The sequence below is a fragment of the Lepidochelys kempii genome, chromosome 9, assembly GCF_965140265.1.
Source record: "Lepidochelys kempii isolate rLepKem1 chromosome 9, rLepKem1.hap2, whole genome shotgun sequence".
NCBI lineage: Eukaryota > Metazoa > Chordata > Testudines > Cheloniidae > Lepidochelys > Lepidochelys kempii.
The window spans coordinates 15,183,474-15,310,829 of record NC_133264.1 but is presented as its reverse complement, the minus strand read 5'-3'; the positions used below and the strand labels follow the sequence as shown (position 1 = coordinate 15,310,829).

At 41.5% G+C, this 127,356-nt stretch overlaps 2 protein-coding genes across 6 annotated transcripts; one reads left to right on the top strand and one right to left on the bottom strand.

Annotated features, from left to right (window-relative positions):
* Positions 1-16,468: 16,468 nt before the first annotated feature.
* NCEH1 (neutral cholesterol ester hydrolase 1) lies at positions 16,469-45,130 on the bottom strand. Its single transcript, XM_073359369.1, has 5 exons — positions 44,788-45,130; positions 32,861-33,089; positions 29,357-29,426; positions 23,715-23,886; positions 16,469-22,451 (listed from the first exon to the last, which is right to left on the bottom strand). The coding sequence occupies exons 1-5, from the start codon at positions 45,016-45,018 to the stop codon at positions 21,834-21,836; spliced, it is 1,320 nt and encodes a 439-aa protein (XP_073215470.1). The 5' UTR covers positions 45,019-45,130; the 3' UTR covers positions 16,469-21,833.
* Positions 45,131-49,955: 4,825 nt separating this feature from the next.
* Positions 49,956-105,504, top strand: ECT2 (epithelial cell transforming 2). 5 transcript variants are annotated; one of them, XR_012160729.1, is made up of 27 exons: positions 49,956-50,094; positions 54,924-55,044; positions 55,638-55,796; positions 61,477-61,556; positions 61,656-61,748; positions 62,831-63,013; positions 64,750-64,839; positions 66,014-66,121; positions 69,188-69,261; positions 69,399-69,529; positions 70,794-70,909; positions 71,127-71,189; positions 71,747-71,969; positions 73,961-74,097; positions 74,772-74,891; positions 81,749-81,817; positions 82,732-82,842; positions 84,196-84,292; positions 85,501-85,582; positions 86,497-86,575; positions 86,820-86,939; positions 93,086-93,224; positions 94,972-95,126; positions 97,528-97,635; positions 98,259-98,405; positions 103,187-103,327; positions 103,891-103,940. XR_012160729.1 is itself a non-coding variant. In XM_073359365.1 (27 exons), exons 2-26 carry the CDS (start codon positions 54,960-54,962, stop codon positions 102,516-102,518), a joined length of 3,066 nt encoding a protein of 1,021 aa, XP_073215466.1. In that variant the 5' UTR covers positions 49,956-50,094; positions 54,924-54,959; the 3' UTR covers positions 102,519-102,542; positions 103,891-103,939. The 5 variants fall into 5 exon arrangements, 4 of the variants coding, with proteins under 4 accessions (XP_073215466.1, XP_073215468.1, XP_073215469.1 ...); XM_073359365.1 differs by lacking the exon at positions 103,187-103,327 and adding an exon at positions 102,222-102,542 and having other exon boundaries at positions 103,891-103,939; XM_073359367.1 differs by lacking the exon at positions 103,187-103,327 and having other exon boundaries at positions 103,891-105,504.
* Positions 105,505-127,356: the final 21,852 nt, after the last annotated feature.

The window sequence follows — 127,356 nt, the reverse complement described above, 5'->3', positions numbered from 1 at the left end:
CTGAGATCGCCTTGCTCACAAATAAGGCACAATGAAGTTGTCAATCCCTTTGAAGCTTGTCTCTGGATGAGGTTGAGTTCAAATGCCGCCCGCCACCCAGCTGGTGCAGGAGAGGAGGAAATTCAGGCAGGAAAAGGAAAACAAAGAACTAAAGTAAATAAAATCCTATTTTCGGAGGAGGAGACACAGAGACAAGGGGAAGCAGACTGAATTCCAGTTCCAGAAGAAGGGGGTGTTTGGACAAGCTAAGACAGATGTATGTGGGCTGTTGTGTTTAAAAACTTTTTTCTTGTTAGGCTTTGATATCTATCGTTGAGATTAAATCATACTTTGCTTTGAAAAAAGCTGTTTTGTCACCACGTTGACACTGGTCACAGTTCCGAGAGAGAAGAATTGGAGGACTTGAACCCAGTTGGGCCTGTTGAGGCCTCACATAGGGGACTGTAGCCTAGTATCCTGGTCTGATGGTGAGAATCATGACATTTCGCCCCAGGGAGGTGAAGGCAAAAGACCTAGAGGGGGGTGCACCTGGACTTCTAATGTGGATTAGAGGATAGACTGTGAATTGTGACACCAGATTGCCCTTCCTCTCCAAAGGCATTCCTGATACCACCACTCTATGACCCAGACTCTTGCCTGACACCACCACTGTATGACCCATGATGTTATTAATAATGGCCTGTATTTTTATAGGGTTTTTTTTTTGACAGATGATATCAACTGTGATTCCAGCCATGGTATGTATTAAGAAGGGTTCATCTCCAATTAGTAATGTTCAGCATGCCCTTTGCTTTTCTTGGTGCATATCCATAACTCTCATTGGCATCAACTGCTGCTTCTGCTCTTCATGCAAAACTCCTATCTGAGCATATGGGATTAGGGTTGATCCTGTTGTCTTTGGGCTTTTACAACCCTGCATTCTCAGCTGGATCTTTATTTCTGGTGTACTGCCAAACCTACCTTTCCAGCACAGCAACAGCGTGAACCATGATCAATAGCTGCACCTTATTGCAACCAAGAAAATTTGCAATGAGATTCTCATGTGCTTTGGGCAAACCAGGCTTTCTCCAGCCTGAACCTTTTAAAGGCTTGATATTTAAAACAAACAAATCCCCATTTCAGGCTGCTCACTAACCAACTCATGCTCTGGGTAGCCCATGTAAGGATCTTTTTCCCTTGTGCTGGGGACAGTTCAAGTCACCATCAAACTCTTATAAATTATTGGTAGGTGGTCTCTCCACTCTCTTCTTTTGGGTCTGAGGATCAGATTTGCATCAAAATCCCGCCTTTCACGTCCGAGAGTTAATAACTGGTTTACTGATGGGCGTGGTCCAAGAACTGGGCTAAGAGCCAGGAGCTTCCAAATTCTAACATTAGCTCCCTCTGTGACTTTGGGATAGTAACTTAACTTTTCTTTACCAGGTTTCCCCCCCTCTCTGTGGGGGGAGGGGAGGGAAAGGACTCTTACTCACTCACAGGCGGCTTGGGAAGAATTAATGTCTGCAAAGCACTACAGGTAACTTAGCACTTTCTACCTACTTAATGATACCTCGATGTGTGTCTGCTTTTTAAAGAGGTCAACTGCATCTTTTTTTTTCTTCACATGCTTCTTTATATACAGAGATTTAGGCGTAAATTATAATATCTATGTACCAATATTGCTCACATCAACATAAACTAAAATAGCAATCTTGAGCCGTGCTTGGCAGGATGCCACATCTGGAATGTCATCATGGTGATGGCTGTGTCAGCCAACCCTTTCTATGACTTAGTTTAAACGTACATGATTAAATTAATCCCTGATGCAATTCCAGTGTAGTTTCACCTGGCATGAACTTGGCCTGCAAATCTCCTTGGCAAACGTCTTCCTTACATTTATAAGATTGTCTGTCTTAAGTAATTTTTAATAACCAATATAAAAGTTTTTCAGTTCAGTGCACGCTGAAAACTTGTATAAGGTGCTTATTCAGACTTCCATGAAATCCAAACAACATATAGTACAATTTCAAAAGCCAATGAGAGAGGAGTTCTTATGTTGTCTTTGCTTTGCCTCTTTGGGTTTAAATTTAACAGAGACTCTTAATAAAACTGTAATATTCTCCCACTCTCACATCTATGTATGCAGACAGCATCATCTCCAAACAGCCCTCATGGATTCTTACATTGTTTCTGCTCTTTGCTAGGGCCATGGATTTGGAGTTAGGGGACCTGAGACTTTGTTCCCAGCCTAGATCTTTCCTATCTCCTCCATGAGAGGATCTGTTCTGTCCTCCCCATCTTAAAACTCTTCTTTAGGTGTCTCCGTTCCTGTCCAGCTTGAGGTGCCTTCTGAATATAGTGCCAAATTTGTATAGCCGCAGAAGAGGGAGCTGCATTGTACTCTGACTCTGGCAATATCAACAGAATTGTTAGCTGTGTTCTAATTCTAGAATCTCTGTTCACCAGCAAGGCTCAGATAGAGTAGTTTATAGAAGGTTGGGTGGGGGAGGTACTGGTCTTAAGGGGACACTTGTGGTATGCTGTTGGTGAAATCTGGTTCTTTTCAAATGCAAAAAAAAAGGTCAAAAGTATTAAAAGGCTGGAATAAATCAACTCCATGCTTGGTCATGCTGCTTTAGCCCTACCGGTTCCTCCACTTCAGTTCAATATTGGTGATGCACAGTGCAGAAGGAACTCAGCCTGATTTTCAGATACCAGACTCCGCTTGTAGTGCTGGCAGGTAGAAAAAAATCTTGTCTTGACTTGCCAACTGAGGAAGTCTTATAAAATCACTGAATAAATATGGAAGATCTGAATTTAATCTTTTACACAACCACTTCTGACCTATAGGAAAGACATGAATGTGTGGAGTGGAGGGGAGGCATTGCCCTCTACTGAAAACTAAATTTACTGTACAATGGTGTGGTGATTACACATGTGCACCTGAGAATTAAAGAGGCTAATGTAGAGAGTAGGAAGGAGCATGTGACCCAGCTGATGCTAGAAAAAGTAGCCCTATAGAAGGCAGTGGATTGGCTGAGGGAAGGATGTTCTCTGTAAGGGTGAAGCTTACCCTGAGTACTGAGGCAAGTTTCATCCTTAGAGGATCTTCCTTTAGTAGTAAGATAGCCTTTAGCATGGTTAGAACTCTTTCTGCCTGTGAGGGAGAGCAGTTCTTGGCTGCCATAGACCTTGAGAAGGTTTGCTTCAGATAACAGTGTTTGCTTCATTGCTATTTAAGACTGGGCTGCTGTAAAGCATTAATTGTATGCAGTGTTGTAGCCATGTTGGCCCCAGGATACTAGAGAGACCAGGTGGATGAGGTAATATTTTTTAATGTCTGTCCAGACGTGAGGAAGAACGCTGTATAAGCCCAAAAGCTTGTCTCTTGCAAGCAGAAGTTGGCCAAATAAAAGAGATTACCACACCCACCTTGTCTCTGTAAAGCATTAATGGCTTTTCTTTTTGCTTTGACTTCGTTTTCCTGTGTAAGCAAGCCCTGACTTTACAGTGCTGGCAGTAGAACTCCTCCATGTGGACACTTTATTCAGAAATAAAAGTGACTTTACTCCAGAGTAGGTATTCTGGAATGAAGTAATTTTTATTCCAGAATAGTATCCCCATGAGGGAGTTATACCAGTATAGCTATCATGGAATTACTATTTGACAATAGCTATGCTGTTTAATGTCTCCATGTAGACAAGCTCTTAAGCCTAGTCTACACTTAAATCTTAGATTGACATAGCTACAGTGCTCAAGGGTCTGAAAAATCCCACTCCTGAGCCCTGTAGCTATGCCAGCCTAACCTCTGGTGTAGATATATCTGTGACAGAAGGATGCTTCTGTTGATCGAGCTACTGTTGCTCTGGAAGGTGGCCTACAGAGATAGGGGGGGAAAAAGATCTTCTCGTCACTATAGGCTGTGTCTATGATTTGAGGTTATGCTGGTCTAGCTATGGTGCTGTAACTGTTTCTATAGTCCCCATAGTGTAGACATGGCCTTAGCCTGAAAAGGCCTCCCTTATCTGAAATATCCACAAATGATTATAGTTTACAGCTGATGCTTTTTGCTTTAAGTATGTGTAGGATGGTGTTTTGGGTCTGATATCGGTGCTGCCTTCCATCATTCTGCTGCTAATGTGTAAGCCTGGAAAGAATCAAGGTCCTTCTCCCGTAGCTGTATAGACTCTGTAATACTAACAAAAGTAAAAAGTAGTAAATACTCACTCTATCTTCTAACACAAATAGAACCTTGAATATATACAAGGAGGAGACCTAGTACATACAGCAGTGTGCTCTTTGATCATCACACAATTTTAGAAGCTTTGATGCTAGTTGGTGACTCCACTCTACTGTGTACGTGCATTATTATGGTAGCATCCACATGCTCCATTCAGAACTGGAGCCCCACTATGTGCCTGGAGGGCTTGCAGTCTAAGGCCAGGAGCCTGTAACCCCTTATGAACCCCATTGAAGTCAATACAGATCTGCAATGGTGCAGCAGATCACACCTGCAAGAAGCTCCAGGACTGATGACAAACACATGACTAATAAACATGTAACTTTACTCTGACCTGTGCAGTAACTAGCTTTTAAAAAGCTTTTACACCTGCTCCTCTTCTGACAGAAGAAACTCTTATTATGCAAATTCAAAAGCAGGGATAAGAGCAGGAAATAAAAGGGGAACTTGACATCTTGCATCAGCCTGATCTTATTCCTCCTAGACCTGCCTGCTGACAAGTCTTCCTGTACTTTTGTCAGATGTTAGTATGAAAGAGGCTGTTATGGGTACAGCCTCATTCTGACACCATTTGACTTCATTTCCTAGACCTGACTTTCTACCCTCTGTGTGAAATTAATTTTGGCAAAACCTTTAGTGAATTAAATGGCTCCACAAGTGTTCTGTTGGCTCAAATCATGTTTAAAATCCACGGTCAACTTGATTTATATTGAAAAGAGGAACTAGGACAGGCCAATTATCCCCTCTTTTTTTTTTTTTTTTTATGTGCCTTCTTGTGCATTGAGCCTTTGGCTACTAGAATTAAATTGGAAAACACAATTAAGAGAATAACTGTAGCAAACTTACAAAGAGAAATATCATTCTGTGCTGACAGTATTATTCTTCATATTGCTAATCCTCTGCAGATCTATCTGTGATATTAGATTTGATAGATGCAGGTTTCTTTTTCAAGATACCGAATTAATTGGAAAGAGTAAATCATATGCCTAGTTTCAGAAGGAGGAAAAGGGGAGATGTGGCCAGATAGGAAAATAATGTGAGATTCTTTTTTTCCAAATGAATGTAGTTTGAACCTAAAATACAGCAGCAAAAAGAAGCTTCATAATGTGTGGCTATCCTGAGTTGGAAACTATAGTGTAGAGGGCTATAGAAATGCCTATAAATAAGTTTGCAATCATCTGTGATGAAAAGTTCATGAAATTAGAATTACTGCTGATTTTTTTGGGTCAATCTCAAAGCAAGGCTGACTGAGAGCATTCGAGGTCAGAACTGAATTATTTACACATCCCTAACCAGACTGGCTGTCCCTTGATACCTTTTATTTAAGGTTCCCTAAGTGCCTGATGCATTTAGCCAGTTGGAGCCTCTTTCTATGCATCTTTAAAATTCAGAAGGAGAGTGGCATTAGTGAAGGTCCCCTCCTGCAAACCTCAGGAAATCAGATAGGGGTTTGCTGTGCAAAGCTCCTTTGCTCTCCATTCCCAAGTTAGTTATTTAAAAACTAAGGAAATTCTCTCAGAAAACTTTGTTAAATTAAGTTGGAAAGCTAGGAAATGCAGAGTTTTCAAACAAGGCATCCAAACTACTGACTTTGCCCCTGTAGTGATGGTCTGAGAATCAAACTCATACTACCTTATCTATAACCATTGGCTTTTTACTTTTATCAGTGACCCTAAAAAACTAGAATGCTTTAATCTTAATAGCACAGTGCCTTTTGTCCTTTATCATCCGAGTAAACAGTAAAGAATCTTACAAAGAAATAGATAAAGATTAAACAAATCTAGTGAAATCTGTCAGTCCCCACCCTTTCATTAAAGACCTACAGAAGTACTCAACACCTTGCAGGTTTGAGCCCTGTGATTCTGTGTTGCAGCACAAAACATCTCCATATAGAAAATCCTACTCCTAGAGCATGGAAACATAGCATTTACATGGAAAGAACAAAGTCACATTTGGGACAGGAGGCATGTATGAATATGATAAACTATAGAACCAAGGTTCTGTGGTGCTCATTTTCAATACCTTATGCACAAAGAGTGGCCCAGGATAGATGGGGATGGCTGAGTTTTGTTCAGGCCCTAAGTGACATCCAATAATACAGGAAGGATTTGGATTCTGATGTGTGAAGAAAGGAATATGACAGGCTGGCATCTCCATGGGGCAAAATGTAAACTAGAACCAGACATCCTAACTACAAGTGCAACTGTAACACAACATTTCCTGCATTTCTAACCTTTTAATTGTAGTGGTATTGATGGGCAATAAGTATATTTTCAGACCACTGATGTGCATGCTACCTCAATTTCAGTGTTAAAGTTTTTCTTATGTGCATACTTTTACAGGCTTGCATTCAACATGGAAAGAAGAGCTCCAAGTTGTTCTTTATCTGTAGTATTTTCTTATTTTTGATTTACTTGAAAACAACTTGTTTTCTGCAATACTGGCAACAATTGAGATGTTTTACCAATAATCTTTACCAGAATGCAGAGACTCGACACAGAGCTGGGTGTAACTCCCCACAGTGGTTTGTTTATTAATCCTGATTACTCATGCTGTCACTGAGAAAACATGAGTAAAACTAACTTAAACTTGGGAAACTGAAACTTATCACTATATTAACAAATATTCTTTTGCTTAATAGAAAAGAGGCCAGGTCCTCAGCTGGTGTAAATAAGCATAGCTCCCCTGACTGCAGTAAATCTATACTGACTTACACCAGCTGGGAATCTGATCCAAGACTTGTAAACTTTTTTGATTAATGAGAAGCTGCCATGTCATTCCCTGATCAACTTTCAGAGTGATGATATTTTGGTTCTGGCAACACCAAAGATCACGGGTTATCACAAGTTAAAAAGAAATCAGTGTATTTCTCTTACCTACTGTCCTAATCATAGATCTGTGAACATTGTCAAGCACATTAATACCCAAAGTTCACTGAACTAACATGGCTCATTTCTTCTATTTAAATTCTCACAGCATATGTAATAACGTGGTTGGCAGTGTTAAAGCAAGACTAGTAGTTTGGGCATGCAACTCGGAGTCAGGGCTTCTGTTTCTTCCCCCACCTCCACCCCCCCCACCCCATTTCTATAATGGATGGCTTACCAAAGATCCCTATATGAGTCAAGGTCTGAAAGTTTTGGCCTTAACCTCCCTGTGCTTCAGTTTACCTACCTCAAAGGTTGTAAGAGACTCTCTGGGAACTGATCCTGTCTCTCTCTCTCTCTCTCACTGGCATAGTGTGCTAACTACAAAGCCACCTCCATGGTGGCAAACTTAACACATAACTACCAAAATACTTGCTTAAATAAGAAATATTGACCCTAATGTGAACTGTAACTTTTTGCGCATAAACCATATATTTTCAATTGAATGAGTGTGGTTTTATGTCTGTGAGGCTAGTAAGCCCAGTTCTGCACTCTTTCACAGCCCTAATGAAGTCTACACTCCCATTGTTTTCTGAGGGAGTTTTTTTTCCTGGTGAGTACTACAAAACTTGGCACCAGTTCAGGGAACAGTTATCAGGAAATTAGATGCTACCTGAGACTGTGGAATTCCCCATCCCAGTAGCTGAAGGAGCAACAGTTGAGTTAATCAAATACAAAGGTGAACACCGCCTCTGCTGGTGTAGATAGGGTAGCTCTAGGTCCTAGAGGCAGCATAGCGTAGTTGGAAGGAGCATTGGACTGGAACTGTGGAAATGTGGGTTCTGTTTGTGGCTCTGGCCTGCTAGGTGATCCTGGGCAAGTCACTTCACTTCTCTGTGGCTCAGTTTCCCCATCTGTAAAATGGAGAAAATGTTACTGCCCTTCTCTGTAAGGTTTCAGAGTAGCAGCCGTGTTAGTCTGTATTCGCAAAAAGAAAAGGAGTACGAGTGGCACCTTAGAGACTAACCAATTTATTTGAGCATAAGCTTTCGTGAGTTACAGCTCACTTCATCGGATGCATAAAAGTGGAAAATGCAGTGAGGATATTTTTGTACACACAGACCATGAAAAAATGGGTGTTTACCACTACAAAAGGTTTTCTCTCCCCCCACCCCACTCTCCTGCTGGTAATAGCTTATCTAAAGTGATCACTCTCCTTACAATGTGTATGATAATCAAGGTGGGCCATTTCCAGCACAAATCCAGGTATTCCCTCCCCCCACCCCTCTCCTGCTGTAAGGCTCTTTAATATTTACTGATGAAAAGTGCTATAAAAGAGTTAGGTATTTATTATGAAAGTTAGTGGATCTATGCTGGTTTATATCAGCTAAGGATCTGGCCCAAAGATTTTGCATTATAGTAACTGTTGCATTTACAAGCTCTTTTCCCTCTATCAGATGCTTATCTTCCTGCAGAGCAAAGGTCTCAAGGTTATTGAAACTTGATACGGACACTTTGGAGGGGGGTGATTAGCTTAAAATGTTACTAGTCTGAAAAGTGATTATAAAAATATATTTGCAGATCCTTTTAGCTAATAGGTCTCAATGATTTCTGTATCAAATGTACTTCATTTACACATAAAAAGTTCTTTCTAGTTCTGCAAACTCATGCTTGGGTGTTTGAATCAAGATGGATTCCATTCATCATCACCAATGATAAACTGACACCTGTGTAATCCCATTGTCTTCAGCTGATTGGCATTTAGTAAACAATATTTGGTGATGCATACCGAGGAAGAGAATCCAACAACGTTGGCTCTGCATGGCTAACAGATTTAAAAAAATCATTAAACATTTAGTTTTCTCACTAAAGTCAGCAGATACACAGGGGTACAAGTCTGACTAGCAAGAAGGTGCCATTTCCCCATTGTCTTTGTCTTGAGAACAGCCATACTAGGTCAGACCAAAGGTCCATCTAGTCCAGTATCCTGTCTTCCAACAGTGGCCAATGCCAGGTGGTTCCAGGGGAATGAACAGAACAGATAATCAAGTGATCCATCCCCTGTCACCCATTCCCAGAGTCTTAGGGTAGAATCACAGTAAAGTGACATTAAAAAGAAGTTTTGAATCAAAATGTTGGTGTTAAAGAAAAGACCAAAAGGAGAAGGGATGGGGGTAGGGCTGTGTATGTTACAAAGCCTAATGCAAACAAATGTTTTCTTTCATGTAGATTTAAATAGTCCCTAGGAGACCCAAACATACAAGAATTGTGCTAGCCCATGAGAACCAGAGAGTGACACTAGCCGAGTCTGATAGTTTCTTCTGACCTTAAAGTCTGTGAGTCTGAGTTATCTGAGGTGTGATATAGTGCATTAATCCACATCAGAGGGGTGTGAATTCTAGTGTGTACTAGCCCTTGAAACAGGACTACATTAACACACACACAAGGGAACTTTTTGTGCACACCAGCAGGGTCCATGCAGGACAGCTTGTGTGAAGCATGCTAGTGCACACTAGAATTCACATCCTGCTAGTGCAGACCAATGCATCATGTAGACAAGCCCTCTGTTAATCTTAATGAAGTTATTCCAGATCTGTACTACTATATCAGTAAGACTTGGCTCTGTATGCATTTTATTCCTTTTGTGGTTATTGTTGTTAACGTTAGATAACTAACTTAATTTTTTTAAAATATATTCTTCCCCACATCGGCTATTGGTTTCCTGCTTCGTGCATTTCATCCCTTCCCTTCGACAGTGCAACTAAACTGGTCACTTCACATTGTGGGTCCTGTCTCTGATCTTGCCTACTCTAGGTACATAGGGGATAAATCCACAGAAATATGTGGAACAATCCTGCTCTGCTTCTGTGACTATAGAAGCTGAGCTAGGCGACCCAGCGTGGGTATAGTGTGGTGTTGTGGATGTTGTGCCATTATGTAGATCTACTTCTCATTCTTCCTGAAAGGAGATCAGGAAAGTAAGCAAGCACATGTGGAAGCCTTCAAGACTTCAGCACGATCTAGGAGCATGACTTGCTCTTGTTCACACAAGATGACCAAACCATATTTTAAACCTGTTGGTACCATGATGTAATCAGATCCTGCAACACGGTATCTCTATAACATAGATGAGACATAAGAGTGCAGTGGGAGGTAGGAAGAAGCATATAATGAAGTCAGGTTTCAGAGTAACAGCCGTGTTAGTCTGTATTTGCAAAAAGAAAAGGAGTACTTGGGGCACCTTAGAGACTCATCAACTCCATGCAGATTTCTTCAGAAGACTTCAATGGCTTTCTGCAGAGATGAACTGACTGATTTTGACTGGCTGTAGCAGAAGTCTGGTTATTATTTCTGCTTAATAAACTCCATAATTAGTCTCTTCTCTGTGTAAAGCACATAATCATTCCAGACAGCAGATGCATAAGGAGGCAATGTCACTTTGGCTTGCAGTCAACAAACATTTGAAATACCCCAGCATTCATTCTTAGCTACTGTCTGATTTAACTCTAAAAATACAGCATCACATGTTGTACGTAGGACTGTCTTGCAGGCCAAACATCTATTACAGAGGACTGAACTGTCAAATTAGACTCTTGTGCTTGCAACCAACTCTAGGTTCCTCCTGCCTACAATACAAACCAAATTATTATCTTATAATATTTGTTATCCTCATAAGCAAGGGGAAAAACTCCATGGTAGTACAAATGTGTTTTCCTGTGTGTGTATAAAACCCTAGGAAAACACATTTGTACCCCTGCTATGGAGTTTTTTTCCCTGCTTATGTGGACAAAACAGGTTATAAAATGGATTATATAATATGAACATAGTTTACTGTAGACCAGGGCCAAAGGCTGTGATTCTGTAGCTTTGGGCTTGTTCCTACTGTGGCTTGATACACGTTTCAACCAGGCTCAAAAACGATTGTCAGCCATGGTTCTGTCCTTGATGACCTTTCTCCAGCATAGTGGTACTATTATGGACAGGGATATTTTTAAACAATCATGGTACCCTAGGCTGTCTTTACTTTGAGCTTTTTCTTAAGATGTCCCCCTATCTCACTATACCCATTGCAGCTCTCTCAGCAATAGCAATGATGACAGGGCTAGTATAGACAGCAGAGTGTCTTCGAAATGCAGCTCAGAGCAAGTCTCCATGACATGGGTGGTAAAAACACAATGGCCTCTAGCCCCTTCTCTGTAGTGAGAAACCTTTACTATTGGGCCAGTAAAAAGTAAAGAATAACAACACTTGGTTCTTCTTCATCCATCAGCCTCCAAGTGTTTCACAAAGGAGGGTAGATATCATCATTCTCATTCATTGTAATTTACAGACTGGCCCTTTTAGGGAGCTGCATTCCCCCAGAGGGGCTCTAGGGGGAATTCTGTCTCAGAAGCCACAATGGATATGCCTGCATAGCCAGAACAAACCTGTGGCAGCAAGTCTCAGAACCTGGGCCAGCAAACTCAGGCTTATGCTACAGTGCTATAAATAGATGTGTAAACATTCCAGTTTGGCCTGTGAAACCCATCCCCTCCCTGGCTTTGGAGCCCAAGCTGGACCCTCTACAGGGCTATATTTTAGTGCCATAACGTGAGCCTAGGGCTCCGGCTGGAGGTGCGGGCTCTGGGGTGAGGCTGGGGATGAGGGATTTGGGGTGTAGGACGGTGCTCCAGGCTGGGACCAAGGGGTTCAGAGTTTGGGAGGGGGCTCCAGACTGGGGCAGAGGGATGGGGTGCGGGAGAGGGATCAGGGCAGGGGTTTGGGGCATAGGAGGGGGTCAGGGGTGCAGGCTCCACGTGGCCTTTACCTGAAGCACCTCCTGGAAGCGGCGGCAAGTCCCCTCTCTGGCTTCTATGCGGAGGAGCAGCCAGGCGGCTCTGCGCACTGCCCTGTCCACAGGCTCCTCCCCTGCATTAGCTGCAGTTCCCAGCCAATGGGAGCTTTGGGGTGGCGCTTGGGGCGGGGGCAGCGCCCCTAAGCATAGGAGCCGGAGGAGGGATATGCTGCTGCTTCTGGGAGCCTCGGTATACACGTGCAGAGAGGCCTCCGACCCTGCTCCCTGGCAGGAGCTCGAGGGCCGGTTTAAACTGGCTGGAGGGCTGGATATGGACCCCAGGCTGTAGTTTGCCCACCCCTGGTGTAGCAATGAACCCAGTATCTCCTCCCAGTACACTAGGGGAGTACAGTTAGGGTACCACATCCCTCTCCTACTCATCTGGGATGATTTGCAAACATGAGGAAGAAGCATTTCTTAGAGCACAGAGATTGCTGTTGTGCCCTCCACCCACTTAGGCATCATTGTTAGAGACAGACACAGCAGACCATTAAAGCTAGATTCTGCAAATGAAACCATCAAGATATATCTTTGCCCCTACATAGCCCCATTGTTTATTAGCTAGAGCACTGGACTGCGATTGAGGAAACTTGGGTTCTAGTCCTTGCTCTGCTTCTGGGTGACCTTGGGCAAGTCACTTCCTCTTTCTGTGCCTTAGTTTCCCCATCTGTACAATAGAGGTAATAATCCTGACCTCTGATCCACTGATGAAAAGTGCTATCTAAGAGCTAGGTATTATTATTCATTTGGAGGATCTAGCCCTAAATTTGCTCATTCCTGTTTTGGTCCTGGGAAATAGCCTTCCCTCGGCAATAAAGAAATGCAGGGATGCCTGCAGCAAACAAAAGGTGAGACTCGAACACATGCACCTCCCCCATCAATTGGTCTTCAAGGTCAGAATCCAAACCCACCGCAACTAGCTCTCCTGAAAAAGAATCTTGTGGTATGCAAAACACAGCAGGTGTGTCCAGTTGTGAGTGGGAGAGGAGAGGGCTGTGGGTCTCTCACAGCACAAAGACAGTGGATTAGCATGGATTCCAGTGAAGCATTTGCGAGTCAGGAAGTAGACTGAGCTGACCTGCATATAAATAATTCAGTTCCTGTAAGCACACTTTCATTTTTGTACTATTGTCTTTTTAAAAACATCTTTTCTTCATTCACCGCAAAAACACCCAATTGGGAGCTTTAATTCATCACTTGCTTTCCAGTGTGCCCTCTGCTGGCAATTCATTGAACTTTTTTTTTTAATTAAAAGCCTGGGATCACCTATTGCAACAGAACTACAGATTTAAGAGTAAAATACCTTTTTTCCTGTCCAATAAACTCTGAATTCCACACCTAAACTGCACTAAGTATCATGCAGAAGTCATGATACCTTCAAATGTCTCAACACAATGGAAGCATTGTAGTTGGGTCATTCTAGACTTAAAATGTCCCAGGTTTGATACAATTTCAAAATGAGCTACACAAGGATGTCAACTTCTGCAGAATAAAGTAGCTCATCAGGAGTTAGGGTGGAGATTTTTTTAGACTAGTTTACCTAAAGCAGAATGTTGGAATTACTTTTGCATTTGGCATGACACTTGTGACTAAAAGATGTTAATGATCCTACTGCCATCACTATTTAAACAATATTAATGAAAAGAAACAAATGCAATGGGACTTGTGCCAGAGCAACGATGAGATTTTAAACCATCATATATTTGTGCCAGAGAGTTGTGTGAAAGTTTGCGGGGGTATCATGCTGTTTTATAGGCAAAGCTCAGTTTTCAGAGTTATTTCCTCTGGACACATGTGCTGTTATAGCTGGGATTGTAGATGTATTGTGGCTTTCCCTGCAGAGCACAGAGCTGGCTTTGCACTCTCTCCACAAGAATCTCTGCCATGAGGGTGTTTCCTGGCAGGGGAAATGGGGCTGGTCTATATTGGGCTACAACAGTCTGCTGCCATGGGCATTTCTCAGGTGCTCAATGGCAGCTGTGACCACTCTTATCATGCTGTGTATAAGTCCTGCTGTCAGCCTGTCTTCCTCCTGTCTGGATCCACCTGGTGTATCTTGTCTTACACTTCAACTGCAAGCTCTTTGGGGGAAGGACCATCTTTTCGTTTCATATAGCACCTAATCCAATAGGGCCCTGAGTGGGCCTCTAAGGGCTACCACAATATAAATAAGGCCCATAGGGGCCTGAATGATCTGTGGCAGTTCCAACATACAGGAGCTGGTTCAGTCAGCCCTCTACTTCCTCCCTTAGTCCCTGATTTGGGTTCTGCACTAATGGAGGGATGAATAGCAACCATAGTTGTCACTGTTCCCTCCACAAAAGTTCCACATGGCAGCCCAGAAATAATGGGAGTGGCCAACGTGGAGGATTTGGAGCTGCTGTGACATGTTCCCCCTCTGACATGGCTCAAATATTGAGAGTGCTTTTAAGGGCTGACAGTGGCTGCTCACAGTCATTACACAGTGCACTCTCCTTGCTCAATGAGAGCCCCAGGACCCAGACATGGGCTTGGAGCAAGCGGAAGCACTGAAATGCATCAGCTATGGCAGTATTGATGGGCCTGCTGAGAGCATAAAAGCAAGTCCTCTTACCCACATGGCCAAGATCCACAGAATTTGGATCAGTGTTCTATAGATCCCCGGGGCAATGTAGACATAGCCTAAGTCAGACTTTTCAAGCCATATTTGGTTCCTGCTGCTTTAAAATGTTGTGGATTTATTTTTATTTCTAGTCTTCTCCCTGTACCCTTTCTTCTTTATAAATCCCACAAGAATGGAGTTCTGTGGCAGGACGGCCTAGGTGGAAGCAGTGACAAAATAGCACAGCAGGACACTTTCAAAGTAATGCCATCAACACCATTAAAAAAAAATCAGAGTAAAAGGAAAAGAGAGGACAGGAGTTCAGAAATTAAACAAGAAGTGGAAGGTAAAAAGAATGTGGATGGAGAAGGATCTAAAAGTTCAACCATCTAGAAGCCAGCTCAGTAAATAATAATAATTATACATATAAAATACTTGCCATAAAGAAAATCCCTGTACGTTAGTGAAAAAAATCTCTTTGAGTGAAGAACACAGCAGATGTCTATCTTGAGGCAGCATGACAACAATGGTGCAGGGGTCAACTATTGCTCATCCAGAACAGATGAAATTGATATTTATCATTTGATAGAACAGAAATCAAGGAAGACAAGGTCATTGTAGCAGAACATTTTCACAGGATCAAGGTTTCCTGCTTTGAAAACAAATATTCTGGCTGTGACTCAGCATTTCTGAAGCAACCTTGTGGCCTCCGAAATAGTCTCATTCCATTGACTTCTTCTAAGTGAAAACATGACACAAATTCAAGGCAGCATGTCACACCTCTGAAAAACAACATTTTTTCACCCTCAGGGCACGGGTGAGGGAAAACTCCCTAAACACACAGGACCAATCGTCAAAGGTCTTTTAGGCGTTGTACTGCTGAGCATTTCAACACCTAACCCTTAGGTGTCCTACTGCCTAGTTAGGGTGGCCACTCATACATCCTCAGAATACCAGACATTCCAGTACTTCTGGGAATGGTGTGGGCCCACCTTTGCTGGCATGACCTCCCATACCTATGAGGGCATGCCAACTGGGGTGAGCAGTGTGCTTTTCAAAATGGCATCCCCCTATCTGTGATACCAGTCAGAAACCACATCCAGTTTTGTCTCCATACTGGATAGGGGACAAACCATTTAAAAACTGGAATGTGGTTTAAAACCAGACAAATGGCCTGCCTGCACTTAGTGAATCCTCAGTCTTGAGCATGGCACCCAGGTTCCCCATACAATACACAGGGAGAATTAGATGCCGAAGAAAAAGCTGAGCTGTGAAAGCTGCCTAGCAGTGAAATTCTGGGAAGGGAGCAGGGAGAAGAGAGAGGCCTAAGCAGTTCTCTTGATGCACCTGGCTGATGTCACCCATCTCTTGTCCTCCCTCCACTCAGGATCCTCAGGTGTGAAACCCTATTCTGGAATTAAGCTGTTGACCTGGTTTAGGTACTTAGGTAGCCCATGGCTGATACCTCTTTCATGCTTACTCTTCATTTCCCCATGCACTTAGCTGTCTCCTGTGCAGGCACTGCACTGTCCTCCCCGCACATTCAATCCTTCAGCTGCAGGGAGTGATGGGTAACAGGCGTTAAGAATGCTCAGAGCATGCCTACAAGATCTGGCCTTGCTGGGGAGATAGATGTTCCCCTGCCTAGTTTGAGAATCCTGCATTGGTGCCCCCAGGGCTTCAGCTTGAGGTAGGGCTCCGAGTAGCTTGGTAGTTGTAGGGCGGTATCAACGCTTAAAAAGTTTTGTGAATACTGACCAGCAAAAACTTATGTGCCTAGGGGACTTAGGTGTTTACAGGGTTAGGTGGCAGCTCTGCAGTGTTTTTTGAAAATGAGTGGTGTCTAGAAGACTTAGACACCTTCTAAATACAGTACCTTAGGGCTCTGGATCACACTATATTGTCCTCTGTCACTAGGAGTTGTTTTTGCATACACAATATGGTCATGAAAAAAGATGCACAACAAATACATTTTGATCTATTTATTGATTGTTTGTGTATCACACTTGCATCACACCTGCAAATTAAATTTTATGACCTCTTTTCCCCGGCAGTGGGAAAGAAGCAGAAACTGGTCATGCATAAGATATTACATGCACCCACACCAAGTATGTTGTTCTTTTGGTTTTGAACATCTTCACAAATACAAGAATGCAAACCCAACTGGGCTTTAACTATATTTTGTTACTTGCGCAGTTTAGCAGCTTAAAAGGATTTTAACCAAGTTAACCCACTATTTTCTCATTAGCTTTTTTTTTTTTAAGCGATGCAAGTCAGACAATCTTGGTGACCTTTTTAGTAAAAGATGGGTGGGGATACAAAAAAGGTCCAAACACTAATTTGGAAAACAAAGTCTAGGACAATATTTGGGAATTCAGGAATAGTCAGTACTCCCCCTCTGGAAATCGGGGCCCTTTCACATGTTTGTACTTGGACACCCAAAATCACTCGTCAATAGCCCGCTCCCTGCCCAGGCTCAGCTTCTGGGGACAGGAGCTGACTCTGAGCATGGCGGGGGGCTCCGGCGCACTTGGCTGCTGCCCCCAGAAGCTTAGCTTGGGCAGGGGGCAGCCTGCTGCTGCCGCAGCCAGGCGCTGTCCCAGTCAGCCGCTGTGCTGCACCGGGCACAGTCCCTGGCAGCGTGGCTGGAAGAGGAGAAGCTCTGGTCCCGCCCCTTCCTCTCTCCATCCCAGGCTGGCTGCTGGGGGCACTTGACCCTACTGGAGGGTCACTTGACCCTTTGTGCCCCTCCCACGCATCACCCTTGCCTGGTTAGTGAAAGCAGGACCTAACTACTAATGGTTCTATTAGGTTAATTTCTCTTTGGTTTCCCAGTGAACAGTTAAGTCCTAGACTGGTGCTTTCATGGTCACCAGAAACACTCTCCTCTCACTATGGATGAGGAGATCTAATTTGTATAGGGGAAAAAACTACCTACAAAAAGTAGTTAATAGTATTGGTCTATTTTACCAAAAATTCAGCAGGTTACTTAGCATGACTTCTAAAAGAAGTTTAAAATGTTTTTAGATAAATATAAACATTTGAAATATATAGGATTAAGTCCAATATCTGTACAAGGTAACAATGTGCTAAAAGCCCCAACTCTCACTGAAATGAATAAGGGTTGAAGAAGCTCAATACCTCCCAGGATTTAGGCCTGTCCAAATGCAGCTCTTCAAAAAATGTGGAGTCACTAGAGTAAATCAATGTACTGTAACACGGATTTTCCTTAATCTCTTCCAGACAAGAATCAGATTTGCCTCACAGTACATATTGGGCCAAGTTGGATTCTCAGCTGAGTTAGACTGGTGTCAGTGCAGTTACTCCAGTTTAACTCAGAAGAGAATATAACCTGTAAACTTCGATCATGGGAAAAACTAGAGCAAGGAGGCAAGAAGTAGAAATACAGAGGAGAACAAGCCTATGGCTTACATCAGGCTGATGTGGAATTTCTGGTAAGTGTCTTGTGCTGCTATACTCAACTAAACTGTTTCAGAGCCGGAATCCTGATTTCTTGTAACCCGTTAGAGGACACATTACGCAGCTTTACAACTCAGTACCATATACTTGTTACTTAGCTGCAAGGTAAAACTTGTTCAGATACTTTGATATAACAAGTTGCTGCTGTTGCTTCACCTTCATATAGTGCAGCCATTGTGGATTTCACATCAAGATGGCGATGACAATGAATAAATTCAATCCAGTTATCTACTTGCTACCATCTTCTGTGCCAAAAATTTAATATGCTTCAGTGCATGAAGGAACTTTACAACCAGCTCCATGACTATATATTCTAGCTGTGCTATCCATGTCACTACAGTTAAAATAGATCAGTAGTTCCATTATAACTTCATATTAGGGATTTATAACTGCCATAAATATATGCAGGGCTAAAACTTTTGCATACAAGTCTTGGGGCCAATTTTCTTATTATAGAACACAACCCCAAATTTACAGGGCTATTAACCACTTGGATGCTATTTTGTAGTACTATAGCAACTTTAGTTTTCTAAAATGCATTTTATAAGCCTGTAGCTGAGTGTACCTTAAGCTATTTTGGTACTGAGATTTATTTTTTGAAGTACAAGGTCTGATCCAGAGCCCAATGAAGTCAATGGCAAGACTGCCATTGATTTCAGTAGAGTTTGAATCAGGCCCATCGCCATAAAGGCCCTGAAATAGAGCTAAATGAAATCAATGGAAATGTTTTCATTGACTTCAGTGGAGTTTGGTGTAGTCCCTATGTTAAGATTTGCAAGCTAGCTTTCAAGTGTACACAGTAGCATTGAAACTAAAACCCTGGATCCATTACACTCCTGAGGGGGGGAGCTTTGAAATCAAGATCTGAGTCTGAACCTTCCTACATTTTGGGATATTTGGATACACTAGCCAAATTTTGCTCCAATTTACATATATGCAAATCTGAAGTATCACCACTGAAGGCAATTAATCAAAACCAATGTAACTGAGAGAAGAATCTGTGTCAGTGGTTTTACTTGGCCAGTTACTGAAATTGGCTTGGGCTGTGCACTCTGTGTGAACCTACAGCCAGAGATCAGTTTCAAGCTCTCATGGTTCAGCATGGACTGGGGCCCTCTCTTGTTAACCTTTCGTAATACACACAATTATAGCAACATCCTGTTGTTTCTTGCTGTGAACCCATATGAGACAACCAGGTCATTCTGCCATTAGCTCCCAGTCTATATGTGCATATACTAATGAAAATGGACCTCTAAATATCCATTTTAAAAATGTGGAAGTCAATCTGGTCCATCAAGTACATGTGTTTAGAACCTTCCCACAGAAATCAAGTACAAAAAAGGCTCTATTTTAAAATGTTCCATAATAAATTGACAAAAGCCAGGAAGGTGTTTACTTTAGTGCTGTAAATTTGCAGAGCACTGTAAAGCTGAGCCAGAGAAATAAGTTGTCTTTATCAGAGGGCATGTACTCCAATGGCCCAAGCTGGCATAGTACAGAACAATACAATACAGAGACTGAAGAATGGGAAAGTTTAACAGAGTCCCTTGTGGTATCACAGTGCCTCATTAACATTTACAAATGTATCTTCAACACCCTTGTGAAGTACAGAAATATGACTCCCTCTCTTACAGAAGAAAGAACTGAGGCACAAAAATGAAGCAAGTTGCTCAGTCACACACACAGTGGCAGAGCTCAGAACTACTGAAATCAGCTATCCCAAGTTAAAGCATTAGACTTAGATCGCAAGACAATTGCTCTTTCTGTTTTAGCTTAGAAGCTCCTGGCTTTTGTCAGTTTGTCACAGCTTACATTCAATAACAACAACAAAAACAACAAACATTATGCAAAATACACACTGTTGTAAGTAGTTTCCATGTCCTTGTCTTAACTTCAGTTGTGGTTGTCTGGCTATTTTAGAGAGGAGCTCAAGTTGCAGAACCTGATTCCCCAGTAGCATAGGCTATTCATATCTGGGATTTTGGTTCCATCCATGAGAGCGAGAAGATCCAGCTGCATAGTTCAGTCTGAATCTGGACTTTTAGGGTAAAGCTCATCTCTAGTGATTTTGCTTGCTACACAGGGGAAACTTCCTCCAAAAAGCATGGAGGACAATGAACGGAAGTTACAAGCACAGAAGAGACTCAGTGAAGAACAACTGTAAATGTTCAATACAAACATCAGTGCAAACCACATAGAGGGCTTTTTTATTTGTTAGTATTTTCATATTTTCTCTGAAGTGGCCATAAAGCTGAAATTTTAAAGGCAGGCATAGTCACAACCTTTGGCCAAAAATTCCATCAACTTTAAAGATGTAAATTCACAAATGGAATCTGCATTTGGTGGAGTTTCCATTGGTCCATAAAAGCTTGCACACCGCTTTGTCTGTGTGTAGGATCAATGTCTGTTAAAGTCAACAGAAAGGACCTACACGGGCTTCATTCTTTTTTACAATTTTTTTTAGCACTGTGCTTGTTTCAAAAAAGGACCAGATTCCAAAGTTGTTACATTTTGGGGGTAAAAAGCTTGCTTAGCATGCTTTAAAATGCCTTAAAGTTGGAACTGTTTTTAAAAAAAAGCTATAAATCTGTGTGCCTAAAGGCCAGCACCTAAATCCATATTTAAGCACCTAAATAAGTGGCCTGATTTTCAAAATTGATGAGCACCACAGCTTCCCTTGACTTCAGTGGGCTTTGTAAATGCTCAGCGCCTCTAAAAATCAGGCTACCCTTATTTAAGTGCCTAAAACCGAACACCTGTTAACTGAAAATTGTGGCCTTGGTGCCTAATGTTATGCACCCAAACTTGAAATTTTGACTAATAAGAATAAGTTTGAGGAACACTGATTTTCTTGTTGAGAACTGCTCAGTGTTCATTCACCATGGTTGCAATTGATGTCGCATCTGAATCTACAATGGATTAGTTTTTAATGGCGCGACAAGGTTGGATGAGACCGACTTCTCTTAAACCGAACACCTGTTAACTGAAAATTGTGGCCTTGGTGCCTAATGTTATGCACCCAAACTTGAAATTTTGACTAATAAGAATAAGTTTGAGGAACACTGATTTTCTTGTTGAGAACTGCTCAGTGTTCATTCACCATGGTTGCAATTGATGTCGCATCTGAATCTACAATGGATTAGTTTTTAATGGCGCGACAAGGTTGGATGAGACCAACTTCTCTTGGTGAGAGAGACAAGTTTTTGAATCACACAGAGCTGCTCTTCAGGTCTGGGAAAGGTACTCCGAGCGTCAAAAATTTAAATTCATTACTCAGCTAGACACTAAAAACCATGGACTGAACAGAGACACTGGATTTGTGGCTTATTACAACAATCTGTAACCCACTAACCTCCTCTTTTTGTCCTGTGACTGCAGAGATGTTAACGGGCCACTCTACCTTGAATGGTCCCTTAGCAAATATGCTAACTATTTATGAAAAACCATTTGTTCCACCTTGCATTTTGCTATGACCCTGGGAGTACCTTTCCCACCAGAGCTGAAGAAGAGCTCTGTGTGGCTCAATAACTTATCTCCCTCACCAACAGAAGTTGGTCCAATGAAAGACATTATCTCACCCACCTTGTCTCTCTAATATCCGGGGACTGCCCTGGCTACAACTACACTGCATACCACAGTGTTTAATAAATATTTAGCAAATTGCTATGCTGGACAAGGCTAATCAACTACTAACCAAGTAGTTAGTGACACACTACTTCTTGCAACAGAAGCTCTGTAACATAATCTTGAACAAATGAACTTAGATAGCCTAAAAGTGCACAACTTTTTTCTTTTTGAAATAGTGAGCTTTAAATTGACTGTTCTGTGCCTTCTAGAGAGGACTCACTTTCTTCACAGGTTTTCAGCAAGCCACTTTATGTAGCTGTCTCTGGTCCGATGTCCTGAAGAGAAATTGGTAGGCCAAATAGTAAAGATCATGCAGCCATGAAAGCAGTCATCAAAGTGATCAAGTGTGACCTCCACACCTGCACTCTCCAACCGTTTGGCATACATTATTCCATCATCTCTCAGGACATCATTCTCGCAAGTCAGGATGTAGGTCTTTGGCTGAAGCTGGAAAATTTCTTTTTCTGCTAGCAATGGAGCTGCACGTATGTCAAGTAGTGCAGGTATTTCCTGGATGATTTCGGCCTTCCCTGTGGGTTGTATCACAGGTTTGTAATTCTTTTTGAATGTTGAAGGCAGGAGAGAAGTCCAGTTCAGACGTCCCCTGAAAGAAACAGCCTGGCTTATGTCGAGGGAAGTATGGTTGTTGATCAGCATCGAGGGGGCAAAGTCGTAGTTACCATTGAAATAGTCTATCCAAAACTTCACCATGATGAAGCGAGGAAGAACAGGCATGTCAGTGTTCTGCTGGTATGAAGGGGTGTTAAAGTCCAATGCCTGAAGGACTGGATAGATTAAAGCCTGCAGCTTCAGTTTGTTGGTAACACTGTCATCTAGACTAAGCTGTAGGAAAAACACAGGACAGAATCCAGATTGTAAAAAAGCGGTCACTGCTTATGCTGTATCTGATCCTACATCACTGGTTCCACTGAAAGGAGTTACAATTCATTCCCCCAAGAGGAGAGAAACCACCATTTGGTGTTTTATGGACAAATGCTCTGCTGGTGTAACTCCGCTGCAGAGAATTTTGCTCTTAGTCTGGAATCTTAACAGTTTAGATCTGATTCTGTTCTCACCTGCACTGCTTTCACACCAGTGATTTCAATGGAGTCATAGCTGATTCACACCAGTGTAAGTGAGAAAAAGGCCATGTCTACCCTAGCAAGTTTATAGTGGCACAGCTGTACTGATGCAGCTCTATGCAGATTGGAGCGAGCTCTTCTGTTGACATAATAAAATCACTTTAACGAGCGGCGGTAGCTATGTTGGCAGGAGAAGCTCTCACGCCGACATAGGGCTGTGCACACTACCACTTATGCCAGCAAAACTTTTTTTTTCATGCCCTGGAGCAACGTACATTTTGCCGGCATAAGTGTCAGTGTAGACATGGTGTAAGACATGCCATTTCCCAATAAAAGGGCTGCTCTCCTGGGTGTTCGTCCTAAAGAACTGACCTGCTTTGGTAATTGCCCCTTATTGATTGATTAATGGCAATTGCCCCTAATTAAGGCCCCAGGCTGCCTTAAAAATTCCAACCAGATCAAATTCAGACTAATTTAAATTAGAAATACATATGGTATGAATAGCAGGGAAAATAGATTTTTCCTACAATTGAATTCAAACTCTTCTGTTAAATTGTCTTCCTGTGAGGAAAAAATGCCATTTCATTAAAAAAAATTATTTCCCCTTCAATTGTATTAAAAGAAATAAGTTCATTTTCAAAGACGGGCAGCTGCAAAAATTGCTTATTCACAAAATAGGGAACTGAATTTAGGAATTATGCATTTATGTGCCCAATTAGCCACTTATGCAGGCAAATAAAGGATTCACTAGCACAATGGGTAAGGTTGGTACCTAAATTGCACTTTTAAAATCTGGCCCATAACAACTTATAAAAGCAGTAAGACATTCTAGCATTGCTTGATTCAGAAATAATTGACAGGCCTTACTTGTGTCTAGCAGCTGGCTTTTACGGGGGACCACTACCATTCTATCTCTAAAGCTAGTCTGTCTCTTTGTGATGATGCAGCACAAATAATCTGTCTACCCATGTGCACTGCTGGAATATGGATTGTTATTGTGATAGATACAGACAATGGATTTTACCTGCTGGCACACAGCAGCAGCCAGATTTCCTCCTGCGCTATCACCAGAAATTGCAATTCGACCTGGATCAACTGAGTATTTAGCTAGGATATCAGACTGCAGAAAATACTTTGTTGCACGTAAAGTATCGTGGAATTGCTCAGGGAAATGAACCTCTGGTACCAGCCTGTACCTACAAAAGAAGAAAGAGGCTTACGTAGGATAATCATTATATGCAGAAAATGTACCTTTCTAGGAGGACTATTATGTACTATCAGGTGGACAGTAAAATGCAAAAATAACTTAGTTTAAATATTATGGTTGAAATATGAAACATTTAACACTTAAACAGTATTTAACTGCCTACATGTTATTATTACAACTCTAATTCTGAAAGTGTGATGCTAACTCACTGAATATGAATAAATTAGGAAATTGTTAAGTGGAACTTTTAAGTTATCTCCCAATAGAGGATCTCAAAATGTGCGGATTCATTCATTAATGTTTTTATCACAAAACCTGTAAAAAGCAGGTGGTGGTATCTGCTCGGTGTGGTGGCTGAATACCCTGCTTAGCCCACATGGGTACGGGTAAGCCATGTGTCCCCAACAGAATAAGGATACGAAATCAAAGTTATGGAGTTCCCTGTCCCCTGCATTTGTAATTATAGTTGGTGGACACAACAGTGGAAACATTTAACACAGCTACAGCATATGCAACATGAAATGAATGTGGGCCAGGAATAATAATAATACCTAGCTCTTATCTAGTGTTTTTCATCAAAAGATCTTGAAGTGTTTTACAAAGGAAGTCTGTATCTTTATCCCCATTTTACAGTGGGGGGAAACTGAGGCATGAGTGAAATGACTTGCCCAAAAGCATCCAGCAGACCAATGGCTGAGCCAAGAATAGAATGCAGCTCTCCTGAATCCCAGTGCAATGTTGTATCTGCTAGGCCTCCTTGGTCTTCAAAAAACAGTGGGAGATGAATGATTTTTCAGTCATTACTTAAACCCTTGGGGGTCTCAGGGTTTCTCTAGAGCTGTGTAAATACCACTGACCTAAACTGAAATTTGCGGGGAGGAGGGGGAAGAGGGGATTTTTGATAATCAGGATGAAAAGTCAAAAGTTTTTCAGTATCTTTAAAGCTTTCTCAGGATAGGAAAAAACTGTTTCCCGTATTCCTGAAATGTTCAGCTTAATTTAATAGAATCATAGAAATGTAGGGCTGGCAGAGACCTCGAGATTTCATCAAGTCCATCCCTCTGTGCTGAGACAGATTAAGTATACCATCCCTGACAGGTGTTTGTCCAACTTGTTCTTAAAAACCTCCAATGATGGGAATTCCACAACTTCCCTTGCCATCAGCCCATGAGCGGCAATAGAAAAGCTACCCTTTTCTCTAGTGTTCACAGCAGGCGAAGAGTCTGGTTTCTTTTGTTTTCCCTGTTAGGATTGTTGTGAGCAACTGGCCATTCTGAGCAGTCGTTTCTGCCGAGGCAGAAGTTAGCATTTGTTCTCTCCCAACTTGTGAGCCGAATCGGAATGGTGGTATTATGTGAAACAAGTTTGCAAGTCAAACTTGTGCCAGTAGGCAGGGTTGTAATATAAATGTGTCTAACTGCACCGGTTGGAAATGTAATGTTTTCTGACATTTTAGATCCGCAGAAAAAGACTGTCAACTCCTCCACTCAGGAAGCTAACAGGATAGCCTTGGACATTGCTTCCTAAAGTTGTGGCTGTTACAGAAAACACCCTCAGAAAGATATTCTTAATCAGTCAGCCTTTTGTTCTCTCTCCCCAAAGTGATCTATTGTATTTAAAAAATCTCACAGGCCCTGCAAACTTGGTTTTGTTCCTAGAGTAGTCTTCGGCTGATACTGCAAGCAGATACTGCTGCTTGGAAGCTACATCATCCTCAACACTAGGGCACCAGGAGTCTGTCTGGTGGGTAGACATGGGGTTGTGATGACCCTTTCTCTGTTGTGGGATTAATTTGAGGCTTGCAAGTCAGGCTGAGTCTTTTGACCATGTTTTTGCCATGGAAAGACAGGCAGCTGATTAAAAAGCACCTTCAAAACTTGCTCCCTTGTTTATCATGCCAGCCTGGCAACAACAACGCAGGCCCTTGTGTCTAATAATAATAATAATTATACTTAGCTCTTATATAGTGCTGTTCATCAGCAGATCTCAAAGTGCTTTACAAAGGTCAGTAGCATTATCCCCATCTTACAGATAGGGAAACTGAGGCACAAAGAGGTGAGATAATTTACCTCTGGTCACTCAGCAGGCTAGCTGTACAGTCAGACATAGAATCCTGGTCTCCTGAGTGCCAGTCTGCTGCTCTATCCACTAGGCAACACTACCTCAGAAGGTGTTTTTTGCGATTCTTATTCTCTTAAGCCTTGTATAGCTTAGTATGTAAAGGTGTGTTGCTAGAATGTTAGCTAACATGTGCTAACCAAAATGACAGGCCTCAACTCTACCAGCTTAGCATACGTTAGAGGCAGTGTGTCTTGTCTACGCTAGCTAACACCCTTTTAAATTCTAGTCTAGATACGGCCTTAAATTTCAGCCTGCTTAGGATGCTCACTGATTTGATCTCATTAATCTTGCCCTGTGGGGTTTATTGAATATAATGTGGTGGACTGACTAACACTCTTAAATGCTATCTCCTGTATCCAGGATAAGAACTGATTCACCGTGAAGCACGTGCCTTTGCATAAAACCAACGTGTGCTATATTAGATCATACTCCTATATTCTACTGACTGACTGTTTTGCATCCAACAGAAATTATATGTGCAAAATAAATTTCAGGCATAATATTGAGATAAATAAGTTTTTCAGATTCTTAAAACTATTTAGGCTTTAGAAAGTAATCTGTTTATTACATTAGATAAAGTAAGATATGATAGGCCTTTGGGAATCCCCTCTACAACTGGATAACAGATTGGGTATGCAACATTCAAGTGAGAAGATGTGCAATTAAACTAATGAGAAATCAAATTAGACTGCACTGAGTACAAAAGGCTTGATTGACAGAGATAATGGTTGGGTAGAGAAGACAAACGGCTCACCAAAACAGGCAGGATTACAGCATCATAAACAAGAAAAGGAATAATAAGGGACATTTCAATATTGTGATAGCCACTTGTCTGCAATGGCTAACATCTTGCTCATTTATTTTTGTGTTTATTAGAGGAGACAATTAAAAGGAGCTGGAAACAACTACCCTTAAATTATATTGGAATGAATACTGTACCAGTAAAATCAATTCTGCATAGGCTGTAATTTGTAATGAGGCTGTAATTTGATCATGAGAATTGGCAAATAATCTCATTAATTCAGTCACTGGCCCCACTCTTCTGTCAACTTTAATATTTTCATTTACAAAAGAAAAGTGCTTAATGCAACCACTCAAATTTCCCTCTTCTGGTTTATTAGAGTAGCCCATTAATGTACTTAGCAACTTAAGAGGGTTGTTAAACTAAGACTCCATAAGGTAAAGAGAAGGGCTAAATTCACCACTGCCTTCCAGCTTGTGTAGTGATTTGCACTCGTGCAAAGTGTGTGGCAGTTATCAGGTGAGGCACACATCCTGGCAAAGTAATCTCTACACTTGTGTTTGATACCATCACCCTCAATGAGGGCTCTGCCATCATGATATTTTATTATGCTTGATCACAGAAAAACCTGTTGGTAAGAAACCTGACCACTGTGAACATACCTTTTGTGCTATTACTCTTCCTAATTCTCAAGTTACATACATTTTGCCTTTAGATATTTGCCCTTGACTGATCTAGTCTGCCGTTCCATCTGTCTGCTCAGTTCCTTATATTCTCTCCTACATTCTTCCATCTCCAAGCTATTCTCTTTCACCCTGCACCATTTTTCCACTAGTTTATACACCTTCTCAGTTACCTACGGAGCACTCCAACAGTGACATTTCAGAATGTGTGCTTCGGTGGTTTTGAGCATAACAGTTTTCATTTTACCTCCGTATGTTGGGATTGTTCTCCTTCACCTGTCCCAGTGACTCAAACCCATTGTGGACTGAAGTTATATAATGGTTGTTGATTTTGGATAAGTCCAAATGTTGAATGTCCTATGTTTAAGTTTTAATTTTGTTTCACGCTAACAGCTGATGGTCTGCACCAGTCTGCACTCAGGAAAGTCTATGGTCATTGTGTACTTGATCTCTAGTATAGCTGTATCATTACATAGTTGATTTGGTTCTTTGTGATACCGTCAGGTAAGCTCCATGTGTGGACAGAAAAAGACTAATGCCTATGTTAGAAATATTATTTGAGAGCAGCAGATCCTGATGTCAGAAATCAACACATGCAAACTTATGTACTTTGCTCACATTAGGTGTAGAGATGGCAATAACCCTGAGAAAGTTATTATGGAAGGAATGGTAGCAGGGATGACAAATGAGGAAATGGATGGTATGCTGCAGATCACTGTAAGGTCAGCATGAAGTTAGAGATGGATTGTGAAGACTTCCAAAAATTCTGTTCTGATGTCACCAGTATTCAGACATGAATAAATGGATGTACTTACTTTAAGTGTTCGGGTGAGGTTAGATCAATGTATCAAGTGTCTGTGTTTGTGGAGGAGAGGGCACAGCAGGAAATAGTCTCCACTGCATGTTTTAGTTAAGCAACAGTGGTAAAAATCAGCTACCAATTGAAGTTCTATACCAGGGATCAGCAACCTTTAGCACGCAGCCCACCAGGGTAAGTCCCCTGGTGGGCCAGGATGGTTTGTTTACCTGCCACATCCGCAGGTTCGGATGATCGCGGCTCCCACTGGCCACGGTTCACCATTCCAGGCCAATGGGGCTGCGGGAAGCGAGGGCCAGCACATCCCTCAGCCTGCACTGCTTTCCGCATTTCCCCCATTGGCCTGGGATGGCAAACTGCAGCCAGTGGGAGCCACGATCAACTGAACCTGTGGACACGGCAGGTAAACAAACCGGCCCGGCCTGCCAGGGGGCTTACCCTGGCGGGCCATGAGCCAAAGGTTGCCGATCCCTGTTCTATACCATACCTTAATACAACTTAATTGCTTCTAAAAGAACGAGAAATATCCTTAGTTCAAATCTAACTCACAAATCTCAACCTCCTGCTGGGAAGCACAATGACAGTGACCACTGAGAGAGACAACAGTCCCATCTGCTGACTGGAGAGATTGAGGGATAGGTATTTCTCTCTTCCTTCAAAGGGTGAGGGGGTTTGTGTGTGTATATAGAAAGTGTGTCTGTGTTTGTATTGTGATCTCGATCCTGCAAGCACTGATGCACACGAGTTACTGATTCATCTGAGTAAACCCACAGTTTTTAATAGGATTACTCGTATGCATGTGTTAGCAAGATTGTGGCTTTTTAGTTCCAGTTAAAGTGGTTCCCCCTCACTCCCTTTTTACTATGTACTTTTAAATGTCCTGTACTATTGAGGGTGCCATTATCTCTTATAATGAGAACAGAATTCAGATACCATTCTAATCCACTGTCATTGAGAAGGGCACAAAATACCAAGTCCTGCTAAAGAGACTTTTGTCAAATGAAAACCTTTTAAACAAGTCACGACAAAGAAAAAAGCAATTAACCCATTCATAATCTATATTTCTAAATACTTTAAGATTTTGTTGATTACTCACTCAACTGAGACAATTACAGCATTCAGAGATTCTGCCATGATCCTGCAGAGATTGTTATAGAAGCTTGTTCCTGGGAATAAGACGACCAAACGTTAGTGGGAGACAGTAAATTTTGTGAATATGCATATTGTACACAGCTTTACATATCTTTAGATTCATAAGAAAAACAGCAAGCACTTATATTCAATCCTGCAAAAACCCCTGACATTATAATAGACACTCATTATTATCAGTAAATCTTTATGCAAATGTAAAGAAATGGAATGCAGTCAGTGTATAACAGCAGGTACCATGATCTAATGGAATGAACACAGTTTGTGCACTCTCTTCCTGGCTTTGCCATCAACTTATTGTGTGACTTCAGGCAAGTAACTTCACCTCTCTGCCACAGTTTCACTTACCGCTACCTAACTGCACTGGGCTGTTCTGAGGATTAGTGTCTGAGAAATGCTATTTTTGTGCATTTTTGTCATTGTATATGTGGTCGTGATATTATGCATGCTGGACTTGAAACTTTCAGTTCCTACTCAAGGTAGTAGTCCTATTAAAGTCAATGGGACTGCTCACCTGAATCAGGGCAGCAGGTTCAAAGCCATCTTATTTCTCAGGGTGCTAATTTTCTTTAATTCTATGCCTCTTCAGTTACTGAATAGGTATTTAATGGTGGTGGAGGATATAACAATGTATTAAGCATCTCTTTAAAGTACACAGTCTTGAGATTTAATATTTAGCAGTAATATTTCTACCACTAATTTTTACATCTCAAACTGCAATAATGTGGTTAGAGTTACAGTGATCTGAGTGAAGCACTGTAATTCTGAAGCACACACTCTGCCCCTTGGGAGTGCTATGCAAGTGTTACTACAGAACCAGTGCAGCTGACCAAGTTCTATAAAGCATCACTAACAGCTACCTATGACAGGTCTTCCTAAAGACTGCACTGGGCCACCGGGGGCGGACCAGTCATTGTGACCCTGGAGGCCACGCCCCCTCTTGCCTGCTGTACGTGCTCCAAGTGGAGAACTCAGATAAAAGGAGGCAGGCCAGTTGCGGGAGTGGGGGTACGCTGCTGGCTCTTGCAGAGGTACCTGCAGTGCCCCTGGTGGTAAAGCCCGGGGACCAGGTCTACCTGCCAGCTGCCGTGACTACCGTGGAAGCCGAGCTGCCACCTGTTGAGGAAGCTGCTTAAACTACGGCCCAACCCAGAGAGGCATGAGGCCTCTAGACTGATTGTTTACCGTCCCGGGGCTGCATCCTGTTTGCTGCTTCGCCCTGCCCAGGGGGCTAATTCCCTAGTCTGTTTGGTTGTTTGCTGCCCCAGCCAGAGGCTGCCAAGCTATAGACTAATTGCTTACTTTGCCCCACGCAGGGGCTGCAGCCTGCTTGCTGCTTTGCCCTGACCAGGGGGCTAAATCCAGAGACTGTTTGATTGTTTTGCCACTCAGAATCCACGGATTTCCCGTTTAGGTGACCCCATCGGGGAGCCAGGCCACAGGTGGCTGAAATCAGCCATGTAACGGGGAAGCCAACTACCGAGTGGCAGAGTGGACTACCCCCATACTGGACTGATGGGGGCACCCCAGCTTGATCAGCAAGGCCCCGCCGTTACAGGGCTAATTGGGAGAATTCTGTGAGACTAGAAAGGTAGAGAAATTTTTAATGGGTACAGTTACTAATTATGGACCAAATAGGCTGGCATTTCCAAAAGTGCCTACGTGATTTAGGTACACACATCCAACTGAAAGTCAAAGGCACATCTGATAATCCCACCCATAATCGTTCTTCACACTAAAACTGTCATAGGGTTAAGCAGTAATTAAATCTGCACCTTTCAACATACAATATGCTTTATTATCCTCTTGGAAGCACAGAAGATGAAGAGGGCATGGCCTTCAATCTTCACCCCAACCAGGCAGATCTTAAGGACACCCACAGGGAGTGTTTGCGCTCACAGCCCCGCACTGAAGATTCTACTCCCTGACAATAGTGTGGCTGGATTAGTGGCCAGGCTATCACTGTCTACAGCTGCGCACTACCTTCCACATTCATAGCGTGTTAACTTAACACCACTCTAGGCAACTTTGATGGCCAAGGCAGTTTTCTGCTAAAAACACTGGTTTTCTAAAGGAGCAGGCCATGCAAAGTGCCTGGTCTCCACCTCCCTCTAGCTGCCTCTATCCCCTGCAGTCGCACATCACTCCAAATACGTGTAATTTAGAGCCAGTCAAAAAATGGGAACATTTCCACAAAAAGCTTCAACATTTTCAACTACCTATGAGGTGATTCTTGCAGAAGGATAAACTGCTGCCTGGGGCTTAGGCAAAATATATCATGTAGCCATCAGTCCCTAATCGTTTGGTCAGTGTTTACTGTCCTCCGTGGCATGCAACACAGAGACCATGGTGACCTACACCAGTGGTTTTCAAACTGTGGGTTGTGACTCAGTAAGACACTGGGTCGTGGAGGCTCTGGTCAGCACTGCCGACCGGGCCGTTAAAAGTCCCGTCGGCGGTGCTACCCGGCTAATGCAGGCTATTTCCTACCTGTTCTGACACCCGCTGCACCCCAGGAAATGGCCAGCAGCAGGTCTAGCTCCTAGTTAGGGACGCCACAGGACTCCGTGTGCTGCCCCTGCCCTGAGCACTGGTTCCTGGCCAATGGGAGCTGGGGGAGAGGGGAGAGGTGCCTGCAGGTGAGAGCCATGCAGAGCCGCTTGTGCGTCTCTGCCTAGGAGTCAGACCTGGTGCTGGCTGCTTCCGGGACTCAGCGCGGTCCACAGTGCCGGGACAGGCAGGAAGCCTACCTTAGCACCCCTGCTGCACTGCTGACCAGGAGCCACCCAAGGTAAGTCTGCGCCCAAACCCCACACCCCAATCCCCTGCCCTGAGCCCGCCCATACCCAGAGCCTCTTCCTGCACCCCAAATCCTTCATCCACAGACCCTGCACTCCCAACCCAGAGTCCTGATGCCCTCCCGCACCCCAAGCCCCTACCCCAGCCCAGAGCCCCCTCCCACACTCTGAACCTCTCATTCCTGGCCCCACCCCGCAGCCCTCACTCTTGTACCCCAGCCCTGAACCCCTCCCACACCCCAAACCCCTCATCCCCAGGGCCATTGGGTCGTCAGCGTCAACAATTTTCTTCAACTGGGTCACCAAAGAAGAAGTTTAAAAACCACTGACCTATACCAGCTTGGTCATGAAGGAGTCCCCATAAATAACTCTCTACTCTTTTCGGTATGTGTTTAAAATAAGCTTCTGATTCTTTTGCAGCCATGTGCTGATAAAGAATGCACTTGTTTTCTGTTTCAGGATTACTTTTCTGCCTCTTATGGCGAGAGTTGGGACAGTTACTATAGACCCAGGGTTCCAGCTCTCATTAGGTTCAGACATGTCTCAGAGAGCAAAACTCTCAGCTTCTGGGTGGGAGAACAGCTTTTAGTAACACTGAATCTGCTGTGATGAGAACATATCATAATCCACTCTAATTAATGACAGACACATACTTGCACTTGCCAAAGCCCATCCTCCTCCATGGATGTAAACGACACTACGCTTTAGTGTTTCATCTCGCTTTGGAGAAGGTTCAAACACTCTGACTTCCACTCCATCAAAAAGGGCGTCTGTTATCTTAATGTGTTCAGAGGACGAGGGCTCCAGCTTGTCAAAAGTACCAATCACATAATTCAGAACTCTCAAGTGATGGCTGAGTCTTAGACAGTGAACCAGGTTGCACTAGGGAGAAATTGAGGAGTGGGGGAAAAAAATAATTTGTTACTCACAGGCTTATCCTACTATGTTGCATTAAATATCCTTGCAATTTTCTTCAAATGACAGTACCTGTAACTAGACAGGCAACAGAACTTAACACCAATGAGGTAATGATGTCAAAGCCTTCCAAAGTTATATTATGACAAAACTGTGCCACCCAAAGAATTCTCAGGGCATGTCTACACTACAAAAAAGAGACCCAAGGCAGTGAGTCTCAAAGGCTGGGTCAACTGACTTGGACTCCTGGGGCTTGCACTACATGGCTACAGTGTAGTTGTTTGAGTTTAAGGCTTAGCCCTGAAACCCAGTGAAGGAGGTGGGTTTCAGATGCTGAGCTCCAGCCCGAGCATCTATGCTGCTATTTTTAGCCCCATAGCGTGACTCCAAATCAGTTGACCTGGGATCTGAGATTTCCTGTCCCAGGTCTTTTTTTTTTTTTTTTGGCAGTGTACACATACCCTCAGTTGTCTTAATATATATTTTGGGGAAAAAAAGCACAATGAGCACTTGGAAGATCAAGATGGCAGTGGGTTAGAACTGAGACACTCCACCTTGAAAAGCACAGTAAGATAGAAAAAGAATCGTCAGGAGTGGGTAGCACGACAGCAGTGGTTCTCAACCATTCCAGACTACTGTACCCCTTTTAGGAGTCTGATTTGTCTTGCATACCCCCAAGTTTCACCTCACTGAAAAACTACTTGCTTACAAAATCAGACATAAAAATACAAAAGTGTCACAGCACACTATTACTGAAAAATTGCTGGCTTTCTCATTTTTATCATATAATTATAAAATAAATTAACTGGAATATAAATATTGTACTTACATTTCAGTGTATAGTATATAGAGCAGTATAAACAAGTCATTGTCTGAATGAAATTTTAGTTTGTACTGACTTTGCTAGGTCTTTTTATTTAGCCTGTTGTAAAACTAGGAAAATAGCTAGATGAATTGATGGACGCTCTGGAAGACCTCTGCATACCCCCAGGGGTACACGTACTCGTGGTTGAGAACCACAGCACCATAGGACCCTTAGAACTGCTGAACTGTGTGTCAATTTCTTCCAGTAGAGGGCAGTAATACACATATACAGTAGTCATTTTGTTATATTATTACAATTAATTTCTGCATTTCTCATAGTGTATTGGGAAAGTTTAGGTGTTAATAAAATCCCATAATCACAAACTTTTCTACACTTCCAGTGAAAATATGAACCATAAAGATCCAAATTTTCTTCTTCTGACTTTACTAGTCTGAATTGCATCACCTAGTTGTTAGGCAAGAGTTAAAAATTCAGTTAGCAGCTGAGACAGAAACCTACGTAACTAACAAACAGAAATACCAGCGGTCCAAGGATAGTGGTAGCTGTAAACACTTGATAGACTTACATGGTCAGATGTCCGCACAGTAACTCAGCCTCTTGGTAAGAAAGAACAGTACAAACCCCTGCACAGCTCTCCGGATATCTGTGAACACTCATCCCCCCCACCCCTTCGTCTTAAGAATAGTCACAGATAAATAATGTAATTAAAATAGCTTCTATGTGTATGTCCTGCTCCTGTCATTATCATGTTAAATGTTCTCTCCCTCTCTCTGAAATAATGTTTGTCTCTGTAAGTACAAAATAAATGCAAATAAATTAATAAGAAAAGGTATATAATTGGTTACTGTAACACTATACTTTTGAAGCTGTTTATCAGTCTTTCAGGTACCTTGAATAAACCTCTTCAGTATTGTCTGTGCTTGCCTGATTCTAGGGGAAAAGAATCTCCTTGCTTCACACAGTAAAGCCTGCCTTGCTTTCTACAAGCTGAAAGAGTGTGAGTAGCTCACTCAGTTGGGGCCTCTGCCTCAGTTTATTCTTCCCTAAACTGATTGCAATAATACCTGCCTTGTAGGGACAGTGACTGTGAGGCTTAATTCATGTTTAAAAAGCCGTGAAATCCCTGGAGAAAAGGTGCCATAAGTGTATTCTTCTTCTTGTGTATAAATGATTCATCCTGAAGTACAAATCTTTTTACTTTCAGTAAGTTTCTTCAAGGAGAAATCTCAATTACTGAAAACAAGACTGAGAGCAGGGAGTTTGTGACTGAGAGGCAGGAATTGGTCTCAAGGGAACATGGTGGTGCTTGCTAATCAGCCCATCTGTGTTTGCTGACTGAATGTTTAGCCTCCTAGGATAAGATCAGAGCACTAGAAGCAGAGCGGGATGGGAATTTATTTCTACCCACTGAGCCCTTTGTTGAGATGCAACAAGAAAACCAGCACTGGCCTAACTTTTTACCTATGTATGGGCTTCAGGGATGTCTATGCTGCAGTTGGGAGGGTGCTCCCAAGTGCAAGTAGACTGACATGCACTAGCTCTGCTTGAGCTAGCGAGCTAAAAACAGCAGTGTGGCTGTGGCAGCACAGGAAGAAGCTTGGGCAAACCCACCCTATCGACTGGGGACATTCAGGTGTCTAGCCCGAGCTCCTGTCCATGGCCACGCTGCTCCTTTTAGTGCACTAGCTTGACTAGACCTAGAGCATGTCTGTTTACCTGGGCTGGGAAGTATGCTCCCAGCTACAGCACAGACATACCCTCAGGATGCAATTCTGGTATCTGACTTCTTGTACTTTGTTTACGCATCTTGCCCAGAGAGGATAAAGGACCTACTACTACCAGCTAAGGGAGATCCCCTTCAGCCGAAAAGGTAGAGAACTGTTTCCCAATGTACATACGATTTATATAGTAATTGTGCTTGCAACACATCATATTTTTCCCAGGCATGCTGTGGAAGATCCAAGAGGGGATGTGGAAGGGAGATATCAGGCCAAACCACCCAGTGCACTATGATAATGAGGCTACTAGTGGGTATTTTAAAAAAATAGATGGGTTGGAGGGGAGGTCTTTCACTATTTTGGAAGGCTGACCACTTGTCCTGGCTGAGGCATGCTAGAAACCAGGAAGGAGTCTGAGCCCCTTTTATAATTATTCCCAGCAAGTCAGAGTGTTGATCTGGGAGGTAAGGGGAATGGTTACCAAAAGCCATGGGAGCTTGATACCCAGTAACATTAGAGGAAGTGTCAGAAGTGATATTTTACTTTGTGAATAGACCATGGATAAAATTTTCAAAAACACCTAAGTGACTTATGAGCCTAAGGGCTTGTCTGCTCACAAAAGTTTTACCTCTAACTATACTGGTGCAGTTGCAGCAGTAAACACATACCCTTAGTGTGGATGCCATTATACTGGTATAAAGGTCTTTTATCTGGAATAACTAATCCTGCATGGGAAGGGGGGCTAAATGATACTGGTATAAGGTATCTTTATACCAGTAAGACTGCATCCACACTAGGGGTTGTACTGGTATAACTTTAAAAAAAAAAACACTAAAATAATCACTCTCCCTCCCCCCCAATCAAAATAGTTATACCAGAATAAAAATTGGGTCGAGACCATGTCTCGGGAGAAAAAATCAAAGGTCATTTAGGCTCCAAAGTGCCATTTGGAAATGGGTTTTAATACTACTAAGTGTTAATCTTTTGCTGATTTTTCCAATTCATTTTAAGGATGTGTATTTCACTGATTATCAGAGGGGTAGCCATGTTAGTCTGTATCCACAAAAACAACGAGGAGTCCGGTGGCACCTTAGAGACTAACAGATTTATTTGGGCATCTTTCGTGGGTAAAAAAGCTTACTTCTTCAGGCATGCATCTGAAGAAGTGGGTTTTTTACCCATGAAAGCTGATGCCCAAATAAATCTGTTAGTCTTTAAGGTGCCACCGGACCCCTTGTTGTTATTTCACTGATTGTTAATAAAAAACAGTCCTTTGTGTTTACTACATCTCTGCACTGTTATTTTCCCTGGTCACTTTCCAGTGGTAAGCCTGGGAGCCTGTTACTGCAGGCCACAGTGTCAAAGCTTTCAGAGGATGGATAGTTTAACAGAAGCACACTATTCCTACAAATACAGAGGGATAAAGCCCATCTTTTTGTTCTGTGTATGTCCAGCACCTAGCACAATGGGGGCCTCGTCCATGACCAGGACTCCTTGGCGCTACGGTAATATAAATAATATTTCAGAGGAACTCCATTGAAAGAAGGATTTGTTGCATGACTGCAGATTCCTTGTCATGGAGGCTTTATTTCTTTGGGGCCATAAATCTAATCTCCCACCTATGGTACTTTACAAAATTTAGATAATCAATATTCAGTACAAATATGCGGCATTAACATTAATCCAACTGGTGTATAAAAAAGCCCCTAAACCACCTTCACTACATGTGCCTTTAGAAAGAGGCAGGCTTTGAAGTATGCCTAATTTTATAAATCTCAGCTTCAATGGACCAAGGGGGGCAATCCACTTCCAAAGCTGAGAGGCACTGACAAAGGATGCCCTCCCAGCAGCCTGTTTAAACTGCGGCAGTATTACGCTGTGAAAGAGATGGCTTCTCAGGAAGCCAGGTTCCAAAATGTTTATGGTTTTATTGACTGAACACCAGCTCTCTGTGTTTAAGAAAGCCCTCCCATTAAAAAGAATACAAAAAGTATCAACTCAAACCCTGGAAATGCTGAATGCACAAGACAATTTGTACCTTTGAATTTCAGATCATACTATTCTCCCTCTGTTCCTCCCATAGGAAAATCCAATTCAAGGTTGAATGCAGGAGGGTTTCACTCACACATGTTACATTAGGGTAAATGTAAGTCAATGTGGATCAGAGAACTACCCCCACGCTTCCTTTGAGGTTCAAAGAAGTTCAGTAAAGTTATGTAATGCTTTGACATCTAGCTGCATTGACTTCAGTGGAGTTGTGCTGATTTACACCAGCTGTGATCTGGCCCTTTGTGGGTCTTGTGGTTGTTCTGAGAGGTTATTCTTTAGCCAAGGAAATTTTGTGAAACCGTTTTTCTGCCTGATCTGCTGTAGTGCAACAACCAGCATGTTCATAGAATCATAGAATATCAGGTTTGGAAGGGACCTCAGGAGGTCATCTAGTCCAACCCCCTGCTCAAAGCAGGACCAGTCCCCAACTAAATCATCCCAGCCAGGGCTTTGTCAAGCCGGACCTTAAAAATATCTAAGGAAGGAGATTCCACCACCTCCCTAGGTAACGCATTCCAGTGTTTCACCACCCTCCTAGTGAAAAAGTTTTTCCTAATATCCAACCTAAACCTCCCCCACTGCAACTTGAGACCATTACTCCTTGTTCTGTCATCAGCTACCACTGAGAACAGTCTAGAGCCATCCTCTTTGGAACCCCCTTTCAGGTAGTTGAAAGCAGCTATCAAAGCCCCCCTCATTCTTCTCTTCCGCAGACAAAACAATCCCAGCTCCCTCAGCCTCTCCTCATAAGTCATGTGTTCCAGTCCCCTAATCATCTTTGTTGCCCTCCTCTCCAATTTATCCACATCCTTCTTGTAGTGTGGGGCCCAAAACTGGACACAGTACTCCAGATGAGGCCTCACCAATGTCGAATAGAGGGGAACGATCACGTCTCTCGATCTGCTGGCAATGCCCCTACGTATACATCCCAAAATGCCATTGGCCTTCTTGGCAACAAGGGCACACTGTTGACTCATATCCAGCTTCTCGTCCACTGTAACCCCTAGGTCCTTTTCTGCAGAACTGCTGCCGCGCCATTCGGTCCCTAGTCTGTAGCGGTGCATGGGATTCTTCCGTCCTAAGTGCAGGATTCTGCACTTGTCCTTGTTGAACCTCATCACATTTCTTTTGGCCCAATCCTCTAATTTGTTTAGGTCTCTCTGTATCCTATCCCTACCCTCCAGCTTATCTACCTCTCCTCCCAATTTAGTGTCATCTGCTAACTTGTTGAGGGTGCAATCCACACCATCCTCCAGATCATTTATGAAGATATTGAACAAAACCGGCCCGAGGACCGACCCTTGGGGCACTCCACTTGATACCGGCTGCCAACTAGACATGGAGCCATTGATCACTACCCATTGAGCCTGACAATCTAGCCAACTTTCTATCCACCTTTTAGTCCATTCATCCAGCCCACGTTCAGGGAAAGGAGCAAACAGGTCTTGCCCAGATTGTTCATGTTAGCTCACATTCTCTCAGGATAGGGAGCCCTCATGTCCAATAGTTAGGGCATGTCCCTGTTTCGTTTCACAGAAAATTGTTTTGCAAATTTGCAGCTGCCTGGCTACCTGCAGGTCTATCGCATGCTGTCACCATACCCTGCTCCCATGAGGCCTCCCTGCAAGCCCCACCCATTACATGAGTGATGGAGCCAGCCCACTCCCACTTATGGGACTTACTGTTGTCAAAAAACAATCAAAGGGAAGAAACCTACCAAGTTCACACATTCCTGTACATCAGGGTTTAGAGAGACTGAACAATTTCTGTTAGACCCAGACACTCTTTATCTTAATTGTGCTTAGTGCTTAGCTACCAAAGTGACAGGCGCATTAGAAATATCTTTGATATATGCAAAGATTCGTTATCATTTCTAGGGACTGAGAATGTGCTGGTTACTAAATGAGAAAGTCTTGTCCCCTGGACTTTGCAATCAAAATCTACAGTATATGGAATCAGAGACTGGTTCTGACTCTGGGCACGTCTGGTTGTGGCAAAGCTACTGCCAACTCAGTGTCTGCAACAGAACTCCCAATGTTGCTAGCACCTTTGGAGTTTAACTATTGTGAGCAATGGCTGGGCACTTAGGGTATGTGTACACTGCAATTAAAAACCCACAGCTGGCCCATGCCAACCAACTTGAGGTTGCGGGGATTGGGGTGACAGGCTGCTTAATTGCAGTGTAGACGTTCAGGCTTGGGGTGGAGCCCAAGCTCTAGGGTCCTGTGAGGTTCCCAAAGCTCGGGCTGCACAAGCCCCAACATCTACAGCGCAATTAAACAGCCCTTTAGCCCGAGCCCTGCGAGCCCATGTCAACTTACATGGGCCAGCTCCGGGTGTCTAATTGCAGTGTAGACATATCCTTAGAAAACTTCCTGAATGGAAGCAGGGCCACAGAGGCTTGGTTTGTGTTTGACAGGGTGAGGCACAGCTTCCTGGCAAGCACCCAGCAGAAATAGGAGTGGTGAGCATTTGTGTCTCTGTGAGTATAATCACTGCCGAGAGATCACAAGGCCCTGAGGCTATGTATGAGTTTAATCATCTGAGGACTGTCATCCTTGATTGATTGTGGAGAAATGTGCCAGCCCCTTCCTCAAAGCATGTCACTTTTGCTTCCTTCCTCCCTTTCTTTGTAATCACACTCCCTATGTCTTTCTTGTATTTCTGCATTACATCTACATGCCCTCTTCTTTATTAATCTTTCCTGTACCAAGGTCAACTTTATTGACCTTATTCCTTAGCCCTGCCCAAGCTACAGTTTAACTGAGTTTGTAACCAGTTAGGGGCCTGGCTGGCTCTCAACATGAGTTGTGCTCGCACCCCGTGTGTTTAAAACTTGATTGGTATCTGGATTTCCCCACCAGGAAGTTTGCCAATACAGCGGGAAGCATTAGACTGGCATAATGGTTCTACACTGCCCCCTGCCTCAAAGCCCCTATATTAGGCTCTTGATGGGATGAGTTGGAGGAGGAAGGGGTTGTGGCAAGAGCAATCATACTTCAGTTGTTCTGAGCTATGGATGGGTGGGGAGCGTTGCAGCTCAGTCATAAATTACAGCACCCCTGAACCAAACATCAGCCCAGGGTCACAGCCTGCTGGCATGTTTATCTTTCTATCATGGGTTCACCACAGTTACTTTGCTGTGTTGGCACAAGAACTTGCCAATGTTTGTGTAACCAGTTTGACTGGTCCTCCTTACCCAGAGCTCTTTGTGGTAGCACCCTAAAGCAGATTGCCATATGTGCAGCTGATGCCATATCTTTCAGGCACTCTCATCTGGCAAGAAAGATTAGGATAGCTGCCCATACTTTCCTAGAATGCACTTCTTACAAAAAAAACCTCATGGTTAATCAGACTGATAGGCAGAAAAGTTGCTGTGTGGACATAAACTGACCCATGTTTCTTGTAACTGGTTACACCCACCATGCCTGTAACACGCAGCAGAATCTTGGTTGTAGTGTGGACAAGGCTTTAGTCTTTATACTTTCTCTTCTTTCTCCCAGGCTTTTGGTTCTCATATTAACTTTCTGTCTCTTCTCTCTTGGTTTCTTTCTCACTTTCTCCTCTGATCTCCCTCACCTTCAACCTGTTCCCCCTTTCCTCTCTCATTCTCTGCCACACTCCTATTTCTTCTTACTATCCCACCCTGGTGTTGTCTCCCCCCATGCCAGGAATATGTTGCCAATTGAAAGTGAGAGAGATACAGAAACACACACACATGCTGACCTCCCACAATCCCGTGCTCTGACACAGCAAGGACAGTGAATTAATATAGTTAGTTAGAAAGTAAACATATCATTTCCACCAAGAAACTGTAATGTTTAACTGTCACACTGTCTTTATAAAATTGTTTTAATAACATGGCTTCAGAATAGTCGAGAGGACAGTTAGGTATTATATGATTAGAAGCAAGTAAAGTCAAGTTTCAGAGTAACAGCCGTGTTAGTCTGTATTCGCAAAAAAAAGAAAAGGAGTACTTGTGGCACCTTAGAGACTAACCAATTTATTTGAGCATAAGCTTTCATGGTATTCATGGTAAATAGGCCCAATGGCCTGTGATGGGTTTTTAGATGGGGTAAGATCCAAGTTACCCGGGAAAGAATTTTCTGTAGTATCTGGCTGATGAATCTTGCCCATATGCTCAGGGTTTAGCTGATCGCCATATTTGGGGTCGGGAAGGAATTTTCCTCCAGGGCAGATTGGAAGGCCCTGGAGGTTTTTCGCCTTCCTCTGTAGCATGGGGCATGGGTCACTTGCTGGAGGATTCTCTGCTCCTTGAGGTCTTCAAACTACAATTTGAGGACTTCAGTAGCACAGATATAGGTGTGAGGTCTTTTTTAGGAGTGGTGGGTGAAGTTCTGTGGCCTGCATTGTGCAGGAGGTCAGACTAGATGATCATAATGGTCCCTTCTGACCTAAATATCTATGAATCTATGAATCTATGAATCTTTCGTGAGCTACAGCTCACTTAAAGTCAAGTTCATGCTCTTGGGAGAAAAGGTTAGACACAAGAACTCCAGAGATTTTAAAATCAGAACATTTAGCCAGAAAGGTATTACTTCAGTCTGCAATCAAACCCCTCGGGGATATTATTGTGATAAACAGTAACAAGCTGAAAACACATTCAGGAGTAGGTGAAAGTTCAATGGACACATTTAAAGAAACCTAAAACCAGTCAGTGTTGTAACAACCACTGAGGGAGCCAGGGGGAAATTTAGCCCTACTGAAAGTATCCTTTGTTGTAAAAACTGACTCTGAAAATAACTGCCATGGCTTGACTTTTATAGTTACCTCTTCAACTACTCACATTGAGTTTTTGGTCTTTCAGGCTCCCATTTTAAAGACAGTCCCTCATTCCTGAGTTCATGCTGTCACTCAGCTTTGGAAAGCCTCCTAATTAATATCTGCCAAGCACCTTCTCCCTCTTTGCTCCTTAAAACAAACTCTTGAAGGCTCAGCTGTACTGTGATGTGTTCCATCTATGAAGACTACACTACACTCCATATTTGTTCTGTATTGTACTCACTTTTTACTTTCTTTAGAAAGTAAACTCCTGTGGGCGGGGACTGTTTGTTGTTTACCCAGTGTGCAGTACCATGTATTTCTCATGTTACATAAATAAATAATATGGTGGAGACATATGGAGTTTATACCCTAATAGTAACAAGTACACAAAGACTGATTAAATCAAGAGCAGATGTCTTTCTGGAAGATATGCTGTCATTCAACTAGAGGTTATGGGCGTGATGCAAGAATTACAGAGTGAAATTCTATAGCCTATGTTATGTAGGAGGTTTAAGTAGATTATCATCACATGCCTTCTGGCCTTAAAAATCTATGAACTGATTATGATGGATACTTACAATCCAACTGCTTTAGACACTCATACGGAACACATGAAGGGGCCCAAACATGTAAGGTGCTGAGCACCCTTAACTTCTATTGAAGAATGGAGCTATTTTGGAGCACTTTCATGTCATTTGGCCAATGCAATATGTCATCTATTACAAGGATGTGTGAGAAAAACAAGATTTTTCAGTTCACCCCCATGTAGACTTTTTAAAATGGCAGTCTTGGTCTCCACACAAAAGCTAAGACACATCCTTTAAATGTTTTTAAATTGCTATAAATTGGTGTTTTAAAAGGTGTTTTTCACGTATGCAGTTTTATAAAATGAAGCACTACTGGCAAAAATAGTTTTTTTAAAAGTGCCTCAGCATATATGGCAGGGTAAAACCCTGATTGTCGCTATAAAAAGATTAGACTATATTAGCAGAAGAGGAATTAAATTCATGTAAAACCATGATGTGAAACGTTTTGTAACCCCTGGTCTGCATGATGTCACCATGCAAACACCAGAACAAAATTTAAAGTGGGGAAAAGGTTAGGGAGCCTCTGAAATGTTATTTGGAAAACACAGTATAACAAATACAGTGTCCAAAGGTAGACTCCTCTTGTTTATTAGTGCAAGCCCAAATACTAATTTTACTCGACTTGAAAGACTTTCCCTCTGCTTTCAAACTCTTCCACACTACATTCTTCATGGAATATGATGGGTGAAGTGCTAGGATAAAAGCACTCAATTTGTTTCTTCTCTTAGGAAATGCAGAGAAGGCAACATGTAATAAACTCCATACAAAAGATCTCCATCATCTAGAGAGAGGGAAATACATTGCATCTGAAATCCCCAAAACCTTATGCTTCTGGATATGTGAGTGGGATTAAGCAAAGCAGAGATCAACAACAGCCCCTTCTCGGTTATGGCATGCAGGAAATGTCTACGACTGCGCGGGGGGCTGTAATGAGGTTAGCTGTCCTCCTTACCTGCCTGGAGTAGGGACTGACTACCAAATGCTTTGATTCTACAATGGAGTCAGCCCATCACTTCCCACTGTCAAATGATTCAGGGGGTGGGGGTCCTAAGGAACTGAAAAGGGTTGGTTTTGTGCTGAGCAGTGGGAAGAGCCTTCGCTCCGAGCTGGCTCCCCAATGTCACAAGGGCAGCCGCAGCCTGGTAAACAAGGTAAGGACCGACCTCATGCTTTTGAAGTGGATGGGCCGGTGGGGCATTTTCCTCCCAGCTGATATGTGTGAGAGGGAGAGACAGAGAGATCCGATTTTGTTTCTAGATGCCGGGAGTCCATCAGCCACCGCAACTACATTCAAGGGAGCAAAAAGAGCTGGCACAAAGAGGTTGCTTTGGCATTTCTCATTCATTGAATGCAAAGGCAGCGAGGGAGGAAGAGGGAGCGCTTGCTGCTGTAAATCAACCGACCAATTAATCCAAGAGGCGCAGAGCCGTCAAACAGCAGAATTGATAGCGTATTAGCATTGTACTTTAAAGAAATCAAGGTCAGATACATTTGCAGAGCTAATTTCTGCCAACTCGCTCGGAGGCGCCTTGGCGGCGGCAGCTGCTGCAAAAGGCTGAGACGCCTCTCCTCTCTTTAAAATCAGTCCCTGGACACACATGGCATTTCCTCAGCTGACTGCAACGGAGCGAAATACAAGGGGCGTGTGGGGGTGGCGAGGGAAGGCGAAGAGAGAATAAAATTGCATGGATCAAGCTTACCATTTGCTGGGTTGCCCTGAAAGTGGCATCCAGCAGCATGAGCTTCCAGGGATCCGACACTGTGCTGGGTAAGGGCAGGTACACATAATAGGCTGTCAGGGCTACCAACGCAGTCAGCAATACAAAGGCTGATTTCATGCTGGACCGGTGCCTTCTTTGCTGTGTACAAGCACAGACACTGAAGCAAGTTTTTTCTGCCTCCTGACAAGTTTGCTGCAAGGTAGCTCCCATTCACGGCTTTCATAACCTTCACAAGCCAATCAGAGGACGCGTAAAGAGGAAGTCTAGGCTTTTCCGTCCCCCTACATCGGTGTCCTTGCAATTGTTTTCGTTTCATCATGTTTCGGGCCTTATCTGAGCACAGGGACATCTAGGGGACACCGTGATGCAGTGCACCACTCGAATCGCATGCCTGTAGCCACACAGCAGATAACGCCCAGCACCAGGATCAGGCTGCCTTTATGTAATCCAACCCCCAAATCATCAGGGTTAACGGCAAAGTGCTGCAAATGTTGCATCTGATAATACCCAAGTCTCCAGTCCCTCCAGGACCTAACTTTACACGCAGCAGGAGCAGTACCATTGAAGCCCAACCCAGACACTTTGTGTGCCTATGAACAGTCCCAATGGCTTCAATGAAACTGCTCAGACAGGCAAAGCTCCCTGAGGGGCTTGCAGGATTGGGTACAGTATTTTTACAAAATACACTGCAGTACATATATTAAAAGTATGACTGCAGCGAATGAAAACTACACTACACTTAAGGTCCATGAACAATGTATGTATTTTTCACCTCTGCCCCCCCTCCCCCCCACATGTAGAAGCTTAAAGTTGGGCAGTGACATATTGTCAAAAGAAAAGGAGTACTTGTGGCACCTTAGAGACTAACCAATTTATTTGAGCATAAGCTTTCATGAGCTGTAGCTCAGGAAAGCTTATGCTCAAATAAATTGGTTAGTCTCTAAGGTGCCACAGGTACTCCTTTCCTTTTTGCGAATACAGACTAACATGGCTGTTACTCTGAGATATATTGTCAGTTACAATAACCTCTGCTACAGGCCAGTGACTCCTCACTGACTGACAGTAGGGCAGGGAAGGTATCCTTGACTATACTTGTATTTAATTTTACAGAGCCTATAATACCAATGCACCTATGCGGTGTCAGAAATGGAGAGATCAGAATCCACTGAGAGAAGCATGAGGAGCATTAGATCTGTCTCTGTCAACTACCGAGTCGATAAATGAGAAATGAAGGATGTATGTTGGAATCCATTGCTTTGGGTCACAGAAAGGGGGTACTTTTAGGAAGGGGGTAGACCCAAGGAAGGTAGTAAATGGCCATTCAATCAGAAGAAGAGAAAAAAGCCTCAAGTGGAGACAGTTTCTTAAAAAAATGTGTGATAGGGTTAAATTTGTACATACTATAGTTTGGAATGGGCATGCTGAAAACCCAGGGAAGGAACTGTAGATTTGGGATGAAAATCTGTCCCCTTTGAAGTCAATGGCAAAACTTCCCTTGACTTCAATGGGGCCAGGAGTTTACCAAATGGCTACAGCACAAATTTTGCTTTTTACTTCAGCAGAATTTATCTCACATACAATAAAAAAAAATCCTAAACAAGTTTCTTCTTCCTTATCCTTTTCTTCCCTCAAAAATTCAAAGTGGAGGCCACCTCACTGTGTCATGCCAAGTAACAGACATGACAATGTTCAGCATGGATCTGACTAACCTCCATATCACCAATGGTTACCCTATATTTGTGCTTGTTTATGGGACCATTAAACAAATTCAAATATTTTGTTAAATGGCTTGTCTCACCATGAATAAAATACACATAAAAGAATGAACACATCCCTAATTTTAATATTTATTTTAAGATTAATTCATCAGATAAGAAAAGACATAGGAAACTGACACAATTTATGTGACGCTCCTGAAAAGAGAAGCTTTCTAAAAGAAATGGACATGAAAAATTAGATGACTAGTTTATAAGAAATGAAAAGCTCACACCTGATCCTGTTGTCATTGGAGTCAAAGATAAAAAAACATCCATTAACTCCAGTGATAGCAGGAGCAAATCCCTGAACTTTTGAGGAAACGGGGTTTCAAGGACCACAACATATTTATAATTTTATATTACATCACAAAAACAGAATGTGTTTTTGAGAACTGTTTCCACATACAGTTTATTGAGCAAGTTGTATGTTAAAGGGCTATTAGGAAATGAGTCAGGAATACAGCAGCACATTAACACTGCTTTATTTAAAGAGAATCAGCAGTTCCATGGAGAATCTGTTTTTTTCCAGAAGTTCATAACTTGGTTGTAAAAAATTGCTGTGGGTTGGAAAACAACAAGCAAGGTCTCAGCTTGGGAGGGATTCTTTTTTACAAATTAGCAATTTTTTCAGTCATTTCTATATGCAAAATATATGGGACACAGTCTCTGCTGGTGCAGACTGGCCCAGCTCTACCGATTTCAATGGAACAGAGAATTTTTCCTGAAATTAGAATGAAAGCCAGCCTTTGAGCAACCACTCCAAGGTATTGCCAAGGATTTTACAATGTTATATTATTTGTAATAAGAATCATGTATTTCAGTGTCCATAAAGTACACGCATATATGCACATAGGGCTGGACTCTGCAAACACACACATTAAGTTATGCATATGTGTAACTGCAGAATCTGGGGCAAAGTTCATGCACAAGAGATTCTGCACTTTGCATTGTTCCATTTGTTGGTTCTAGTTTTTATGCTGAAATGCCAAACAGTAGTCAGATACAATGGCCGTATTGTTTCCCTGAGATCCAAGCCCAGCACTGATCCTCTGTGAAGGTATTTCCCAGTTAATTGATAGAAGTGGAGTCAGCTGTCTTTGTTGCAGAATTCCCCCATCCTCCAGACCCCATGGAGACCTTTCTGAGGATACAGGGTCTTTGCTGAGGGATGAAGTGGAGGCTGGATGGCTAGGAAAGGAGGAGTGGGGGGGTGGCAGGACTCTGTCCCTCCAGAACATACCCAGAAAAGATAATGTACTATCTATCTGGTTTGCAGGGTTCAAACCTTTTACTCATGCATGTAATCCTTATTTACATGGGACATATGCCTGCAAGCCCTTACTTGCATGAGCAATCCCTACTATCACAAGCAGTGTCCCCTTTCCTTTGGCCCTTAGGGTCTGACCCAAAGCCCACTGAAGTCAACGGAAAGACTCCCACTGACTTCATTGAGCTTTGGATCAGGTCCTTAGTCCTCAAGATACCTAGAGTAGTAAGAATCCCTAATATAGAAAGGATGAATACTATCAAAACTTTTAATTTTGGCATATAATAATTAGATTAGAAGGACATCAGTCAAATTCCTTTTAAATTGACACAGTCAGAACTTACTAAATTGGGCCTTTCATAAGATGCTGAGTACATACAAAAATACTCATTTCCAAATCACAAAGGTTTAATATTAGAGACAAATAAAAAGAAGAAAAAATCAAAAGCATTAGATATGGTTAATTTTATATCAGTTTTGATACAGTTGAGTCAGCTGACATTCACATTAATCAACTCATTTTTCCTTCTTTTGATTTCATTTGATTATTCAGAAGCTCCTCTTCATCAAAATCATAAAATACTTTTTAACATCCTTAAGGCAAAGCTTATTAAATTTATTAATGCGGCAGTATTTTTGATGGCCAAAGTAAGTATTTATAATTATTTTTATCATGCCTAAAGGTGGCACAGGTGATTTACTGAGCAATTAGATCTTTGGCTTAAAGAGGCAGATTTAAATATGATGTGACTAAGGTGCCAGCAAAAAAGTAGGGAATAATGGCATGAGAAGGGTGAGCTAGCAGTAAGATTGTGTGACTCCGTTTAAGAATGTGCACACCTGCAGGGTCAATGACACATTGCTTTTCTTTTTATTATTATAGTCATATTTCTAGGAAGCATTTTAGAAGAAGTACCGCCTCAGGAGACATGAGGAAAGGCAGCTCCAGTTTGCCAGATCGGGAAGCTTGACTGAGAACTCAACTGAGCCTACAAATCCTAACAAATAGAAATGGTTTTCCTTCTAGCTGGAGCTGAGTTAGATACGTCTGGGAAAATATGTATTTTACCATCAATCTTAATGGCTACAAAACACATCCAGGTAGGAAGTATCTAGAGTGATTAGACAGCAAGTGTGAAAAACTGGGATGGGGGTGGGGAGTAATAGGAGCCCATATAAGAAAAAGAACCCAAAATCAGGACTGTCCCTATAAAATCAGGACATCTGGTCACCCTGGAAGTATCAGAGGGGTAGTCATGTTAGTCTGTATCCCAAAAACTTTAAGCTTTTGTGGCTTAAAAAAAACCCTTTTCCGTGCATCTGAAGAAATGTTTTTTTTTAACCCAGGAAAGCTTATGCCCAGATAAATCTGTTAGTCTTTAAGGTGCCAGGGACTCCTTGCTATTTTTGTCAGGTAAGAGTCCCTCAGGATCTACAGTTTCCAAGTTGGGGCCCCCATCCCGCACGCCCTCCTGGGGCACAGCAAGGGCAACGCTCCCATCACAGGCAGACATGGAAAGGACAGCGCCTGATTCCCTTCTCGCTCAGGCTGGCTTTAAAGGGACTTCGTTTAGGGCCGTGTGACTCCTCCCCTCGTGGACACTGATGTCATGTCTTAGGGGCGCCGTGACCTGCCAGGCTCGGGTAGGGGGCAGCGGGGCGGGGCCCATGGTCAAGAGGGGCCCAGTGGCCGGCAGCTGCAGTGTCGGGGCGCTGGCGATGGGCGGAGCTCTGGGGACCAGGGCGGGGTTCCTAAGGCGCCGGCCTTGAGAGGAGCCTCTGGGACAGTGGCCGGGCAACGGCAGCTACATCCGGGTCTCTCTCACTCTCCGGCTTGCCGTTGGACTCATTTGAAAACCGCCATCAGCCAATCAGAGCCCAGGTGAGCTCAGTCCCTGTGATCTATGTTTGGGCGAGAGGAGCGGCGGAATAGCTCCCTTTCATTCACACACCTAGGGATGAGGGAATCCCGGCCGGCCAATGGGAGATCGCTTTGCAACGAGCAGCACGGACAACGCCCAATGCCCGAAGGCAGGACAACAAGCCCTTTTCAAAGAGCGAAGTGAGGGGGGGCGGAACCTCGTGATGCCAATCCCGAGAAGGTCTAATGGGAAACCGGCTTTCATAGGGACGCCTGCGCCGACGCCGCCTGGCAACCAATGGGCGGCTCGCTTAGAGCAGCGGCTCGCTTTTTGAATTGGGGTCGGCGGCGGCCGCTTGTGGTGCCTGGGAGACTGTGCCGGTTGCGGGTTTGGCGGTGAGGTGCGGTCAGGGCCGGGGATGCCGGGCCGGGCGGTGCGAGAGGAGAAGGAAGGGGGCCGGGCGGGGGCTGAGCCTGAAACCTGCCGACGCCCGGGCCGCGCAGCGCACAGCCTGCTGCCGCCGGCTCCTCTCTCCCAGCGGTGTCGGCGCTAGCCCCGCGGCGAGCGGGTTTGTGTCGCTCGCGGCAGCCCTTCAAAGCCAGCAACGCACCTGGGCCTGGAAGGGACGCGGTCAGCTTCCGCCACTCGCCCTGAGCGCAGCCCCTGCCTGGGAGCGCACCTGCCGGGAGGCCTCCCTGCCAGGCGGGTGGCTTCACAAAGCCTCCCTGACGAATACCGTCTCTGCCCCTCGGGGCTCTTTGCAAGCGCCCCGCGAGCGGGGAAGCTGGCCAGTGCCCTGGGAGGTACCGAAAGTGCTGTCAAATACCCGACATTAGCCAAGCGGGTCCCCCAAGCGGGCTTATAGCAATATTAGCTGTTCGTTTTTAACCATAGTAATTGTGGCTGGCGGGGGCGGAGTGTGTGTGTGTTTGTGTATATATACTCCGCATGTTGGCAGCTTTATTTTTCTTGTAACCTTAGATATGTACTCCTGCTATCTTGTGACCAGAATTTCAGGGCTGTTTCAAGCCATGATCGTTAGACTCTCAAAACCTAGAATGAGACTTTTTTTTTTATAAATTATTGCAAAAATTATTCAGAAAAGAGAGAGCTTTAAAATGGAGATGCACAGGGTGTAGCTTTTATTAAGTGGGCAAAGACCCCTGCTACTGTACTTGCTTGTATTGGTATACCTTTTAAATGTTTACACTTGTAAGCATGTTACTAGGGCCAGGACTCCATGTGACCATTAATGGCAGATTGACCTCCCTCCACTATTGTTTTAAATACTGCTTTAATAGACTTTTTGTTCTGCATTTCTAATTCAAGGACATCACATCTTCCTCTTTACTTGATACTTTGTTTAACTTGTAAAAAGAAAAGGAGTACTTGTGGCACCTTAGAGACTAACCAATTTATTAGCGCATAAGCTTTCGTGAGCTACAGCTCACTTCATCAGCATCTGATGAAGTGAGCTGTAGCTCACAAAAGCTTATGCTCTAATAAATTGGTTAGTCTCTAAGGTGCCACAAGTACTCCTTTTCTTTTTGCGAATACAGACTAACACGGCTGTTACTCTGAAACCTGTTTAACTTGTGTAATTCTTGCCTACCATACTGTGGTATGTCAGGGCACTTAAAGTTTGTAAAATGTTTAGGACCTTTGTGCAAGAATAGTGTCCTCTGAACTGTAGAGGGAATTCCTTCTTCTGGCTATTTACAAGTGTCAAGGTTCCTCCCCCACTCTGAACTCTAGGGTACAGATGTGGGGACCTGCATGAAAAACCTCCTAAGCTTATCTTTACCAGCTTAGGTCAAAACTTCCCCAAGGTACAAAATATTACCCCCGTTATCCTTGGAATGGCCGCTACCACCACCAAACTAATACTGGTTACTGGGGAAGAGCTGTTTGGACGCGTCCTTCCCCCCAAAATACTTCCCAAAACCTTGCACCCTACTTCCTGGACAAGGTTTGGTAAAAAGCCTCACCAATTCGCCTAGGTGACTACAGACCCAGACCCTTGGATCTTAAGAACAATGAACAATCCTCCCAACACTTGCACTCCCCCTTTCCTGGGAAATGTTGGATAAAAAGCCTCACCAATTTGCATAGGTGACCACAGACCCAAACCCTTGGATCTGAGAACAATGAAAAAGCATTCAGTGTTTTACAAGAAGACTTTTAATAAAAAATAGAAGTAAATAGAAATAAAGAAATCCCCCCTGTAAAATCAGGATGGTAGATATCTTACAGGGTAATTAGATTCAAAAACATAGAGAACCCCTCTAGGCAAAACCTTAAGTTACAAAAAAGATACACAGACAGAAATAGTTATTCTATTCAGCACAATTCTTTTCTCAGCCATTTAAAGAAATCATAATCTAACACATACCTAGCTAGATTACTTACTAAAAGTTCTAAGGCTCCATTCCTGTTCTGTCCCTGGCCAAGACGACTACAGACAGACACACAAACCCTTTGTTTCTCTCCCTCCTCCCAGCTTTTGAAAGTATCTTGTCTCCTCATTGGTCATTTTGGTCAGGTGCCAGCGAGGTTACCTTTAGCTTCTTAACCCTTTACAGGTGAGAGGAGCTTTCCCCTGGCCAGGAGGGATTTCAAAGGGGTTTACCCTTCCCTTTATATTTATGACAACAAGAACTATAGTAAAAAGCAGAATTATCAGACACACAGAAAAACATGATTTGTTGGGGGAAAAGTAAACTGCTTTTGTAATGGGAAGTCAGGCCTCAGTCTATTAGAATTCTTTGTGGATATTAACAAGCATGTGAATAAGGGTGGTCTTCATAAAGTGTACTTGGATTTTCAGAAAGCTTTTGACAAAGTCCCTCATCAAAGGCTTTTAAGGAAACTAAGTAGTTATGGGATAACAGGGAAGGTCCTCTCATGGATCAGTAACTGCCTAAAAGATAGGAAACAAAGGGTAGGAATAAATGGTCAGATTTCACAATGAAGAGTGGTTTTCCAGTGAGGTTTTCCAGGGATCTGTACTGGGATCTGTGCTATTCAACATATTCACTAATGATCTGGAAAAGGGAGTGAACAGTAAACTGGTAAAGTTGCAGATAAGTAAGTCCAAGGCTGACTGTCAAGAGTTGCAGTGGGATCTCTCAAAACTGGGTGACTGGACAATGATACATTCAGAGTAATGCTTGTTGGGGGCGGGGGGACATAATCCCAACTACCCATATATAATGGTGGGTCTAAATTACCTGTTACCATTCAAGAAAGAGTTCTTGGAGTCATTGTGGATAGTTCTCTGAAAACTTTTCTCCGTGCACAGTAGCTGTCAAAAAGGCTAAGAGAATGTTAGGAACTATTAAGAAAGGGATAGAAAAATGAGACAAATATAATGCCACTGTATAAATTTATGTTGCTCCCACACTTTGAATACTGTGTTCCATTCTGGTTACCCCATCTCAAAATTGATATAATGGAAGTGGAAAAGGTTCAGAGAAGCGCAACAAAGATGATCATAGATATGGAATGGCTTCTATATGAGGAAAGACTAAAAGGGTTAGGAGTGTCCGTCTTGGAAAAGATGACTGGTGGTAGGGATATGATAGACTATAAAATTGTCACTCGTGGTGGGGAAAAAGTGAATCGAGAAGTGTTTATTCTTTCCCACAATACAAAAACCGGGGGTCACCCAATGACATTAATGGGCAGCTGGTTTAATACAAAGAAAGAGAAATAATTTTTCAGACAATGCACATTTAACTTTTGGAACTCATTGCCATGGGATGTTGTGATGACCAGAAGTATGACTAAGTTTAAAAAAAGAACTAGGTGAACTAATGGAAGATAGGTCCATCAATTGCTATTAGCCAAGGTGGTCAGATGCACAACCCCATGCCCTAAACCTCTGACTGCTAGAAGCTGGGAGGGGAAGACCGCTTGATCGCTCCAACTGTCCTGTTCTGTACTTGGCTCTTTGAAGCTCTGGTACTGGCTGCTGTGAGAGACTGGATACTGAGCTAGATCCATTGGTCTGACCGAGTATGGCAATTCTTATGTTCTTTTATCTAAGGATTGTCTGCACATACAGTGCCAGAGCAGTGGATCTGCACCAGTGTTTAGTGAAGACACTCCTAGACTGAAGGGAGAACGTCTCCCATCAATGTAGTTAATACACCTCCCTGAGAGGTCACAGGTATGTTGGTGAGAGAAGCTCTCCACCTTGCATGTGAAGTTAGGTCAGTATAAATACATTGCTCAAGGGTGTGGTGTTACACAGACTACAGGTTTGTAGGGTAGACCTGGCCTATGTCAGTATATAAGGGGAGATCAACTTTGATGTCTGTAAAATAATGTTGATCTTTGTTACTTGATTGATTAGGCATTGCACTCCTTGCCCATACACCATGTTCCTGGAATTTTACTATGTCCTCTCCCATACAGTGTTTTAACTTGTGACTTCAAAGACTACTATTTTAAAAGGACATTGTATTTTACAAGTTTTGTTTGTGTTTTAAGAAAAATAATCTGTTCATATTGTTGTAAGTAAAAATATTTATCCCTTTTTGAGCACAGTGAGTTGTAAGGATATCCATGAGTAACATTTTGAAGCTGTCCTTCCTTAAAATAATAAAAGCGTAGTACATTTGGGAGCATGAGGAGAGAATATCTGCAAAAAGGATACTTGGCACTTTCTCCTTGATTTTTATATAGTACCTATACCAAGGTATCTTAAACCTTTTTCATACAGTTTCATGTTCCCTCATACCACTGTGCAAATACTTTAAGCTGCATGATGCATCACAGGAATTGCATATTTCCAAACCCACTTACAAAAACATGGTTTTTCCTAGTCAGGAGAATCCTAGCCAACTGAATTGATGATTGAGATAAGTGGACCTGGCAACGTGAGACAGGGATAGCTTTTTTCCCCTGAAGTTCACAATTGTTCAAGCAGCTTCTCACAAGATGGAGAAACATATTGTGCGGACAAGGAGTCAAAGGATCCTTTAGTGTGGGACAGTGAACTCTGAGAATGAGTGTTAATGTTCAACAGTCTTCATCCTGTGGAAACAATAGAGTAAATTTCCCAGTGCTGGATAGTAAACTTATGTTGCTGCTTTGCCTGTTGGCGTCCTGCAAATTCACTGATTCCACACCCCCATGTCAGTTAGCTGAGGAATTTTGTATTTAAATGCTGCACTGAGTACTTTATTAGTACTTTTTTATAATACTTTATAATTCTGTATGTAGATAATGCACTTGGTGCCTCTATGAGGCTTTCCGGTGATGGCAAGGAACCCCTTCTCTCTGTCTGTGATAAGGACTGCATCACTGAAATTGCCTAGCAAGACAGGCCTGAGGAACTTCAACAGTAAGCTGCACAAATCTGGTCAACTCATCTGGGGAATCTGAGGTCAAGTGTGTTGGCCTGTATACTACAATCTTCTTTCTTCAAACTTTCACCTTTGGAAAATGTATGCAAACCCCGTTTCTTTTTTAGTGTGAACTTCTCTGAAATTAAATGCAAATAACATGGTTAATCCAGCTTCCTGAATCTCTTTCAGACCATGTTTAACAAAATTCCTATCTGGAGTAAGCAAGCAATTTCTCGAGATCCTGGATCAAAATAAATCCTTAAATCTGACTTTTTTTAAAGGGAATACAGGGCTTTTTATTCCCATATCCCTAGCTATCAAAATGCCCTGTCTTCAAACAGTTTTCCTCAAAAATAGACTACTATGAATTACCTGTAGAAACTATTTCTGTGATAGTTGTTTGTATAATTCTGCGACTCTTAAAATAGCTGTAGGCTAAGAGGATACTAGCATGTAAGTGGGATTTGTTAGTTCTAATATTTAGAAGTCTAAAACTAACTTCTCTACCTTTCCACAGGACTTTTTACGGACTATTTTTTTTTAGTATGTACTGTTCAGATGAAACTTACTTTGGGTACTTATTTTGCAGCCACTGAGGAGAGAAACACAGACTTGATCATGACTGACAGCAGTATGCTAGTGTCTGACACCGGAAGGAGTCTCTTGGGAGATTCTTCTGTTCTTGATTCAAAAATTATAGAAACGTCCAAGGAAAATATATTTATTGGATTGGCTTCAGATGCTGAAGGTAACAGGAAAAGCCTTTTTCAATACTGTCACACTTGTTTCGTTTGAATATTGTTTCTTGGACGATATATACATATACGTTGTTTTTGTTTTGTTTTTAAATGGGAAGGTGTCAATAGCCTGAAGCCCTTTGTACAGCCACAAAGTGGGTACTGAACCAAAAGTAGTGTTTCTGCCTTCTCCACAGATATGTTAAAAAGGGACAGAACTGTACAGGTGAAAGTAGTTCATTCTTGCTCATCACACAAAGTACCAACCAAGAATCCAGTCATAGTGGTGGTTTTATGATGTGGACGCTTTTACTAAGAATAGTCATTGATCACCAACTTGCTTCATAGGCCTGTGAAGAACCATGAGATGGGTGGCTTTTTGGTCTCTACTGATGTCTATAGATTTGAACTAGTAATCTACATCTAGAAAGATCTACATTGATTACTAATCTCCTGAATCATACAAACCAGTCTTACCCCCCACCCAAGAGAGACTTTAGAAATTAAAGTATGTTCTATTTCCCACAAAATAGTGTAGTTTTCCTTGGTATTTGATTTATCCTCTTTCTCCTGGTATTTCCAGAATGGATGTCTCTACCTGATTACTTCATTCACCCTAAACCTCTAATTAGAGGAGATCTGTAAAATTAAAAGCAGAGTAATTCTTCAGTTTGGAAGCTAATGAGGCTCCTGCAATTCAACCAAAGATTGTTAGTAACTTGTGGTGATTTGTCACTTGCAGTGGCTCTAAATATACAGTATCAGTATTAATACCTCTTTTGATCTAGGTTCAAAGTAAATATTTCATCCCATTCTCCCTTCCTTGTTTCACATGACAAAATCACACAGTTGGTAGTTTCCATTCAATAGGCCATGACCTAAACATCCATATTTGTGAAGAACACGAGCAGAGCTTTTTTGGAAAAGCTTGGAGAACATATATCCACAAAATGTCTGGTTAAATTCATGCCACTACTTTAACTTTTTGTGAATTCACCAAACTATAGTAAAATTTCTTACTACCAAGGCTTTTGACCTAAATTAGACAGTATAGGTTAAAAAAACAAAACCCTTCGTTAATCAAAGGAATGATGTATTTTGTCCTTTGATTACAGGCCTGTCTCTGTTCAGTACCCATCTGTTGCTAAAAAGTGTAAGTCATAGAAATGTAGGACTAGAAGGGCCGTCAGTAGGTTTCCTTAGCCCTGTCTCAATGCAGGGGACTAAGTATTATCTAGACTAGACCATCCCTGACAGGTGTTTGTCAATGGTCACCTTCGATGGGAAAGGCTAAGTAAACTAGCGTTACACGTACTATTAATTGTTCACAGGTGTGCATTTGTATGTCCCAAATTCGTTGGGTTATTTCTGGTGTGGCTGCAACTTTGTCTAGAGGCAACTAGGAGTTTGTTAGGAAAATCAGCACTTGCAGTTAAAACATTCTCTGCAGTAACTTCCTTGAAATGAAATCCGGTGTTCAGGGTTTCAAAACTATCCTTGCTCATGGTCAGTAGAAAGCTTTCACAGACAAGTGCCATCAAATTATGCAGAATTTAATCTTATTTACAAAATTTAAGATTCTGGCTCTTTATCTGCAACCTGTCAACATGAGACAAATGGAAACTGAGGTAGTACTGTCTTTCTGAACTCTGTCTGCAGACTTGAATGCCTCTACTGCTGCTCCTTGCTTTCCCGGATTGCACCAGTGGAAAATTGTCTAGTTTCCTATCAGTTAAACTGAGGATATTTGGAGTCCTGTGGATAATGGTGAGACTTATGAGGTAACAGATTAATCTAATCCTGCACCTTGGGGAAGCTCTGAGCAGCAGCAGAGGAAGGCATTGGAGCTGTCCATATAGAATAGGGCTCTTCCCTTTGGAATTGGGGTGCATTTTGATCTGGTTGATAGTCCTTTAGAGAGCCTGACTATTATGTAGACTGGCCTCTCAAACCCCTCTTGATGGGGACTCTGACTGTTTTATTGCTTTACATTCTGCCATGGTATAAACTTGAACTGCTGTCATCACTTGCTCCCTTTTGTACTCTAGGAAAGTGAGGTCTCATAGAGATCAAAATACAGAGGCTGAAAAGCTAGATTCGATCAAGGTAACAATAACTTCTATAGTGCCTACATTGGCTCAGATAGGCAACCTCTGGAGCCCTGCCTCATTCCATAATTTTGTGTGCCCACATCCAATTTAATTTAATTGGTATAGGTAGTGCCAGTATTATACAATGTACTAATCCGTGAGTAGGCATGAAGTACTTTTTTTTTTAACTATAAGCTGTACTAAATAAAAATGGACTTTTGGTGGAACGCTGACAGGAGCATTTGATCTAAAGACTATCATTCCTAAGATTTTCTTCCCTCTACTGAGGTGGTGTAGAGCTATTTATAAGCTAAGTTTAAAAATCCTTTATGATAGGAAGTATATTGTACTTTAGTGCTAAATGGATAATATTCTTTGCTGAAATTGGAGGGGGGGAAGACTCTGGACTGGAGTCAAGTATACAAAACTTGAATCCAGAATTTGACCAGTTATAAGTTCCAAAAATGACCCCTCAGAATGTAAATGCTCATGTATCCTTAACTATAGGAGTCTCTCTGCCTAGAATAGATAATGCTATACAGCACATGTTCTAGGCAAAATAAAAAGCCCTCTGCTTTCAAGAGCCTGGTCTAAAACAGAGATCTCAAACTCAAATCACCACAAGGGCCACATGAGGACTAGTACATTGGCCCGAGGGCTGGATCACTGACACTCTTTCATATAAAGATACAAAAGCCCCCAGTCCTGCCCCACTTCACCCCTTCCATGAGGCCCTGCCCCTATTTCAACCCCTACCCCAAATCCCCAGCCCGGCCCCTCATCTTGCGTCTCCTCCCCTGAGTGCATGGCCCCCTGCTCCTCCCCCCTCCCTTCTGGAAAGTACTAAGGGCCACCAAACAGCTGTGCGGGAAGCTCCTGGAGGTAGGCAGAGGAGTGGGGGGAATGGGGCAGATGGGGCGGGGAGCTTGGCATGGGGCCCATGGGCCATGCATTTGAGACCCCTGATCTAAAGACAGGAATGGTGGTAAATAGTTACTGCAGCAGGAATGAGCCTCTGAACTTGGTATGCACTAAATATGAGCATGCAAGGTAGTATGAAAGATGTGAAGTTGGGAGTGAGTAAATGAGATTGAGGGAGCAATTTAGGAAGATTCTTGGACACAAGTGATGTGATGGAGTTATGTAATGTTGTGGAAAAGGAGTGGCTTGAATAAGACTTTTCATTGAACTGTAAACACACAGCATTTCATCTTGACTCTGTAGCTAAGTGCACTTCCAAAGGTATATGCTAAATAGCCATTTGTGATTCTCAATTTTTTTTAAATGACTTATTAATTCAAATCTGCCACCTGTACCTCTGACAAATCCTGCCCATTGTGGGAGACCCTTTTTGTTGCTGGCATTCCCGTTCAGTAATTCTCAATTTAGGCTTTCTATATAACCCATTAATCAGTCATACTGGTGCCCATTAATAAAAAGCAATGTTTGAGAAGTCTAAAATTGTCTTACTGCAACTCTAGAATAAACAGACCTTTTAAGATCTGCAGACTTACTGTTTGGGGTCTGTTTGCATATAATTGATCCCTTTTTTCCCAAAGGGCACAGCTAACTTAAACTTGTTCAATAGTTTGACACCCCTGCCCTGAGTTGCAATCCCCTATCCAATCCTTTAGGCTTTAAAATCCTACTCTCTTAAATTTACTCTCCTTTCCTGTGTGTGAAAGGTACATACCGAGGATGAAAATGACTAGATAAGGCTCATAAACTGGGGAAAATATCAGATGCTGTAGTGACCTTGGGTGTTACGTGGGAGAGTTAGTCTTTCACAGAGAAATGTGATTATTTTTTTTTGATCTCTTTAGTAAATAGTGTTAAAGTAAAATCCTGTTCCCTCAGTTATGCCAGGCAACTTTCTATCTGCCTCAGGCATTTCAAAAGACGCAATTCTGTGAATGCCTCCAGGATGTATGCTGGAGAAATGGAGCAAGTTCATAGGGGCTTAGACATCACCCTTTTCTTTTGTTCGTTTTTTTTGGAAAGCTTTAGTATTTTGTAGTATTTTAATGTTTAATATCCTAACGTTAAACAGCCATGCCTCTGCACCATAGACTAACTCCACTTTGCAGCAGTTTCTTCTAATTGTGACAGAATAACTTTCTGTTTGGGATTGATTTGCACAGTGAAGGAGGAAGGCTGGTGAGTGGCTTAAACATTTCTTTGGTAAATTTGTTAGATAGCTAATTCTGTTAGTAGCGTGGAACTAACGCTGCTGTGCCTCTCAATACTTGTTGATCACTCTTCCCCGCCCCCACCTTTCCACACAGTTCCTGTGTGAATATGAAAGAGCTCTTCATTGGTCATAAACTGTGGTCTTGCTTCATCGTAGACTCTAGCAAGTATATGGCTCCTGAGTTCTACTTTTAAGCTGTATCTGGCTTGCTGTCAGACTGGGATAAAATATCTAGTGGGGCCCCGTGGGGGGGTGTCTGTTTCAGGTCCAGTACTAGTGAACGTTTTCATTAATTACTTGGATAATCGAGTGGAGAGTATACTCCTAAAATCCCCAGATTATGCCAGACTGGGAAAGGTTGCAGGTACTTTGGAGGATAGGATTAAAATTCAAAACAACCTTGACAAATTGGAGAATTGGTCTGATGAAATTTAATGTAAACAAATGCAAAATACTTCATTTAGGAAGGAAAAAATCAAATGCACAAATACAAAATGGGGAATAACTGGCTAGGTAGTAGTATTGCTGAAAAAAATCTGGGATTATAGTGGATCACGAATTGAATGAGATGACCATGAGATACAGTAGCCAAAAGGCAAACATTCTAGGTGTATTAACAGGAGTATCGTATGTAAAACACAGGAAGTAATTGTCCTGTTCTGCTTGGCACTTGTGAGGCCTCAGCTGAAGTACTGTGCCCAGTTCCAGGCACCACACTTCAGAAAATTATGTGCGCAAATGGGAGCAAGTCCAGAGAAGAGCAACAAAATGGGAGAAGATACCCAGATTTTTTTTAAGCCTTTCCTCATAGATTAGGTAATGTTTCTTTTTCAGAAGAAAAGACTGAGGGAGGATTTGATCTATTTGACGACTGTTAAGGGCTGTTATATATATCAGTTGTTCTCCTTGTCCATGAAGGTAGGACAAAAAGTAATAGGTTTAATCTGTAGCAAGGGGAGATTTAGACTGGATAGTACAAACAAATTCCTAACTGTAAGGATAAGTACTAGAATAAACTTCCAGGGGAGGTTGTGGAATCCCTGTCATCGGAGGGTTTTAAGAACAGGTTAGACAAACACCTGTCAATGATGGTCTAGGTTTACTTAATCCTTGCTCAGCGTTTGGGGCTGAACTAGATGACCTCTTGAGGTCCCTTCCAAACCTACATGTCTACGACTGATGCACTGTGCAATCCATCGGCTGCAAGCTTGACTTGAAGAAGAAGCTTGTTAAGGCAGCACCCAGTCTTCAGAGTTGAAGTACTCTTGGTAAATAATACTTTTTTGAGAAAGGACTGTGGATCTTGGCAAGATACCAGTGTACAGTTGCCATACATTTATGGCTTTGTTTAACGTTAGGATTAGATTTTTCTATTGGCTATGAATATTGCAATTTTTCCCCCCCAAACAGAGGAAATGCCTCAGATTGAAACCAGAGTGGTTTTAATTCAGGAAGCTGGGAAACGTGAGGAACTCTTGAAAGCCTTGGAGGTATGTGGCTTTAACATAAAGAAGTCGTCATAATGACATTGTTTTGACAAACTTCATGTAAGTAATTTAATCTCATACCGAAGTTCTCCTCTTCCACAGACCATTAAGATAATGGAAGTCCCAGTTATAAAGATAAAGGAAACTAGTCCTGGTAAATCGGAAGAAAAGCTAATAAAAAGTATAATTCATATGGTATGTCAGGCATCTATATGTATATGATTGCATGAAGCATGTTGCACTTCACTGGGACTGGAGTGCACAAACACTTAAATTTCATGATATTTGGGTGTGATGAAGGCACAATAGACAATGTTTCCTGTGGTGTAGTTTGAAGCTAGTTGAGTAGAAACTTGTATCAAATTTGAAACTGCAATTTACTTAAGTGTCTGTCCTGAATCCCTGAACTAACCTATTTGGTGTACTTAATGTGTTCCATGCTTGGATATGGAACTCTCAAATGATATATGTAATGCTTCTGTTTAGACTTTTGTAAGTTTCTTCTATGAACTAGCTTCATAATCAGTTAACTGGCTTTTCTGATTCAACAGTGAAAGAGCTGCAATATATGATTGGTGCATGAACAGTTTTGTAAGCATTAAGTTGCTTCTTAATGTGAAGGATTCTAGAAAATGGAGTTTGGACCTGAAGTCTCCAGATTCAGAGCAGCCTGTAGTTAAACCTTCTGAAATATGAAGTCTAACTTCATGCTGCATGAAACATTCCTTTATGGAATCTTTTGGTCTGCAAGTTGCAACTTTAAATTGCTCAACTGAGTCTATTTTTAGTGAAAGAGTTCCAAAATATACAAACTAAATTCTTTAAGATGCCATGAAGGAAAAGATTCACTTTTCTGTTGTACAAGAACAATTGTATCCAACTGAGTTAATGTAACAAGATATTAGTTGATCTTACTCTTATATTGTCAATGTGGCACCCTCCTCCCTCCAAAAAGACCGAGGAAATCCCTAAAGAGAGGTAAAACAATTAATATTAGAACAGATACTTTAGACTCTTAAACAATTCCTTAAATTCAGAATCAGAAATCACTTTAGAAACCTAGATCATCACTAGTTCAGTGCTAAGAATATACAAAGACATGGGGTTTTTTTGTATCTTTAAACAGAATATGTAACTTTTTGGAAAACTGTAAAGCTGTCTTTGATACTAAATTTCTTTAACACTTCAAGGTAAAAATAATCTAAGAATGACATACCTAGTAAATGAATGTTGCATGAATGACACTTTTATTTTAATATTGTGTGGAAAAAATTAAGGAAATTAAAGTGCCCTATATCAAGATGGAGTCTGTGGAAGAGTTTGGGGATTCTGAGTCTCCAGAATTTGAGACAGTCTTCATTGTAGCAGACTTTCAAGATACCATCTTGGAGAACTTGTACAAGTTTGACTGTCGTGTTCTTGGACCTCCAATAGTACTTCATTGTGCTCAAAAAGGAGAGGTAAGGTGAAAGCAAATGACCTATACTTTTACTTTATTTGTTGATGGACACTGACAACACATGTAAATAATACTAACATGAAGATTCTGACTACTTTCTTCCTATGGTAGACATTTCATTTAAATTGCGATTATAGCTCTCCTTATTGTTTACGTAGATGAAGATCTGGTATTGTGATGGGGCAGCTATTCTGAATCTCTAAATTCTTCTGAACTGGAGGCATTGCTGAAAGCTGTATCAGTCTTTCTCAGTGCAGAATTCAGGTCATTCACATGTCCGTGTTTCACAACATACATAAATGGCCTTTAAAAAAACAATATATATAGGAAGCACCCATGGCTCTAATTAACGTGACTTGGGATTTGTTGTTGTTCAGCACTTCGGAAGAGTAGGCCATAAATGCAGAGTGAGTGGCTTACAACTGCCAAGCCAATGTGCACAAGTAGCTCAAGCCAGTCAGTTATGTTCACAAATTACTTCTCTTCCCCCACTTCCCTGGGATACCTTTCCAGAGAAATGCTGGGAAAAAGTACTAGACCTGGTCTATATACTTGGTTTGGTTAATGGTGTGAGGTTTCTTAACCAAAATAGTCACCCAAGTAAAAGTCCTGGTGTAGATGCAGTTGAGCTGGTATAAAAGTGCCTTATACCATGTAGTTTATTCCTTTTCATGTACAGGAATAGATATACTAGTATAAGCACCTTCTATGCCAGTGTAAGTGCATCCACACTAGAGGGATTGTACTGCTTCAACTATACCAGTATATTACTTGTAGCACCTAGGACGGTTAAAGCAGTATAACTTTCTAGTGTAGACAAGACATTAATGTAATGTATAGTGTTTTTTCTTTTTGTGTATTGCTTCCTTTTCTTTCTTAACACTTTCGAGAGCCTTGGTGACAACATGAACCCCTTCATTGCTCCCCCTCTTATACTGCTATTTGCAGGTTATTCTCAGAAAGGGAAAGCTACTAGGAATTCAAGTCCTGAGAAATCCAGTTAAATTAACTCAAAAACATGGTGTTGAAACTGCTGATAATGATGCCTATGTTAAGTACCATTTGAACCACCCAAGAATGGGTATCCAGCATAGGCTGAAAGTATTTTATAATCCATATTCTAATCCCCTCTGAAGTCTGATGACAAAAAAATATTCAAAGTAGGATCTCTGACAGACAGGAGAAGTGCACAAATACTACTTTGCACCAGGAAGAGGTTTAAGGAAATACAGATGCTAATTACTAACACTTACTTGAAATTAATAAATTATCTAAAATGCTCCTCTTCTTTGGAATACTGCACTGAGTGAGTAAAGAGTGCTTTAGTGACAGGCACTTTTGTCCTACATGGTTGCTGTACGGTGCAGAAGAAGTTATACTTCTAATACTAACAGTTGGGGGGTGGTAATGCTCTGTTGCAGGACAGTAGTGTATAATATGATCCTACAGGAAACATAGGGACACCTATGATAAAGTTACAACTGTAACAAGTTTACAGCACTGTTTCAGCACAGGCTACAGAGATACTTCAATCATTTCACCAAAATGCTGGCAGTTCCTCTTTCAAGACATACCAGAAAACAATGAGCCTTGTTAATTGGTATCCAGTTGGTATCAGTGCATTTTAATAAAGTTAAAAGCCTGTAGAGCCTCTGTCCAAGTTTTTTGTTTAACCTTTTTTTTTTTTTAAATAGCTTGTGGTTCTGACTACTGTAACAAATCATTATTTGATTTCAGCCTCTACCTTTCTCATGTCGCCCATTGTACTGTGCAAGTATGTTGAATCTGGTGCTGTGCTTTACAGGATTCAGGAAGAAAGAAGAACTAGTAAGATTCTTTCTTTTGTCTTACACCCTTGTCCCCTCCCCTTTCTTGGACTGATTAATCTACATGTAACTATGTTCAAGGTAGTTTTCTGTTACATTACCCCTAGTGTACAATGTCTAACAGTTACTAAAGCTTGTATTCTTGAGTACAGTTTTAGGATTCTAGGGTCTACTTAAGACACTCTCCTGCTCCTGTTGAAGACAGTGGGACTCACTGACTTGCATGGGAGCAGGATTGGACACTTAGGCAGCATCGAGTTGATCACCTAAGAATTTGACCTGTCACTTGTGTTGGATAATGTGCGTGCTCTTGAGTGCACTCAAGTGAAACTTGGATATCCTGTTCAGAGCATTTGGAGTGTCACTGCCATGTACTGTAATCGTGTCAGAACTACAGCAGCATCGTTCCCGATCAGTAGTCAAATGGGAAACTTTGATATTACAAGAAGCAACTGATAATTCACTTGGTGTCTTGCTATCATATAAGCCACTACTGAATCAGTGTTCTGGCATGGTATCAAGGCAAACTGTACTGCTGGAGATGCTGGCAACTGCATGAAGCACAGAGCCAAGACCATCTTCCAAGAGCTAGGAGTTAACTCTGATGTCCTGCCAGACTCAAACTGAGCAGTCCACATTCATTTGTTCTAAACTCCTGGTTTTTTTGTTTTGGTTTTTCCCCCCCAGCCAAGTATGTTAGCCTTCATTTCTATGTTTTAATAGCCCAGAATCCAAAGAAAACTGCCAGTTCCACTTACAGAAGTGGCAGCATGACAATGGGCTATGATATGTTGGGAGTCATCTTGTTTAGTGGCTTTATGGGCTGCTAGGTAAATTTTTGACTTTGATGGGGTGAGATGATTGTGAAGCAGCATGAGCAGCTAACTGTATAGCTGAGAAAACAGCAATGGTGGCTTGTATGTTTCCTTAAAATACATTTGATTATATGTTAAATACTTCTAAGGCAGGTAACATTTATGGCTTGCCAACCATGTCTCCTTTTAAAAATGACTCCTTTAACTACAACAGTACAGGTTAAATGAACATGCAAAAGCTTTAAGTTCCAGTGTAATTTGTATGGTGTGTGTATAGACCTCTTGTCTTTGTCCCTTCATTAACAGCTGTAAGTTTCAAAAAGTGTATGATTCTCTTACTTCCTGACTCTTGCTCTTCAGGTTAAGCTTGTGACCTTGGTTCATCATATGGGTGGAATTATTCGAAGGGACTTCAGTTCAAAAGTTACACATCTGGTGGCTAATTCTACGCAAGGAGACAAATTCAGAGTACGTGAACTTGAGTTTGCACTTCAAAAAGTTTCTCAGTGTAGATTGACCCTTTCAAATCAGACCTTTTATTTTAACTTGGAGCAGATGCACTTTTGTAATGAAGAAAATATGCTAAGTAGAAAGGATTAAAGATTTCAGCATATCCGTGATGTCAAGCTTTAAAAATAACAGGTGGTAATTGTTTAGCTGTTGGAATCAAGAAATGGCCTGTTTTTTAAAAATACCTTTTGTCTAAAGGCTTTTGTTACAGATGAAAACAACCTCTGAAAATAAGCATTTTGTCTCTTGTGAAGTACTTAGCATTAAGTTAACTGAGACCACTGCAATTGAGGTTTCAGAGCACTTATCAGCTTGTTCTGCTTCTATGGGTGTGCCTACACTACAATAAAAGACCAGCAGCACAGCTGCAGCTGACCTTGGTCAGCTGACTTGGGATGCTGGGCTAACAATTACAGGGTAGGTTTCAGAGGAACAGCCGTGTTAGTCTGTATTCGCAAAAAGAAAAGGAGGACTTAGGCTCAGGTTGAGATCCACCCCCTTTGTGGGATTACATCACAGAGGCTGGTCTCTAGTCCAAGCCTGAATGTCTACACTGTTGTTTTGAGCCCCATGGGCCTGAGTCAATTGACCTGGACTCTGTGACTTGGTGCCACAGATGTTTTTGTTTTTTATTGATGTGTAGATGTACCCTATACTTTTCACAAGTATCAGGAACATTTGTTGGTATAATACAGAACATTAAGGGTGCCTTATATACATAGCAAATGTCTTTAAGTGCTGATCGTATTCCGTCTTGTTTGCTGTGTAACTTGACCAGTATTGGCTGCAACTGCTGTTGGAAACTTAATGCATTACATAAAGATACAAAGTGGAAATCAAAATTGTATAGCTAATACGGAACACTTCCATCTTTTTAGGTCAATAGAAGGACCCTGCTAGTTACAGCAATAAGCCTTCATAGTCTCATTCTACTATACTAAAACAAAGAAAAGGAGTACTTGTGGCACCTTAGAGACTAACCAATTTATTTGAGCATAAGCTTTCGTGAGCTAAGCTTATGCTCAAATTGGTTAGTCTCTAAGGTGCCACAAGTACTCCTTTCTTTTTGCAAATACAGACTAACACGGCTGTTACTCTGAAACCTATACTAAAACAACCATTCTTACGTTTTTGGTCAGTATGTTGATCATTACAGGGGAATGCTTTGCTGTCTGGATGCAAGTTTACTGTGTGTATAGCTAATACACTCTGAATCTTTATTGGGATTTCTATATTTGATTTGGCACAGGCTACCAAAACATAACTATCTCCTTGCAATAGAAGCAGTGACAATTCTATTGTGGGGACAACCCTAAATTATGTCCTGCTGGATGTTCTGAGGGTGGGAAGAAGTGTCAGAATAAAATAAGTAAAAAAGGATACGATTTGGTCTTTAATGAACCTCTGTGACGTCTTTGGCTTCAACCCCTACCATAGAAGCAGTGCTCAGCCTTCAGTCTCTCTTGGCAGTTGCCAACCCCCCTGTGGTTTTTTTTAGTAAAAGTTATGAATAGGTCAAGGCCTTCTGTAAACTTTTTTTGTTTTGTGACTTTTACTAAAAATAACCATGACCCAATTTTAACCTTAAAAATAGGCTAATGCAAACCTTCAAAAACTGTAAGCTGCAGATGCAAGTTTGTGGTAATTTCTCTCATCTGAGCAAAGGTAGAAACATTTTTCACTGGATAATGTACTTCTAGGCTGCAGCTATCATTGTAAATGGGGTAGAGCTTAACGCTCACATTTACTGGGTAAATGTTGAAATGGATGTTGTGGCTTTGAGTCTGTTAATGAGTAAAGATACTTGCGCATCTAAAGATTCTCTGTACTGTAATCACTCTACCTACAGTGATACATACTACTACTGCTTGGTTATCTGCTGATAGACATAGTATAAGGTGGGGTGCATAACTAGTTAAGACTGTACTCAGAGTAATTACCAATGGTTTGTCACAGTGGGAAGACTTATCTAGTGGCGGTCCCACAAGGATCTGCCCTGTGTTCAGTAGCATTAAATATTTTCATTAATGACTTGGGTAATGGAATGGAAAGTGCACTTATAAAATTTGTGGATGACATCACGCTGGAAAGAGATGCAAGCACTTGTGAGGACAGAATTAGAATCATAAAAGACACTGATAAATTGGAGAATTAGTCTGAAATCAACAAGATGAAGGTCAATGACAAGCGCAAAGTACTTCACTCAGGAAGAAAAAAATGAAATAACTGGCTACAGAGTATTACTGCAGAAAAGAAACTGGGGGTTATAAGTGGATCACATATTGAATGAGTCAATAATGTGATGCACTTATGGAAAAAGGCCAGTATTATGGGTCTATTAACAGGAGTGTTGTATGAAGACCTGGGAGGTAAATTGTCCTGCTTTACTTGGCACTGGTGACACCTCCACTGCATTACTGAGTCCAGTTTTGCTTTAATATTTTAAGAAAGATGTGGGTAAATGAGCGTCCAGAGGAGAGCAATAGTGGGCTAAAATTTAGGAAACATGACCTATGAAGAAAGACTTTAAAAATTGGGTGGGTTGACAAGTGGTGAGGGGCCCTCCAAAAGTCTCCAAATATGTTAAGGACTGCTCCAAAAAGGATGGTGATCAATTTGTTAAAGTCCACTGACGGTAGGAAAAGAAATAATCTTACTTTACATCAAGGGAGGCTTTGGCTAAATATTAGGGAACACAGTCTAATTGTAAGGATAGTGAAGGACTGCAATAGGTTATCTAGCGAAGCTGTGGAATCCCTGTCACTGGAGGTTTTGTAAGAATAGTTTAGACAAACGCCTTTCAGGGATGTCCGTCTCAGTGTGTGCGGATGGACTAGATGACCGCTCAAGGTCCATCCGGCTCTACATTTTCTGTGATTTCTGTTTCTCGGAGGAATAACTTCATCCTTTTTACAATACCTGATTTCCAAATTAGAAACGTTGCCAGGAATCTTTCTCCAAGTTTGGAAGGAACTTAAATGGAAAGTTCACTTGTCATAGCTAATGACTTCCTTCTCCTTCTAGCTTGCTGTGAGTCTGGGAACTCCTATTGTGAAAGCTGAGTGGATTTACAAGGCTTGGGAGAGAAGGAATGAAATGTAAGTGTTCCTAAAAAAAACAACAAAAAAACCCCAAACCTCACTCAATTTGTACCTTTTCTATGGTACAAAAACAAGCTTCTATATAGTAGTGACAGTAAATATACAACTGGTTTTAATGAATATTTATTTTTAAGTGACTTCCGTGCGGCTGATGAGGAATTCAGAAATGAGTTCAAGGTTCCCCCATTCCAAGACTGCATGTTAAGTTTCCTTGGATTTTCCGATGAAGAGAGAATTAACATGGAAGAAATGACAAAAATGCAAGGTTATTGTTATTGATCACATTTGCAATGGAATTTATAGGCAATGCATTTTTATCTTTAAACCTGTCTAAAACTAAAATGCTGACTCTTTGCATGTAGGGAGGTTTGAACAGATCTATTTAAAAAGCTACATTTAACTATAGATCTCAGGGGGCATAAAGCATGTAGCAAAAACAAAAAAAACCACACACCTCGCTTTGGTACGAAATAAGTTTGTTTTTTCTGCAACGCTGTGGATTCAAAATTGTTGCTTTTACTATTTCTTTCCTGCCATCTACCCCCTACCCCTTCCTTCCTCCACATCTAATCGTCAATATTTAACTTTTTGGGAAGTTGGTTAGAAAAACGTGCAGTGTGTATGCTTGGCTTCTTCTGACTCAAAGTTGCATTCCACAAATATCTGTTCAAGTGTGTTACTTGAAGCGTGTAGTACTCACAAGTTTTATTATGTATTTGCAAGAAAATAAATCCCTTGTATAGAATTTATGGCCAAATATTTGTTTCCCTTCAGTAGTGTAATACAACGTAATGAGACTACTTGGCTGACTCAGTTGGTTTAAGGTCTGTTCTTACAGTGCTGTGTGTGTAATGTTATATATGAGAATCTTGTAGCTAAAGTTTTTCATATTATATAGAACTGCACCAACTATTGTCATGCAAACATTATACAACTGAGCCTTTCTCAAGGCAGAGGGAAGGAGTCTCCCTCTTTCAATGTCCTTGTAGCCCATATGGTACAGCTAGCTTTACAATGTACATAACTTCCCATTTGTAATGGCTGTGTTTAGGTAAGCCATTTCTGGCTTGCTCTTTAGGAGCAATGTCTTTGTTGGAGTCTCATTCTCAGACATTCTCAAAGATGTTCTCCAAATTATTTTTAAAAAATAATCCCTAGTGGCACCTGAGCTCCAGGAGAGCAAGAGATCTCTCTCCCTTTTTTAACTTCCACCATAGCAGAAACTGTGAACTTGGGGAGGGGCTATAGTCCTAAATGGTGCACCTTGGCTTATCGAGGCTGTCCCCTGAAGTTGTACTGCAATAGAATGTCTGCTGATACTGTCGTCGTTTCCAGAGTGGTGTGTGCCGGGGGTGCCCAGGATGCAGCGGTTTCAAAACTTGCTGACCAACTCCCCCTTCATCTTGCATCTTCTCTCCTTCTTTATTACTCCTTCTCTACCCCAACTTTGATACTACTTCAAAATAATTTCTTACCAAAACTTTAGATGCCTAATTCTTCAGTTAATTTGATTTATTCTCTTACTATAGGTGGGCAGTACTTGCCAGTTAGTGATGACAGGTGCACACATCTGGTTGTTGAAGAAAATACAGTAAAAGATCTCCCATTTGAGCCTCCAAAAAAACTTTATGTTGTAAAGCAAGAGGTTAGTGTAAACAGAAGTCTTAGTACTAGAGTATTTTTTTTAATCATTCAATATGTAAGCAACAATTCTATTGGGTATATATAATATATATTCTGAATGAACATAGTTACACTTTGGGGATTTTTTCATACATGTATGTGGTATTGAATATCTCAGGTCAAAAGCTTGTATCAAGTTTTTGAAACCAGTTATAAAAGACTTTCTTTTCCCCATATAGTGGTTCTGGGGAAGCATTCAGATGGATGCCAGAGCTGGAGAATCCATGTACTTATTTGAAAAGGTATGTTGACCTTTAGTAGTATTGTAATATGTTGACTCTGAAAGCTCACATCCTGCAAATACTTAACTTGATTACTGTGAATTGTCCACTGAAACTGATGGGATTACTCACAGTAATAAAGTTAAGCATGTGTATAAGTATTTTAGGGCTTAATTTGGATGCTGATAACTCATGATGACAGTATATTTCTAAAATTCCTAAATTCTCTTGAAGCATTCAGACTAAAACTTAAACATGTGATTTACTTGGACATTGCTTGCTTAGTAGTCACTTCATGGTGGTCTCGCAGTTATGCAGTACAGAATTTTTAAAGCTGGAAAAACAAACACAGCCTTTTTTTAATAGAAATCCTGTTTAATAACCTAAGGGACTGTAGTGTTTTAAACTATCAACATGTTTGCTGTATAAAACTTTCAATTATTTTGTTTAACCATACAGCAAAATGGGGGCAACTGTCTTGTGTAGTGTATATATAATCTCTTTTCTGTAGTCTATACAGAATCAAGTTGGAGGCAGTGACTAAAAGTACTAAACTGAATTTTCATATCTAATTACAGCCGGAGAGTCCTGAACTCAAAAAGTCAGTGTCGCAACTTTCTCTGAATACCCCAAATAGCAATCGCAAGAGACGTCGCTTGAGAGAGACCCTTGCACAGCTCACCAGAGAAACTGACATGTCACCATTCCCTCCTCGGAAACGCCAATCAGCTGAGCATTCCCTTTCTATGGGGTCTTTGCTGGATATTTCTAACACGCCAGAATCCATCATTACCAATGGAGGTAGTTGAAAGAGGTTTAACCAAGCTTACCAGTGCTTAAAGCAGTATTCTTTCTTTGCAAATTACAGAAGTAGAAAAAATAAGCTATGCTACAGTTCTGACAAATAACTACAGGCTTTCTCCCTTTCAAATTATGCAGGGAGCAGAATAGGAGTGAGGCATTCAGACACAGGTAGAGGCCAGGCCAGCTGTCGTCATGTCAGTAGATGTAGTCAAACATGGAGGAAAAAATACACATTTACCAAATATAAATCTCCAGATAATGTTACTCCAAAGCAGTGTGTGAAACTTGTGAAAAGTCTCCAGCAAACAAACAAGGTAGCTAGCATTAAGTCCTCTGGAAACCTAGGCAATAACATACCTGGAAAAGGGACAGTATCAAATCTCCAAAAAAAGATCCTTTTTCCAAAGGAAAGCCAAAAGATCCCTGTAAGGCTGACTTATCTTGAAGCCTTGAAAGATACTTTTGCCTCATGTCAACATCTTGTAGGGAAAAATAACATATCAAACGTGCCACAAGATTGTGAAGAACCAACTTGCTTAACTTATGTTGACCAATTAACTAACCCAGAAACTAATATCTCTGCATTTGGTTCCTGTGGCAGAGAGCAAATTGCAAAATTCACAATTAGTCAACTCCTGGAACTTGGACTCCAGAATAAACCCCAATTCCAACATGCAAGAGAGAGATCTGGAAATGCTACAGATGTAAATATGAATACCCTGACTTGTATGAACACCTGTGATTATGTCCAGCAAGTAACCTATGGCCATAGTCATCAGGGAAAGGACAGCAAGGACCTGTGTAGCTTTATAAATGAAACATCTTTGATAGAGGAGACTAATGTTTTAGTAGGAGACTCTGAACCTTCTTCTGATTCAAAATCAAAAGCCAGTTACAGTGATACCAGTGCTGCTCTGATAACAGGTAAGAGTACTTGCTGCAGGCGCAGTAATGTTGAAGTTGATCAGTACAAATTCAGAAAAATCAGGCATAAACTTCCCCTCTAAGCAGTGTTTGTTAAATGTACGTCATCTACTTGGGATGTGACCATGTCATTCTTCAGAATGTACAGAATATCCCAAATCAACCTCGGAGTCTGTAGTCCGAACACGACTAGCTGCACAACTAGTTCCCCAGGATTCTCTCCTGTAGGGATAGAGGTTTTCAGGCTTTGCATAATGTGGACCTTATCTTTAGTCTCATACACCACGTACCATTTCATTGGCAGTTGCTCATCTCATGACAAATGCTTACATGGAAAAATAACAATGAGAAAAATACTTACACTTTTTTTTTAAATAGCATTCAGCAGCTAGAAATAGAGAGGTACCTTCATATGAACAGGCAGCTCTCTGAACCACTAGAGTGGTGCACCATTTTGAGAACGAATCCTATAGGATATAAAATTAAGGTTTTTTTAAACAAAAAACTGATTACAGTACTCTCCCTAGCTTTATGGATATTATCCATAGTGTAATGTCACTGTCCTAGGGCACTTGACAGTCCTAGTAGGAGCTTTAGCCCAAACTCAAACTCTGTCAACAGTACACATCTTACAATGGCACAGCTGTACGGCTGCAGCTGCACCGCTGTAAGGTCTCCAGCCAGCATAATTAAACCATCCCTAACTAGCGGCAGAAGCTATATTGGTAGGAGAGCGTCTCCTGCCAACATAGCACTGTCCACACTGGCACTTTTTGTTAGTGAAACTTGCGTCACTCAAGGGTGGGGTTTTTTCCCCCCACACTCCTGACTGACCAAAGTTTTACTAACAAATGTGCCAGTGGGGAGACAGCCAAAAGAAGTCTCCCGCTAATGGAACAAATGTTCTCCTTGCATCAAAAAAGATAATATAACCTTTCTATCCCTTTTCGATATTAAAGGGGATACCTTTAACAAAAGCAGCTGATCTTTCTGATAATCTTGAGAATCCGTTTTGAAGATTTTAACACAATTCTAAAATAGTCTGTCTCTTTCCCTTTCGTCAGAAACACCAAAATCCTCTTCAAAGCCTTCCAAAAATTCAACTCCTCTGCCTGCAAAGCAGTCTGCAAGATGGCAGGTTGCAAAGGAACTGTATCAGACAGAAAGTAATTACGTAGATATTCTGACAACAATTATTCAGGTAAGTTGTTAGATTTGCTACTGTGTATCTAGATGAGTCTCTCTATTTAATTTTCAGTCCTACCACTGATTTGCAGTTTGATACAGCCTCCTCTTTGGAGGATCTCAAAACACTTAATGTTTATTAAAAACTCCCCTTTTCTTGACTGATGTCAAAAACCTACTCTAGTGAAGATCTGGAGAGAGAGAGGCATAAGACTTCAGAAAAAAGAGAAGGAATTTGTTCAGCATGCTTTTTTTTAAAAAAAACTATACAAAAACAGACAACTAAAATATTGAATGCCATTGAGCTAATTTCCTTTGCAGTAGCTGATCATACATTTAAGAATGAGCTCAAATATGATTCATCAATTAGAGATGTTGTAGCATAAGCCTTTGCCCTACTTTTCTAATGTGGTGGTTACAGAATGGAATGGCCTTGATAATGGATGAATTTAATGCTTCTACCCTCAAACCCAGGATTTACTATGTGGCATAATACAAAACACTCCAGTGAAGTGTGGGAATGAGGAGTTCCTCTTGTCAAGTTTATGGTTATAGAAAACATGACCAGGAAATAAAACATTGCAAATCTTTCCTTCACACCAATATTTCAAGTTTAATAGTGGTTAATATGTGTATACATTATCTCAAAGATGAAAGCTGAATCCATTAAATTTTTGTTTGTTCTTTCAGTTATTTCAAGTTCCTTTGGAAAAAGAAGGGCAGCTTGGAGGACCTATCCTTGCACAGGAGGAAATTAAGACCATATTTGGCAGCATTCCAGATATCCTTGATGTGCACACTAAAATAAAGGCTAGTTTTGTCATGCTTATCTCATTTTCTTTTTTTCCTCCAGACCATCAGTTATTTTCCAACTTGAGTTATTTATTGTGTGTAGCTTTTAACAGTAGACATCTGTTCCACTCAATTGGAGGGGGTATTCTTAACTTGCTTGTGTTGTGTTGTATAATGCTGTCTGGTTCAGAATGATTGGCTGCCATGTTTTGTCTTGAGTTGGCTCTATTTCAGGACTGGTGAATGATGTGCAAATCTAAAACAGCTTAGGATCCTGCAGGATCAAAGGCCCTGTACATATAAGTAGGTGGTACTTGTAGATTGAATGTAGAAGACTTCAGACCATTCTACAGTAGATATTGTAGAAACTCTTCATTCAGATTACTCCACTCCACAGGCTGGCTTGTTTCATTTCCTTCTCAATAGCTGCTTTCACAGGGAGATCTCTCTAGCTGTGGGATATTTTTGAGGGGGAGGGGGGCGGTCTTTGACTGACCTGGGCCCACATTCTCAAAAATAGTCTAACATTAGGCTAACTTTCCAAAGTGTTGAACACCCAGCAATTCCCACTGGAGTAAAGAGAAAGACACTGAAAAATAACTGGGATGTGTGTGTCTTATTTTTAAAAAGGTTTGTCAGATTTTTGGTGTCCAGCAGTAGATTCCTTAAAGGGGCCTGACTGTTCAGAGGGGATGAGCATTCATCACTTTGTGAAAATCAAACCCCTTTAAAAGGTGCCTTGAATTGGCCACACACAATCAGTTGTTTTTGAAAATCTTGGTGTAAGCTTCTATCTCTAAAGACTTTAGTGTGGAACTGAGGCATGCGCTGAAGTTTGGGGTGAAATATAGCCTGCATCACTCAGTCTCTACTCTTAGTTTGGACACTTGATATGCAGGTTGCTGTCTAAATGAGCCATTAAGTTTTTTTTTTGCTGCGATATGGCATATCAAGGAGCCATAACATTGAATCTCCTGATGAAACGAGATACAAATTTCAATCAAATGAAGAAAGATTTTTGCTTTTATAGTTTCAGAAAAAACTTAGTATGCAATTGCAAGATGCTATTTTTGGTGGTTTTGGACTTTCAGTCCTGATTCATATTTGCATAGTCTGGAATAGAGGCTTTCGGACTGCTTGCTTCCTTCTCAAATTAATTTTTAATAATCTTAGAAATTATACTGTATTTTGGAGCATTGTTATCAATGCATTAACTGGGAAGCACACAACATACACCTGCAAGTAGGTGGTACTCAAGGTGGAGGAGGTGAAGGACACTTGCTTCTTTCCTGTTTTCTTTTTCATGGTAAAAAGGAAGAGCAGCACAGGAACAAGACACTCAAGTGACTTACACATGGCATAGGCTGTAAGTGCAAAGGCCTAGGATCGAACAATCCTAGCTGCCACATAGAGCACTGTAGAAACAGCACTGCTTGAAGTGCATGCTGGTCCTTTTCACTGTCTGCTCAGGATACACTGAGTGCTAACACACTCCTAGCTCTGACATCAGCCAATGAGTATAAACCTGTGTAGTGTGACATGCTGGAACTGAAGTTGGCAACATGAGCGAGGTTTCTGTGGTGCTCTGGTGCAGTTGATAACTTTTTGTTTAAAATTTTTAAACCATAGAGTTTTAATGGAATAACTATGAAAGTAAATAGAATCACTTTTATAGCCTTGCTATTTTGAGATTAATTCAGTTTGTGTCCTCTGCATAAGTCCTACTTGTGGGATGCACTGGTGTGGGTGCAATTCAAATGGTGGAACCTTCTCAACAGTGCCTGATAGACTGCTCATGTGTTTGTCCTATGCTTTCCCTCTGTTCCTGACCATGAAAGAGGATATGGCATCCTCTTCCACCTCAGATCCTTCCAACTGCAGCAGCAATTGTGTGTGAACCATCAGGATCCATTGAACTTAGATCTTTCTCTTGAGAAGAACTTAGTGGTTTATCTAGCTTTAGCTTTACTTTTTAATGTAGTTTGTAGTTAATGAACAGTTTTTATTCTTCAGTAGTAAAGTCTGAGATTCTTCAAGTTGATTCAGACATGTATTCCACTTAAGTGCATGTGCACTGGTGCTAGAGAATTTTGCGTATCAGTACCCTTAGAGGGACTGTGCTCACACCTCATGGCTGTAGTCTCTCCCCTACCTATGTGAGGCAGCACCACCCTGTCCCTTCCTCTGTTCCTTCTTGCTACCTGTGGCTGGAGTTGGCGCTTGGAGTGGTTTAATCACACATTTCTCTCGACAACATTACCATCAGTAGCATGCTTTTGTACAGCCTTTCCCTCCTTTGAGGCAGTGGGACTATCCCAGGGTTAAGTCAATCTACACAAAACCAAGGCCAAACTTTGCAGCCTGAGCTCAGCTCCCTGCATCTTGGGGTGTGGCTGCTGCAGGGCTGAATGGAGAGGAACAGCAGTGTTCAGGTGACTGTCCAAGTCCTCCTCAATAGTAGAAAGCCCTCCATCAAGGTGGCCTATTCAGCAGTGTAAAAGGGTCTTTGGTGTGGTCATTAGCCACAGAGTCCAACCAATACTAGCTTCTAGCCAGGACACTTTGGAGTACCTGCTGCACCTTAGTTGGGGCTGGTGATGACCTCCTTGAAAGTACATTTGGCCAAGATATTGGCTATTTCATCCACCTATTCAGGGATGATCAGTCATCTCCAATGCTATGGTGGCAAGATTTGTGAAAGGGCTCCTTTTGTCTGCATCTTCCAGTTCAAGAGTCTTTCCCAATGTGGAACCTTAATGTAGTCCTTGCAGCCTTAATAGGACCTCCCTTTGAGCCCCTGACATCTTGTCCATTCCTGATCCTGTGTCAGAAAACCACATTTTTTGGTAGCCATAACATCTGCTACCAAAGAGTGAGTTGCAGGCTCTGATGGCACAGCCTCCTTGTATAGAATTTTCCAAGGATAAAGTGACTTTATGATTACTCCCAAAATTCTTGTTTAAAGTGGTTTCTCAGTTGCTCTTGAACCAGGTGGTATATTTACCTGTGTTCTGTCTGATCCTCTGGAAAGGAATGCAGCTTCAGAGCCTTCATACATTAGACATCGGGCAATGCTTAGCCTTCTACCTGGACAGGAGCAAACTGTTTTGTACTTTGCCTCATTTGTTTCTTATGCAGATCCCATGAAGGGTCAAGCAGTCTCTTACCAGATCTCCAAGGGGATAACATCCTGCATTAAGACTGTATATGAAATAACTTCAGCCGCACCCACTCAGCGGGTATGAGCTCTTGCTATCGACATTGCTTGTGCTCTTGTAGAATTTCTCATAAATGTTTCCATATGGACATCTGTAGGGCTGCTGTTCAGTCATCTCTTATGTTCACAAACCATTATGCCATAATCGCATCTTTTGGGATGGATTTGAATGTTAGTGTCCTGCAGCCTTCGTTTAGGTAGACTCCAAACCCTGCTTCCTAGGGCAGTACTGCTTGTGAGTCACCTAAGTGGAATACCTGGCTGCATTGAGTCGAAGAAACTGTTACTTACTGTAACTGGGTCTTCAAAATGTGATGCAGATATTTATTTGATGACCCACCCTCTGTCCCCTCTGCAATGGAGTCTCATCTCCAAGCATAGGTGCCAAAGAACTGGGGAAAATTGGGGCGGCGCTGCCTCATGCAGTCTTGGGAGGGACTACCACCATGAGGTGTGAGCACTCTCCCTCTATGGGTACTACTAAACAAAAATCTCCAGCTCCAGCATCCTGGGCGCATGCACGCATAAGTGGAGTACACCCCTGCATCACATCTCAAAGAACCACAGTTACACTAAGTAACTGTTTCTCCCATGGTGGATTGAGAAGTTGAGACCTGGCTTCCAAAGGTGTATCTCTCGTCCAACAGTCTTTCCTTTGTTGGACGTCCACACAACGTGCTTGGTGTGCCTCTGAGCATCCTTAAAGAAAGTGGACCCTCTGAATCCACAGCACTTGTACTCAAAGGGTACACGATGACTGTCAGAACAGGCTGAAAGCCATATTGTTTAAGAAATCCTGGTTGCAAAGCTGCCCAGATCTGACACATCTTATCCAAGGTGAACAGGGCACTGATGGCCTTTAGGGACTAGAAAGACACTATGCAGAAGATGCCAATCTTTGCCATAGGACTTCTGTTTAGTTGGTTCCTAAATCATTGGATCTGACTTAGTCAATCCTGGCCTCTGAAATAAAACCCAAACCATGAGGAAAAAAATTTCAGATGCTTTTATGTCTTTTCAAGAGACTGAGATAAGGTTCCTGTTAGTAGGGCCCAAATGCATGCAGGAAACCCTTTGGTTTTGGATCAGAGAATCCTAAATCGGACAAAGATTCTGGTTCAGGGTAAAATCCCTCCCTAAGAGTTGTCACCCTTCGTTCTCTGAAGATCAGTGGTATGAAGATCATCCCAGAGCCAGCAGTCAGGGCCGGGTCGGTAAGAGGTGAGAACCCAGCAGGGAACATCCTTCCACACAGATTTTGTCTCCTGGTTCTCAGCTGGAAATGCTTTTCAAAGGGGGACTGAAACGATGAGAAGTCTCTTTAGGTGTTTGCCCTCCTTTTTCTCTCTCCCCCTGCCCCTTTCACTCTTTGCACCTGAGAAGACACAAGCAGCAGCTGTTGGACTCTGGGGTAGGCACCCTGACCTAGAATTTGGTCAGTAATACTGTTTTTGAAGCATATGGTGATTGAGCAACTTTGCTTGAATCTAATATAGTTTAAGTTGGGCATTAAAAAGCATTTTATCTTGTGTAAACTTTTCTTTCTTTTATGCCTCATTGCTTATACTCAAAATTCATTTCTTTGTAGTTTATAAATTCTTATTGGTTTTATCTAATCCAGTGTGTTTTAAGCCAGTGTCTGGGTAACTCCATTTAAGGTGGCAAGTAGTTGTATGTTGTTCCCATAATGGACTTATATATTTGAACTGTCCATGAGAGGGCTGGGCAGTACATTCCTGGGGGGAAATCCAGGACTGGGCATGTGTTGGGGTCACCATGCAGTATAACTAATGCAGAGTGATTGGTAGGCTACAGTTACACAAACACATCTGGGAGTGACCTGCACGCTGGCAAACTGTTCATTAGTGGTCCAGGTTGAGAGCTAGGGCATTGCAAGGCACTTCAGATTGTAGGGCAAGGGTGACACAGCACCCCAGTGGTCTGGATTACACCCCAGTATGTCACACTTAACAGGTTCCGTTATCTCTATTTGGGTTGGAGGGAGAAGAGGAAAGTGATAGTTTATCTTACGAAGGGTTTTCCTTCTCTCCCACATCCTTTCCCTAACTGCCGTCACTGGGAGTTAATATCCCATTTGAGAATGCAGGACCTTTCCATGTCTGTCTATCTGCAAACTGGGAGATAACCTTGTTTTGACTTATACTTAGATGATGATTGGAAAGCTGTTTCACAATGATGAATGCGAGGCATACGTACGTTTGTACGATTTGTAAGCTTAAAATCTGGAGCACAGTTCTATAGCAAGTGTTGGATTCCATAGCAATTGCCGCACAATCATAGAATCATAGAATATCAGGGTTGGAAGGGACCCCAGAAGGTCATCTAGTCCAACCCCCTGCTCAAAGCAGGACCAATTCCCAGTTAAATCATCCCAGCCAGGGCTTTGTCAAGCCTGACCTTAAAAACCTCTAAGGAAGGAGATTCTACCACCTCCCTAGGTAACGCATTCCAGTGTTTCACCACCCTCTTAGTGAAAAAGTTTTTCCTAATATCCAATCTAAACCTCCCCCACTGCATTACTCCTCGTTCTGTCATCTGCTACCATTGAGAACAGTCTAGAGCCATCCTCTTTGGAACCCCCTTTCAGGTAGTTGAAAGCAGCTATCAAATCCCCCCTCATTCTTCTCTTCTGCAGGCTAAACAATCCCAGCTCCCTCAGCCTCTCCTCATAACTCATGTGTTCCAGTCCCCTAATCATTTTTGTTGCCCTTCGCTGGACTCTCTCCAATTTATCCACATCCTTCTTGAAGTGTGGGGCCCAAAACTGGACACAGTACTCCAGATGAGGCCTCACCAATGTCGAATAGAGGGGAACGATCACGTCCCTCGATCTGCTCGCTATGCCCCTACTTATACATCCCAAAATGCCATTGGCCTTCTTGGCAACAAGGGCACACTGCTGACTCATATCCAGCTTCTCGTCCACGGTCACCCCTAGGTCCTTTTCCGCAGAACTGCTGCCGAGCCATTCGGTCCCTAGTCTGTAGCTGTGCATTGGGTTCTTCCGTCCTAAGTGCAGGACCCTGCACTTATCCTTATTGAACCTCATCAGATTTCTTTTGGCCCAATCGTCCAATTTGTCTAGGTCCTTCTGTATCCTATCCCTCCCTCCAGCGTATCTACCACTCCTCCCAGTTTAGTATCATCCGCAAATTTGCTGAGAGTGCAATCCACACCATCCTCCAGATCATTTATGAAGATATTGAATAAAACCGGCCCCAGGACCGACCCTTGGGGCACTCCACTTGATACCGGCTGCCAACTAGACATGGAGCCATTGATCACTACCCGTTGAGCCCGACAATCTAGCCAGCTTTCTACCCACCTTATAGTGCATTCATCCAGCCCATACTTCCTTAACTTGCTGACAAGAATACTGTGGGAGACTGTGTCAAAAGCTTTGCTAAAGTCAAGAAACAATACATCCACTGCTTTCCCTTCGTCCACAGAACCAGTAATCTCATCATAAAAGGCGATTAGATTAGTCAGGCATGACCTTCCCTTGATGAATCCATGCCCGAATCAATGTTGGGCCCTGAGTAAAGAAATGTATAAATATTAGCTGTACAACTTAGATACATGGATCTTTTAAATCAGGCTGCTTATTGTCTTCCTAATACAATTGTTTATATTCCAGGAAGACCTTGAAGGCCTTATGATAAACTGGGCTGAAAGCAAAAGTATTGGTGATGTCATTCTTAAATATGTAAGTTATTTTTACAGTAGCTGTAAACTGGTTTTTACTAACGTAATCTAAAATGCATTGAGGAACACCACTAATCTTTTTGGATGAAAACTGCTCTGTACATATTTCTCATTAGTGTATCCAGGATAAATCCTCAGTTGTCAATTTAAATAATGACAGAGTAAGGAAGCTCCTGTAGTAACTCATGTCGAACTAAAGACTTCTTTCTCTCTTGTATTGTAATGTTGGGCAGAGCTCCAAAAAGCTGTGTACAGACGTTTATCCAGACTCTAGAAACCAGGCTTGAAATGTTACAAAGATTTTTCCTGTAACCTCTGGTATTCCATTGCAGTTTGAATAAACTGGGAGCACCAAGAAAACAGCCTGTCAGTTTTGTAATTGTGTGGTTGTACTTTATTGCTTCCACTTCATTCCTAGTGAAAAGATGCATGGGGGAGGGGAGAGGGTAGTTGAAGAGGGAATAAATTTAAACCAACTCAGAGGGTTAGTTTTAGTCAGACCAGGATTTCCTATCCCTTGGTAATGAATATGCAAGAAGGTAGGGACAAATGCAGTTCAAGACAAACAACAATTGGAATACAGTTGTCCAATGCTCTCCCTGACTATCGACAATAGGCTTCATTTGCCCTACTGTGGCCATATTTTCAACTGTCACGTTCACACATCTTAGCCCAAGATAAAACTACAGGCAACCCTGTGACTTCTTCTGTAGGATGAGGAAGAAAATCGGTGCAGAAAAGGGGTTCTGTTTTCAAGCTTCAAGGAAGGTGTGGTCTAAACAGTAAGACCCTCAAGTCCAGAGTGGAAAACGGCTACAGCTTTCAAAGCTGTCTTACTACTGTAATACAATGTACATAAAGACTGCTTGTTTACCTAAGGTCTATGCTTAAAGCATTTTGCAATGTTTTTTTCAGTCAAAAGACTTGTTGAAAACATACCCTCCTTTTGTGAACTTCTTTGAAATGAGCAAAGAAACTATTATGAAATGTGAAAAACAGAAGCCACGGTTTCATGCTTTCCTAAAGGTATTTATGCACTGAACTTTATTTTCAGCAACTTTTTGAATATATTACTGAGATTAAAGTTTAATACCACTAAAAAATTCACTAACTCAGTGAATCTTTAGATTTCAGTTAGGGGAAGGAAAAATACAATAGAACTGTAAATTTTGGGTATGGGGTAGAATGGGAGGTTTAGGCACACTAATCCTCAGCACTTCTTCAAACCTTTATAGAGAAGTGGCATTTAGCAACCAGTATGTGACATTAGTGTCTCCAGGGTAACAGACTGTCTGTCTGAAACAAGGCTGTTACATTTAAAATGTAACAATCATCAGCACCTCCAGAAAGTGTTGATATCACTGTGGGATTAAGTTCGTGAAAACAAATGAAGGGCATCTTGCTGGTTCTTAGATGGGCAACCTATTTTTTCTGGACTAAAACAGATTTAACTCTCCTTGGTTGAATTTTGGCTATTTCCAGTGTTAGGAGGTTGGGGGTTTCTAACTACAAGTTGGCTCTTCATCGCTATTAAAAATAAGATGGAAGGCACTGGGTCAACTGGTAGACAATGTTAATGCTTTCATCAGGGAGGTCAGGAAGCCACAGTCACTCAAAAGATTTTTGAGCCTGTTCAATAGTTACAACAGTCAGGATTTTGCCAACTACTGCCCTCTATAACTTGTCCTTCTTGGGAAGTGGTTATTCAGAAGGTGGTCAAACTCTGGTATTTGAAAGTCTTGGATTGCCTTCATTCCTAGACCTGTATGTGGAATACTAGAACTGGTTTCTTTTGCGGATTGAGTGATGGATAAGAATTGAATTGGATAGCAAAATTGACAGACTTAACACCTACTATCAACCTGATGGGGGGTGGGGGTGGATAGGATTGCACTTGGATGCTACTGTGCGCCACCTTTCAGACTGCCCGAAGGAGGGGTATCTTTAATATAGAAACAAAGGGGTTGGGAGTGAGGGAAGGGTTCCTTTTAGACTCTGTAGTGGAGTGATAACTTGCTTAAACATAAACCTAGGTAATAGTTGTTCAAAAATAGGCTTTAGACCTAGTTTTAACAAAAGCTGTGTAAATGGAACTGAATGAGCACCCAGGGGTGTTGCAGTAGTCCAGAACTTTCACATTGCTGTTACTTGTATTTATAGATTCTTTTAATACTGTCTTTTTTGGCATACACTATGCAAGTGGTAAGAGAATTGAAAGTACTCTTTAACATACTAACTTGAATTCTAGTTTCATATCTCAGGAATGTAACTGAGAATCCGCTATGCTTAAGAACTTTTTTTAATTCCCTGTTAGATTTCTCAAGCAGAAAAGCCTGCGTGTTGCTCTGGTGTAAAATGCAATGCCTTTCTCCTTTCTAGATAAACCAAGCTAAACCAGAGTGTGGCCGTCAAAGTTTGGCTGAACTACTCATTCGACCAGTTCAGCGGTTGCCTAGTGTTGCTTTACTTCTAAATGGTAATTTTTTTGGTACCGTTTTGGGTCAGACACCTGGCTTATTAGGCAGTAAATGAAAAGTGGTGGTTGCTGTTTAGATGAATTAGAATCTTATTTCAATGTTCCAATTGTAGTTGGTAAAGCCAAGAGCCAGATTGTGTGGTATGTATTTCAGTAGATTCAGTTGGTCATATGCTTCACTTCAGCATACAGGTATAGACAAGCCTTTACTCTGTGAAAATGGGGTATATGCTCTAAATCTGAATCTATTTCAGCTTCCAAAGCCACAACCGTTATGCTAAAATAATTGGGAACACTTCAGTGTCATAGCATGAACTACTTTCTGTAGTCATTTCAGTTCTAATGGCTCACTTAGTGTGTGAACTGCTACTTGTTGTAACAGTCATTATGTACTCCTGAGTGATGTACTTGGGATGCTCTTAAAGGCACTCTAGTTTAAACATCCCTCCTGCCCTAAATCTACTACCTAGCAGTGTTAAAGTAGAGCCTAAGACCTCTCAAACAGACATCGTTTTGTTTTATTTTGTCTGTGATAGAAGCTTGTGTAGCAAGTTTTGTAATTTGTTTCTATATATGACTATCTTGTGATTGTCCTGTTTTTATGGATCTTTCAACCCACAAAACCAACCCCCGGCCTCTAAAAAAGGGAGAAGATAAGTTAAAAGAAACTCAAAAGAGAATGTGAATGTACAAAAACTGGCAGTGGACTTCAAGGCAGGGTCGTACTCTTGAAAGTTTTCAACTTTCTTAATTGACTAGATTTCAGCTTTATGTTCCTTCACAAGCACTGCATGTTAAGGATAGAACCTAATATTTGTTGCTGGGATTGGAGTGTAGATGACTTTTTTTTCCAAACATATAAACATGGGTGTACAAAAATACATACAAATGGCTTGTTAAGTGGCTAGATACTGTGGAAACTGTATATGCAAATGGAACATGCAGACATGAAACAGCAGTGAGCACACATGACTCATAACTCTTGAATGAGTGTAGGTGAGCATGAAGGTGATTGAAAACACCCATGAGTGTGCAAGATTGATTTCAGCAGAAAACTCACTAATTTGCTTTATCGTGTTGGGCATGAGGCTGCATTAACTTAACAATGAAAAGTAAGGGGTCTTCCTATCATGGGAATTATAAAGCAAAAGTTTAAATGATTTATTGTTGCAGAGATTCAACACTTGTTTAACATTTTCCTGCTGCAGACCTTAAGAAACATACAGCAGAAGACAACCCAGACAAAGGCATGCTAGAGAGAGCTATTGAATCATTAAAGGAAGTGATGACGTAAGTGATGCTTTTGATATGAAATATTCTCTCGGGTCTTACTGAGGTATCTTGCAAATCTCAGCAATGCTGTGGCACCCCATACCTCTTCAACATTCCTCCCACCCCATGCCAGAGCTTTCAATGGAATCCTCCGAAAGCGGCCTCATAGCTATCTTTTGCTATGCGTGCCTGGGGAATTCCTCCCTCTTGGCCCATGTTGGATCTAGAACTTTTAGAGCTCCCTTATGCCACTCTTAGCCGAAGTAAAGGAGATCTTCACACGCATGCACACCCTGCCTTGACTGACCCATTATCTTGACTCAAATGAACGCTATTGGAAGGACATAAACTACTGGTGGAGGGTCCGTTTCTGGTGTGTGTTGTGTAACTGTCGTAATAGAAGTGTTCTCCATCTTGAAGTTTTAGGCTCTGAGTCTTGCAGGTGTAGGATGTACCCTACTGAGGAAAGATATTCAACATTAGACTAATGCTATATTTGTCCAATACAAAACATTATTCATGAACTCTAACTAGCAACAGTTCACTTACACATGCCCAAATCTCTTCAAGTGAGCATTGCATTTAATTCAAAGGACAGAACAAAAATGGCGAGTACTTGACACTGCTGAAAATCAGTTTCTGCTTCTCTGTTCATAGTTGCTGAGCAGTTTGCTGGTTTCTGCTAACATGTGTAACTGCATTGTTCCAGATTTGGATGCGCACATATTTAATACATTGCACATGGAAAAGCAGTTCACTTAAATGATCATGTTTGTGGTGGTGGTTTTTTAATTTGAATGGTCAATTACTGTATACATTGGTGTGCCTGTGGGGACCATATCTCTGAATGTCCAGCCTCACTTTTGTGCCTTTACATTTAGTTTGATCTGTTCTTATTGTTTAATACTGATAAACCAACATACTTTCCTCAGACACATTAATGAAGACAAAAGGAAAACAGAAGCACAAAGACTGATCTTTGATGTTGTGTACGAAGTTGATGGATGTCCAGTAAGTTACTGCCCTCAAGCTATTGACCTGTAGAATGACTAACCAACTGACTTAGTCCTTGTGTTAAAATTCTACTTAACCTGATTACCTCTGTATAACTCTTGTGTTTAGAATGTACATTCAACAATATCAAAGGTTAAAAGGTCCTTCACTATAAAACCATATTTCCAATATTGAGTTGAGTGAGTGGCAGTCTGGCTCGTATTTATTAATGTCTAATGAGCTGCTCATTTCTACCATTTAGGCCAATCTCTTGTCATCTCACCGAAGCTTAGTTCAGCGATTGGAAACGGTTGCACTTGGCGATGACCTCTGTGACAGAGGAGAACAGGTCACACTCTTTCTGTTTAGTGACTGTCTAGAGGTAAGGCTGTAGAAAATTCTCACTGAACTGAGGCATTGCAGAATGCTTTGTAACTCAAACTTTAGTATAAATAAGCAAGTTATCCTAAATACTGAAACCCTATGAAGAAATACTAAACAGAGAGGGCAAGTTGAACATTTAGTCTGCTATCAATATTGTCGGTTTCTTGGCACTGCTGTAGAGATTGCACTGACAAGTTGGTAATGTCTTATATCCCTAATGAACTGACTACATATTGGCAGTGAAAGACATTATGTTGAAGCAGCATATGGAATAATACTGTCTGCTAAAGAAGCACCATCGTTCTACAGTATCTGTTGCTCTTCCACAGGACACAGTTCCTTGGTACAAAAATTAAACTAGTGACATAAATGAGTTTAGCTTAGTTATAATTTTCTTCTGGCCTATGCCTTCTGATAAATCATTCAATTTTTCATAAGTAAATGCAGTGCATAAAGACAATGTTTACATGAATGGGTGAACGCCGCTTGTCTTTCAAAGCTTTTAAATTTACAGCAAGTTTGAGCATTTTACTTGTCCCTAACACATCAACATCCATTTTCCTCTAAGAAGTAGAAAATGTTAAATCTCAGCATGCTTGGGATTGGATTGACAACCTGGATTTCAGTAGTTACGTGTGTGTGTGTGTATATAAATTAGTTAGTTATTTTCAGCTTGTAGTGAATCAAGCCTTTGGTGCTTGTCAGCCACTGGCACTGCTGAAAGTTCTGGAGATACTGGCTTAGCACATTTGCGTCTTCTGGGGCTTATTGGTATTTAATATCAGTAAATGGGTCTCTCTCAGGTAGATATCTGCTTATGTACACATTTTTGTTTAGTCTAAAGTGTCCACACAAGCAGTATAACCAGTAATTGCTGTTGGAAAAATGAAGACATGGTGGGGGGAGTGTAATTGGGCTTTGGAGGCTTAAGTGGGGAGAGAGAGAGGAGTATTATTTACAACTTCAACTACTGTGACTGGTTCAGAGACTTTCATTAAGGAATTTAAAACTCGCAAAGTCTGCCCAAAGAAAGACCACAAGGCAGTTTAACACCTTGGACTAGTGTCACGCCACTACAGGCAAGATAACTTTATTGTATCACTTAATGACAAAACAAAGCTGAGCTACTTTGCCAAAAGAAAGGCAAGTTAAATTGGCTTTGACAAAACTTCGGGCGTGGGTTTCTTCGTTTCGTTTCGTTTCTTTTTTTTTTTTTTTCTTCTCCTTTAGAAGGCTGAAAATGACTGAGCGTTAATGGACACAGACTCAGGGCCTTGTGTAAATTCCTAAAACTACAACAATCTTGGTGGGGTAGTGGGCCCTGGTAAGCAGGATCCACTTTGATTCATTCTAGTCTATGCTACCATATGGGAATATGTGTAGATATGCCCACTTGAAGCATTGTAACTGTATAGGGGCAGGAGCACCTCTCTCATTAAGGCTGAGACTAGCTTGCTGTTTAACAGTTAATACTTTCCAAGGGCTCTAAAATAAATGTGTACATGAATTGTCTTTAAACTGCCATGTATCATTAGTGTCTGGGGTAGGGTTAGTGGTCCACATTGAAAGTTGTTTGAGCAAGGGGTTCCTGAGATACTGCTCTGATTGATTTAAAAAAAATAAAAAATAAAAAATCGTGTTTTCTGCACATTTGGGGCTTAAATGATGGCTCTCATCTTCCCCCAAACTGATATAACCTACTCAGGAATGATCTCTACTAGTATCTGGCACCCACTACCCCTTTTTTGGGGAAGCAGTGTTCTTTGAGTAGTGGAGCACCTGTGGGTGTTCCATTTCAGATTCACATACGCCTCTTGAGCCCTTGATTGAAGATTTCGAGGTATCCGTGTCCATTCAGCCCACATACATGCCCTATGAAATCTTGTGGCAAACACCAAGGCTAAATAGGAGTGCATGGCAAACCGTCCTCAGTTCCTTCATTTCTGCCTCTGCCTGAGACTGAACACTACGCTGTCTGCCTAGAGCATACAAGGCTTTTCTCTTTGTCCCCTTTTTCTGTCATAGGTAATTTAGGGTGGTTGTTAGTGGTAGTTTAGGTGCGAGAACTGCATTCCTTCTTTCTTCCCTTGGAGACTTGCCCTTTCCTGGTGGGATATGCCTGGTTTGCCAAGTTTCAAATGCTGCCTCTCCTCCAGGAGGCTATACCAGTGACAATAGATGATTGCCTTGGGGAGTCCCACATCTCCCAAAGTGCTCCTTTTTTGTTTTTGTACAGCCCTTAAGTCCAGGACTAGGCAAAACAGGGAGATAAAACTCCAGCTGCTGGTGATGGAACAGTCCCTGCAATCACCCTCTGATCCAGGTCAGGCCTCTCTTCCCCCCCTGAACATTTGTCCCAGGGCTGATCCAGCACCCCAATCAACCTCTGGTCATGTTTCTCATAAGAAAAAGCCTTTGGAGCACCCTCTGAATACTCCCAAAAAGACGAGCTCAGACTCTGTATCTAAAGAGCCAGCTGCAAAGAAGATTAGATTCCTGTCCAGGCCTTCATCTCCAAGGGTTCTGCTGAAGCCAAGGACTCTTCCTCTGGTGCTCGCAGGACCATGAAGCCTTGGAGATCCAAGGAGAAGAAACATAGCTCCAATAGGGTGCCCATACCCTCCACTAGGAAGGGGTGTAAGCAGAGGGTACCCTTGAGCTTCCCATTGGTGCCATCACAAGCCTTAACCCAGCCATTGGTACCAATGCAAGTAGCTCAGGCATGGTGCCTTTACCAGCAGTACACTTGGTACTGAGCAGGCATCAGCATCTGACACAGCCTGTAGCATGCTCATCATTAATGGTGCTATCAGCTCCAGCCACCGTGACCTTGGCTGTGGTGTTAGTATGAACTAGAGTCCTGGTTGCTGTCAGGTACTGAGCATCTCACAATGCCAAGATCTCGGGCTCTGAGTGGCAAATCTGTGACACAGGACTCTCCTTCATTGGCTGCTTTTCCCCTTCCCTTCTCCCATGGGAGAACATGGAGGAAGACTCCTAGTCAGTCTCCTCGAGTCCCTCTCCCCTCCCCCAATCCCTATTAGGGGTTCTCCAACATTCCTCTTCAGGGAGAACTTTTTGCAGCTCATCTAAGATGGTGGAACCAAACCTGTATGCCACTTCTGCTCCATTATGGACCCCTGCAATGGCCATATTGGGACCTGTGGGCTGGCTATCGGCAACAATTCAATAGACTTCCGGAACTGTCCTTTAGGGAAACTGAGGTCATGCCATCCTCCTTCTGCCCTTTCACAGCAGGAAATATCATTTGAGGAACTGGAAGCTAGAGCAGAGGAGGAAGTCACCCCAAGACTCCCATTTCATTGTCATTCCTTTAAAAAGTTGCATCTATAATGTAGCTTGAGCCAAGTTGGTGAGCCAGAGTCACTTGTCCAAGTGCAGCAACACTGGGATGGCTCCACAAGACACGTTTGCAGGCAGCCTGATATCTGAATAATTGGGTGCCTCAAAGTGATGATGTGGCCATGGAATTTGAGTAGCACCATGTACCATGAGTACTCCTGCCTTCAGCAGCTTTCTGAACTTTAGCTGTGCTATGCCTGTCCTGTACTCAACCTGTTCCCTGATCTTGAATAAACAGCCCTAGAGTTTCCAGATGTTGGCACTCATTGACTGTTCTAAGAATTCCTCATGGAATATCACCTGTGCATTGTCATGTATGCCAACAGACTATTTTCTATGGCAGATTTTTTTGCTCCTTTTGCATGTCCCACCTAACTCAGCAGAGAAATTGGGAGTTTGCAGTCCCTTTGTGTGTCATCCTCACTGTGCTGTGAGATCTGGCAACCTGCTGCAGTTATTCCTGTACTAGTCAATACAGTTGTCTTTAACCTTTTTCATGTGTCTTTTATATTTGGGAAAGGAACTTGCTGCCTGGTTTCACCAGCTCTTGATGGAGGAAAACTCTTCACTTTAATAGTGTTGAAAGGCAAACTTCAACATAGGTCTCCCAAAAAATGCTTGAGGAACTTTGATATTTATCAGACCGGTACACAGAATACTTCCTAAGGATTGGGGTCAGGGTTTTGGCAGCTATTGATTTTGTGAAATAGTAGACAGAAAATCACTTCTGCAGTCTGTGCTAGATAGCTTTATTAGAGGTCTCAGTGATATAATGCACTTAAACCCACATATATAAAACTCTGTCATGAGAGATTGTTATGAACTAAATAAAACTGCTAAAGCAGAACGGACCCCAAAGGAATCTCAACTTCTTTAAGTGCCAGGATGGGATACAATGTGTTTGGGGAGGGGAGGAGGATAGCAAGAAAGGATTAATTTGGAGATTCATGAATTGTAGATGGACCATGAAAATTCAATTTTGAGACTATTGTAAAAATGTGTATTTCACAAAATACATAGATTACGTGAGTTGTGGTGGCTTTGTTTTTGGTGGGTGGTCCATTTCCTACCCCAAGGAGTTTCTAAAATTGCCTGTTCTAAGGGATGCCTAGAAATCCACTTTCCAAAGTTCCCTACCTCCTCCTTCCATATTCAGTGTAAGATCACATGAATTGGGGTACTAAAAATAAGTAGGGAATTTTTCATCAGTGTAAAATCTTACATGATTTCATCAGGAAATCTAGTGTAACTTTTGGCTCTAATGAGGACTACTTTCATCTTTTTAAAAAATGGATATTGCTAATACATACATTGTCATTGAGGGAGAGGAAGAATCTAAAGTGGACTAGTACTGCATCAAACTTCTTAGAAATCCTGCAAGCAAACTGGGAGCCCATGATTTTGTAGCCTTCATTGTGTACGCACCCTAGCAAGTGTCTTATTTTAAAAAATTAAGATTAAGTACCACACTTGTTTTTGATCAAAGGATTGCTTTCCTGTGCAACAGCCCCAGGCTCCATGGCTTTGCTTTCGTTTTTCACTCACCTAACTAGTAGGAATCTGGAATTCTGGGGTGGAGTCTGCCTTTCTGATGAACATCTCATGTAATTTCTAAAGTATTTCCTGCTGCTGAGCAAGGAACATGCTACAATAAATATAGTTTAAAAACCTATGTAGTATTGGTGGATTGCAGAATACTCTCCAGTCCTCAAACAGTAAAAAAAAAATTTGCTGTGTATGAACTCTTTCCCTTTGAATCGGAGTGACTCAAGGGCAAGAGATGTGGAAGTAAACAAAGGGAATAAGGGATCCAGTGACAGAATCTTGAGGGGGCAAAAATAGTTAATCACTGAAGAAAGCACATAGAGGAAGTCATTATCAAAACGTAGCAGGGTACAGAGAAGATTCTTCCAGTTTTGTGAATGTAAGAACAGAATCATGAACTGACTCCTGTGAATTAGGTATCTGAGGTGTCAGAAAAACAGTCTCCTCTAAGCTTGAATGTAAAAGAGAGAAGTGCTTCTTTGAGCGTGGGTGGTATTGGAGAGGCATGTAAGGTCAAAAGATGGCTTGCATTGGACCATGTTGAAACACTCTCCCTACCTTGGAGTACTTATAAACAACTTATCCCCAAATTCCCCTTCTTTCCTGCAGCAAATAGTGCATGGCCTCATGGAAAAGAGCAGTTAGACATTTAAAAAAATACTAACATAAAGCAAACTGCTGCCAAATTGTCTCCTGGGAACCCCTAGACCATCCACCTTCCAATGCTGTGGCCCTCATTGCTTTGAGCTTGCCATGTTTTTTAGTAGCTTGTCTCACTTAGGTAAAGCCAAACTTATCACGTAGATAAAACTGCTTCAAGTCACTCTGTTTGCAGAGAAGTGGACTTTCTAAGCTGGGCCAAGGGCTCTGAAAATCCAAATACTGTACTGGGCTACAACTAACAGGTGGCATCCCTGTTTGAACATTGACCAATCTGCTGTTTTTAGGATCTGCTCTACAGCTAGGTGCATGCAAGAGTATACTGGGAAACTAGGGGAACCAGATGAGAGGAAATATCATAGCCTTTCAAGGAACATACTTTGTTTTTATTTAAAAAAAAAGGATCCTAGTTCTTCTGAAAAAAGACATACAGCTTCTCTTCAAACAGAAGTATAAATCCATATGTTGGAGCTGGTTACTAGATGAAGACTTCATCTGTTCTCTCTCACTAAGCTTTAAGCTTTGATTTTTATTGATTGTAAGATTTAAACTTGTTACCTCATGCTCTTCTTACAGATTGCAAGGAAACGGCACAAAGTTATCAGTGCTTTCAAGAGCCCCCATGGCCAGACCAGGCCCCCAGCATCTCTCAAACACATTGTTCTCATGCCTCTCTCGCAGATCAAGAAAGTGCTAGACATCAGGGAGACAGAAGGTCTGTGCTTGGAATGGTGTTATAGCTAATAAACCCAGTGGGGGAATGGTGGGGGAGATAGAACATTGAAGTGTGTATATAATATATTTTGAGAACTAATTATGTGATTACACTCCAGCTGACAGCTACAAATGCTAATGTTCTGGCTTGAAACCACAAAGCAACAAGTTTTTTATTTAAAGATTGTTTGCCTGCTGGCCAATGATCTTGAAATAACCACTAAAGGCCATATCAACAAGAGCCAGCCAAATGGCACTGTGAACCTGCAATAAAAAATAAGCCTACAGAGCTTTTAAACACAGCCCTTGTTCTGCTGAGTGTGCTTTTTGTTGCTTGGCCCATTGCTGTTTCCACAAATACAAATCTTCATTTCAAATGTGGTGGTGGCACTCAACGAGCTATCCCTCCCACCTGAGGACAAAGGTTTGACTTAACTCGCGTTAGATTACTTAACTCGCGTTAATCACGGTTAGATTAATGTTTCACAATAGCAATAGTTCATACCAATTTATTCAACGTTGTAGCAGCAATACCATCATAAATCTGTTTTCAGAAGCTTGTAATTGCTGTAAACATTCTCTGGTTAGAAATTAAAATACAATAAGGCTTCACTTCAAGTGATCAAACTTTTTGGTTGGTGTTCTCTAGATCTCTTCATCAGATCTTACTGGGTTTGTATGTTTTTCAGAGCTTAAGACAACTCTTCTGAGTAAGAAGTAGGAAGAGGCCATCTAGTAAGCAGGCAGCAACCTCATACAGTCTAACTGTAACTTTAGATTTAACTGCAGTCATTTTTTAAACTGGTATTAATGGAGAGTGTGCTTTTTGCTGTAGTCTAATTATTTGATGGCAGAGACACCAGAGTAGACTGACAATGAATTTTAGCCCCTTGGCTTCTTGACACCAAAAGATGATCCATGGGTGACAAGAGGGTAGCTGAACCCTTCTGGCCAAGTTCTAGCTCCCGTTTCTGAAGCAGTGCTGAGCGCTGTCTGTCTGTCTACACTTGCAACTTAATTGTGTTCAGCACTGGTTGGTTGTCAGCAATGGGTCACTTGTCCAGCATAGACTGGGTTTAACATCTGTATCCTTTTAAGATACAAGATATAATTCTGTTTAGTTAAATTTGAATATCTCAAATGGTCAAACTTCCTTCATAATAGAATACATAGCAGCTTCAATGTTGCTTCTCAAAGTGCCCTACAAAATAGGGCAGGCATCACTTCCCTCTGCTTTGCAGGTGAAGAAACGACCTGCCCAAGGTTGCAGAACTGAGAAGAGAATCCAAGATTTGTTACTGCCATTTCCCTATCCATTAGACCATGCTGCCTGTAAGGCAATGTCTACACTTCAATTAGACCCCCCTCAGCTGGCTTGTGCCAGCTGACTCTGGCTAGTGGGGCTGAAACTAAGGGGTTGTTTTAATTGCAGTGTAGATGTTCAGGCTTGGGCTAGAGTCCAGGCTCTGGGACCCTCACAGCCAAAGCCCAAATGTCTACAGTGCAATTAAATAGCCCCTTAACCCAAGCACCGCTAGCCTGAATCAGCTGGCACAGGCCAACCACAGGAGCTTAATTGCAGTGTAGACATACCCTAATAGTCTTTAACTTGAACCTGACTGCTACTTAAATGTAAGTTATAAGATTACTTGCTTAAAATCTGTGGGGGGTTTTTCCAGAATTGTATGAAGGTAGACTGTCCTTTATTTGGAACAGTGTGAACTGAATGTTTTTGTCTTCAATTATAGACTGCCACAAAGCTTTTGCCTTGGTTGTGCGGCCACCAACAGAACAGAACAACTTGTTGTTCAGTTTTCAGATGACAACTGAGGAGCCTCCTAAAGAGGATTGGCTGAAGATGCTGTGTCGGCATGTAGCGAATACAATTTGTAAAGCAGATGCTGTAAGTTGTCTAGTAGTAGGTTATCAGTGAAAATAGTTCATTGCAAATGTCTTTTAGATACATTTAATTTAACTGCTTCTTTGTGATAATAGGAAGAAACCAGGCCTTGGCATATCCTCAAGCTAACAGAGTAAGAAACTTCTCTGGTGGTTAAGAGGGCTACTAAGGCCTACTCCTTAACCATTAGGTTCTACAGAACCTGGCTTTTTTTTTTTAAAATAAAAATACTACTAATTCTTTATGGTTGTGATAACAGTCCAAGGCCTATAGTATAGATACAATAGGGCATGTCTATACTATCTTTTGGGTCTTTTACCAGTGTAAGCCAGGCCAGTGCAATTCTCTCTGCACTGTTGTAGCATTTCTAACAGTAGGCATTTTCATTGAGATGTAGAAATTGACTGTGTATAATCCCTTAATTCGTTGGTCTGTATAGACAGCCTGATAGAACAGTGGTATGAAATGCTTCTACCTCAGTGAGGCATAGAGCCCTAAAGCATCTTTCATCACAAACTGGAATGTTCTAAGGTGTCAGCCTTCTCCCAGCACACCTTTGAGAATTTCCAGTGTGTATTTCCAGGCCAGAAGCCAAAAATAAAAAATGTACTAACTTTGAAATACAGCATGTAAATGGTAACCGGGCAAGGACCTTCCAGCTTACATTTTCTGTGTGTGTGCGCACGTACGTACACGTCCCTCCTTCTCCCCCCCCCCACACACACGTGCACACACTCTGGAGTGAACAGCCAGTTTGCGTTTGACTGTGTTCAACATGTTACTTCATATTTTCACTATACAAGCTGTTAAGTATTTGAGGTTGTTTCTGTAAGGCTGAAAAAAAAACAAACCTTTCTTTAAATGAGTCTCGTCTTTCCATGAGGACACTAGTTCAGAATGTGTGTACTATTTCTGAGCCACTGGCTCACTTTGAATGGGTGAACTTCTGGAGAAGGGGTATTTTAGCCCTCTCTCCCCCCCCCCCCCCCCACACACAGTAAAAGATAATTTTATCCTGAGAGAAGTATCTGACAGTTTTACTAAGTGGGCCAGCCACCCATCTATCAGTTCCTTTAATTGTCTTTGTGGCCACTCAATTCTAATAAGTATAATAATAGAAATGGGGTATCATCTGTTACTAATGTTCTGTCACATTACAGTACATTGGAAATAGTGAGGGGTCAAGTGCTTTTCTAATGTGGAATATGATACTCTGAAACACACCTTGTCCGTTCCTAACTACATCCAGTCCTCAGAGTGATAATATATATTGGTGTCTACTTAAAGGCAGCAGCCCCACCAAACTTTAAAGCAACACATTTCCATCCTTAATGTGCCCCCATCTTTAGCTTGATTTGCATACCAAATAAAACTGGAATCTTTTTTGCACTTTAGGGGGTCAAAAACTTGATCCTCTTCTCCATCTGTACCTGGACACCACACCGTTTCTGAAAAGTCTGATGTAAATACCCACTTCATTTATGAGAAAACATAGGCATAATTATACAAGTCTGCCACATGGTGGCAGTAAAGGCTTCAACTTCAGCTCTGCCTAGGAGCACTGCAGTGAACAATGCTGTCATAAGCTGTTCTTGAAACTTAACTCTGTGTACAGTCGTCTTCGGGCAGCTTTCCTCCAACTTCACAAAAGATCAATTCCTTATCCCTCACATAAAAAGTATAATCTAAAGACTCCTGTGATGCTACTGGAGTTTCAGAACACAAAATATGAAATATTTATTGGGATGTCAGTGACTCTTCTAAAACTGGCAAGTAAAACTATAAAAATATTTAAAGCTTCATCCTATCCTATGCACTAGGGCACGGCTCTTAATCATGTAACTGAATAGTCTACATTTTGAATCATTCCAGTAATGTTAATTTCTGTTCTCTGGAGGAACTTGGGATCTTCTGAAGCACTTTTTACCAAACATAGGCCAAAGGTATCAACTAGATATTTAACTAGAAGACTTTTGAAGACTACCCAATCTGTCCGTTACAATAGTGGAGTATCTTGCCATGCCAAGACTCCACTACATTTACAGTTCAAATGTGCATATCCCTTTGCATCAGGCCTGGCTTTTTAATAAGTTCAGATTTGACCCACTTGGTTTGCTTTGACTACCCTGATTTTGAAAATGGGGCTAAGGTCTCCTACAAGAGACTGTTCTAGTAGCTAGCTTTGGTAAATCAAGTAAATCCAAATAGCAGCTGCAAGATTAAGTACAGCTGCTACATTTGCTATCCCTTCTCCAGTGGAGTTTAGAGATCTTCAAACAGGAATTGATGATAAATAATTAAATTTTAGAAGATTAAACTCATTTTTGAGTGTATTCAAAGATGATGTGTTGGAAAAATCCTGGTGGATTTGTGCACCTGTTCTTATAATTATGCCTGTCTGTAGGAAAACCTTATTTACACTACTGATCCTGATTCAGTTGACATAAATACAAAAGATGTGGACAGTACATTGAGTAGGGCATCCAGGGCAATAAAGAAAACATCAAAAAAGGTAAGTGTTTAATTCCCTACTTGCTAAGTAATTACCTGATATGTGAATCTTATTACTTGCACCAAAATCTTCTAGTGCCAGTGTAGTCAACAAATTTATGTTGGTATTTCTGCCAGTGCTGGCAAAGTTTGTTTTTTTTCTCTCTATCTATATGTTTATATTTATTTATATACACAAACTGATTAGGAGGAGAAAGTGAAATTGGGGGTTTTTTGTTTGTTTTTTAATTGCAGGATTGTAAATATATTCAAAAATTTCTTTACTTTTTATACATTAAAAGAAATTCCATGAGATCAATTGTGCTGCAGAGTTGCAATGTGACTGTTTTGTGACCTATGTAAAATGAAGAGTCTGTGTTAATTCAACCCATGGTGTCCAGACCATATGTAGCAGTCAGCTGAAGAAAAGTGAGCAGGGATTGAAAAGTGAGCATGCACAGGTTGACTACTAAAATAGACCTCTAAGATGCTGTATAGAAAGCACTGTAGGACATGGTCTCTCATTGCAAGGTCTCTAGACTGTTAATGTAATTCCACAGCAAATCAAAATCTGAATGCATGTTAGATGCTAATGGTCTCATGCTGAGACTTAATGTATGTAACAACTCTTGTCAAACTCTGCAGGTTACAAGAGCATTTTCTTTCTCCAAAACACCAAAGAGAGCTCTTCGAAGGGCTTTAATGGCACACAATACAGTAGAAGGAAGGAGTCCCTGCTCAGCTAATGAAAGTTACTTAGGCAGCCGCCTGACCAGTACATCCTCATTAGCAGTAAGTGACTTGACTGTACAGTCCAAATGGCATAACCTTCATTTTGATAAAGCTGACTGTATTAATTCTGGTGCACAGAGCTTATTCTTACATGGCAACCTCTTATTAAACAAGGTCCACAATGCATATGCCACACTTGTCTGTACTTTCTTAAAAAAAAACAAAAAAAACCCTCCATTTATATTCTGGTCTGAGTAAAGTCTCTTAAGATGTCTATCATAGAATATCAGGGTTGGAAGGGACCTTGGGAGGTCATCTAGTCCAACCCCCTGCTCAAAGCAGGACCAATCCCTGACTAAATCACCCCAGCCAGGACTTTGTCAAGCCTGACCTTAAACTTCTAGGGAAGGAGATTCCACCACCTCCCTAGGTAACACATTCCAGTGTTTCACCAGCCTCATAGTGAAAGTTTTTCCTAATATCCAACCTAAATCTCCCCCACTGCAACTTGAGACCATTACTCCTTGTTCTGTCATCTGCTACCACTGAGAACCGTCTAGATCCATCCTCTTTGGAACCCCCTTTCAGGTAGTTGAAAGCAGCTATCAAATCCCCCCTCATTCTTCTCTTCCACAGACTAAACATCCCCAGTTTCCTCAGCCTCTCCTCATAAGTCATGTGTTCCAGTCCCCTAATAATTTTTGTTGCCCTCCGCTGGACACTTTCCAATTTTTTCACATCCTTCTTGTAGTGTGGGGCCCAAAACTGGACACAGTACTCCAGATGAGGCCTCACCAATGTCGAATAGAGGGGAACGATCACATCCCTCGATCTGCTGGCAATGCCCCTACTTATACATCCCAAAATGCCATTGGCCTTCTTGGCAACAAGGGCACACTGTTGACTCTTATCCAGCTTCTCGTCCACTGTAACCCCTAGGTCCTTTTCAGCAGAACTGCTGCTGAGCCATTCGGTCCCTAGTCTGTAGCGGTGCCTGGGATTCTTCCGTCCTAAGTGCAGGACTCTGCACTTGTCCGTGCTGAACCTCAGATTTCTTTTGGCCAAATCCTCCAATTTGTCTAGGTCCCTCTGTATCCTATCCCTACCCTCCAACGTATTTACCTCTCCTCCCAGTTTAGTGTCATCTGCAAACTTGCTGAGGGTGCAATCCACACCATCCTCCAGATCATTTATGAAGATATTGAACAAAACCGGCCCCAGGACCAACCCCTGGGGCACTCCACTTGATACCGGCTGCCAACTAGACATGGAACCATTGATCACTACCCGTTGAGCCCGACAATCTAGCCAGCTTTCTATCTACCTTTATAGTCCATTCATGCAGCCCATACTTCTTTAACTTGCTGGCAGTCTGTATCAGTCTGTAAAATGCAGAAATATCTGCTGTACCATGGGAAACAAGGAGCGAGAATGCACTATGCAGATTCCAAAAAGTGACTACCTTTTAAGAATGAACGTACCATCTCATGGCAAGATGAGAAACTCTTCGCACAACTTGGAATGAAATTATTTCTGAAGCTATCTTAGGACGAAGTATACAACTGGTTCGTGTAACTTGAAATGACTAAATTTTGCATTTTTTAAAAACAGACATCCTGTGCTTTCTTACCTCATTAACTTCTATCCTCATGGACTCTAAACAGGGCGGGGGAGGAACCAAGAAGCTGCAGCCCCAAATCCCCAGGAAAGGATATTCAGTGTGTCATAAATTTGGGGAGGGGAGAGGATCTCCGTCTTCAGTGTCTAAAATAACATACTGCCACTCTTTTCTCTGCTATAGTTTAAGAACTATTGCAGTAGACACTCAAGTTGCCAGCACAACTAACTATAACAGACAGGACTTGGTGGGATTGAAAAAAACTAAACTAAATTTTTGAGTAAATTGTACGTTATAACGCCTGCTCTTAGATCTGTAACTTGTTGAAAATTTCCCTTGTAACTCTCTTGTGGTGGTGGTCTCCTATAGTTGCCTTGCAGGGTATCCCCTCTGGAATAGGGGTAATAGAGTATAATGTGCACTCTAATGGCCTACTGATAATCAACTCAGTCAAAGTATTGCTTCACTCTGCTGCTTGAGTTAAGGATGGGAGCATATGAACTAACGTTCTGAATCAGATCAGTGGTTCATCTGGTCCAGTATCCTGTCTAACAGTAGCCAGAAATAGCTGCTTCAGAGGAAACTGCTAGAAGTTCAGCAGAAGGTAACTAAGGAATAAATTGCCCACCGGGATAGTTGCATACTACCTCCCATTAGAGGTTCCTTCCCCAAAAAATCACTTACAGATTTAATTTTTATTCCTCCTCCCCTCTTGCTGTTTTATCTGTGGCTATCCTCATTCTGGTACAGTTTGTATCTCAAAAATAGTTACATTCCAGTCATGCATTTTCTCTACCTCCTATGTCCTTACATAGTTGAGCTTCACCCTTAAACATGTCGGCAGAACTACAAGGGATTGGTTGAATCCCTTTCTTTTCTGTGCATTAACAAGATGAATTCAAAATCTTTTGATGCTCTTCTAAATAGTAAACTACCAAACATATAAGTTGGCAGCATGGCATCCATCCTGTGCTTAGGAAAAGGGAGCTGTGGTTAAAAACAATCCAATTTTCAGCTAAATTAGTTATGAAATCAACAGTTTTGCATTTAGGTGGGGCTAAATGGCAATTTTCAGTTTTCAAAGTTACTGCATCTCTCATCCTTTTGTGGCCTCCTTGAGGGCACCCACACTCTAGGGGTCTGAAACTTTTCTTGGGTGGAGTCCCACAACTTTGTCTAGATCTAGAATGTAATTCCTACTTCAATTCACGGATTATCCCAGCATGTCTGCATTTCATTGAGCACCTGTAGTTCTGCTTGCTCTCTGGGGCAATGACAGTGTCAAAGCAAAGTGTGTGTGTGTGATTGTTTGGATCAAAAGAGAACATATCTTAAAAACAGCTCACATACTAGTCCTAGCTTACCAAATAGTCACCCATCTTTCATCTCTCCAAGTCCTTCAGGATTTGTCCCTCTTGGTCAGTGTCATTGATCAGGTGAAAGTGACTTCCCCATTTATGTTAGGGTGATCACTTTATACTGTTTTTCTGTTTTGGTTCGTCAAGGTCTCATAGTTAAATTAGCACATGTAACTTCCCCCAGGAGGTAAAGCTACTCCAGCCTTGCTGCTTGCTTAGGGATTTGCAATAATTACCCCAGTGATTTTTAGTTCCAGCAGGAAACCCTCTAATTCCTCCATGGGGTTGTATTCTGGATCCTAGCTCTTAAAGTTACATATAACACTTTTTTATAAAGTTGATTCAATTGTTTTGTATATTACTGTGACAGATAATATAGACACCTGGGATATCCGGTCAAAGCAGTGCTTCATGTAGGCGTTTCAATGGCCTAATACACAATAGCACTGATAGTTACTGATAATATATACCCAAGAGCATCATTTGGATGGGGAAAATGACTTGTGAATTTGTCATTACTTCAATTTAAGACCATTAATACAATCTCCACTAGGAGCAAACTATTGCAGAAAGAGTACTGTTCTGGCTTGTATGCATTACTGAACCTGTTTAAAGTACTGTGGCATGATCTCACTGCTGTTCCTGCAAAATTAATCTGTTGAAGATATAGAGTAAGTTTTAAAATTCACAGAACATAAGAGCCCACTAAGCTTCTTACAAAGGACTCAAAGGAATTGTTTAGGTGAAGTGCTTTGGGCAGATAATATCCTGGCCGTATGTATGTACAATTTTTTTTACTTAAAGAGATATGGCATTGAAATAAGGCACAATAAAAGAGTAACCAGTGAATTATTCAGTGTATGCACTAACTCTTCACCCCACCCCCTTTCCTATTTGTAGATTGCACGTTCCTCTTCTACATACAGCCTAAATGGATCTGTCAAACATGTCGTTAGTGTTCAGCGCTCCAATTCTGTTGATGGGAGCTCTCAAAGTTCCAGGTCTCAACCTGTGCTCCGTCCTGACTCTCCAACTAGCCGTCTTTCACATGCCAGAGAAGGAAAAACTCCTTCCAGCCCTGAAAGCTTAAATGGCCACTCATTGGCCAGACCATGTCCCATTCCTGTCATTACTACCACTTGTGATGTAGGAGATGACCGGAGTGGTGTTGAGAACAGTTCCGTCGTCAAACCCTGATCTTTAATGCCCATGTTGCATAAAGTGAGCTTCTTAAAGATTCTCATATTTAGCACAACTACTAAAAGATTAAAGAATCTGTCAAATGTTTCTAATGGGTGCTGAGTCTTCCTTGGTCTGCCTTGGTGCACATCTCAACTCCCATAGGCTACTTAATATTTCTTCTGTTAACTAGTTGGGTCTGAAATGGGGAATTTTAAATTCTTTGGAAATGGAATTGACATCACTGGTATTGAGGGGTTTTGGATTTCTTTCCAAGTTTTTTTAACCATGTTTGCCCTATGATAGCATTTAAAGTGCTTCTTAATATTTACACATTTAACGTAAGTATGGGAGAGTCTTCATGCTAAAGTCAAAATTTGACCAAATTCTGGATTCAGCATGGAGTCTATTGCCTCTGATTGCAAATATGGAAGATTTCTAGAGTACAACTGTTGACTTTCATGAGTCTTAAACAGTGAGTTTTGCAATTATCATCCTATGCTAAATACCTCCATAAGAACATGTTTCTCTTCTAGTTCAACAACTAAAGCACAACTATAGTACTATCACTTGTTATCACTTCAAGTGAAATTAAACTTCTGAGGTTGTAAAGAAATTTTTTTAGCTCTTAAAGCAGCTCTTACAACTATTCTTATACTAATTTTAGTTTAAACTTTTTTGCTTAGCAACAAACTGCTAAGCTTGCAGATCACAACAAAATCCACTGATGATCAGTTCTGCTGAGACTTGTTCACATCAGAATAGCAAGCCTTTTGTCTAGTTTGCAGTGATACAGGCTAAGACTATTCAGTAATAAACTACCAAAAGTAAGTTACAATTTTTTGTGGCCATTTTTTTATACCAAAGTCTCTAAGGGTCAAATCAGTAGTTTCTGAGGAAGCTTAAAAATATGGTAAGAGCAGAACAAGTTTAAGTGGTTATTTAGCTAGGGGAAGCTCATCTCAATCTTTCAAGATTTGCTAATATAGCAAACGGTCTTATAACATGTTCTGTGTTAGAAAACTTGGAAGGAGATACTACGCTGTTGTAAAAGCATGAACTGCACAAGAATGTGGGTTAGATATTTGCTTTATTAAGAACTCTTCAGAAGGTCTCCTAGTACTGTACATACCTCTCAACAGTCTTATTACGGGGGGAATCTTCATTTTATATAATGAACTTAACCATGTCTCTTACCCACCAAGTTAGTTATCCAAAACTTGAAAATGCCAGTCCTTAAAATTAAGGGTCAGCAGACTACCTCTACTGAATAAACTGGACCAACTGTGTCCCGCTTATTTTGGGTCTTGAAACGTTGAGAGGTATGACTACAACACTGAGACTGATACCTTGATCATATTAACATTTTTTTTTCTTTTTTGCCTACCAGGGTATCCCTTCTCCTTCCTTGGTCAACCTTCCCTCAGTGTTTGCAAAGAGGAGTCATACCTTAAGTCGATCAACAACCCACTTGATATGAAGTAGGCTTAAAATGGACTCCTATACTGTAATGACTGACAAGCTACTGGCTGTTCAGATGACCTATTACTGACATTAATGGTACTTTAGTCATAGCCACTTAGTTGCTTAACTTAGTTACCTAACATTTTGCTAACTGGTAGGGACTCTTTGACTAGTACTGAAGCAGATCACCTAATCAACCAAACAAGTGAAAAACTTGATCTAGGTTTAGAAATATTGTATTCCTTTGCACAATCCATTTCCTCACCAGCATAATGTAAACACTATCTTTCAACAAACTGTCTCCTTTATGCAATAAATTGTTTTGGTGTTAAATGCTGAAATTAAGAAGTCTCTTACTTGAGTCATTAACTGAAGATCATCCTCCAGTGGATCTAGAAGAGGCTACTTAACTTCATCAATAGGCTCTGTACTACTAATATTAAAAGCTAATGCATGGACCATTGACTAACCTGAAATACTTTAAATGGTGTATCTTAAACTATAACAGTTGGCCTGTTATACAGCTGCTTTGTCTGGCTATTTTAGAAGATCTAGTTTATTGGTGCATGAGTGTACCTTTTTGAGTGGTCTACTGCATATGGTCCTTCGTACTTTCTATGCATCATTTTCTAATCCAATACATCCAAATCCTGTGACTGGCTTAGCTGCCAAAAGTAACTGATCTGCAAGCAAATTAAAACTAACATTTTTGGATGTGGAAGTCCAAGGAAAAAAACATCACTGTACTTAAATTGTATTTATAGCCTTTGAATTGAGACTATTTTTAAAAATAGTCTCCAAACCTTGTATAACTACTTTTTTATATATAGCTTATTCATGCACAGGCTCCTCCAGTGCGAAGCTGAAATTGTGGACCTGGTTTCAATGTCTAACAGTAATATTTTTATGTACAGGTTTTTGGTATATAATTTCCAAAACTTTTTTCTACATCTTCACTATACTTAGTCTTTTTGTATTTTTTTTCTTTGCAAGCTGTACATTTTAAAATCATGTTTTCAGTCTGTATTATCCAACCCTGTCTCAGGAATTGTCCAAATGTGTATATTTCTGCACTTAATAACTTTGAACTAATTGCCTGTGTGTCATGCGTGGCATTTCCAACTCTAAAGATTCCCTTTAACTGCAAAATGCTGCTTTTTCTGTTATATGTAATTAGTGCTGCTTTTGAAGATGTCAGATGGCCTGTTACTTCTGTATTTTTAAGATAGGTTTTTTGCCAATATAAATCATGTAAATAAACTGTTTAAAACATTGCTTACTGTTGTACTAAACAGACTTTAAGAAAAGTCCAATGAGTCTGTGTCAAGGTGAGTGTTACTGCATCAGGAGCTAGTCTAGAAGCTTGTATAGTGAATCATAGTAATATAGTTGCAGTCCACTAAATATATATACATATACCCACCAAGGTTCCTGTGAAATTCCTTGTGAGGACTTACTGTTGTGGATACTGTTCTGTCAGTGAGTGTTGCATGTTTTTCTGACAATGTGACTATCTTTGGGTTTCTGTGTTTGAAGGAGAAGTGGCTCTCTTCCAAGAGGAAAATCCCTAAAGTACACAAACATGCTATGAAAGCTAGCTGTAGGATATATAAAATACAGTCTAAATTAAGGAAGAATCATTCAGTGTATTTCATCATAAGCTAATTGCTGCTTACACTACGTTACTGATATCAGGAATGTAATGCTTTAACTTTCCAGTAAACTGCAAAATTCTTATCTCATTGACTTAAGTCCCTTGTTGTATTGGGGCCCTTTTTTCACTTAAAACGAACACACAGGATAAAGCAGTATAAGGGTGTCATGCTCTTTGGAATGGTTCATCACCATGAGTGCCAACCTCAGGGTAGACTGCCAAAAAACATGGTAGTCACCCCAAACGGTTGCATGTTCTAAAATTGATTTCACCAAACCAGTAACAAATGTGAACTCCTGAAGCACTGTAATTACCTTACTGTGGAGTTCGAGAGAGTCCCCTTGGGCACTCCAGTCTATCTTACCACCCAGACAAGCTGGACTTAGTGATAAATGGTCACTTACCCTAAAGATCTCAAAATATTCAGGTTGATCCAAATCCCAAGAGACCAGTCACTTACCCCATGTTTAATTTGTACCGGAGATGTCTCACCGAAGGCGATGCTTATAGCCAGTCCTATAGTAAACTAAGGATTTATTCACTAAGAAAAAGAAATGAGTTATTTACAGTTTAAAGCAGGCAACATATTTACACAAATCAGTTAGTGACAGATGTAACTGTCAGCATTGAATGCCTTTTAAGACTAAACCAGATTGATTGGGGAATCTCTGCTTTTGTTTCCTCACTCCAGCCCTGTGAAAGTCCAAACAGCAAAGGGATATGAAAATTCTTTAGTCTTCCAGAATTCAAGGTGATGGGATGAGCTTTCTTGCCCATAGCACCTTCACGGTGTAAGAGGACCATCAACCCAGTCTTTGTATCATGACATTTGCATGATGGCCTATTTAGTCTTTATAGCCCTTGATGAGTGGGGAACCATTCCTCCTGCCTGGGTTCATAAATTCAGAGCAGTCATTTTCACAGCTATAGAACAAAACTTAAGTATTACCTTTATAACGTGAGATTTAGACCTTCTAAATAACATTAATGCATACAAGCATTTTTTATAGAGACTAAATGCATCCTTACGAGTCTAACACCTATCCTGAATAAGACTAATATAGAGGTGAGCTGGTCTGGTTTCCAGCTATGAATTTGTCAGTGCTCATCTGGTGCCTAAAGCCCTGGTGAGAGCTGGCACCTGGTCTACCATCATCACAAAGGCCAATCAAGAGACAAGGTCACACAACGTTTATGTATAGATCTTTCTGGATGAGGGATTACTAGCTATGTTCTAATACAATTTGTCATAAGAATGCCTTGATGGAATTATGGCTTTATAGATTCATAGATATTTAGGTCAGGAGGGACCATTATGATCATCTAGTCTGACCTCCTGCACAATGCAGGCCACAGAATTTCACCAACCACTCCTACAAAACAAACCTCACACCTGTGCTATTGAAGTACTCAAATCATAGTTTAAAGACTTCAAGGAGCAGAGAGTCCTCCAGCAAGTGACCCGTGTCCTATGCTACAGAGGAAGGCGAAAAACCTCCAGGGCCTCTTCCAATCTGCCCTGGAGGAAAATTCCTTCCCGACGCCAAATATGGCAATCAGCTAAACCCTGAGCATATGGGCAAGATTCATCAGCTAGATACTACAGAAAATTCTTTCCTGGGTAACTCGGATCTCACTCCATCTAATAGCCCATCACAGGCCACTGGGCCTATTTATGAATATTTAATTACCAAAACCATGTTATCCCATCATACCATCTCCTCCATAAACTTATCGAGCTTAATCTTAAAGCCAGATAGATTTTTTGCCCCCACTGCTTCCCATGGAAGGCTATTCCAAAACTTCACTCCTCTGATGGTTAAAAACCTTCGTCTAATTTCTAGTCTAAATTTCCTAGTGGCCAGTTTATATCCATTTGTTCTTGTGTCCACATTGGTACTGAGCTTAAATAATTCCTCTCCCTCTCTGGTATTTATCCCTCTGATATATTTATAGAGAGCAATCATATCTCCCCTCAACCTTCTTTTAGTTAGGCTAAACAAGCCAAGCTCCCTGAGTCACCTTTGATTAAGACAAGTTTTACATTCCTCGGACCTCCTAGTAGCCCTTCTCTGTACCTGTTCCAGTTTGAATTCATCCTTAAACATGGGAGACCAGAACTGCACACAGTATTCCAGGTGAGGTCTCACCCATGCCTTGTATAACGGTACTAAAACCTCCTTATCCCTACTGGAAATACCTCTCCTGATGCATCCCAAGACCGCATTAGCTTTTTTCACAGCCATATCACATTGGCGGCTCATAGTCATCCTATGATCAACCAATACTCCAAGGTCCTTTTCCTCTTCCGTTACTTCTAATTGATGCATCCCTAGCTTATAACTAAAATTCTTGTTGTTAATCCCTAAATGCATGACCTTACACTTCACTATTAAATTTCATCCTATTACTATTATTCCAGTTTACAAGGTCATCCAGATCCTCCTGTAGGGTATCCCTGTCCTTCTCTAAATTGGCAATACCTCCCAGCTTTGTATCATCCGCAAACTTTATTAGCACACTCACACTTTTTGTTCCAAGGTCAGTAATAAAAAGATTAAATAAGATTTGTCCCAAAACCGATCCTTGAGGAACTCCACTGGTAACCTCCCTCCAGCCTGACAGTTCACCTTTCAGTAGGACCCGTTGTAGTCTCCCCTTTAACCAATTCCTTATCCACCTTTCAATTTTCCTATTGATCCCCATCTTATCCAATTTAACTAATAATTCCCCATGTGGTACGGTATCAAATGTCTTACTAAAATCCAGGTAAATTAGATTCACTGCGTTTCCTTTGTCTAAAAAAATCTGTTACTTTCTCAAAGAAGGAGATCAGGTTGGTTTGGCACAATCTACCTTTTGTAAAACCATGTTGTATTTTGTCCCATTTACCATTGACTTCAATGTCCTTAACTACCTTCTCCTTCAAAATTTTTTCCAAGACCTTGCATATGACAGATGTCAAACTAACAGGCCTATAATTACCCGGATCACTTTTTTTCCCTTTCTTAAAAATAGGAACTATGTTAGCAATTCTCCAATCATACAGTACAACCCCTGAGTTTACAGATTCATTAAAAATTCTTGCTAATGGGCTTGCAATTTCTTGTGCAAATTCCTTTGTATTGTATAGTTGTAGATCTGATCTGTATGTGGTTATAGCAAATGCTGCTATCAACATTGTCGACTATATTTCTCAGCTGTGATGACATGAGTCTTTGACTTTCTCTTTTATGTGAGAAGCCCCAAACTGGGTTCCAGTGCATCCGCTGAAGTGAGCTGTAGCTCACGAAAGCTTATGCTCAAAGAAAATGGTTGGTCTCTAAGGTGCCACAAGTACTCCTTTTCTTTTTGCGAATACAGACTAAACACAGCTGTTACTCTGAAACCAGTGCACCAATGGAAATAGAGCAAAGACATGCTGACTATCTCGGTTAGTTCTGCCATTCCCACAACCAAAAAATTATATGTATAATGTTCAGAAAACCAATGGATTTTTTTTTCTGGTTTTTCTTTAGCAAGTCTTTTATATTTTGTGAAGGCAAGAGTCAAAGTAAAATAAATTGGATACTCTGTAGGTTCAAACTTCAAAAGGAGCTGGACTAAATAATCTTCCACCAGAAGAGACCAAAACTCTGCCACTCTTTGTACACTCTGCTTGGCTCTCTTGCAGTCTGTCAAAAGACCTATCCTTCTGGATCAGCATGGTCCATTACTCTGTAATTTGGCCATGGAATGTAGCTACTGATTGTAGAATTACTCCCTACCATAGAGTGCAGGTTTTTTTTTTTTTTTTAAATCTCACCCTAGCAGTGGCCATGAATCAGGTTAAGAGTAGGGCTGTCAATTAATAGCAGTTAACTCATGCAATTAAAAAAAAATCGTAATAAAATTAATTGCAGTTTTAATTGCACTGCTAAACAATAGAATACCAATTTTTGGATGTTTTCTACATTTTCATATATATTGTATTCTGTGTAATTGAAATCAGTGTGTATTTTTGATTCTTTGCACTGTAAAAATCAACAAAAGAAATAGTATTTATCAGTTCTCCTCATACAAGTACTGTAGTGCAATATTTGTTGTGAAAGTGCAACTTACAAATGTAGATTTAAAAATTTTTTTGGTTACATAACCGTTCAAATTGTTTAGCACTGGCCCAAGGATTGAAGTAAAGGTAAAAGGCTATTAGAAAACTGAAAGGACTGCTGTAAACAGCCCAAGTGGGGTTTTTGAGGTCTGAAGTATAAAACCTAGAAGTAGAGCTCATCTTTCCTTTACTGGTGGCTTGTCTTTGTTTTTCTTTCCTTTAGTTTTCTACTCCATAATTTGGCACAAATGGGTAGCAAGCCTACTGCACCTCAGGCCATGTTTCTCAGGCTTTAGTATGACCATTCTGCAGTTGATCTCTGCTTGTTCATTTCATGCACTGTTTGCTAATTCCTAATATTGAAGATTTCCTCTCTCTCCCAACCAGTTGGATTCTCCTGTCTAGTTTCTGATGTGAAGCAGACTCTCTGCATACTTTAGGAAGTGTTTTAGGCAATATCTGTAGCTGATAATGGACACCTAGTGTACTAATGGACCATAAACAGGACACTTTTTTTTCCTTCTGGCTGGTCTTGGCTTCTCTGCTTGCCTGTCTGAATTTGGCTGGGGAAGAGCTTACAAATTGCAAACTTTGTGTGGTGAGAGAGGGGAGGGGATTTTGAGAACATTCTGCTTGTAATGTTTGAGTCAATCATTCAAAAAAGGTTAAGGAACAAAGCTGATGTAACTTGCAGTTCATGCATACCTCCTCAAATATGACTAACATAGCTTAGAAATTTAATGCTTAAGATAGTTAAAAAACCTACTTTCAACACTAGTTTTAGGCTGCAAGAGTAACATCAAATCCATTAACTGAACAGAGGCATTTTAATATCCCTTTTCGGGCCAGACCACGTAGAGCCTTATCTTTCAGATGCAGATCTTGCAAGCTTTGTCCATACCTTTTTCTTCAAGGTTAGATTCTATGCACTATACCTGAGAGGCTGCATTTTAAATTGATTTGGAGGTTTGAATTGGTGCAGAAGGTGCCTACTTCCTTGTTTTTAAATGGGGTGTTTTATAGAGAGCACAGAACAGCTGTAATCAACCATTTTGTGCGGTGAACGCTTGATGCTGTAAGTCCTTAACTAAAGCAAAATTCTTCAGCAGGCTTTCTGTCAAGTAGGGTGTGGGAGGGAAGCTTGTTTCGAAAACTCCAAATTTAAGAACTAGGAATTAAACAGTACTATTGTACAAATGAGGCTGCAGGTTAGTCTTACCAAGATGAGGACCCAGTTTAACACTAAACTATAGTTGTAAGTCAAGGCTTGCAGATTCTACTCAATACTGTCCAGTCACGTTCTGTACTATTTATGCACCAAGATGGAAAAGCTGGCAAGAAGGGAAAGTTGAATTATGAGTACAAAATTAGAATTACAGGCTAGGTTCTCCAGCTTGTTTACCTACAAGTCTTCGATCATAAAGATAATATCACATTTTTGGACTTTAATACACTGGCTTGTTACATTCTTTATTTTGCCATTTAAAAAAATATTTTGGACTTTCATACGAAATCTTTCTTCGTCAGAGAGGCAAGGATCTACTGGTGTGCTCTCAAGAAACAATGCAATTTCGCTTAATGGTGCAGCTATCACTGGATTTTATAAATTGTGTTGTAAAAGATCAAATGGATACCCCAGAGCTCCTGCATAGAGATAAATTGTGCACACTGTGTGGCAAAGAGCCAGAACCAACATCTTCTGCCTGCAGGTAGTATGGGAAATGGGCATATGCTTAATTCCTCACTTTCAGTGTGTTACTGCTTCAAATGATGTAAGCGCTTGAGTAGACCAGGTGCAGACAATCCTCCTGTAACTATTCTTGCTGAAGAATGGGGGTGTGGGGGGGGGGACAGCAGGTTCTGTTCCTGACGTACCCATTCCCCAAAGACTTTTTCTTGACAATTACAAATTTAAATCTATTCAGTGTTTTCAAATGGAGGCTCTAGGTCTGTTCACGTCAACAAACCAAAGTTTCTATTAAGAGGAAGGGTGAGAATGAGGATAATGTCCGCCGTCTATCCCCCCAACCCTTTTGCTTTTCTGTGTAACTAGGCAAATCTGCCATAAATGGCGGGGCTGAACTTAGCAATTAGTTTAGAGGTTTTGCAGTAGGTCTGCACAAGGGCTGAGACCTTCCTATGTGACAGATTGGTAACAAAAATCTGCCTGGGCTACAGTTGATCAGGCTGGGGCCACAGGATCTTTTTGGGGAGGAGATGACGAGGCACACCAAGTGTCTAAATTTTTAAGCTTTATTGATTAAAATAACAGCAGTGTGTGTTGGGAACACTTCCACGTCACCCAGGGGAAGAAAGAAAGCGTTAATACCCTAAGCCCTAACCCACTTTCATACTCTTACACGCCTCCCAGACTGGCCAAGTCTGGGTGTAACATCAGAAGAAAGGGGGGGGGGTGACGGAGAGGGGGACGGGAGTGCTGTACTGGATCTGCTGTGCTTTCCAAATTGCTCTAGCTCTCAGGAGGGTTTTAAGCCCTGGGCTCCTTTGGGGGTGTTCCATTCTGCAACCTCTGTTCCTGGTGCTCTTTGTGTCAGTTCAAACCAGTTTCCTGTGGCCTTCTCGATTTCCCAAAACATCCCGGCTCCAGAGACTTTGTTTTCCCTTCTATTAGCCTTCACTGTCGTCGTCGTCTCATTTGCTCTCACTGTTCTTGCTGTTATCTTTGCAGCTTTGCTCCACTTAGTTTTTCTCTTCTTATGGCTGGTCGGGGTGGGAGGGGGTTGGACTTCCCCCCTTCTGTCTTGGCAGGTAGCAGCTGGCCTTGGGCTGAAGTCGGCTTCTTATCTTCGGACTGAGCTTGCTAGCTGCAGTGTTGAGTTAACCCAGTCTCTGCTCTCTTCCCTGCCTCTTGTACCTGCAAAGGAAACTTCCCCTCACACACCTCTGACCCTCCCCAAAATGCTTTGCGATGCTTGCAATAGCGTTAGCAATGTACACTGCTGATCTGCCTTCCCAGGGGATTCCCTAAAGTGAGGAGGCCACTGGATTGTGACACCTGGTCAAATGAGGTGCTAAAATGCAGAGACTGCCCTCAGTGGCATTGTGTGCTGCTTTGTGACTGCATTGTAAAGTGACAGACTTGAGCAGCAGTTAATTCAGGGCATGTTTGTTCCCTGAACTGCTAAGAGCACCTGCCGTCGTCAGTCTCAGGCTAGTGGCAAAAGCCCTTATTCTGCTTTTAGTATTGCCCCTAAGAGAGCCAGAATGGGGAAATAAGAGGAGGGAGCTCGTTTTAAAAAACAAAACAAAAAAACAACAGCATAGCTGAGTTAAAATACTAGAGACTTATGCAGTTCCACAACAGGTGAATAGTATAACTGGCAAACTGCATTAGTCATATAGGTGATTATGGTTCTGGTGTTTCACTAACCCCAATGCTTCCCAACCCCACAAATGGATGACTGCGTCGGGTAAAAGTACAAGATCCAAATTCCATTGTATTAGGCGTCATACAACCCCAGGAAAAAAATGTTCCCTGACCAAAGATTTTATAATCCAAGGCTGGATGTAACAAGTGGGTGTAACAAACACAGTGCAGTACTGCGGTCAGATAATGAATGGGGAGCATTAGGCGGACATTCAAAGGGACTAACCTGATAATAGAAACAATAGAAGCTTTTCAGTCAATCAACTTTTCAGTCAAGTCAACTCTGTCCCTGCTCCTGAGAGGGAGCAAGACAAACTGCCCTAATACCCAGTAAATCGTGCAGTTTGATCAAAGCACACCTTGTGTGTGACTAACTGAGCTAGGGCAAACCATTTGGGAAGTAGTGGGAGGGCACAATAATTGAATGCACCAAAAGAACTATTATCAACACCCATTTGCCCATAGTAGAATGGGCAGGACTGAAAAAAGCCCTGCTTGACAGAACCAGCAACCCTTGACAACCACTTTGCCTCCACTCCAGAGAGAGGTCTGCTTTGTTCACTGACTAGTTGGAGGAATGAAAGAATGGATGAAAGGGGTAGCTCCCACTGGAAAAAACCTTAACCTACTGTAGCAAGGACCTGGTCAGTTTAACTCTCAGTCAGGGGTGTGAAAAATCCACACCCTTGAGCTGCACAGTTAAACAGACTTAAGTCCCTGTGTAGTTAGTGCTGGGTTGTTACTGCCTCTTCGGGAGGTGGACTATGCTCCTGGGACAATCCAGCCCTTTGGCAGAGGTCGTGACTGCATTATAGCATTGTAAGTGTAGATTAACATCTTAGGGCTTGTAGATTCACTGCTGCTACCTGCTCTTCATAAATAAATAATAGTTTAGTCTCTTAGATGTAAGGTATTCTGTAGAACAGTGGTTTTCAACTGGTGGGCCGTGGATATTCTGGGAGTCCTCCGACTAAGATTTCCAAAGGAGTCTGCACCTCCATTTGAAATTTTTCAGGGGTCTGCAAATGAAAAATGGTTGAAAACCACTGCTGTAGAACACAGGATATTTAATAATTATTTATCTTTATACTACTTTTGTTCCTGTCTCAAAGAGCTTACAACCTATTTGTGTTCAGTCCCTGGTACAAAGGGGTCCATGCCTGGGACTCTTAACTGCATGCCCATATTACAAATAATTTGGCTGTTCCCTGGTAATTTGTAAACTTTTTTTCTCTTCAGATGTGGTTTAAAAAAATCACCAGGTTTCAGCCTCAGTAGTATACAGGAACTTTTGGGGGGGGGGGTAAGGGGGGCAGGGGTCCGTGTGGAAAGAATAGTAGCAGCAGGCATTTCTTTAAAGCCTGCTTCACTTTCACTTGTGACTTGGCAAAAGAGCAGCCCAGTGAATATTCAGCAGGCAAGGGATGGTTCAGCTCTCCCTAAGTGAAAGCAATCTGAAGATGACTTATAGAAAATAAAGAATATGTTCCATAAACTCAGCAATCCATCTTGTCAGTGGATGTACAAAATTAGAAGCTCTTAAAGAATAGGAGATTAAGATGACTTGTACTGGCAGTTATTGGAAAATAACTGTAACTGGAAGAAATCTTATCTCTTTGGGGTAATTTCTGCTCCTGCTGCAGCCTGCAGTCATTTTGCCACTGATTCAAGGGGGTTAGGATTTGGATTTTTGTGACCGTGTAGATGAGCATCCACCTTCACCTATTGTATCAAACCAGGAAATGAAAAGGCATTAACAATCTCCCCAGGAAAGGATTCCTACTCAGATTAGTTTACGTGGGGCCCTAACGTTCCTTGGTACCCTGCGCTGCTGTCCATCCCACAATTACAATCTGTGCTACTAAACAGTTGCATAGCTACTGTCAAGGTGAATGTTCGCCACACTTTCAACAGTTTTGGGTACCAGCCTAATATTTCTCTCCCAGTGAGTATGTACATCTCTTACAAGTCCCTTTTTTGCTAACTGCCTCACCCTAGTTTAGAGCTATCATTACTGTAGATCATAGTTAATACATTAACAGAATGCCATAGCCATGCTTAAGCTAAAGAGATTTATTATAATAAAAGTTACAGTGGTGCCCGGAGGCATCTTCTGTGATCAGTGCCCTCAAAAGCTTCCATTGTCAATAGCCAAGACAGACAAAACATGGAAGATTATTACTCCTGTTTTACAGATGGGGAAAAAGTGACATGTTCAAGGTCATCTGGGAAGTCTGGGGGGGACGGGACGGTTGGACTTGAACCCTTTCCTCCTGAGTCCCTGTCCAGTGCCTGAATTGCAAGAGCACCCTTCCTTACATCAGATCGGAGAGCTCAAAGGTCGCAGCCAGCCATAAACCTATTCCTATGTAGAATTCATACCTCACTGGTTGAAATAAACATACTTTCACTGCAAGCTATTAAAGCATTTATGGACTAAGATGATTCATCTTTCACAATTCTTTGTTTGAAAAGAACAAGTGGAGAGATTGGAACTGCCTGAAAGTACCTCTTTTTGAGTCTGGTGCAGAGAGGACTGCTTGACCTATATTTTACAGTAAAATAGCAGCTATTTCACACTATTTTCTTGTTACTATTTTTGAAACTGATGTTTACATCTAAAAGCCAGACATCAGCTGAAGACAAAGTAAGGGCCAGCTCCAGTGATTTTTTTTTTTAAAAACAGACAAGAAAAGCTGTTCACAGCTAGATATGTTGGCCAACTCTACACAACAGCTTTTGGAGTGGTGAAGTAAACTGATGTCAAGTTCTTTGCCTTGAGACTGGTTTTAACCTCAGAGTCAGAAAACGGCTCTCCTCTACCACTGATAGAAGCCAAAAGGGCAATCTGCGTGCCACAAAAACAAATTAAATGTCTAACCCTGTCAAACATTAGGCAAACAAGTCATTTTTAGATAAGGACATTAGAGTGATTAAGGGCTGGATTTTCAGTAGCCACAGAATACATTTACAGCCCATGTGAAAACACAACTGAACATTTATTTGTGCAAATTAGTTAGGTACACAATTATCCACTGTGTGTGCAAAAGCCCTTTAGTTTTGTGCTCTTTTATTGCCTTTAATTGTCTGATCATAGCAGTACTTAATTAAGCCTGGTAATGTTCAGATAAGGGTTATGCATAACCCCAACTGATGCAGTCGCCTCTAATAATGTAGGAATAATGACTGAGAAGTGGATTTTTTTTATTATTATTATTTATTACTGTATAAAGAGGGGAACAGGACCTATCGTGAAGAAAGAGGAGGCTGATAATACATTTGTGAAGGGTATAAGATGTGAGTATTCTCATATTTTGAGCACAGATAGGAAATACGGGAGGCTTTATATATGTGGAGTATGTATGTGAACTAAGAGTTAAGATATGCATTTCTGCAGAGTGTGCTAACCAGTAGGAGTGAAGAGACAAGACCAGTGGCCTATAGATGCTGGATTGGAATGGTCTAGTTGATCACTAGATCTGTTTTGAAAGTTTTCAAAATGTTTTCATGATCATTGATTTATTTTTGTGAAAAAATTCACCATTTTTCACTTCTCTTCTCCCACTCAACAAAGTGATCAATAGCGATACATAAGGGTATGTGAACTGGAGTAGAAATGTAAGTTGGGTAGGGTAAAGTGGGTAAGGGGAACAATAGTTGTGATACAGAGATAGAATTGATGGTGGTGGTTAAGCCATAACTGAAATTTCTGGTCTTTTGGAATCACTGGATGGCTAATAATGCAAAAAGTATTTTGCCAGCTGGGGTAGAGCAGGGTTTGACTTTTGACCTAATGCCAGTGATATGTGAACCCTTTGTTCCTGGAGGCCGGTGGGCCCTGGGGTTGGGAGCACTGTAGATACCACGTTTCCCCCTTTTGGGGAAGTAATATTATGTGCCAGTCCAATTCACAATCCCTGGCAAATGCGGAGGATGGAATTAATGGACTCAGGGGCGTGGTTGCAATCTACTTTTCTGGGCTGGAGGAAAGTTTGTTTCTATCTGAGGTCCTGGAAGGTGGTTTGTGGGTGCTCATTTTCACCCCTTTCCTCCCATAAAAGCACAGTCTGCTGAGCACAGTATTGATCTGTTGAGAGATTCTTCTAAATTGGGATTGACTAGAATCTAAATCCTGTTACCTATGCTCTTGGAGGATTTGTTTTGTGTACAGTTAAAAATGGTGGTGTGTGTTTCCCACTGTTTGGAGATACTAACTACCTCAGCATCACTGCCCTCATGAATATTCAAATTCTCTATCCTTACCTAAACAGTAAGTGATTTATTGCCTATATTGAATTGCAAGTTCCTACATGCTTTCTGCTACTCTGTGATGGCAAAGATAACATTTCGGTAGTTTCTGCAGTGTCTCAGCCTGGAGGGAATGTAAATATAAGCATAATTGATTTCCAAAATGTGTCTTTTCTCTGTGTTTCAATGGTTTGTGCATTACAATTGGTATGGCTGACAAATCAGCACTGATTGCTAATTAAAAAGCTGCATATATTAAGGAGTTTCACACATCCATTTCTTCCTCAGATTAAAACTCTAGCTGTATGAGTGAGTGCTAGCAAAGCTCTAATGGATACAGTCTAATTACTTGCCATTTTGCTTTGACTTAACAGTTCATGAATTACAGTAGCTATGACTGACAGATCATTGCTGATTGCTAATTAAATGGTAGAATTCAGTTTTCTGCACCTCCAGTTTATACCCCTAGAAAAGTGACACTCTGGATCTTAGCAAAAAGCTTTCTCTGTGCTCATTTGTTAGTTATGTAAAACCTGATGCTCTTATCCCTGTGTGAAATGAAATTTCTCAAGGTAGTTTTAGCGTAAGTGGCAGATAAATAGTAATTCTATTTTCTAAATCTATCATCTCACTTATAAAGGAGACTTTGGAGGGAGACGGTTAAAGGCAGGATAATGACTCAGCATGGTTCCCGGCACACTCAATCTCTTATGGATCACCTTATCCATCATTCACTGAACATGAAGAACAATGAGATCTTCAGCCTTTATCTGTAAAATGGGACAGTTCATTCACCACCCAGGCACCCACTAGGTCGCCCCCAGACACCAGAACATATGCAGGAATGGATTTTCTTACCCCTCCGTTTGTCTGTTTTATTCAACACGCTTTCGGAATTTAATTTGATCCCTGCCAGAGGGGCATACTTTAATGATAGCAATCTAGACAAAGAATGAGGCAGAAGGTGGGAGCTTTTTGAGGTGGTTGTCATCAAGCGTTAGATGGGAACAGACAGCATCATGGTGAGTTGGGGGACTAATAGCTATAACTCTTCTCAAAAAATGTCTGGTAATATTAAAAATATTACTCCAGAATTACATTCACAACCCGGTCTCATTAAAATTGGCCATTATGCTGCAGGATTGGAGGGAAGCCAATTTTACAGGATTTACCTTTAAAAAGGGTGCTAAAGGTAATCCAAGGAGTTACAGACCAGAAAGCCTTACTTCTGTAATAGCAGTTTTACTAATTGAAACTGTAATTAAAATAGAATTGCAAACAACTTAGACAAACGTTCATTAAAGGGGAAAATTGGCACTGCATCTCTAAAGGAAAATTGTGCTTTCCTAATCTGTTACGCTTCTGTGAGTGTGTCAACAAAATAGTGAATAGCTCAACCTATGCACACGGAAGTCCACAAGAGATATTGCCATAAAACCAAGGTAAAGGAGAACAAGACATTATTTCAGCTCGCATTTATCAAAAAGTATAGTGTTAGAGTTCTTGGCATTCAGATGATCATAATGGTCACTTTTGGTGTTGAAATCTGTTAACCTAAAGAAGGGAAAAAACCCAAGCAAGCTGTATTAGAAGAAAAAGATAAAGCATGATAAGACACATCAGGGGAAAGGAGTCCAGGAGAGCTGGCTGTATTTCAAGGAATCCCTGTTGAGGTTACAGGGACAAACCATCCCGATGAGTCGAAAGAATAGTAAATATGGCAGGCGACCAGCTTGGCTTAATAGTGAAATCCTAGCGGATCTTAAACATAAAAAAGAAGCTTACAAGAAGTGTAAGGTTGGACATATGACCAGGGAAGAGTATAAAAATATTGCTCGGGCATGTAGGAATGATATCAGGAGGGCCAAATCGCACCTGGAGCTGCAGCTAGCCAGAGATGTCAAGAGTAACAAGAAGGGTTTCTTCAGGTATGTTGGCAACAAGAAGAAAGCCAAGGAAAGTGTGGGCCCCTTACTGAATGAGGGAGGCAACCTAGTGACAGAGGATGTGGAAAAAGCTAATGTACTCAATGCTTTTTTTGCCTCTGTCTTCACTAACAAGGTCAGCTCCCAGACTGCTGCGCTGGGCTTCACAAAATGGGGAAGAGACGGCCAGCCCTCTGTGGAGATAGAGGTGGTTAGGGACTATTTAGAAAAGCTGGATGTGCACAAGTCCATGGGGCTGGACGAGTTGCATCCGAGAGTGCTGAAGGAATTGGTGGCTGTGATTGCAGAGCCATTGGCCATTATCTTTGAAAACTCGTGGCGAACCGGGGAAGTCCCGGATGACTGGAAAAAGGCTAATGTAGTGCCAATCTTTAAAAAAAGGGAAGAAGGAGGATCCTGGGAACTACAGGCCAGTCAGCCTCACCTCAGTCCCTGGAAAAATCATGGAGCAGGTCCTCAAAGAATCAATCCTGATGCACTTGCATGAGAGGAAAGTGATCAGGAACAGCCAGCATGGATTCACCAAGGGAAGGTCATGCCTGACTAATCTAATCGCCTTTTATGATGAGATTACTGGTTCTGTGGATGAAGGGAAAGCAGTGGATGTATTGTTTCTTGACTTTAGCAAAGCTTTTGACACGGTCTCCCACAGTATTCTTGTCAGCAAGTTAAGGAAGTATGGGCTGGATGAATGCACTATAAGGTGGGTAGAAAGCTGGCTAGATTGTCGGGCTCAACGGGTAGTGATCAATGGCTCCATGTCTAGTTGGCAGCCGGTATCAAGTGGAGTGCCCCAAGGGTCGGTCCTGGGGCTGGTTTTGTTCAATATCTTCATAAATGGTCTGGAGGATGGTGTGGATTGCACTCTCAGCAAATTTGCGGATGATACTAAACTGGGAGGAGTGGTAGATACGCTGGAGGGGAGGGATAGGATACAGAAGGACCTAGACAAATTGGAGGATTGGGCCAAAAGAAATCTGATGAGGTTCAATTAGGATAAGTGCAGGGTCCTGCACTTAGGATGGAAGAATCCAATGCACCGCTACAGACTAGGGACCGAATGGCTCAGCAGCAGTTCTGCCGAAAAGGACCTAGGGGTGACCGTGGACGAGAAGCTGGATATGAGTCAGCAGTGTGCCCTTGTTGCCAAGAAGGCCAATGGCATTTTGGGATGTATAAGTAGGGGCATAGCGAGCAGATCGAGGGACGTGATCGTTCCCCTCTATTCGACATTAGTGAGGCCTCATCTGGAGTACTGTGTCCAGTTTTGGGCCCCACACTACAAGAAGAATGTGGATAAATTGGAGAGAGTCCAGCGAAGGGCAACAAAAATGATTAGGGGTCTAGAACACATGACTTATGAGGAGAGGCTGAGGGAACTGGGATTGTTTAGCCTGCAGAAGAGAAGAATGAGGGGGGATTTGATAGCTGCTTTCAACTACCTGAAGGGGGTTCCAAAGAGGATGGCTCTAGACTGTTCTCAATAGTAGCAGATGACAGAACAAGGAGTAATGGTCTCAAGTTGCAGTGGGGGAGGTTTAGATTGGATATTAGGAAAAACTTTTTCACTAAGAGGGTGGTGAAACACTGGAATGCGTTACCTAGGGAGGTGGTAGAATCTCCTTCCTTAGAGGTTTTTAAGGTCAGGCTTGACAAAGCCCTGGCTGGGATGATTTAATTGGGAATTGGTCCTGCTTCGAGCAGGGGGTTGGACTAGATGACCTTCAGGGGTCCCTTCCAACCCTGATATTCTATGATTCTATGATTACTTCCTGACTATCAGGAATATCTCCATCTGAATCTAGTTCTTCACCTTTTAAAAAACCAGGGACCATTTTTATTATTAATCTGAGACAATAAAAGGACTTAGTCAATGTCAGTTACAATGTAAGATTCTAAGCAGTGGTAAGTAGAGGAGACATCTTCATCCAAAGTAAGAATTAAATTATACTGCTGATTTAGTGTTTAAACATGAGAATGATGAGTGCTACAGAGAAACATAAAGTAGATGGACTCAGATGACATAGTTTAGAGATTTGTTTCATTAATCCAAAAAGGTACTTGCAGGGCCAGTACAGAATTTTAGCACATGAAATGGAATAAAATGGGGTTCAGCCTCTTGTGCCAAATATGAAGAGGTTGATCTGATTTACATACGGTCATCCTCGACTGAAGTTAAATGCAACAGGTTATTTTTGAAATGCAACAGGATATTATCTGTAAAAATAAAGCTGTTGCATTTGTTCCAAGCAACATTTAAGTAATTTCTTTGCCTGTGGTTAAGATTTCAAATTTTATTAACACAGTAGGTTATACACATTATGGATTATATCTGTATACAAAATATTCCTGATAACGCATACAAGTTTATTACAATGTTTCATAATAATCCATATCATTTTTATGTCAGCCTCCCTCCATCACTTAAAAAAAAAAGTGAAACCTTGTCTTTAGTCAATTGTCCAAATTCAGTCCTCGTTTACAGCTGTGCAACTCCACTCTGGTCCACGGCATGTAAAGAACATCTTCATCAGGAGGGAGGAGACGGTTCAAAAGAATGCGAGCAAGGATCTCGGCAACGGAGAGGAGGGCAATGCCTCAATTATTCTTGCACATTGACTTGTCCCCTGTCTTAAAAATGGTCACAATATTGGCATTCTTTAGGTAGGGTGGAATTTCCTCATTAACCCAAATTCTAACAAGAAGTTGATGAAGCTTTTGCACAAGTACTATGCCACCAGCTTTGAAGACCTCCAGGGAGATGCCATCTGGGCCTGGCACCTAGTTTCTAGGCTGAGTGATGGCAAGCCAAACTTCTTCAGAAGATGGGGGGTTATCAAGATGTTCTATTACTGAATGCTGAAGAATGAACTTGATAGTGGCAGCTAAGACTTCAGATTCACTGTTCAACAAAGTCTCAAAATACTCCTTCCTTGTGGGCTACATTGTCCTTAAGAAGAGTGGAGCTGTCCTGGGATTGCAGAGGGGTTGTGCCATTTGAACTTGGCCTGTAGATGGCTTTTGTTGCTTGAAAAAAGCTTCTCATGTCATGTTGATTAGTAAAGCTCTGGATCTCTATGGCCTTTGCTTGCCACCGGTGGTTCTTGATGTCACACAACCTCCTTTGAACTACACCTTTAAGCTGATGATAAGTCTCTCATTTTTGCTAGTTAGAGGGTTCATTTTGCCAGGTACAAAATGCACTTCTCTTCATATGAATAAGAGCTAGGATTTCCTCATTGTTCTGAATAAACCTATCCTGATGACAGTGAGTGGAGTATCCAATCGATTCAGCACATGCCTTGTGAATAATAGTCTTGAACGCCTCCCAAAGTGGTTTCATACCATCTCAAGGCACCACTGACATGATGTTTGTTACACAAGAGGTTCAAGAGAAGTGTAGAGAACAACATCAGCCATTGTTTGTCATTTATTGGTATAACTAAGACCTTTGATTCCATCAATCATGAAGTGTTATGGAAGGTACTGTCTGGGTTCAGTTGTCCATTGAAGTTCATTTATGTTCTTAGGCTACTTCATGATGGGGTGACCGACACCGTCCTCTAATGGATTGGAGATGGATCCAGTCACCATCTATATTGGAGTGAAGCAGAGCTGTGTTATTGCCCCAACCCTTTTTTCCATCTATCTTGCTGTGATTTTGATTGTTATTTGTGACCACCTTTCCTTTGGAATTGGGATTGAGTATCACATGGAGAACCAGCTCTTCAACCTGTGGTGTTTTTATTCTAAAACTAAGGTCACTAGGACTTCAGTGTGCTGACGACTGTGCTATCTTCCATACAACGAGGCTGACTTGCAATCCATCCTAGATCTTTCCTCAGGTGTCGATCATAGTCTTCCCTCAACACTGGGAAGACTAAGGGGTTTCATCAGCCTGCCTGAGCACAAGTTGCCCCCTTCTCCCACAGATTATCAGTGGTGAACCCCTGGAAAACGTTGAGCATTTCCCTTACCTTGGTAGCTGCCAATCTTGATGTGGAGATAGAACATATCATCTGTTGCACCAGTGCATCCTTTGGAAAATTGCTCTGACAAGGCTTTATTGACAGAGAATGGCAAATGGAAACAAAGAGCCTGGTCTACAATGTAGTATCCTATCTTCTCTATGATTCAGAGAATGGGTTCCTGACGGGAGAAATCTGAACACAAATAGAGGAGACCGATTGGAAGTCTTCTTCATTCTCCTCCATCTCAGCCAAAGAATGAGCAGCTGCAGATAGAGTCCTGTGGTACCAGAGGATGGTATTCTAGAAATCTGGGTCTTGGTACTGAGAGATACTCTGTGCCCATGATGAGTATGGACTCCCATTCATCTGTTATTGAGAGGTCCTTGGTATGTCTGAACTCCTGTGATACTGAAATGGGGTTGGTACCAAAGCAAATGCCAAGGCCGTGATCCTGGAAGATGACAGTACTGCCAATGATGGGTGTACTAAAGTATACATTGATGGTGATGGTGCGATTGCTTGCTCAGTTCTTCGGGTGCCCCAGGCCTGGGTACTGACAGCTGGGCTGAACTCAATGGTGCGAGTCCCAAGTGCCTAGGCTTGCCATCCTTGCTGGTAGAAGATACTGAGGCTCTATGGAGCTGTCTATCTCCTTCATGCTCAGAGACTTAACATCTCCACCAGTACTGGAGGAGAAGTCAGTTTACCTTCAGGACCTGGAAAATAATTTAAACAATCAATTTGCAGACACATAGAAGATAATAAGGTGATAAGTAACAGTCAGCATGGATTTGTCAAGAACAAATCATGTCAGACTAACCTAATAGCTTTTTTTAGCTGGGTTAGGGGAGAAGTGGAAGATGCGGTATATCTTGACTTTAGTAAGGCTTTTGATGCTATCTCACATGACCTTCTCATAAACAAACTAGGGAAATACAATCTATAAGGTGGGTGCATAATTGGTTGGAAAGCCATTCACAGACCGCAGTTATCAGAGGTTCAGAGTCAAAGTGGAAGGACACATCAAGTGGGGTCCCGCAAGGATTAGTTCTGGGTCCGGTTCTGTTCAATAGAGAGTACACTTATAAAGTTTGCAGACAATACCAAACTGGGAGAGGTTGCAAGTGCTTTGGAGGATAGGATTAAAGGTCAAAATGATCTGAAGAAACTGGAGAAATGGCCTGAAATAAATAGGATGAAATTCAATAAGGACAAATGCAAAGTACTCCACTTAGGAAGGAACAATCAGTTGCAAACATACAAAATGGGAAATGACTGCTTAAGAAGGGGTACTGCAGAAAGGGAGCTGGTGGTCATAGTGGATCACAGCAAATATGAGTCAACAGTGTAACACTGTTGCAAAAAAAGTGAACAGCATTCTGGGATGTATTAGCTGGAGTGTTGTAGGCAACACACAAGTAATTCTTAAGATCTACTCCATGCTGATTAGGCCTCAGCTGGAGTATTGTGTCCAGTTCTGCGCGCCACATTTCAGGAGAGATATGGAAAAATTGGGGAAAGTCCAGAGAAGAGCAACAGAAATGATTAAAGGTCTAGAAAACATAATCTATGAGGGAAGATTGGAAAAAAAATGGGTTTGTTTAATCTGGAGAAGAGAAGAATGAGTGGGGACATAACAGTTTTCAAGTACATAAAAAGTTGTTACAAGGAGGGAGAAAAATTGATTCACCTGGGCACCCCTATATAACCTTGCTATCTGGCAGAAGAAGATATAGAGTGCATGCAGGGGAGATGGTCAACTGAAAATCTCTGATCAAGGACTCTAGAGGTTGATGTGTATCTGAAGTAGAGCACCCATAGGACACTACTCGGAGAACAAAAATGAGCCTTTGGCAGCGAATTTCCTGACACTGGATTTTTAAGAAAAGATCCTTTGTATCTTCATTTGATATGAAGAATAAGAGACACACATTAGTAAATGATGCCTATGAGTGCCAAGCACGCTTTTTTATTAATATTAGGCCTTGTATAATTTGTATGCTGCACTCACTGGAAGGAGCTATGATCTCTCACACAGATTTAGCCCTGGGCATGTTCTCTCTCACACACACTTTATTATTATTTATGGGTGTTATCAATATATTTGGGCCTGTATTTAATACAAAGGATGACACAATCCATACCCCAAAGTGCTCACAGCCAAATTCCATATTCCTTAATTAAGCAAAACTCCCATTGACTACAACAGGATTTTTGCTCAAAGATGGTACAATTTGGTCCTTATAGTCTAAGGACTCAGTACTTTTCCTGTTGAAGTTAATGGGTGTTTTGACTTGATCAGTATCATTAGGATCAGGGCCTGAGTTAGCCAGTTCAGACACACATTGCAATTGAGATAATGAACATTGTTCAGCTTTCTTCTTTCTGTGAAGAGAGGCTACCTGCCCTGGAACACAAATAAAATGGCTGGAGAGATGGACACCAATGGTATCACAGTGATTCCTTCAACTCAGCAGTGAGTGAACTTGGAAAAAGTTTTCAGAGAAAAACATTTTTAAAAAATCACTTTCTTAAAATAGAGACCACATTGTTTCCTTAAGTAGCTTTTGTGTAAAAAAATAATTAAAAATAAATCACTCTGGGCTATGTCTTCTCTATGAAGAAAATTCATGGCAGAACAGTTTAATTAATACATTACAAAATTACAGCTATGACTGCATGTTTGCAGCAATGCATTATTCAGCCGCAGCTTACTCTCAATTAAATAAAAATAATAATCAGAAAAGCAAATGCTTATGTCAAACTGCCAGAGTAGGCCAACCCTGGCCACATCAAAAAATCCCATCTTATAGCGCTGCTTTATGTTTGCCCTTCTTAATGTGCACGCTGTATGGGGCAAGAACCCTATCTTCTTTTATGCACCAGGTACAGTAAGTGATCGGCACAATGCCTGGGCCCTGATCCATGGTGGAGGACTTAGCCCAACCAGAATCACATTTTATTGAATGGGGTTTGCACAGACCTAGCGCTCTGCATGTGCAGATCAAATTGTATTGCAGGACCGTGGCCAGAGGTAGTTAAAGGCAAGTAGCCAGAATAGGGAATATATGGCATCTTTACATTCCTTCTTGTATTGTTTCTTAACTAATACAAGCACAACTTCTGCAGTGCAGTATATTTGCCAATGCCATTCATTCAGGCTTCGAATGAAATTTTAGTCCCACTGATGCCCATTGACTTCAATGGGGCCAGGATCTCACCCTTTATTCCAAGTGGAGAACTGCATATTTACATGAACTCGACCATTTCATCTTCACCTTAATTGTTTTTCAATTTGTTAACTGGATGTGTAATACCCTTCAAGAATAATACAAATGAGATTATGACCTCGATGATCCCTCATCAATAATGGTTATCTCTGTCTTGTTATTTATACAGGACACTGTAAGGTCTATGATGCATTTGTCTCTAGTCATTATCAATTGTTTACACTGTAATATTTGAACCACTCATACTTTAGAAAAGAACACTGCAAAAAGAGCCTGAGTATTCCTTCCATTGGTTTAATAGGGTTTTCTGCTCCTCAAAATATATTAATGTAAAGATTAGCCACTATTCGCAAAGTTCAGCCTAATTCTCATTTTCTCTGAGCCCTTTTAAAACTTTATACCAAAATCACCCTGAAGATACCAGCCAAAGACAATGTATGTGCACAAAGAAAAGGAAGAACATCATCATAATAGACATTAGCCAGGTGGAATGTGTGCCTATATGGTGCATATAACATCTTTATGCACAGTGATGCTCATATCAACGCTCTCTATAAAATAGTGAAGTCATCTGCTCTAACCATCAATCAGGCTTTCCAAGCATTGTCTGGTGGTTAGAGTTGGTGATTTCTCCATTCTGTCCCTCATGCACTTCTTGGGCAAGAAACATAGGGTGCACCTAAACTGCAGCTGGGAATGAGCCTTTCAGCTCGGGTTGACAGATTTTCATTTGCGGGGCTCAAGCTAGTATGCTAAAATAGGTCTGTGTATGTTGTGACATTGACAGATGTTTGGGCTAGCCCCATGAGCCTGAACCCATGGGGTTAGGGGGACTTGAGTTGGAGTGGCTAGCCTGAACCTCTGC

What these genes read in the sequence shown, in the direction of transcription:
- NCEH1 (XM_073359369.1), bottom strand. Translation starts at nt 45,018, where the DNA reads ATGGGAGCTACCTTGCAGCAAACTTGTCAGGAGGCAGAAAAAACTTGC. An exon ending in ATGGGCTTTGGCAAGTGCAA is followed by an intron (nt 29,427 to 32,860) that starts GTATGTGTCTGT and finishes TCTTATTCCCAG; the next exon opens with GAACAAGCTTCTATAACAAT. An exon ending in GCTGTAATTGTCTCAGTTGA is followed by an intron (nt 23,887 to 29,356) that starts GTGAGTAATCAA and finishes CTTCTTTTGTAG; the next exon opens with GTACAGGCTGGTACCAGAGG.
- ECT2 (XM_073359365.1), top strand. Translation starts at nt 54,960, where the DNA reads ATGGCAAGGAACCCCTTCTCTCTGTCTGTGATAAGGACTGCATCACTG. An exon ending in TAAAAAGTATAATTCATATG is followed by an intron (nt 61,749 to 62,830) that starts GTATGTCAGGCA and finishes GAAAAAATTAAG; the next exon opens with GAAATTAAAGTGCCCTATAT. An exon ending in AGAAATGACAAAAATGCAAG is followed by an intron (nt 69,530 to 70,793) that starts GTTATTGTTATT and finishes CTCTTACTATAG; the next exon opens with GTGGGCAGTACTTGCCAGTT.